Source organism: Sciurus vulgaris (assembly GCF_902686455.1).
Source record: "Sciurus vulgaris genome assembly, chromosome: 8".
NCBI lineage: Eukaryota > Metazoa > Chordata > Mammalia > Rodentia > Sciuridae > Sciurus > Sciurus vulgaris.
In genome coordinates this window covers 78,768,784-78,912,962 of record NC_136468.1, presented here as the reverse complement: position 1 = coordinate 78,912,962, position 144,179 = coordinate 78,768,784, and the positions used below count along the sequence as shown (strand labels likewise).

Sequence of the window (144,179 nt, the reverse complement as noted above, 5' to 3'; positions counted from 1 at the left end):
ACAAATTACTTGGCCACTATTTGGTAATGTGAATTAGCAAACAAATTGAAATCAACCATAGTATAATTTCAAGTTCTCAAACACTGACTTACTTTCCAAGTTCATTCATTTCTTAACAGATATGTTGAGTACCAGCCAAGTGTACATCATTATTTACCTGTTAACTAATTCAACTTAAGCTGAACCAGACAAACTATTTATCTAGAAAGGCAACACTTTTTTGTTAATATAGTAAAAAGGGAAATTATTTTCCTAAATATAATGTATTATATAGATCTCTATATACCTGATAAAATAAATGAGCTCAATAACCTTAAAATGCCAAAGACTAACGTAATCATTTTGCCTGTCAAGACCTCCTGTGAGAGTAAAGTAACATACTGTAACTATACCATCAGCATTCTGCATGCCCATTTTTAAATATTATTTTAAATGATTGGTGAAGTTTATGAAAATTTTATTTGAGTATGTATGACATATCTTAAATGACTTCATTGTTCTGCTATTTTAATTTTTAAACTACTTTAACAGGGAAGACAACTGATATTAGTTGAGAACCCCATCATTAAGAATCGGTATAACCAGGTGTGGTGGGCCAGCGCTGGTTATCCCAGTGAATTGGGAGGCTCAGGCAGAAAAATCATGAGTTCAAAGCCAGTCTCAGCAATGGCAAGGCACTAAGAAACTCAGTAAGACTCTGTCTCTCTGAATAAAATACAGAATAGGTTTGGGGTAGCTCAGTGGTTGAGCGCCCCTGAGTTCAATCCCTGGTACCCACTCCCCCCCCACATACATACAAAAAAAAAAAAAAATAGGTATATTTGGGCTGGGCATGATGGCACATGCCTTTAATCCCAGTGACATGGGAGGGTGAGACAGGAAGATCCCAAGCCAGCCTCAGCAACTTAGTGAGACCCTGTCTCAAAATAAAAACAAAAAGGCTGAGGATGTGGTTCAGAGGTTAAGCACCCCTGGATTCAATCCCCAGTACAAAAAAAAAAAAAAAAGAATTGAACTATTTGGGTAAGCCTTTTACTATCTATTGCTATGTAGGAAATAAGTGAGAGAGTGAGGCTGAGAATTAATAAGGATTGAATGCAGGGTAAGAGGAAGGAGTGTGGGTCAGGAAATAACATATAGAGCCCCTTGGAACAGAGAGTGGCACCAGTTAGGTAGACAGTGATAAGGAGAGAAAGGAAGATTGATAGGGAAAAGGTGTGTGCTGGTTGAAGACAGACAGTCACACACACACACACACACACACACACACACACACACACACACACATTTAGTGACCAGGAAAATTTCTAACCTCCTTTGAATCAAAAGAACTGCCCAGGACCCAGTCCAGTACCTGACACCTAGTAGATAGTCAATAAATGAATGAATAAAATCGTAGAAGACAAGAAAACAAAGTCAAAGCTAGAGACGAAATTATAGTAATGAATGTATACCCTGATGACAATTTTAAACTTTCTCCCATCTTGGGCTTATTGGGATTATTACAAATTATAAAAAATAATTATAATATGCGTTCCCTGCAGAGCTATGAATGACTTTTTAAGAGTAGGGGTAAGGTTATTTTGCCTTTGTATTCCCAATGCTTAGTGGAATAAGGGATATAGAAGATGAGTATTTTATATTTGGAACTAAGTTGAACAGAGTAGGGATTTTCCCATTGTGAAAGTTCCAGCATTGAATGATATTTGCAACAGAAGAGGGAAAATTAAGTAGGTGTCTAGTTTCTCTTACTGTTTTTAAAATAACTTTTATTTAATGCAAAATGTGGTATAAAAATATCACATGTACTCAAGTTGGAAAGATAATTTTTCAGGATTATTACAGGGAGGAAGAGTTCCACTAAGGCAGGATGTTCACAGAAGGTGTCTTCCAAATGTTAAGATTTTAAATCAAGAAAAACAAATCAATAACATTGCTAGTGAGAATAAAAAATGGTACAACTACTTTGGAAAACATTCAGGGAATCCTTAAAAAAAAAAAAATTAGAGTTACCATTTTAACTCCAAAATTCCACTCCAAGGTTTATTCCAAAAGAAATGAAAGTGAATACTCATTAAAAAATTTGTACACGTGTTCAGGACAGCATTATTTGCAAAGGCCAAGAAGTGCAAATGGCTTAAATGTTCACGATATAATGGATGCATAAATAAAATGTGGCATATCCATATAATGCAAAGATATTCAACCATAACAAAGGAATTAAGTACTAATATAGGATACTACATGTGCTAAGTGAAAGAATTTATTCACAATACGTGACACACAGGGTGAACCCACTTATGTGAGAAGCCCAGATAAAGCAAACTATAGAGGCACAAAATAGATCTAGGGGTTTCTTAGGGCTGAGGAAGATGGAAAGATTGCTAAGGAGGGAGGGTGATAGCTAACAAACACAAGTTTTCTTTCTGAGGTGATAAAAATGTCCTAAAATTGATCATGGTGATGGCTGCATAATTCCGGGACTCTACTGAAAAAAAGGTGTATTTTCAATAGGCAATTTGTGTACATACATGGATTATATTTCAATAGTTATTACCAAAGGACAAACAAAGAGCAAAAAACATGAAATCATATTTATCTTGCTTCATAATTCTTGGCTATTATTTATCCATAATATCAAAACCAGAAACTGCAATCTGCACATTTGAAACACAAAAGAGGACCTAGGTTCAAAGTAGCACCCTAATATTTCTAATTTTCACATGAATTCAATCTGCCTCATTATCCAAAGCAATTTCTGAAAATACACTGCAATGTTCCTAGATGTTTCATGCACATTTCTTGATGGTCTTACTCTTTAATCTTTAACATATATTCCCAACTACTTGGGTTCCCTCTCTACTCGTCACTTTCTATTACTCTTCTCCATTCTTTAAGGTGTTTCTAAAACACATGTATTTTATTGTGTTTTTAATCATGAAATTTCACAACAGAATTTTTTTCAAGCCAGAACACAAAGCAAAGTTTGGAATTCCATTTTCCTACAAGCTATACTCTCTTGAAGGGTCAACATCTCTTGGTACCCAATATACAAAGATACTCTGGAGTCCATTCCAAAAGGTCCCTGACAGTTTTATAAAGTATGACAAGATTACTGTTATTTCCTGCCATTTTGAAAACCAGAGCCTTTGCATGATTCCAAGATGCCCTTTTAGCCATCACTAACCGTAACAGCCTTTATTACATATTTACCAGGTTCAAAGCCATGGGCCTATTTGAATCACAGTCCTAAATCCTCCATACTATAATCTAAAAGGACAGCACTCTTTGTAAGCCAGTTAGAATTGTGTATCCTCAACACCGCATGCTAGACAACTGCTTAGTAACTGAGTTAAATGTCTATAGTTAGATACCTGCTTATCAAAACCCCACTTTAGAATTCCTCTGTAGCTTAATTAATTAATTTCTCCTTTCTACTTCAGGATGGGGCGATGACATCACTTGGGTACAAACTTATGAAGAAGGTCTCTTCCATGCTCAGAAAAGGTAAAATACCTCTCAGTTAATTTCCATAGATCATACAGATGCCTCATAGAAGTTCCCAAAACATGCATGTCAGCTTTTGAAGGGTTGCTTCAAGTATTTGTTCTATTCTTGTATTGGTTTGGAAAAATAGTTTCTGTTAGAATAAATTTTTTATGTTTAAAAAAAGCTATAAATACCAGTGTATTAAATTCTTCATTACCTAAGTAGGCTTTTGGAGATAAGTTATATAAACTAAACAGTATCAATAATTAGCATTAAGCATTATAAAAGCTTAAATAGGAAATTGCTTTAAGGCAACACTTCTTCAGCTTGTCTGATCATCAAAACAATCTGGGGAGTTTTTTCAAATGTATATTCATAGTTAATCAATCAAGTACACAATGGTCAAACTTTTTTATCCTTTGAGAAACCTCCTATTTTTTAAAATTTCCCCCCAAATTTATGAAATATCTAAAGAGCATCCAATTCTAATATTCTTTAAAGAAGAAATATACCATATTGAATGAGAATTGGTTAAGCACTTTCAAAACTGGTCAAATATTACAATAAAAGAAGTCCACAGAATATAGTTCCAAATATTATTGTAACAAACAATACATCAGTAAAGTCCAGCCCTCATAAAATGAGGTTTAGTCTGGAAATTCCAGGACGATTAAAGATTATGGAAACTATTAAGTAAAATCACTTACTATCTATAAAGAGGAAAATCATACCTGTATCTTAAATCTCCACAAATGCTGGAAAAATGTTTAATAGAATACAATATCTTTGTCTAAATTTTTAAGCTGATATTTAAAAATATTAATTGATTTAAATTGAACTTAACAAAATACGTGTTCAGGGTAGGGGGTGTCAACATCATACTGGGAAAACAAAGAGAAGTGCCCCGTTAATGACTAAAAAAGATAACTACTAACATTGTTCTGGAGTAGACAGTGAGACTAAACAATGGTGAATGAAAGCATAAAATTTGGAAATGAGAGGATACAAGTATTTGTACATGATGACTGCATACATGAAAAACTAAAGGGAACAACAAAAACTATACGGAATAATGAAAACTCAAATTACATGAGAATAAATTGACCTCTAAAAATCAATAGCACTTAAATATATAAAAATCACATTCAAATAAATTTATAAACTATCAAATTTTTAATGGCAACCAAAAAGTTTAAATATCCCAGAACAAACTTGGCAGAAAACATACAAAAACTCTGTGAACCAAAATTGACTACCTTTAAGAGATTTAAAATATTACAATCCAATGGAAAAATGTATTGTATTCTTGGACAGAAAGACTGATCATCATAAAATGATAGTTCCCCCTATACTTAAAACATTTTAAGACAGCGGGGATTGTAGCTCACTAGTAGAATGCCTTCTATCATATATAAGGCCCTGGATTCAATCCAAAAAATATTTTTTAAGGCAATCATGATACATTGTCTCAAGAATTTTTTAAAAGAATTCTAAAATTAAAATAAAAAATATGTTTTTGCATAGTTTGTGCTGAAAATACATCAGAGGAAATTAGACCTTAAATGTTTTATAAACATGTTGTAAAACTAATAAAATAGTATATTACTGAAACAAGAATAGAATACAATGGAAAGTATAGGATTAAAATGATTGAATATAAGTGTATTAAAAATCTGCAATCAAAAGACATAGATGGAAAGGATGAAATGATGTAAAAGGATAGAAAAAAATATTGTATGCACATATAAACCAAGAGAACAGGGGCAGCTATACTTCTATCAGATAAAAAGGAATGTGAGTTTAAAAAAAAAAAAAAAGCTATAAAAGGAAATAGTATATGATGACAATGTGATCAATTCATCAAGGAAATATGACAATTATAAACCAGTATGATGGTATGCACTATAATCCCAGCTACTCAGGAGCGTGAGGCTGCAGGATCACAGGTTCAAAGACAGCCTTGGCAACTTAGTGAGGCCCTGTCTCAAAATACAAAATGAAATGGGCTGGGATGTAGCTCAGTGTTAGTGTTTGCCCAGCATGCATGAGGCCCTGGTTTTAGTCGAAAGAAAGAATAAACAAACAAAAAAGAAAGGAAAGATGACAATTATAAATATCTATTTCCAACACGGGAACACCTAAAGACATAAAGCAAGTGCAAGTATTACTAGATCTAAAGGGAGAGATAGACTATAACACAATAGTAGTTGGAAACTTTAATACCTCACTTTCAGCAATAGACAAATCATTAAGTCAGAAAATGAATAGGAAAACACTCAGATCAAATATACCCAACAAACTTTTCCTCCAACAATAGCAGAAGATACATTTTTCTCAACTGCATATGGGACATTCTCCAGATAGATCATGTTAGAGCACTAAAAAGGCCTTAACAGATTTAATAAAGTTATATCAAGTACCTTTTCTGATCACAGTAGTATAAAATTAGAAATTGACAGAAATTTTAGAAAATTCCCAAATACACAGAAAGTAAATAACATGTTCCTAAATAACCAATGAGTCAAAGAAGAAATTAAAAGGGAAAATTAAAAATATCTTGAGACAAATGAAAATGGAAATACAATATGTAAAACTTATGTAATGCAGCAAAAGCAGTTCCAAGAGGGAAATTTATGACACCAAAATAATCTAACAGCATGCTTCAAGGAAATAGAAAAATAAGAATAAACTAAGATCAAAGTTAGTAAGCTAGTGGTAGCAAGGAAGTAAGAAATGTCAAAATAGACATAATGAAATAAGAACCTAGAAAAACAATAGAAAACACCAATGAAAATGAGATTTTTTTTTGATAAGCAAAATTAACAAAGTATTAGGTGGACTACTAAGAAAAAAAAGACAATAATAGAAATGAAAGGGATATATTAAAACTGACATCACCTAAGTACAAAGAATCATAAAATACTATGATGAGCAATTATGTCTAGCAAATTTGATTAACCTAAAAAAAATAACTTCTATACACAAAAAATACCAAGATTGAATCATAAAGAAATGTAGAATTTGAACAGACCAATAATTTTTATTCATAATATAAATCTTCCATCAGAAAAAAGTTTAAAATTTGATAGCTTCACTGCTGAATTCTGCTAAGCTTTTAAAGAATACTAATCCTTCTCAAACTCTTCCAAAAAATTCAGGAGGAAAAAATATTGCAAAACTCATTTAATAAGGCTAGAATTTGAACAGACCAATAATTTTTATTCATAATATAAATCTTCCATCAGAAAAAAGTTTAAAATTTGATAGCTTCACTGCTGAATTCTGCTAAGCTTTTAAAGAATATTAATCCTTCTCAAACTCTTCCAAAAAATTCAGGAGGAAAAAATATTGCAAAACTTATTTAATAAGGCTAGCATCACCCTGACACAGTCAGACAAGGATACTACAAGAAAAGAAAATTAGAATTGGGGATGTACCTCAGTGGTTAAGCACCCTGTGTTTGATTCCCACTATTAAAACAAAACAAAAGAATGATTTTCCATGATTGAGTAGGCTTTATCCCTGGGATGCAAGCATCATTTAACATATGCAAATCAGTAAATGTGATACACCACTTTAGCACAATGAAAGAAAGAAACCAGATGATCATCTCCGTAGATGAAGAAAAACATTTGACAAAATTCAACATCTATTTATAACAAAAACTCTCAACAAATTAAATACAGAAGGAACATGCCTCAACACAGTAAAGCCCTGTTTTGAGCCCTCAGCTACCATGCTTAATGGTGAAAAGTGGCAAGATTTTTCTCTAAGATCAGGAACAAAACAAGGATGTCCACTCTTACCACTTCTATTCCACATAGTACTATTGAAAGTCCTAGTCAGTGTAATTAAGCAAGAGAAAACAGTTTTTAAAAGTATCTGAATAAGAAAGGAAGGAGTTAAATCTTCTGTATTTGCATCTGACACTATTTTATATAGAATAAACCAAAAAGATTCCACCAAAAGCTATGAGAACTTAAAATTAAATTCCATAAAGTTACAAGGAATAAAATCAACATACAAAATTCAATAGTGTTTCTATAAACTAAAATGAACTATCCAAAAAAAGAATTTAAAAAAATCTCATTTACAATAGCTACCAGTGTATGTATGTATACACATACACATACACATACAAATATATACACACACAAGAATAAATTTAACCAAGGTGGCAGGACATATATGCACTGAACACCATAAAACATAGATGGAAGAAATTGAAGAAAACAAGAAGAAATGGAAATAAGTTCCATATGCATGGACTAGAAAAATTTATATTGGTAAAATATCCACAGTACTCAAAGCAATTTACAGATTCAAGATAATCCTTATCAAAATTTCCATGATATTTTCCACAGAAATAGGAAAAAAATAATCCTTAAGGCAAACAAAAATCCCATAGTCAAAGCAATCTTGAGCAGAAAGAACAAAGCTGGAGACCTTATAATTTCCGGTTTAAAAATCAACTACAAAGATATAGAAATCAAAATAGCATGGTACTAGTACAGAAACAAACCCATAGGCCCATGAAACACAAAGGAAAACCTAGATATAAACACACACATTTATAGTCGTTTTTTGTTTGTTTGTTTGTTCGTTTTGTTTTTGGTGTCAGGGATTAAGCCCAGGGTCATCCTCATTTTAAGCATATGCTTTGCCACTGAGCAACACCCACAACCTGTAGTCAATTGATTTTTGATAAAGATTCTATGAACACACAATGGAATAAAGCAACCTTTTCAAAAATAGTACTTGAAAAACTGAATATCTACTAGCAAAATAAATTAGACCCTCGTCTCACACCATCTACAAAAAACATGCAAAAATGGATTAAAGATTTACATGTTAAGACCTTCAACTGTAAAACTACTAGAAGAAAACAGGAAGCAAGCTCCATGATATTGGCCTGAGCAATGATTATTTGAATAATACCCCAAAAGCACTGCCAACAAAAGCAAAAATAGACAAATGGGATTACATCAAGTTTCTGCAGTTAAGGAACCAATCAGCAAAGTAAAGAAAGAACCTGTAGAATGGGAGAACATATTTGTAAACCTTGATCTGAAAAGGGGTTAATATTAAAATATATAAGGAATTCAAACTACTCTGTAACATAAAACAGGTAACTATTTAAAAATGGACAAAGTAGACATAAAACACTCTTCATCAGAGTAATACAAATTAAAACCACAGGTGATATCACCTCATCTGTTAGACTGGCTATTACAAAGAAAATGAAAGATAGCAAGTGTTGGCGAGGATGTGGAGGAAAGGGAATCCTTGTACAGTGTTATAATTGAGTTGATGGACAGGCTAAAAAGCAGCAGCCAACAAATTAATGAAAAAATGCTCACAAGAAAATTAAAACCACAATGAGTATCACCTCTCACCTTTAGAATGAGTATTATCAAAAAGATAAAAACTAACATGTCCTGGCTAGAACATAGAGAAAAAGGAACGCTTGCTCATAGTTGATGGGAACATAATGCAGTACAGCCATTATGAAAAACAGCATTGAGTTTCCTCAAAAAAATTAAAAGTAAATGCAAAATTGATGGACACATATAAGTATATAGCTAAAGGATACAAAATCAGTATGTCTGTGAGATATCCACATTTTCATGTTTATTGCAGCAGTATTCACAATAGCCAAAATAAGGAATCAACCTAATTGTCCATAAGTAAATGAATACAGAAAATGTGGTACAAACACACTATGGAATATAATTTAGTCTTTAAAAGAATGAAATTAGGTTATTTGCAAGAACATGGATGAATCTGGAGGATATTGTGTTATTTGAAATAATCCAGGCACAAAGAGAAAAATACTGCATGATTTAACGTATCTGGAATTTTAAAACTTCAAACTCAGAAAAAGAAAGTAAAATTGCGGTTACCAGAGTATATCAGTGGGGTTGGAGGGTGGAATGGGGGGGGCAAGGAGATATTGGGGAGATGTTGGTCATAGAACACACATTTCAGTTAGATAGGAAGTATATATTCAAGAGAAAGATTATGCACCATGATGGCAATAGTTATATCATATACTTGAAAATTGTCAAGAGAGTAAATTTTACTTGTTCTTACCATAAAAAGTGTGTGAAGAAATGCTTATGTTTAAAACCTCGATTAGCCCCTTCGCAATGTATAGATGTATCAAAACATGTTATACACCATAAATAGAAAACCTAATATAAACATAAATATATACAATTCTCCCTGTCAATTAAATTAATCATCTGATATTAGAGGAATTTTTTACATGATGAGTGGTATTTTAAATCAGGGATAAGAGACATAGATTATGAAATAATTAGTATTAAAGAGAATTTGGTAGTCATCTGGAAAAAAATTTAAAAATTTGGATCCTTACCTCACACATTTATACCAGAACAGATTAAAAAGATGTAATTTTACAAAAAAAGAAATTGTTAAGGTACTAGAAAATACTATTGCAAAGATTTATTTAAGTACTTATAATAAGGGAAGTCTGAGATCAGGCAAGATGGAAAAAAAAAGAAATTCAATTCTCATCCTACATCCTCCCGTTGCCTTACCAGATTCCTGCCCTTTAGGTTTAAGTATGGCCCAATTAAAGAAAAGGAGAAAATAAAAAGAAGCTACTAAAGTATGCAATATATCGAATACATGAATTTTCTGCATAACAAAGTAAGCAAAGGAAAAAGAGAGAGAGAGAGAGAAACTGTTGTATATATTTCTCTAGTATACAAAGCATTCCTAAAAATTGATGGGAGAATATTCAAATCAATAGAAAAAAAAAATAACAAAGGATGTGGTTGTTCGCTGAACAGAAAAATAAGTAACTCAAACATAAGATTGGCTTAGCTGTTTTATAAGAAAATAAAACCACCTTAATTTCTCTCTTTGACTACTGGATAAAAGAAAAGCTTAAAACTTGATAACTAGTTTTAGTGAAAGTAGAGGTAGTTACCACTCACATTACCAGAGTGAATATGAATTGGTATAGCTTCTATGCAGTGTATTCCAAAATTATAAGCACACACACTCTTTGATCTAGAAATTGTTTCTGAAATTTATTCACAGAAATACCTACCCATACACAAAATCTTATGTAACTACATGTTCACCAAATAAATGTTCATACATCTAAACATTTAGAAACAATCTAAAATGGGAGATTGAAAAAAATTTAAATACCCTTCTTCAAGAGGTGTGACTTAAATTAAAATATATCTATTTAGTGGAACAGTACAAAAGAGTAGTGGAATTGTATCTATGATACATGTTATGTTAAAGCTCAATGCAAATACATGTATGCTAGTATTTGTTTTTATTTTATTGTATTTTCGAGATAGTGTCTTGCTAAGTTACCCAGGCTGGCCTGCAAACTGCTGCCTTAGTCTGAGTAGTTGGTATTATAGGCATGTGTCACTGAACCCAGTCTGTGCTTCTTCTTCTTTTTTTTTTTTTTCTTGCAATACTGGGGACCGAACCCAGGACCTTGTGCATGCTAGCCAAGAGCTCTACCACTGAGCTACACACCCAGGCCCCTGCATTTTTTTGTTTATTTGTGTCTTTTGGGGAATTTAAATGAATATGTACATACACATACATGCATGAATATAGATTTATATAATACATATACATACTCAAGAAACCTCCCTGAGAAATAATACTGCTTACATATGGAAGACAGTAGTGGGAGAAAGAATTTTTACCATTTTAACTTTTGAATTTTAAAGCAGCTGAAATTGGCATCTATTTTAAAAAGTACAGAAATTATGAAGATTATTCACCAAATGATGCTAAGCATTGAGGTTTTTGTAGGCTCTAATTCTAGGTAGTCTCAAAAATACAGCTACTAAATGCTATCTTTCTTTCAACTTATGTTTCTTACAATCTGAAGTGCTAGTACATGAGGTTTGAACTAAGAAGCCACCCATTTTTATACAGCGTGAAAGCTAAAAAATGATGACTAATTTTAAAACGTTTAATAAAAAATCAAAAGGATGATATTTTGTGACATGTGAAAATTATGTAAAATTCAAATTTTAGTGTCTATAAATAAGGTTCTACTGCAACAGCCACATTCATTTTTTTAAACTCATTCTTTATGGCTGTTTCTATGTGATAATGGCAGAGTTGAGTACTTGCAAATGAAACCGCATGGCCTACAAACTCTCAAATATTTACTTTCTGCTCCTACTGAAAAAAATCTGGAGTCTCATTTTAGACTGTTGCTACTTCGACTTCTGCCAAAAATATTCCTATGCTTTTTTTGAAATGGAAGAGTGTCTCAGTTTGAATGTGTGAACAGCTCATTCATAACTGAACCATTAAGAGTGAGTCTTCTATGCTCCTGATAAATTTTTCCTTGGATTCTAATTGCCCAAAAATCTGAAAGTGAAGTTAGTTTTCCAAGTGTTTCTTCAATCCCTCTTCCTAAACACTGCTGTGCTTGTTTCCAGTAGTTATGTAGTTGCTGGGAAGAAACAGCAGCACTTCAGGAAAACAGAAGGACTCAACACTAAACTGTTGGTCTGTCTCAGGACACCTACATCCCCTAGGCTCAACCAGTTGTCTGGTAGCAAAATGCTTGTAACATCTGAGTTCTAAAGTTGAGAGAATGGATTTTAAATGTTATCACTATAAAAAAAATCAAATATTCTTACATTTAGTTTTCTATTAACAAAAAGTGGGGGTATTTTTAGTCTCTAGTCTTTTTCACCAACAAGTTTGAAGTTGTTGGCAAATGCCAGATTTCTTACTTTATATAAATCTTCAAAGGTAAGTTGTAGTATTTATTCTTACCTAAAATTTACTTAAATTCCAGGTTTGAAGATTCAAGAAAATTATTAGCAGTTCAAAGTTTATGTTTAACACTTTTTGAGACTGAAATATTAAAAAGTAAAGCATAGATTTGTGTGATAGCAGCATTTTATGTGATTATATCTGTTCATTGTATTTTTTAAAGATTTGTGCTGAATAAAATATATACCAGAATCTATCTCCCTTTTTTTTTTTTTTTTTCCAGTTACACTTGTTTTTTTTACTAACTCTTTTCTGTCACCGGGCAGCGGGCAGCCCTGGTGACACCAGGAAGAAGGGGGAGACACTACGGAGGAAAGAACAGAAGCAGAGGGTGGCACAGGAAAGGATAAAGGGGACCCCTGGGGGACTGAGATGAGTACAGGGGGAGGCTATGGGTCCTTGAGGCTGGTGATTGGACTCTGATGTGGGGATGGTGGTGAAAGGAAGGGGCAACTCTGAACAGGAAGGACAAAGGAACCTCAGAAGTCCCGTCAGATTAACTACCGAAATGTCCATCTGAATCTCAGTCCGGCCATTGGCTGAGTCACAGTATTTCAACTTCTGAGCCTGTGGCTCCTCATCAGTGACAGACAGGAAGCCCTGATTTAGTGTCAGAAGACTTTGCTGGGCACTATATAGAAATGCACAGAGACCAAGATCAAGCTCCAAATCAACGTCCTAAAAGATCCAATTCTCCCATTCGTCTCAAATTTCTAGAGCAGTTTTTAAAAGGCAAAAGATTTTCATCTTTCATCGCCTCTTCAGACAGTAAGTACTTAATACATAGTTATAGAATAAGCTTCAATATCAATTGAAGGGAACATCTGTCTACAACTAAGAGACAGGAACTATAGACCCCCAAATATTCATAATATTCTCAGGATTAAAGCCACATTTTAAAATTCAACCTATATACCTTATTCTGCTTTGTATTGCTATAACAAAATACCTAAAGCTAGGTAACTTATAAAAATTGGTTTGTTTAGTTCACAGTTCTAGAGGTTCAAAAGCCTGGCACCAGCATCTGCTTGAATCTGGTAAGGGACTCTTGGCAGATGGCATCACACAGCATGAGTGCATGTAGAAAAGAGAGACACTGGAGGTTCCAGGCTCACTGATAACAATGTGTTCTTTTGGGAACTAATCCAATCCTAGGGGACCAGAGCCACTCCAATGAGACAGCACTAATACATTCATGAGTGTGGAGCCCCCATGACCTCATTACCTTATAACCAGGCCCCACGCTTACCATCAGCACACTGGGCACCAATCTTCTAGTACAAAACCTTTGGAGGAACAAACCACAAGCAAATCATAATTCTGTTGTCCCTTACTATAGTTAATATTCTCATTATTCTCTTAACGTAAAGAGCAAGGAAGTAAATTAGCTACCATTAAAACCTTTGTTTGCAGATTGTAAATTGGTATAAGAATGAAAAGATGTGTAAATAACTGTCAAATATTACTAGCCTTTCTGTAAAAATAAATATTTGACTCTCCTGAAATCATATACCAAGTAGTCTGTGGAAATGAATATTTTGTTCATAATATTTCTTCATCTTTGAAGATAGAATTGATTTTTATTTATCTAACTGCACTATCATGTACATAAGGCTCAACCACTACGCTTGTTACACTGCAGATTCCTGGACTCCATAGCTAGCAATTTTGATTGAGCAGGTCTAGGATGGAAACTATGAATTTACATTTCTAACAAGCTAGTTGATGACCTTCATGCTATTAGTTATGGGGCTAAATTGCTATAGACTATATTGCTATGATATGTAAATCTGAGATTATAAATCTTATCAAAGGTAACAAAATTTTGTCTGATTCCACTGTATGTTTTGACTCAATTTGACCTCCTAACATTCCATACTTTTTTTTTTTTTTTTTTTTTTAGTAACAAGCCATTGATGGTTATTCATCACTTGGAAGACTGTCAATACTGCCAAGGTAATTTTATTTCTGAGATCTTGTTATATATTCAATATGATGTAGAAAGAAAATGTGACCTCATAAGAACAGTTGTGAAGACACTATGCAGACACCATTTTTTAAAAGATAGAGTACCACCATTTTACCAAGATGCCTAAAGACTACAATGACTGCTAGTGATCTACTGAATGTATTTCTATTATATGCCCTTTGGAATTTAATATCCCTCTTCTTCCCATAAAAAAGGGAGAGCAAATGGGAAAATGTGCTAAAAGAACTTGTTTTAACCAATAAGTCAATGAGTCATAAGGGGTTAAAACTAGTGTCCCTGTCAATTTGATTATTCCTTAGACAGACGGTCACTCATTGCTTCCCAATGAGGGACTAAGGGGCAAAAGGTCAACAAACCATTTACACCCAAGTTGTTACTGCAAACAAATGCAAAACATAAGCTTTATTTTGTAATGTTATATTGAAGATGTTTTGATCCTTAAAATTAAAATTTTCTTTTCCCTCACAGCACTAAAAAAAGTATTTGCCCAAAATGAAGAAATACAAGAAATGGCTCAGAATAATTTCATCATGTTGAATCTCATGGTACATGAACTCGACAATATTATACTTTGAATACTTTTTTTTTCTATTTTCAAAACATACAGTTAAGTATTGGTTGGTATAGAATATTATATAGAATTGTAAAAGACCAAAATTTACAATCTACTAAATTTAGTTCACATAAAATATTTGCATGTTAACTGTCAAAAATCATCTAATCCAATAACAATCATTTCTTTCTTCTTCTGCTAGCATGAGACCACTGACAAGAATTTATCACCTGATGGGCAGTATGTGCCTAGAATCATGTTTGTTGGTATGTGTATAATCTCATTGTGTCAGACTTACAAACTTGATATGAATCTCAACATTCTTGCTTGTTTGTTTTTAAATGCTAACTCAAGTTCTATTATTATTAAAAGAAAGTCATTTCTAACAATCATATTATGCTGTTAGTTCTATAATAAAACTTCACTATTTTATTTGTAAAGTTTATTTTTAAAAACTGACTTATGCTATTAAATCAATATCCCAATGTATTTTCAGTATAGTGCCCCAGACTAGCGAGAATTAAACAGAGTTATAACACACTAAAAGGAAAATTTAGGTTAATTCTTCATAAGCTCACATGTATAGAAACTAATTTTGCTTGTAAATTTGCTTGACATTTGTTTTAGAGTAGGAGAGGAAAAAACAATTTTTAAAACATGTTGATAGTATTTCAGTTGTTTTTTCATATTGTTTTGTTTTTTCTTGACAGACCCTTCCCTAACAGTCAGAGCTGATATAACTGGAAGATACTCCAACAGATTGTATACATATGAACCTCAGGATTTACCATTATGTAAGTATTCAAGAAGTGCCTTGGACAGTGGTAATAGCTGACCTGTGACCTTAAAAGGGCAAATCAAGACCTATCTTGGTGCTGTCTTCAAACCACAATCACAGCGTGGTGGTGGTAAAATGCAAACTCCTACCACCCACCAAAATCTGAATTTCTGGGACACCTCAGAATCTTTACTTTAAAAGGGATGCTGAAGAGTTCTTATGATAACTAAATTCTGAGACAACTGAAAAGAACTTGGTATGCATTACAATGATACAACCTCAAGGAAGTACATTCCTTTGATTTCCTCAAATGGTAGCGGTTAAATGTTTTTGTCTTCCTTTAAGGACTATGAGCAAGAAGGTAGAGACTTTGATCCATTTTTTTTTTTTTTTTTTTTTTTTAATTTTTATTTTTTTATTTTATTTTTTTTTTTTTTTTTTTTTTTTTTTTTTTTTTTAAACAAATGGGATACATGTTGTTTCTCTGTACATGGCGTAAAGGCATACCATTTGTGTAATCATAAATTTACATAGAGCAATGTTGTTTGATTCATTCTGTTATTTTTTTCCCTTCCCCCCACCCCTCCCACCCCTCTTTACCCTCTATACAGTAGTTCCTTCCTCCATACTTCCCCCCTCCCTAACCCTAACTCTAACCCTTCCCTCCCCCCCATTATGTGTCATCCTCCACTTATTAGCGATATCATTCGTCCTTTGGCTTTTTGAGATTGGCTTATCTCACTTAGCATGATATTCTCCAATTTCATCCATTTGCCTGCAAATGTCATAATTTTATCATTCTTTATGGCTGAGTAATATTCCATAGTATATATATACCACAGTTTCTTATCCACTCATCAATTGAAGGGCATCTAGGTTGGTTCCACAGTCTGGCTATTGTGAATTGAGCAGCTATGAACATTGATGTGGCTGTATTTCTGTAGTATGCAGATTTTAAGTCCTTTGGGTATAGGCCAAGGAGTGGGATAGCTGGGTCAAATGGTGGTTCCATTCCAAGTTTTCTAAGGAATCTCCACACTGCTTTCCATAGCGGCTGCACTAATTTGCAGCCCCACCAGCAGTGTATGAGTGTACCTTTCTCCCCACATCCTCGCCAACACCTGTTGTTGCTCGTATTCTTGATAATCGCCATTCTAATTGGGGTGAGATGGAACCTTAGGGTGGTTTTGATTTGCATTTCTCTTATTACTAGAGATGTTGAACATTTTTCCATATGTTTGTTGATTGCTTGTAGATCTTCTTCTGTGAAGTGTCTATTCATTTCCTTAGCCCATTTGTTGACTGGACTGTTTGAATTCTTGGAGTAGAGTTTTTTGAGTTCTTTATAGATTCTGGAGATTAGTGCTCTATCTGAAGTATGATTGGCAAAGATATTCTCCCACTCTGTAGGCTCTTTCTTCGCATTGCTGATAGTTTCCTTTGCTGAGAGAAAGCTTTTTAGTTTGAATCTATCCCAGTGGTTGATTCTAGCTTTTATTTCTTGTGCTATGGGAGTCCTGTTAAGGAAGTCTGGTCCTAGACCAACAAGATGAAGATTTGGACCTACTTTTTCTTCTATAATCTGCAGGGTCTCTGGTCTGATTCCGAGGTCCTTAATCCATTTTGAGTTTAGTTTCGTGCATGGTGAGAGATATGAGTTTAGTTTCATTCTGTTGCATATGGATTTCCAATTCTCCCAGCACCATTTGTTGAAGAGGCTATCTTTTCTCCATTGCATATTTTTGGCCCCTTTGTCTAGTATGAGAAAATTGTATTTATTTGGGTTTGTGTCCGTGTCCTCTATTCTGTACCATTGATCTACCTTTCTATTTTGGTACCAATACCATGCCGTTTTTGTTACTATTGCTTTGTAGTAGAGTTGAAGATCTGGTATTGCAATACCCCCTGTTTCACTCTTCCTGCTAAGGATTGCTTTAGCTATTCTGGGTTTCTTATTCTTCCAGATGAATTTCATAATTGCCTGCTCTATTTCTGTAAGGTACGTCATTGGGATTTTAATTGGAATTGCATTGAATTTGTATAGCACTTTAGGTAGTATGGCCATTTTGACAATATTAATTCTTCCTATCCAAGAACATGGAAGATCTTTCCATCTTCTAAGGTGTTCTTTAATTTCTTTCTTTAGTGTTGTATAGTTCTCATTGTAGAGGTCTTTCACCTCTTTTGTGAGATTGATTCCCAAGTATTTTATTTTTTTCGAGGCTATTGTGAATGGGGTAGTTTTCCTAATTTCTCCTTCTGAAGATTCATCACTTATGTATAAAAATGCGTTGGATTTATGGGCATTGATCTTGTAACCTGCTACTTTACTGAAATCACTTATGAGTTCTAAGAGTTTTCTGGTGGAATTTCCAGGTTCCTCTAAATATATAATCATGTCATCAGCGAACAGGGATAGTTTGAGTTCTTCTTTTCCAATTCGTATCCCTTTAATTTCTTTGGTTTGTCTAATTGCTCTGGCCAGAGTCTCAAGAACGATGTTGAATAGAAGTGGTGAAAGAGGGCATCCCTGCCTTGTTCCAGTTTTTAGGGGGAATGCTTTCAGTTTTTCACCATTTAGAATGATATTAGCCATGGGCTTAGCATAAATGGCCTTTACAATATTAAGGAATGTTCCCACTATCCCTATTTTTTCTAGTGTTTTGAGCATGAAGGGGTGCTGTATTTTATCAAATGCTTTTTCTGCATCTATTGAAATAATCATGTGATTCTTGACTTTAAGTCTATTAATATGGTGAATTACGTTTATTGATTTCCTGATGTTGAACCAACCTTGCATCCCTGGGATGAAACCCACTTGATCATGGTGCACTATCTTTTTAATATGTTTTTGTATGCGATTTGCTAAAATTTTGTTGAGAATTTTTGCGTCGATGTTCATTAAGGATATTGGTCTGAAATTTTCTTTCCTTGATGAGTCTCTGTCTGGTTTAGGTATCAGTGTGATATTGGCTTCATAGAATGAGTTTGGGAGGGTTCCCTCCTCTTCTATTTTATGGAATACTTTGAGAAGTATTGGAATGAGCTCTTCCTTAAAGGTTTTGTAGAACTCGGCTGAGAACCCATCTGGTCCCGGACTTTTCTTTGTTGGTAGGCTTTTGATGACTTCTTCTATTTCAGTACTTGAAATTGGTCTATTTAAATTGTTTATGTCCTCCTCATTCAGTTTAGGCATTTCATATGTCTCTAGAAACCTGTTGATGTCTTCGAAATTTTCTATTTTATTGGAGTATAGATTTTCAAAATAGCTTCTAATTATGTTTTGTATTTCCATCCTGTCTGTAGTGATATTTCCTTGTTCACTCCGAATTTTAGTGATTTGGGTTTTCTCTCGTCTTCTCTTTGTTAGTGTGGCTAAAGGTTTATCAATTTTGTTTATTTTTTCGAAGAACCAACTATTTATTTTGTCAATTTTTTGTATTGTTTCTTTTGTTTCAATTTCATTGATTTCAGCTCTGAGTTTAACTATTTCCTGTCTTCTACTACTTTTGGTGCTGTTCTGTTCTTCTTTTTCTAAGGCTTTGAGCTGTAGTGTTAGGTTGTTTATTTGTTGAGTTTTACTTCTTTTATTAAATGCGCTCCATGAAATAAATTTCCCTCTAAGTACTGCTTTCATAGTGTCCCAGAGGTTTTGATATGATGTTTCTTTGTTCTCATTTACCTCTAAGAATTTTTTAATTTCCTTCCTAATATCTTCTGTTATCCATTCGTCATATAATAGCATATTGTTTAATCTCCAGATGTTGGAATAGTTTCTGTGTTTTACTCTTTCATTTATTTCTAACTTCAATCCATTATGATCTGATAGAATACATGCTAGTGTCTCTATCTTCTTGTATTTGCTAACATTAGCTTTGTGGCATAATATATGGTCTATTTTAGAGAAGGATCCATGTGCTGCTGAGAAGAAAGTGTATTCACTCTTGGTTGGATGGAATATTCTATAAATGTCCGTTAAGTCTAAATTATTGATTGTGTTGTTGAGATCTATGGTTTCTTTGCTCAATTTTTGTCTGGAAGATCTGTCCAGTGGTGAGAGCGGCGTGTTAAAATCACCTAGTATTATTGTGTTGTGGTCTATTTGGTTTCTGAAATTGAGAAGGATTTGTTTGACATACATAGATGAGCCACTGTTTGGGGCATAGATGTTTATGATTGTTATATCTTGCTGATTTATGCTTCCCTTAAGCAGTATGAAATGACCTTCTTTATCCCTTCTGACTAACTTTGGCTTGAAGTCCACATTATCGGACATGAGGATGGATACTCCAGCTTTTTTGCTGAGTCCATGTGCATGGTATGTTTTTCCCCATCCTTTCACCTTTAATCTATGGGTATCTTTTTCTATGAGGTGAGTCTCTTGCAGGCAACATATTGTTGGATCTTTCTTTTTAATCCAGTCTGCCAGTCTATGTCTTTTGATTGATGAATTCAGGCCATTAACGTTCAGGGTTATTATAGAGAAATGATTTGGTTTCCCGGTCATTTGGTTCATTTTTAAAATTTTGTTTATTTATTTGTTTGACACAACTTGTTTCCTCCTTTATTTGACAATTCCTTTAACATAATTCCTCCCTTTGCTGATTTGCTTCTTTGTTTTTCATCTCTTCCTCATGGAATATTTTGTTGAGAATGTTCTGTAATGCTGGCTTTCTTTTTGTAAATTCTTTTAGCTTTTGTTTATCATGGAAGGATTTTATTTCATCGTCAAATTTGAAGGTAAGTTTTGCTGGGTATAGGATTCTTGGTTGGCATCCATTTTCTTTCAGGGCTTGAAAAATGTTGTTCCAGGACCTTCTAGCTTTTAGGGTCTGGATTGAAAAATCTGCTGATATGCGTATTGGTTTCCCCCTGAATGTAATTTGGTTCTTTTCTCTCACAGCCTTTAAAATTCTGTCTTTATTTTGTATGTTAGGTATTTTCATTATAATGTGCCTTGGTGTGGGTCTGTTGTAATTTTGTGTATTTGGAGTCCTGTAAGCCTCTTGAACTTGATTTTCCATTTCATTCTTCAGATTTGGGAAATTTTCTGATATTATTTCATTGAATAGGTTGTTCATTCCTTTGGCTTGTTTCTCTAGGCCTTCCTCAATCCCAATAATTCTTAAATTTGGCCTTTTCATGATATCCCATAGTTCTTGTAGATTCTGTTCATGATTTCTTACCATCTTCTCTGTTTGTTCAGCTTTGTTTTCAAGGTTAAATATTTTGTCTTCAATGTCTGAGGTTCTGTCTTCCAGGTGTTCTATCCTATTGGATATGCTTTCTATGGAGTTCTTAATTTGGTTTATTGTTTCCTTCATGTCAAGGATTTCTGTTTGGTTTTTTTTCAATATCTCTAACTCTTTATTGAAATGATCTTTTGCTTCCTGTATTTGCTCTTTTAACTGTCGATTGGTGCGATCAATCAATGCTTGCATTTGCTCTTTCATCTCATCATTCAATGCTTGCATTTGCTCTTTCATCTCCTCGTTTGCTTCTCTGATCATTTTAATTATGTACATTCTGAACTCCTTTTCTGTCATTTCTTCTGCCATGCTGTCATTGGGTTTTATTGATGTAACATCTAGATTTGTTTGCAGCATTTTCTTTCCTTGTTTTCTCATGTTGTTCAGATATCAGTGGACCGCTGAGATATTGCAGATTTCCTCTGTTGATTTACAATGACCCTGAAGATTTCTATATATATCCCCTCTTAGCCTTCAGTAGGCTGAAGTCTTGGAGGAGGTTGATAATGCGGTGCTCCACAAGGAAGCTGCCTCTCTAGGAGTGGTGGCCTTCAGGTGGGGTATATTCCCTGCTAGTGGGCAGAGGTGCCTCCACTTGTTGACCAATGGTCATCCAAAGGGGACCTAGGCTGTGGGCTGAGGCAAGGCCTGTTTGGGCCTGAGCCTCTGGTTTTACCGTCCTTGTGGGAAACCTCACCCAGCAGGGAAGACTCACCCGGTGGGGAGGTCTCGCTGGTCAGTTTCCCTCCTAGAGGTTCCCCTCAATTTACAGCTACTGCCTGGGCTGGGCTGCCTTCCTCTGCAAAGTTTCCAGGGGCCCGGCCCTACCTCCTGGGCCTGGGAGCCTCACCCTTCACAGATGAATCTCCTTAGGCTGCCCCTCCTCAGAGAATTTGCCCATAGGCCTGGAACCTTCGCTCCGCCCTAAGCCTGTCTCTGTGCGGCTCTTCCACCCAGAAGCCTCCTAGATTCTGGGACTGTGTTCTGCACCTAATTGCCTGGCTGCGTGGCCCCTCCTCTGAGCAGCCACCTGTGGCCCCGAACAATCGCTCTGAGTCCCAGAGACCCGCCACAGGCCTCTTCTTCCAGACAGCCGCCCAGTATGCCGGTGCGGTCACTAGGAGTCCAAGAAACTCACTTCGTGCCTCCTCCTCCCACCAACCACCCGTAGCCCGGGGCAGTCAATCACTCCGAGTCGAAGTGACCCTGCCCGTTCCTCCTCCTTCTCCAGATAACCCCCCGGGTGTTCAGGAGCAGTCCCTCTGAGTGGCTCTGAATCCACGTGACCCGCTGCACGGGTCCTCTGGGCAACCGCCCGGAGCTCTGGTGTGGTCCCTCAAGACCAAGCGTCCCACCACGCTTCTCCTCCAGGCAGCCCCCCTGTGTTCAGGAGCTGTCACTTTAAGACCAAACAACTCACCACTCGCCTTCTCCTCTGAGCAGCCGCCTGGAGCGCTAATGCAGTCACTGCGAGTCCAAAGGACCCGCCGCGCTCCTTCTCCTCCTTCTCCTACTCCTCCGGGCAGGTCCCGGGGTTCAGAAGTGGTCAGGGTCCAAACAGCTCGCCACGCAGCCCCTTCTCTGGCAACCGCCTGTAGTTCCCGTATAGTCACCCGAATCCAAGCGGCTGCTCCTCTTCCTCCTCGTCCTCAGGGCAGGCCCCGGGGTTCAGAAGCGTCGTTCTGATTCCAAACAGCTCGCCGCGCGGCTTCTCCTCTGGCAACCGCCTGCAGCTCTGTCGCAGTCTCTCCGAATCCAAGTGGCCACGCTCCTCTCCTCCTCCTCAGGGCAGGCCCCGGTGTCCTGAGTCCACACAGTTCTCCCCGCCACTCCTCCCCCGGGCAGCCGTCGGAGCCCCAGTGGCTGCTCCGAGTCCCAGCGCTGTGCCAAGCGGCCTCCTCTATGGCGCTCCAGCGGGGGGAGGGGCGTCTCGCCGGCAGTTCTACTTCACAAAGTTTCCTGCGTTCCGGGACCCCCGTCCCATCCGGGATGCCCCCCCAGGGGGTGAGAGTCACCCGGCTACTTTGAGTTGGTCCCAAGCGTCTCAATATCTCCTCTCTTGAATCCTGAGTTCTGGAGCAACACGTAATGCAGCCACCCTCTAGGCCGCCATCTTGAAAACCCCCCTTGATCCATTTTTAACAACATTTACTATTAACTATATTTAATAAGACAATTATGCTTCTTGGATCCAGCAATACTAGGTTAGTTAATAACTGATTAAAGAGAAAATACCTACTCCCTCTGATAAATTGTTTATCATAAATAAATTGGATCTGATCTAATCTGTAAATTTACATGTACATCTTTAGCATAAAATTCTTCAATGTCACTTGATGAATTCTCATGTTTTCAGAGCTATTAATTTAAATGGACTGATTTCAGATTCTACAAAAAATTACTTCATTTGATTATTTTCATTTACTAATATTTCAATGTCTTTACCTTTATTTCAGTGATAGAAAACATGAAAAGAGCATTAAGACTTATTCAATCAGAGTTATGAGAAATGATGGAACAATGTCTTCAATTCTGAAGTCAAATATCATGAAGAAAATCTCTGACTCACTGACAAATACTAAGTGTGCAAGTATATGGATTTTATATACTATTTAGATTTTTTTAATGTGTTTTAAATATTCTTATGATAAAATGATATTTCAATAAATGTTGAGTCATGAAAATGACAGTGTAGTAGTTTGAGATTTATCTGCATCAACAGCAAGAAAGCTTGTGTACACCAAGAATCATGATAGAGGCAGAAGGACATAAATAAGAGGCATCTATTCTGGTTGCTTCTATTTCCACACCTCTCATTCTAGTCTCTCCACTGTATCTATCATACTAGTGTACATCATAAATGATCTTCATAGTACCAAAACAAATGCATGCATTCTGATAACTTCTTATTTGAATAGCTTAATGCAGGGAAAACAACTTACTTCTTTTCTTCCTTTAGATCTAGATATACATTTAAAACCCAATTACAATAAATTTACAATATAATTTAAGAATCCACCACGTTTTCCATAATTATTGAGTAGATACTTTAAAAGTTTTAATATTTTAAGAAAAGTTTAATTTATCCAGGAAGATTAAAAAATTTCTCCAGTTAACTAGCAGATCATTCTGAAATAATCAGATATCCAACTACCAACTCAGTTCTTCACAGGAAGTTTCCAGAGGATCAATCATGTCTTCTACTCTTTTAAATAACAACGACAAAGTTCCTGCTAATGGAAACGCCATAGTCAGCAGGGTTAATGACCAGAAGACAGAAAATGTTTTAGGTGGGCAAAACTTTTCCCAGCAAAATTCCGATTTTGCATTTGACAAAATCTGAATTGTTTTGAAATATAAGACTATACTTTTTGGTTGTGGGGAGAGGGATAGCTGGTATTGAACTCAGGAGCACTCAACCACTGAGCCACATCCCCAGCCCTATTTTGTATTTTATTTAGAGACAGGGTCTCACTGAACTGCTTAGCGCCTAGCCTGTGCTGAGACTGGTTTTGAACTGGCGATCTTCCTGTCTCAGCCACTGGGATTACAGGAGTACACCACCACATCCGGCCAAGAGTGTACTTTTATATGAAATAGATATACAATGTCTATAATCTAGACATTTGAATAATTCCAATGTTTGATGAGTCAGAGAAAGAAACATTTTCTCTAGTGGTAGCACCATTCTGCTACTTTTAAATACACCTTGACTAAACTAATCTATTTAAATATAATGGGTTACATATCCATCAGTATTAAATATCTAGTTATCCTATTTGGCAAACAAATATTAAATATTCTATTTTAATTTTTATATTATATCTTATTTTTATTTTTTATATCAAAGTTAATTTTTTAAATGAATACTTGATTTCCAATGGACTGGCATTCTCTGATTTAACTTAAATTTAAAGACTAAATAAAACTAAAATTAAATACTAAATTTAAAGACTAAAGTAATAAAGTTGATTTCATTTTTGCATAAATTGCAGAGGTAGAAAATGTGACAGTAATTTATTGTGAACTATGGAAGAAATCAGTTCATAACTTAGTTGATAAGAATAAATAACACTGAATATTCACTTATTTTTCCTTAAAGATGTTATTAAATGATAAATTGCTCTTGATAATAAAAACAGACATACCTTTATATTTTAACATACATTTAATTTTATTATGCATGATTATATAAACTAATACTATACACATAATTATTTCATATAAATTATATCAGAAAGGGTAGCCCTGTAACCAATTTTTTCTTTCTCTATCCTACTTTACCAACTAAACTCTATGTCCTAGTTGATCTTTCTAAGTATCTTCACTATACAAAATTGCATGTTTTGATTCCATCACCTCTAACTTTGCCCCTGCCTTTGAAATGTAGGACTACACACAGAGACTGTGTTGGGAAGGGTGCATGTAATATGTACTTCCATCTCTGCTCATAAACTCCAAACAATTATTTTTTCCTTAACATCCAAGGAAAAAATCACTAATATCAACTATCTGAAATAGTACACACAGTTCTGTGTGCCTAGGCATTTGTATAAAGGAGCTTTCAGAGACTTAATTTGCATTTCAAAGAGAGATAATAGTCAAAAAGTTATGTATTAAATATTATCTAGAATAGGATTGTCAGATGAGTACAGGGCATTCAGTTAAATTTAAATCAGAGATAGACAACTTTTTCAATATAAGTATGTCTTGTGCAATATTTGGAACATACTTATACTAAAATCTGTTTATCTGAAACTTCAGATTTAACTGGATGATATTTCTATTTTAGGTGCTAATTCTAGCAACCCTGCTCATATTTATTGTACTAGAGCTTCCTTCTCCAATTTTTTTTTGCCTCAAATAACATTTATATTTCAAGTCAATATTTCAATTTCTGAAATCAGAACATTCTGAATTAATAATTATATAGCTTTTAATCCTTCCCAATTATCCAACATCTAATTTCTACTCTGTGCCAGATACTACTTTTAGTATTGTGGATCTAAAGATGGAATGGAGAAAAATATGACAATCTTGCTCCCTCTGAAGAATTCAGTCTAGTGGTAAGATGCACATATCATCAACAGGAACCAAATCCTTATTAAACAATGTTAAAGGACGATGTGGATCAACACTGACAAGGTCCAACTGTCTAATAGGGCTGTCAGGTTTCACACAAGGTGCCTCACTCAGGAGTCTGGAATAGTATGAAGTTTTCCATCATTGCAGAAACCAAAATGATAAAGTAGAAAATTAAAAGTATACTGTAGGGGCTAAGAAAATTCATGTTCATTGGTTTAACCGTAAAATATAAAAATATACAAAGTTTCCTTGTTGGGTCTTTCAAAATTTTAGAGTTAAAAAGAGTGTGCTAAGCTTCAGGCCAATTTACCTTTTTTAACACATTGATTTACATACACACAAAGATTTCTAAAAATGTGCTTAAGATTTACAATGATGCTTCCTGAAACAAAATTATATGCAATCTGTGTATTCATGAACATCCTTACTTAATGAAGAATTCTTCAATAAGGATTCTTCTACATCTAAAATGTGTTTCTTATGCAATATCTACCTTTTTCACTGAGCAGTTTTCTAAGAGCTAGAAAACTCTTAGAAGAAGTAAGACAGTCTCTTTTCCCACTCCCCCACTCATACATACACGCACACTCATTTTTTTTCCCTCACAAAATAAATTCTGTTGAGTGTTGGAAGTGGGCAGGGTTGTGGACAGCAACCACAACAGGATTTTTTTAAACACTTGACTGACTGGTGTTTACAGTGATTCCATTTACGTACATCAGTCTACAAACATTTCCACTAAAATGCAATTGGATATATTCTGTGTAGTTATAGCCACAATTTCTAGAAATACATTTATTTTCCAAAGGAGGTTTAACTGTGCCCCTCAAAAAAATTCGTAGGTTGAAATCCTAATCCCTACTACTTCAAATACAACCTTATTTAGAAATAAGGTCACTGATGATTAGTTAAGATGAGATCATATTGAAATAGGGTGGGTCCAATATGACTGATGTCCACATAAAAGGAGAAATTTGGACACAGAGACATGCATTCAGAAAGAACACATATAAACATGAAAGCAGTGATTGAGGTCATGCAGCAACAGCAAGGATTATCATCAGGCCTACTGGATGAGAAGCATAGAAGAGATTCTCATTCACAGACCTCAGAAGGAAGCAGCCCTGCTAACATCTTGCTCTCAGTCCTCTCACCTGCAAAATTGTGAGAAAATAAATCTACTTTTCTGAGTGCATCTGAGCAGTACAGATTTTCCCTCCCATGCCCAACTTGCAGGAATCCACAATGGGTAGGGAAACACCAAAACTTTCCAACACATTTCAGAAGAAGCCCTACTAAAATGGAAGAATCATTTCTCACAATAAGTTTGTCAGGTTCTATCTTCCAAATAAATGTTAAAAGTTATATCAGTACGCAAAAGACGTTTCTATCGTTGGTTAAGTTAATCAAGTTTACAAAATACCTAAAACCAATGCTGTTTGTGTGTGTGTATGTGTGTGTGTGTGTGATAAAATTGTGATACATGCTACAACATTGATGAACCTTAAGAACATTATGTGAATTGAGATAAGCCAGATAAATGGTGAATTATTCCAATTATTAACATACCTAAAATAGGCAATTCATAAAGACAGAAATTAGAGCATAGGTTATGATAGGAGAAGGGAAAATGTGGAGTTATTTAAAGGGTACAGTTTCTGTTTGGGATGATGAAAAGGTCTGGAAATGGATACTGGTGAGTGTTTTGTAAATTGCTGTCACTGAATAGTCCACTTAACAATGGTTGAAATGGCACATTTCATGCTACATATAATTTGCCACTTTTTTTACAAAAAGAGACTTTGTCACACATTGGAGAGTTGTGATTATTAGTTATTTCTTTTGTCAAGAAATATATAATGAGAAAGACTTTCAAAATTTACAGACTTTTTGTTTCATCAAGAATAACAGAGGCAGAAGGAGTTGTACCTCTTAAGTGTTTAAAGGAAAGATTAATGAATTCAGAATTCTATAAAAATAAGTCATAAGTCAAAATATTCTGAAATGACAGGTTTATCAGGACATTCTCAGAAGAATGAAAATTAGGAGAATCATCAACTGTATCTTTTTTTTTTTTTTTTGCAGTGCTGGAGATTGAATGCAGGGCCTTGTGCTTGACAGGCAAGCATTCTATGAACTGAACTATATCCCCAGTCCTGTAGATGTATTTTAAAGAAAGTCTTCTAAACAGAAAGAAAATGATAAAAAAACAAATAACATGAAACAAGAAGAAAGAAGAGTGGAAAAACTAAAAATTATGGATCCATTTTACCTTTGCTCTTCAACTTCCCAAATTATGGTTGATGGTTGAAGCAATAATAATATTATCACCTGCTGTAGTTTTCAAAGTATGTAGATAAAATATTTAAAACAATTATGTAATAACTTTGGAAGGATTAAGGGACTTCAAGGAAGGAAAGTTTTCTATACTTCATTCAAGCAAGTAAAATGAGTACATGGTTAGAATGTGATAAGCTATATGTAAGTATACAAACTCAGAGCAACTGTAACCAAAACCATAGAAAGACAAAACTCAAAAACACTGCAGAAAAAAGGAAAACAAAAAGGTGCAAAAAAAAAAAAAGGAAAGCACAGAGAAGAAAAACAGAACAAACAGAAAACTAAATTCAAAGCGTGAGCCTAATATATCAATTACACTAAGTAGAAATGGTTTAGACACCAATAAAAAGACAAATTGGCAGAATAATATGTTCCATCTGTCTATAAGAAATTGACTTCAAGTAAGATGGGATAGTCAAATTGAAAGTAAAATTGTACTGCTCTCAGGCGCAGCTGCCCCTGACATCACTGCCACCAATGCTGCTGCTGTCCCCAACAGGTCACTGGGAGGTCTTCTCTCTGGGTTCCCTGCTGCCACCACTGCCACTGTCCCCCCACCTGCTGCCAATGCCACTGGACACTGAAGCTGTCATTGATCCTCTACCTGTGACCACAGACCCTGACACTACCACTTCCACCACGGCCCAGAGGTCCACTCTGGGAGATTCCAGGTTTGGTTGCATGTGGCCGCATTCATCCTGAGATACTGGCTAGGTCCTGGAGGCTCAGTGTCAGGGTGCCTACAGGTTTGGCTGTGCCTGGGGTCTTGCTCCTGGGAGTGCTGGTTGACACCATCTAGTTGCTGTTTCTTAGGATTGCTCATCCCTGGTGGTCTCTCTCCAAATTCCAGTGGCATTGAGATCTTGGGACTGCAACATCCAGAACTGGGTCTGCCAGGGCCAGGCTGGGTCAGGTAATCCCACAAGAATTCAGAGACAATGCTGAGAAATTTCTAAACACCAACAGAGACATTTGTTTAATTTTCCATTGAGATTTATTTTTATATTTTTCTTCTCTAACATCTCTCTCCACCATATTTGGATCAAGCTATTTTTCATGCAAGAGTTTGTTGAGGATGGCAATATATGCATGGTATTTTGTAGTTCTGTTGTATATTCTTATATATTCTTTTCTCTTTATATGTATTTTTCCTCTCACTTGTCTGTTTTCCTGGATTCCCTTTCTACCTTTTCTCCACCTAAGAGCCAATCTCTGTTGGTTCCTCTTTCATTCTTCCTGTGGATTTTTTTTTTTTACATAAAAATCAATTTTTTATGGAAAGAAACATCATAAACAAACTTTTTTTAAAAAGACAACTAAGGGAGATACTTACAGCTCATATTACAAAGAGTTATCCTTCCCAACATGTAAATTGACAAAATCATAAACCTTTCGAAACATAGAAAAAGGAAATAAAATTTGCTATTAATAAACAACAAGATAGTTAACTTCACTCATTAAAAAAGAGAAATGTAAATCAAAACTGTGGATGAAAGACCATTTTCCCTCTCTCCATTGGCAAAAATCCAAAGTTAACTAACATACTATATTGATAGAACTCTGGAGAGGCAAGCATTTTCTCATGCATTCTGATAGCAGTGTGTTAAAGTCACCCTGAATTATTATGTTGTGATCTATTTGATTCTTGGAATTGAGAAGATTTGTTTGATGTATATGGATGGGCCATTGTTTGGGGCATAAATATTTACAATCGTTATGTCTTCCTGATTTATGGTTCCCTCAAGCAGTATCCCTTCTGACTAACTTTGGTTTGAAGTCCACTTTATCTGATATAGGAATGGAAACCCCTGCTTTTTTACTGAGTTCATGTTGTGGTAGGTTTTTTCCCATCCTTTCACCTTTAGTCTGTGGATGTCTTTTTCTATGAGATGAGTCTCTTGAAGGAAGCATATTTTTGGGTCTTTTTTTAATCCAATCTGCCAGCCTGTGTCTTTTGATTGATGAATTTAGGCCCCATTAACATTCAGGATTATTATTGAGATATGATTTGTATTCCTAGTCATTTTGGCTTACTTTTGGTTTTTAACTTGACTTGGTTTCTACTTTAACTCTTCCTTTAGGGTAGTTCCTCCCTTTGCTGACATACATTGTTGTTTTTCATTTCCTTCTCCTGGAATATTTTGCTGAGAATGTTCTGTAGTGCAGGCTTTCTATTTGTAAATTCTTTTAACTTTTGTTTATCTTGGAAGGATTTTGTCTTCAAACCTGAAGATTAGTTTTGCTGGGTATAAGATTCTTGGTTGGCAACCATGTTCTTTCAGAGCTTGAAATATGTTTGTTTCAGGCCCTTCTAGCTTTTAGGGTCTGGTCTGATAAATCTGCTGATATCCATATTGGTTTCCCCCTATATGTAATCTGATGCTTTTCTCTCACAGCCTTTAAAATCCTATCTTTATTTTGGATGCTAGATATTTTCATTATAATATATATGCCTTGGAGTGGATCTGTTGTAATTTTGTGCATTTGGTGTTCTGTAAGCCTCCTATAGCTGATTTTCCATTTCATTCTTCAGCTTTGGGAAATTTTCTAATATTATTTCATTGAATAGGTTGTTCATTCCTTTGGTTTGTATCTCTGTGCCTTCCTCAATCCCCATAATTCTTAAATTTGGTCTTTTCACAATGTCCCATAGTTCTTGGAGATTCTTTTCATGATTTCTTACCATCTTCTCTGTTTAGTCAACTTTATTTTCAAGATTAAATATTTTGTCTTCATTGTCTGAGGTTCTGTCTTCCATGTAATATAATCTGTTAGTGATGTTTTCCATTGAGCTTTTTATTTGTTTTATTGTTTCTTTCATTTCAAGGATTTCTATTTATTTTTTCAGAATCTCTCTTTGTTGAAATGATCTTTTGCTTCCTACAGTTGCTCTTTTAACTGTTTATTGGAGTGATCATTCATTGCCTGTATTTGCTCTCTTATCTTATCCTTTACTTTATGAATCATTTCAATTAAATATGTTCTGAAGTCCTTTTCTGACATTTCTTCTACCATGCTGTCATTTGATTCTATTAATATAGAATCTTGGTTTGTTTTGAACACTTTCTTCCCTTGTTTTTCATGTTGTTTACATGCAGTTGTTCTCCTCTAGCAGTGCTTATCTGGGGTATTACAGTTTCCCACCTATAGACTTATAGCAACCCTTCAGGTTTCCAAAACCTCTTCTTTAAAGGGGAGATCAGTATTAGCAACATCCAGTATAGACAATGTGCAGCCCTAAACCAAATAGCCCCTATGAAGATGTTAACAATATTGTCATAATAAACAGAGAGGATTATTATCCACAGGATTATTATCCAGAGGATTATTATCAATTATTATCCACAGTATAGCAAATAGATTTGCAATGAGGTCTACAGTTTCTAATGGTGGACAAAGAGGATGGCGAGAGGTGTGGGATGTAACTGTTAGTGGAATAAGAAAACAGTATATAGAAGTACTAGATTGTAGGAAGAGTGAAAGTGGAATCAAAAGAAGTTGGTTGTTAGCATAAGAAAATGGAGAAAGAGATTCTGAGGTAACAGGTAAACAAAAGGAAAATAGAGTGAGAAAAATAAAGAAATAAAAACTAAAAACTTTTCAAAAAGGAGAAAAATAATCTACACTATAACTGTCATATACTATTAAAACCACCCAGTCTTCAGTAGCCAGATGCATGAAAGGTACCTGACAATGAGCTTCCAGTCTCCAGCAGGTGTCCCAGGATGGGATTGACCCCACCTAAAGATGGCAGCTTCAAGGATAATCCAAGATGGCTGCACTAGCTTCCAAACATGTTAGCAAATGGGGAGCTGCAACACAGAGAGTTGGCGCGGAGTCCATGTGGGGTATGGTAGGTCGGGCCAGGATCCTGAAGGCAAGACTTGGTCAGTCAGATCTGGGGTCCTGCAGGTCCTGGCTGGTGTCTGTAATGGCAGTAGCCACATGTAACCAAACCTGAGGGTACTGTGACAGTGGACTTCCAGACAGCAGCAGGCAGCTGGTGACTGCTGGCAGTCCGTGGGTGATCTGCAGGCTACCAGAGGACAATCCGCAGGTGGATCTCAGGCAGTGGGTGGTGGGTAGATGAAAGGCAGGTGATGGGTAGGCAAGAGGCAGGCAAACGAGCTAATGGTGGATGATAGATGGGAGTCAGTGAAAAATCTGCACTCAAAAAGTAGTTGATATGCTGGCAGACTGCAGGTGATCAAGGTGGACAAATAGGGTAAACAGCAGGGGATCAATAGGCAGCAAAGACTGCCTCACAGAGAAACGAATTTTCCTCTGCTTGAACGCAGCCTCCTTCTAGTCCACCATCTTGGATCTCAATGCTGTGGTTTTAATTCAAAAGCAAAAGTCATTCCCAAGGAAAGAATAATTGTAGTTGGTGTTTTTAGTTGTAACTCAAACAAATGTAGGTTGAACCCTCTCTGTGTTCCAGGAACAACCCTAAGGTCTTTGCATGGGTTAGAGAAGTAATAGCTCCCGTCAATTAGAACTAGCACTATCTTCATTTTACTTAGGAGTTAAGTGGGGACTGAAGATGTTCAAAAACTTAGAAAGCCAGTCACACTGCCAATTAGCAGAGTCAGTACTTAAACTCAACCAATTTGGATCCTGTGTCCACAAATTCCACTGTTATACTGTTCTGGTTTTGAATAACATGTTATTAAAAAAATAAAATTAAGTCAAACTCACGTAAGATGTGAGTTTGACTTAAACTATTTAGACTATGTCCTTTATTTTAAAAAGTTAATTAAAATGGATTTTATTTATGCTTTATGGAAAATCATAGACAATACTTTCATGCTCAGCCTTAAGCTCCCCCCCATCTCCAGCAAATCAAAGGAAAAAGTTTAGCCTCTGTGACTTAAGGTAACTGTGATGCTCACCATGGGAATCTTGGAGTGACAGAGGGAGAGGAGAACATTATTTCAATGTCGCACAGATACACATTGCCATTAAGAAATCACTGTTACCCATGTGGAAATATTAAAGAGGAGAGTTAAGGTTTTCATGTTTAACATAGCTCAACAGATGAATCGTTTGCAAGATATTTGTGACTAATGGCATTTCCACTTTAACAGTGAGAAGCTGGGGAATAACTTCAAAGATTTAGGGGTTCTAGGTACCAATAGTAAGTGATGAAATAGAATAAGTGGACCTTTCAACTATCTATTACAACCACCTAGTCTATCTACCTAAAACTTGGATCTGGTACCATATTGAAATCATATTGTTCTGATCTTATTAATCCTATGGAACTCTTAAAATAACTACTTGATCAAACAACTACTTATCAAATAACTATTTGATATCCTAAGAAAATTTGTAATTTGCCCCAAAAGAGTGAGTTTAGCTTGCTTTGCTTTTACACCTAGACTACAAAACTACATAAACTGTCCCAGGAATCTTTAAGCATTTTGCTTCTTACCTCAGGCACATTGAGATTAGTTTGAAACCTTGGAAATTTTTCCTTGGTAATTTGTTTCAAAACTTTCTATTTCTAAAGTACAACAACCAATTTTTTGTCTTCATTGTGTACAGAGTTTTCCCAAAGAAGGATCTCAGAGGCAAGTCTTTCAGGGGAGAACTTTATGTGAAGTGACTGACCTGAAATTTCATCTTCTGAAGGATTCCTTTTAAAGGCAAAAATAGTTACCTCAAGGAATAACTCTCCACTAGGAATTCATTTTCTGGATTCTATAAGTTTATTGTTAAGTGGCAAGAGCAAACACTTCAGGGAGAACTCTATTGTGAAGTATCAACCAAAGGCCTTTGTCAGTTTAATATGGGGACTGATGGTCATTTTTAAAAAGATGAATCAATGTGGCTAACATGTTCTATTTTGTTATTATCCTCTCTGCACCTACTAGGACCAGAGAAGTGAAGATCTCCTTCATAGTAAGCTAATGTCCATGTACCTACTTACCTAAAGCCGATGGTACTGTCTCCTCTATCTGACCCCATAACTGTAAAAAGATTTTTCTAATAGAACTTGAAAGTAATCTTTATGAGTTGCAACAAATATACACACCCTTTTGGAGTTTTATCAGGCAATCTTAGCATGGGGCAGCTCAAACAAACCAGGGCCCATAGCGTCAATTGCTTTCACTTAAGAGCCAGAGAAACAGGATATCAGCCTATATCCGTCTCCTTACAGGTGGGTGTTGGCTCATTTTAAGCAGATGGTGGGTTTATGATTCTAATGTGCTATGCATTTCTCAGTTGACAAATATTTGAACTGGACCAGAATAAATATGAAAAAAAAATCCTTAACTTAGCTTTCAAAGAATGTCTAAAGTTTTAGGACACCTCAGCATTCAAACATTGAAGGAAGTGAGTGAATGAGCCACAAACCCTACCTTTTCTTTTTCTTATGCTTAAAACCTGCCCCAACCAATAAAAGAAAACATTTGGGAGACACAAGCAAGATATTTGAAAATCACTATGTCACACCAAGTCAAAGAATTCTTTCATGTGTGCAGTGTAATTTTACCTCTAATAAAAGAAGAATTTAAAACTGAGAAAATATAAAAAAGGATTTAAGTTATATTCTCAACTTGAGTCAGCAAATGTGGCCTACTTACTTTTCCTTCTCCAGTGATTTTTGTATTTTCTTTTCATAGTAGGACAGTAGTTCTGTTTTCCCTAGATGAGGGAATGTTCAATAGGTTTCAGGGACTATCAGTTTCACATTATACCTTAGAGCAGGGGTCTGCTTGCCTGTCTTTTCTGAATGGCTCATTTTTCTTGTTCTTGGTTTTCATGTACTTTTTAAAGAGGTGGGTATTAGTATTTGATCTGGCTTCCCTGCTGAACTTCAAGAGCTGCCCCTCTGCAGGACTATGAGACAGATGGATTTCAGTGGGGATGGTGACATCATGGAAAACACAAAACCTTTAAAGTGGCAACAAGAGAAAAACAAGATTCAGCTTTTGGAATGAAAATCTGTTTCACAAATTGGGTAAATGTTTTAAGTCCTTTGAAATTTGACACTTTGACTTTTGGAATTCATGAGTAGTGCATTTTATTTAAAGTGACTATCCCCCTCCCCACAAGAAGAAATAGTTTGAACCAAAATTCTCTGGTCTAACTTAACTAGAAAATTAGATTTAAGAAGGAAGATAATTTGATTCATCTGAGATGCTCTATAAGGAAAAAGCAATCAAAATGAAAGGAATATATACTTTATAAGGGATTTCTTGCATTTCTCTCCAGAGAAATGTAGTGATTGTGCTTTCCAATCCTCCAACAATGGCCTCAGATGGCTGGTACTAGGACAGAAATCTCAGTAACCACTGAGAAAAGGCAGCATGAAAAACAAGCGAAACTACAGAATATAGTCGGGGGAAATACAGGGATGAACAGACACAGAGGCATGCATTCTTTCTCAGTCTCACTCTCTTTCCCCAAGTTTGAACAAATTAGCAAAGAAAAGGGATTTTAAGTGAAACTATGGATTATGACATGGATTTCCATTAATGTTCTTTGAGAAGTTCAAATAAACATGAGAAATTTAAAAATTCTTTTTGTTGAATAGAGCCATACAGTTCTTGAGAATTGAGTTCAAATCCTTACTTTTGTCAAATATTCTCATTAGTTATGATCTAATATTTATGAAGTTTTATCTTCAAAGTATAGATATTAGAATATATCTTCCTTAATATAAAACATAATTTTTCTTTGATTACTTGAGAGCCTTCTAATACATCAGATTTACATCATGCCCAAATAAATGGACTGCTATCTCTTTCCCTACCTTAATCAAACTCTCAGCAGAATTTTAGAGTCAATGTCTCTTTTGAAATATTTTCTCTTTTTATTACTATCACTCCCCATACTCTAGATTCTGTATGTGCCTTTCTGCTCCATTTTCCCTAAAATCCTCCTAAAATGTTGATCAGCAGGTACTATGTAATAGTTGGATAAAAGCAAGATGCTATGTTGTTCTATGGTACAGTAGGACAACTATAGATAGCAATTACCTACTATGTATTTTAAAAAGCTAGAGGAAAGGATTTTGAATTTTTTCATCATAAAAAAATGATAAATGTTTAAGGAGATAAATACATTTAATCTAATTTTAACAAGTTCCATTTTCTTCTGCTATCTATCCACAGTGTTGAATAATAACTCATAGAATGTAAGACATTAGCAAGTTAACAGACATTATTGAGATAACACGTTTTCTTGTTCTTATCTAAATAAAGGGAGCGAAGGTCCTGTGGTTTTTTCGCCCTAATTAACTCTCTTAGTGAGCAGCCTCACTCCAGAAACAATGACTTGACCACAGGATTAAAATATGCTGATTGGCTTAAATCAACCACAAGACATTCATGGAGCAGGAGATGGCATGAGCTTCCCATGAAGATTGCGGTCAAGGCATGAAGGAGGCTAAGACTCAAAAACTCAGGAAAATGGCTGGGTATGGTGACACATTCTTATAATCCCAGCTACCTGGGAGGCTGAGGCAGGAGGATTGCAAGTTTGAGACTGGACTCTGTATTTTAGTGAGATCCTGTCTCAAGCTTAAAAAAAAAAAAAAGGCCAGTGATATCACTCAGTAGTAGACCCCAAGTACCAGTAGGTGGGTAGGGGAGAACCTCAGGAAGATAGAAAAGGAGAAAATGGAATTAGAGAGGCAGGGGACAGTATCAGTGATTGAGTCCCTGTAAGGTGCTAATGATCTGCTTCTCTTCCCCAGGTCTGCTCTCCAACAGTCTTGTATGGTACTCCCTTGTTGGCTCTGTCCAGGTACACTGGCTGCTGCTGCTATTGTTTTATGAGGCCAAGAAGCCCTTTTCGGCTCAGATTATTTGCACTTGCTGCATCTGTGTGAAGTACTTTTCCTGCAGCTCTTCAAACGGCTGAATCTTTCTTCCTTCTGATCTTACCTGAATACTGCTGCTTCTGCTGTGCCCTGCTTAATATATTGTGATGCCAGCCACCTAACCATGTGGCCTTAGAAATCACTGCATCTCTATGGGATCTTACCACCTACCATATGATGACTTAAAAGTTCATTCTTTACTAACTACAATTTATATATTAAGAACTAAATTAGTTCTTTATGTTCTTACTTACATAAAAATAGGTAGCTACTGCTTTTCTCTTTGAAACAAAAAGAAAACTCTCCAAGCATCATAAAAAGAATCAATCTCTTTAAACCATGTTTCCCTCAGTCAGACAAGAAATTCTGTCATGAGGGCAATAGTCACGTAGAAAGAATAAATATAAACCTCCAAGTCGAAGCTTTTGAGTCAGAGATCATATTTACAACCGTCAGAGTAGATATGACAGCCCTGAGGATAGATGGCTGTCTACCACCTGATCAATTCATTGTCTCCCTTTCAGAAGCACTCTCTAAAATAACCTTATTCTAATGGGATCATTCTTTTCATAAGCATCAGAAACTTAGAATTGTCTGCTGTGATATACAAATTCACCAAGTTAGGCTTTTAGGAACATGACTAAACTTTGAAAATTGAATACTGTGGGTGAAAACAAGAATCAGCAATGTTTTGCACATTCATCACTACAAATGATTTTTTTAAACATACATTTTATAAGAAAAATGTCAGAAAGAAATGAGGTACTGGAAATTCTTAATTCGGAGATGCCTTCATGTATAGAAAAGTGAACTGATTGGCAGCACCAGCAGGCACACTGGTAAATTTCAATGGACTTTGGCTGTGTTTCTAAGAAACCTCTTTTCAGCACAGACGTAGTTAAATTTTCTTTGCAGGTGATAACAGTTACCTGGGTGACCTACATGTATACAAGGCAGTAATGGTTGCTAATGTCCACCTCACTTTACAGCCTGCTAAGACTTTGACATCCTGACTATTCAGTTTAACTTTGTATTATCCATTTAGATGAATTCTTGAGGTACTTGACATTTCCTTGTAAGTCGTATGCCCTTGTACATATGTGTGTTAGATTCCAGCATCTGATAGGTTAAAAATGTAAAGTATGTGCATTTTATCAAAATAAGACACAAGGTATTGGTATTGTAAGAAAGGTCATTATTTTACATACAACATTAAAACTAAATTAAAGCTAGGTGTGGTGGCACACACCTGTAATTCCAGCAACTCTGGTGCCTGAGACAGTAGAATAGAAAGTTCAAGACCAGCCTCATCAATTTAGTAAGGCCCTAAGCAACTCACTGAGACCCTGTTTCAAAATAAAAAATAAAAAAGAGCTAGGGATGTTGCTCAGTGGTTAAGCGCCCCTGGGTTTAATCCCTCATACAAAAAAAAAACAAACAAACAAAAAAAAAACTAAATTAAAATGTCACCAATTCAATTATGACATTATCAATTATAGAAAACTTTCTCGTTTCAGAGCTGGTAAAATGTTGAAAAGTTTGCATCTTAGAAGAAATAAGGTTGTAAAAGACAGAATGTTAATGCCAATCTTGATTTATTAACCTAGATTTCCATGTGTCAATGGGAATAATAATTTTAGTGATTCTCTTTTATTGTAGGATGCGTAGAATGATTCTCTTTTATCGTACCATGCTTAGAATTAATGGCGCCTAGCACATATTGAGTACTGAGGGCATGTGAGCCATTACTACCACTGCACATCCAAAAGAAATACACATATCAGTAATACAGAATCAAGTTCTATCTGCATGTTCATGGGAGAGGAGAAAAGAGAAAGGGGAAGGAGAGGGTTATAGATGATATAGCTAAGTAATAAGCCATCTCAGAGGGTTCATTTTTATCATGTTCACCAAGTCTGTGGATCAGGAGTTCATAAGAGCACTGTCTCATGAAGATAAGGAACTCAGCTTGGAAGACTTGGAGGTTTGGCAGTCAGTAGGGTCAATCAACAGCCGAGGGTTAGAATCACTTAAGAAATCTTCTTGGCAGTTGATGTATGGCGTCAACTGGGACCTGTTGTTTTGTTGAGCAAAAAATGTACATGTGTGTTCTCCATGTGATCTCTCAATGTGGACTAATTTTGGCGTTCCACAGCTTGATAGCTAGGGTCCAAAAGCAAACATCTCAAGAGAATTAAACAGAAATTTTTTGCTTTATGATCTAGACCTTTGGGTTTACAAGGAAGAAACAGAACCTGTGTTTCAACGGGAAGAGCATCAAGATCATGTTGAAAAAAGAGCAGATGGAAAGAGGAGATTGCCGCAAACTATTTGGAAAGTACAATTTGCCATGGAGAGTAAGTGAGAAAAAGAGAAACAAAGATACAACCCTTTAGGAAAACCTGAAAGATAACTACCTCTTATGGTATAGTCGTATAGCAGAAAAATTGAGAGATGCACTTAGTTTTGAAGTGTCAACTAATCCTAATCAAATTCAGAACTCATTCAGAACTATCAAAAGACTTGTACACTTGAAAAGTTAAACTATAACAATTTTTAAGATGTTTCTCAACTTGAGCTGAGCAATGGTAACAAACAAAATCAAGTTTTTGTTAGATACATAGATATTCAGGATCAATCATAGACTAGGTAAGCAGAGAAATTCAGTAGGATTAGCATGTTCCTAAAAGAGAAGGTGAACAAACATAACTATTTGTAAGGGTTCTGTGTCATTTAAAAATTAAAATGTAGAATTTTTATTAATTAAAAATAATAACCCATTATTGTGCAGGTATGTGCAAAGTACTTCATGGAATATTTACTTTTTAATATTTGATCTTTGCAACATTATGAGATTAGTATATTTGCTCCATTTTATAGGTAAGAAAACTAAAACTCAGGGAGTCTACCTGTATGGCAAATTCATGCACTTTCTATAACTAAAGAATGTTTGTTTATAAAATTATCTTCTAGAGGACATTTAAATTAAAAATGACAACAGACACTTCTAGCTAGAGCTGGGAAAAAATTAAAATAACATGAATTGAGTGGCTATAAACATTGACGTGGCTGCATCACTATAGTATGCTGATTTTAAGTCCTTTGGGTATAAACCGAGGAATGAGATAACAGGGTCAAAAGGTGGTTCCATTCCAAGTTTTCTGAGGAATCTCCATACTGCTTTCCATAATGGTCACACCAATTTGCAGTCCCACCAGCAATGTGAAGTCACACATGTTTCTAGACTCAAGTGATATCATGTTATCCTTACTGAAGAGCACAAAGAATTTGGTATATTAATGTTAATATAAATCTTCCAGTTAAAATAGCCTCCAAAAAGATATGCCATACCAAAGGCCAAATGTTTTCTCTGATATGTGGATGCTACTTCACAATGGGGCAGGGGGTAGGGAAGAATAGAGATTTAGATTAGGTAGAGGAGAGTGAAGGGAGGGGAAGGGGTACTGGGGTAGGAAGGATAGTAGAGTGAAACAGACATCATTATCTCATGTACATATATGACTGCATGACCAATGTGATCCAACAATATGGACAATCAGAAAAATGAGAGATTACACTCCATTTATGTATGATCTATCAAAATGTATGAGTGCATCTACTGTTATATATACAACTAATTAGAACAAATAGATTAAAAAATACGTGGAACTTCAAATTTAAAAAAAAACATGACTTTAAATGTTTTTGTGCAAATAATGAAGAGCAAAAAATAAATTAACTTGAAATGGTGGAAAACAGAACTCTCCAAGGAGATATCTTCATGCAATAAGACACAAATTTTGAACCAATAAAAAGAGTGTACATATGGAGAGGTAGTTCCATAAATCAATAGGGACAAAGGAGTAATAGATAAACAAATCTGAAGTTGTCTGTATTAATTAGCTAGAAGTAAAAGTACAGATGTTAAATCAATGTTCTGGAGGTCAATATTGCCCTTAAAAAAATAAACACCAGCTGGGAATGTTGGTGCATGTCTGTAATCCCAGCAACTCAGGAGGATGAGACAGGAGCGTTGCAAGTTCGAGGCCAACCTCAGCAACTGAGTGAGGCCCCATTTCAAAATAAAAATTAAAAATGGCTGGGGTTGTAGTTCAGTGGTAATGTGCCTCTGGGTTAAATCCCCAGTACCAAAAATAAATAAACAAACACGACAGGAAAACATTTCAAAACTTTCATCATGGCAAACTTTTTCATAGACCCACATTTTTCTTCATTTTTCTTTAATTTCTGAGGCTATAACCTGAACTCCCCTCAGAGACATTTTTTAGACTCGCATTTTTCCTACTGTCTAGATTAGCATGTCCTTCCTAGTTTCTCTTAGATAATAAAATATTTTATTGAGCTGGTAAAACTTATTTAGAATGATTTCTTTCAAGATAGTGCAATAAAAGGATTTTATTATAAACAGTTGATACTTAAGCCAAAAGGAATGCTGGATATTTTTAAAATTTGTGTCATAGTTCAAAACAATAATAGGACTTTATAAAAGATAATCTAGAACTGATACTTTCATCTAAATAGTATGCACAAAATTCTCTGATAAAGTTGACTAACTTCTTTTTTATTATAATTATTTTTTATTTTTACAGGCTGCATTTTGATTCATCATGCACAAATGGAGTACATCTTTTCACTTCTATGGTTGTACATGATGTAGATTCATACCATTCATGTAATCATACATGTACATAAGGTAATGATGTCTGTCTCATTCCACCATTTTTTTATACCCCCACCTCCCTCTCATTTCCCTCTAAGTGATCTAAAGTTCCTCCATTCTTCTCTCACCCCCACCCCCCCACTCTCATTACAGGCAATTAATAAATATATGAAAAAGTGTTCAACATCTCTAGTAACTAGAGAAATGCAGATTAAAACAACTCTAAGATTTCATCTTACTCCAATTAGAATGGCTATTACCAAGAACACAAGCAATAATAAGTGTGGGCGTGGATGTGGGGGAAAAGGCACACTATTACATTGCTGGTGGAGTTGCAAATTGGTGCAGCTACTCTGGAAAGCACTGTGGAGATTCCTCAGAAAACTTGGAATGGACCCACCTTTTGACCCAGCTATCCCACTCCTCAGTTTATACCCAAAGGACTTTAGATCATCATACTACAGTAACGCAGCCACATCAATGTTTATAGCAGCTCAATTCACAATAGCTAGGTTGTGGAACCAATCTAGATGCCCTTCAACAGAAGAATGGATAAAGAAACTCTGGTATATATACACAATGGAATATTATTCAGTTGTAAAGAAGAACAATATTATGGCATTTACAGATAAATGGATGGAATTGGAGAATATCATGCTAAGTGAAAATAAGCCAATCCCAAAAAACCAAAGGCTAAATGTTTATCTAACTTCTTACTAAAAAAGTTAGGAAAAATTTTCCTTCTTAAATTAACAAGCATAACTAACTCTCAACGTGCAGGTCCTAACAAAATACAAAGCAAATTAAAATGATTTCCACAAGTAAGCTAATTCTGATTATTGAAAAGGGGATGGGGGCAGGTCTTGAAGGCTCTCCCAGGAAGAGTTTACAAAACACTGTAACAAAAAGCCAAATTCCCCCTGACTGGTTTTAGAAACCAACTTATTAATTGAATAAGTTTGAGCCAAAAAGAAAAGGATTCAGGGGGTGTCATTCTTGTTTGTTTAAAGTATCTTTATTACCTGAAGCTAGTTATCTGTGGTTTAAAATACTTTCCTATTCAAAAAGCTTCTACATCTGAGAAAGTGAATTTTCAAGCTTTAGGTTTGAAGTTTAGAATAAGCAATTGAGTGTTTTCTTTATCATTTTACCATGGAATGAGAATTAACAGTTGAGAAACACAGAAGTTAAAATGTTTCTGCAGCTAGCAAAAGACTTCCAGATCTGCTTGGGCAATTACCTTTTACTGGTCTCACTCAGGAAGAACGGACCTCAGCTAAACCACCTGAGGTCAGTGAGTGCTACCTTGTTCATGTAAATGTGCTGACTGCTTCAGCCTCATTCCTGAAAAGGGAAATCATAATTTCAGATTCTGACTTAAACATTCACGATGATGACTACTCAAAGGGTCACCCTTTACCATCTTCAACTTATCTTCAAAAACAGGTACCTGTTTGGAAAGAAGCATTATTCATTTGCACCTAAGGATCTAAATACAAACCCATTGTTACATGGGAGGTCATTTGTGTTGTGGGAATCACACAAGAAGCCACAAACTTTATTTTACGCCGGCGGGCCCAGAGCAGATTAGCACTCCAAAATTCTGAGCATCCCTTACCAGTTTTTCACAACGCTTATAGGCTATCTATTATCATAAATTTTCTAGTCTAAAATGATACATAATTGGGTACAAGTCCTCAAAAGACAATATATGGTTGTGTGTAAGGGTTTTCCAGTGGGAAGTGTGTTTACAAAAGCAGACGGGTGGTAAGGGAGACCGGCTTCTCTTACAAGGCCTTGGTAAGTCTCTAGCCTTGGGCCTGGAGCCTTCACAGTCTTTTATAATCCAAAAGGAAGGAGTGAATGGCGCTAATTAGGTTCCCTGAAAACCAGCTGACTGGAACAGGGAGGGGAACTCTCTCTTTCCTGGGCGCTAATTCTTACAGACAGTGTCCTTAGTTTACTTTATAGCCAGGTCTGGGTCAGTTACCCACTACATTTGAGGCAGTGTTTCAAGCTCTGATTTGAAACTGCAAGTGGGACCTGAGGGGAAGGTAACTTGAATTAGCCAGCTTTTCCTCACTGTGACCAAAATACCTGACATGAATAACTTAGGAGAAAAGATGTACTTTAGCTCTGAGGTTTCAGTCTGTGGTCAGATGGCACCATTGCTTTGGTCCTGAAGCAAGGCAGAACATCATGGTAGAAGGGTGTAGTGAAAGAAAGCTGCTCAGTTCGTGCATTCAGGAAGCAGAGAGGAAGAGACAGAGAGGACGGGGCTAGCAACAAGAAATACCCTTCCAGAGCATCCCCCAGGAACCTACTTCTATGTCCCACTGCCTACAGGTTCTACCACCTTCCAGGAGTCGAGTCAGCTATCAACGGTAATCTATTGATAAGGTCACAGCTTTCATGACCCAATCACGTCCCAAAAACTCCATCTCTGAACATTGCTGCATTGAAGACCAAGCCTTAAACACATGAGACTTTGGGGGACATTTCGGGTTCCAAACTATGACATTCTGTCCCTAAACCCCAAAGACTTATATCCTTGTCACAGTGCAAAATGCATTAAGCCCCCAAAGATCCAACTGTTCCAGCATTGCTCAAAAGTCCAAGTCCAAAGTCTCCTTTGAGACTTGGCAACTCTTAGCTGTGAGTTCTATTAAATCAAAAGCAAGGTATGTACTTCCAACACACAATGGCACAGAGTAAAGATTCCATTCCAAAAGGGAGGAACAGGAACATGGAAAGTAGGGATGGACCAAAACAAGATGGAAACCCAGTGGGGCCTGTAGTTCTATGTCCAGCATCCAGGAACATGGTGGCAAAACATGGGCCTCAAAAGGCTCGGGCAGCCCCATCTCTATGGCCTTGCCAGTGGTAACCCACGTGGCCTCTGTCTAGGCCTGATTGTGCTCACTGTCTGCATCCTTTCTCACCAGATGGTCCACATTTCAGGCATCTCTAACTTTCTAGGATCTCCACTGCTACTTGGCCTCCCTCTCACAGCTTCCCAAATCGCCCTTTCAGGGGCTGCCTACAGGGGTTCTGACCCTGATGCATATTTCCTGGCCTTTTAGGCCTTCCTTAGAAATCTTGGTGGAAGTCTCCACATCTCTACAACTCTTGCATTCTTCATGCCTGCAAAACCAGAACTTGGTGGATGATGCCATGGTCTGCTACCAGCAGGAGCTGTAACTGGGCCCCTCGGACCCTGGCTGCAATGGCCTCTGAGTGCCTGGAGAGCTAAGCACAGTGAAATGAATCCTGGAGGAACAATTTACTAGGTGGCCCTGTAGAAGCAGGATGGCCCAGAGCTCTCTTTTCAAAGTAAATCCTTTCAAAGGCGATTTCATTTTAACACCCTTGATCCTGTGGTGGGTGGGGTCTTGCTGATTCCTGAGATGCCCTCAAAGCATCTTTCCTATTGCCTGGTTGCAAAGTACTTTTTTTCAGTGGTGCTAATCTTTTCAGCAACCATACCCTCCTTAGCCCCAACTTTACAGGCATTTCTTCTCTGGCCAACCTGCAGGTTTTTCGTGTCTTTCCACTCTGCTCTTTGCTTCTGATTCTCAATGTAAATTTGTCTAAAACAACCAGCATGCCACTGCCTGAATGCTATGTTAGCCTGAAATTTTCTCTGCTACATTAATAGGTCCATCACCTTCACATTCTAGGGCTTCTCTAGTCATAATCTCTCAATTTTCCCAAATTTCTCCTGTAAACCAGATCCAAACATATATAGTCAGTTACAGTAACAGCAAGGACCCATTACCAGTACCAATATTTGTGTTAGTCAACTTTTCATTGCTATGACCAAAATACCTGACGTAAATAACTTAGAGGAAAAAAGATGTATTTTGGCTCACAGTTTCAGAGGTTTCAATCCATGGTCAGCTGGCTCTATAGCTTTGGGCTTGAAGCAAGGCAGACATCTCAGTAGAAGGAAGCTGCTGGGTTCATGGAATTCATGAACAGAAAGAGAGGAAGGGGCTATGACAAGAAATACCCCTCCAGAGTATCTTCCAGGTGACCTACTTCCTCCAACCATGCCCCACTGCCCAGTTTCCACCATGAACAAGTAGTCCATTTAGCTATCAATGGTAATTCACTGATAAGAACAGTCCTCATGATCTAATCACTTCCCCATATCCCCACCCCCTCTGAACCGTGCTATATTGGGATACAGGCATTAAACACATGAGACTTTGGGGGACATTCCAAATCCAAACCAAAGAATAATTTGTGAGTTAGCAGAGGCCTACCATCATCTGCCAGGAACAGTTTCAGAGAAGGCTAGGCATTTTTCAGACACTAAAAGGATATACAAAGTACCTTGGGTTAAAAACAGTCCCAATCAGAATAGTAATTTTCAAGAAGATAAACAACAATAAATGTAGCTGAGGATGTGGGGAAAAGGTACACTCATATATTGCTGGTTGGAATGCAAATTGGTGCAACCATTATGGAAAGCAGTATGAACATTCCTCAGAAAACATGAAATGGAACCACCATCTGACCCAGTTATCCCACTCCTCAGTTTATACCCAAAGGACTTAAAATCAGCATACTACAGGGATGCAGCCACATCAATGTTTACAGCAGCTCAATTCACAATAGCTAAACTATGGAACCAACCTAGACACCCTTCAACAGATGAATGGATTAAAAAAAAAAATGTGATATGTATATACGATGGAATATTCCTCCGCCTTAAATAACAATAAAATGATGACATTTGCCAGTAAGTGGATGGAGTTGGAGAATATCATGCTAAGCAAAATAAGCCAATCCCAAAAAAACAAAAGTTGAATGTTTTCTCTGATATGCGGATGCTAATTCACAATGAGGTGGGCAGCTAGGGAAGAAAAGAATTACTTTAGATTAGGTAGAGGTAAGTGAAGGGACGGGAGGGGGTACAGGGGTAGGAAGGATAGTAGAATGAATCACACATTCTTACCCTATGTACATATGTAACTATATGACGGGTGAGATTCTATATCACGTATAGCCAGATATATCAAAGTGCATACTACTGTCATGTATAATTAATTTTAAAAAATTTAAAAATTTTTTAAAAACACTCTCAGGCCTTTAAATCTGATAAACAAGTAGTTTTCTGTGTTTTGTTTCCTTCAGAGTTTTCAGTTTCATAGACACCCATCAACACCATCAGTCAATAACCATGTAAACTGTTAAAGTGGTTAACAGATCTGGAAGTCCCCCAAATCCCCAAACAATGCCTCATTCATACCATAGAAAACAATATAGACTACTTAAAAAGAAATATAGTCTATCTTCAAATTGAGACAGTAACTAGATCTAATTTGTCCAACGGCTATTAAAAGGTTTTGCTTCAATGAATGGACATTTATCTCAATCTGGTATTTTTTGTATTAAATTACTCAAGTTTTTAATTAGTTTGTTGTCATATATAAGTAAATGTTCCCACTTGAAATCTTATTTACACCATTTTTTGGCACAGACTCACTTTTCCAAAGGCATATCAAAGCTTAGCGTCAGTTAGCCGGATATATATTATCGTAAAGTCCAAACTGATGATAATTGACAATATGACTTCATAGTGCTATATTAGGCACTGTTCCAAAGCAATACTTAAGGGTTTTTTTGTTTTTTGTTTTTTTTTTTTTTTTTGCTAGACAAAAACTTTTATTTCCAGGAATTGTGTATAAGCAAAAGTCAAGTTTAATTACTCTATTTCAAAGAGGAAAAAAAGAAACATACCAGTGTCACTGAAGTAGAAATTTCTAGAATGAACAATGGTTGCACAGTAGCCGCTATGATCTTTAACACTTTGTTACCTTGAAAGATATATCCTGCTGTACATCTTGGTGGGAATTGGTGGGAAAAGCATGACCTAGTACTGGGTCACACAAGTTAGGCAGTGTCACTTATGACATTTTTGTTAATACCTAACATTTAAATGGTTGCATTATTAAAAGCATTCAACCCAAAGTTAATTTTCTTTTCCCCCTTTGGTACCTAGATATTCAAACTCATCAATTACAAAGACTTAGATTGAAAGAACAAAAAAGAAATAAGAAAAAAAAAATAGAATAGTATATATACAACATATTTAATACTATATATTGTGTAAATATATAGTACATATAATGTACATAATATATAATATGCCCTCTCCTTCACAGGCAGTTTCTACAGAGCTTTTTAGACAGAACTAAACAACCAGGATACATATGAAGTAAATGTGATTAAATCTTAGCATCAGAACAAACCACCACCCTCTAAAAAGGGCAAATATGAAGTGTCTTCCTGGGGCCTTCAACTGATAATTGTTAATTAACAACATAATCTGATTGTGGCTTGAATAAAGGATCATTCACATGAATACCTTTCACTGGCTTGTCACACCTGTCTTTCAGGTATCTTTCAGCATTCCTTAGCAGTGTGTACCAAGAACCCAGGTTTTAAAACAGTGCTGGATTCAAACTACTTCAGTGATTTTTTTTTAAAAAAACATGTTTATATAATATCTACTTATTCATTACAGTTTTTCACATAAAGAAGTGAGCCTCCACTCAGGAGGCTGAGGCAGGAGGAATGCTCAAGCCCAGGAGACTAAGGCAGCAAGGGTAACATAGTAAGGCCCTATCTCAATAAATTAATTAATAATAATAACAACATCTACTTGGCAGAATGCTTCAAGGAAGAGGGATAATATAGCAAAGAACCTAGCTCAGGGTCTAACAAATGTTTTATAAATGGTAATAAATATTCATTCAATAAGTATTTGTCCAATATCACTATCACAAGCTACCAAAATCACAAGCTGAAAAATGGAATTGAATCCCATCCAAATTGTTGAGTTTGAATTCTTGACCAAAACAATTCAAATGTGAAAAAGAATGAGTTTCCCACTAGCAGGAATTCCTTCTTCCAGCTTGTACATCTCTGGTACATACTAACTCCTGGAAGGGCATCTTATTTCTATTAGTATGTGTATATCCTCATGCAAAGCTGGGCACAGAGGCACATCCCTGTAATCCCAGTGATTTGGGAGGCTGAGGCAGGAGGATAACAAATTTGAGGTCGGTCTCAGCAACTTACCAAGATCCTGTCTCACAATAAAAAATTAGGGCTGGGGGTGTAGGTCAGTGGAATAGTGCCCCTGGGTTCAGTCCCTAATATTGCAAGAAAAAAAATTTTATCTTCCCGCAAATACCTTGAAATTTGGGAACATGCACTCTTCTTTTTCTCACAGATCTGATCTCCATGATTCTGTCATTTCTTAAATAGTTTATATAGGAATAAAAACTCAGTCAGGGGTTTGATTCTGACATTTAGCAATTGTGAAATCTTGGGACTATTTCTAACCTCTATATTTATCTCATCCACAAAACTAAATTATTAATAATTGCCTTATAAGGGTATTATAAAGGATTAGAAGTAAAGGGTTTTATATTCTTGGTACATAGTTGCCTTTCAGTCGATGGGAGCAATGTCACTGAAGTTCTTTCAATAAGACATCTCCACCACCTGGGGATGACATGCCATCCCTCCCAGATATGATGGTGTCAGGGAGACCAACTGGGAAGCAGTTAACAAGGTCATCTTACCCCCGTGGTGTCAGCAAAGCCCATCCGAGGGAGGAGCTGAAGGCACCTCTTGCTGTCCCACGTGGGACAGTGTCAGTGCAGTCCCAGTGGAGAGGCATAGCCCCTACACCCACCTAAGAGTAATGCATTCAGCCCCACCCACATGTCCAAGGAGGCTGAGTGAGGAACTTGGATTTGTATCACCATAGGGTAGCAATGAGATGGTTCCACCCTTCCTTCACCTGAATGGGGTCAGAGGTGTCACTGTCAAAACAGAAGATTTAAATAAATCCAAAGTCTCATAACAATACCAAAAGTGTCAAGGATACATTCAGAAACAAAAACCCTCTCCATATCATGGACCAAGAAAAATCTCAACCTGAAAAAGAAAAGATAATCAACAGATGTGAACAATGAGATGACACAAAGGTTGAGGCTATCTCACAAGGAATTTAAATCAGCTATCACAGAGATGCTTTAATGAGCAATTACAAACATGCCTGAAGCAAATGAATTAGAAAGTCTCAGCAAAGCAACAAAAGATCTAAAGAATCAAATAGAAATTTTCAAAAGCAAAACTACACTAAAATTTATTTTAAAAGAAAGAAAGAAAGAAAGAAAGAAAGAAAGAAAGAAAGAAAGAAAGAAAGAAAGAAAGAAAGAAAGAAAGAAAGAAAGAAAGAAAGAAAGAAATTAAAAAGAAAACAAACCCTGGATGGATGAGCTCAGGAGTAGAATGGAGAGCACATAGGGCAGAATCAGTAAACTTGAAAGTAGAAGGGAGAAAATATATTGCTCCTGTGATTGGTATGTTGGAAGAAAAGGGGAAACATGGTACTGAAAAGTTTTTGAAAAAATAGTGAAATCCCTAGGTGTGCAACAGACATTAACCTAGAGAATTCAAATATGAAAATCTACAGAAATTCATGTGACACACTAATAAAATTTCTGAAAACTTAAGGACAAAAGAAAAGTCTTTAAAGGAGGGAGAGAAACAGTCCATGACATAGAAAGGAAAAACAACTGAAATGATAGCATTTTTGTCAGAAATCCTGAAAGCTAGAGAAGTAGACATTTCTAAAATATTGACAGAATAAACTGTGAACCGGAGATCCTACACCTGGAGAAACAGTTATAGAGAATTAAAAAGAAATGAAGATATTTTTCAGTGAAGGAAACCAGAGAATTTGTTGCCCACACCAACCTTAAAAGAATGACAAATGAACAAACAACAACAACAACAAAAAAAAACAAACCCACAACAGAAACAGAAAACAAATGATAAAAGAAGGAATCTTAGAACTTCAAAAAGGAAGAAATAATAGCAGAAAGAGAAAATCTGGAGAAATACAATATATTTGCCTTCTCCATTTGAATTTTCCAAATTTTGTTTGATGACTGAAGCAGAGATTATAGTATCGTATTATGTAGTGCTCAAGATATGTGGAGAAAATATTTAAGACATCTTTATTATAAAAGGGAAAGGGAAAGGGAAAAGAACTTAAAGGGAAATGAAGTTGCTGTCCTTCTTTCAAACTGGCAAAATGTCAATGCCAGTAAACTGTGTTAAGATATAATACACAATGTAATATCTAACACAACTACTAGAAAATCTATAGAAAGAGATACACTCAGAAATACTGTAGATAAATCACAATGGAACTCTAAAAGTCATTCAACTAACCTACAGGAAGACAGATAAAAGAGCGCATTCTATTTAAGTTTGGGTAGAAATTGCTGATGGCTTAGCCATGCTTTTCACAATATAAGTCGTAGCCCAGCTTCATACTCACTCTACTCTGCATATTGGTAACACAGGAGTCTATACTCAATGGACCCCATCAATAGCCATTCTGGTCTCAGACTCAATGTTAATCCAAAGGTGCATTGAGAAAAATCATACTTAGGGCTGATGTTTGAATGAGAGACTCATTTTCCCAGAGAGTCAACATAACTCTGATTCAAACAAGATCACAAAAGATAAGGTATTTGGACTGCCCTCACCTACTCTCCTAGACATATACAGAACACCTTTCATTACATTGCACTTTGGTATAAAGATACAACTACATTAATGTGAAGGTTTTCCAAAGAGATCATCAATTTCTAATATTAACAATAATAATGCTGATATCATCCATTTATTGGGCACCTGCTACATACTAGACATTTTGTAACAAATTATTAATACAAGCTCTGTAAGGCAGATATTATCTCATTTATGAGGTATGCCAGAAGGTACATTTACAACTGTCTGGCTCCACCTGTTTAGACTGTGACCGTATAGAGAATATTATTGCAAAATATTTTTTTGGTTAGTATTTCAGTGGGGTTATTTTTTAGTGTTATGGTTACACATAGTAGTTGGGTTCATTTTGACAAAATCTTTCATGCATGGAATTTTATTTCAATTTCCCCTAACTTTCCCTCCCCTATTCTCCTTCCTCTAGTCTACTGATCTTCCTTTCACGTATTTATGCTATTTATTTTATTTTACTTATTTATTTTAAGTTTTTAAATTTTTTTTTCATACATGTATATAGGGTAATAATGTCTGTCTCAATCTACTCTCCTTCCTATACCCATGAGCCCTACCCCTCTGTACAATCCAAAGTTCCTTCATTACAATCCAAAGTTCCTTCATTCTACATTATTTATTTTTGATTAGTACTTTCTACATACAGGTGAAATTCCCTGTGGTATATTATATATACAGATACCATAATTTTGTTAAGTTCATTCCATATTTTCTCCCATTTCCTATCCATTCTCTCTTCCTCTTGATCTCCTTCTACTCCACTGATCTTCCCTATATCTTTATGATATCTGATCACTGTTTCCTCAATCTTTCCTTTATTTTCCTCTGTCTTTCCTGTTCATCCCTTTATTTTCTGAGTCTGGCTTATTTCACTTAGCATGATGTTCTCCATTTTCATCCAATTACTGGCAAATGCCATAATTTCATTCTTCTTTATGGCTAAATAAAAATCCACTGTGTATATATACCACATTTTCTTATTCCATTCATCTATTGATGGGCGTCTAGGCTGGTTCCATAACTTGGTTATTTTGAATTGTATTGCTATAAACACTGAAGTGGGCTGTATCAAGATAGTATACTGATTTTAGTTCTTTTGGATAAATACTAAGCAGTGGGATAGCTGGGTCATATGGTGGTTCCATTTCTAGTTTTTTGGAGGAATCTCCATAGTGTTGTACTGTTGGGGTCTTAAGCCCCCTTGCTCTTCTCGACCAGCGGCAAGGGAAGGGGACACTCCCCAACAAGGTCAGACCGGGATAGGTAAGGCCTACTGACCGCCCGCTCCCAGCCCTCCATGCGGAGGACAATCAGATGCGTCAGGGAGACCGGTCACAGCAGGAACTCGTTTATTGAGGAAATCACACAGCCTTTATGTAGGGTGGGGGCTAGGCGGGAACCAATCAGTTTAAAGGTCAGCAAGGCATGGGGTGTTCACGCAGGCAAAAGTCCCATAAGACTATATGGCAAGCACGAGCTGATCACGTTCATGGAACTATTGTTAACCAATCCCTGACGGTGGTCCAATTAATTGTCATTAACTATTGAAACTGCCTTTGAGGCCTTGATCTTGCTCACTCGCCAGGGAGTAAGGAGTCAGCCTGAGTTAGTTAATGTGTCATTAGTCCCAACATTGTACTAACTGGCAGTCCTACCAACAATATAGGAGTGTAACCTTCCCCCCACAACACATCCTTGCCAGTATTTATTATTCTTTGTATTCTTAGTCATTGCTATTCTGGTTGAAATGAGATGAAATCTTAGTGAAGTTTTGATTTGCATTTCCCTGAATGCTAGAGATGTTGAACTTTTTTTCATATATTTGTTGATCATTTGTGTTTCTTAGTTTGAGAAATGTCTGCTTAGTTATTTTGCCTGTTTATTGATTGGGTTATTTGTTTTTCTGGCGTTTAGAATTGAGCTCTTGGGCTGGGGATATGGCTCGGTTGGTGGAGTACTTGCCTCAAAAGCACAAGGCCCTGGATTCAATCCCCAGCACTGCAAAAAAAGAAAAAAAAAAAAAAAAAAGATTGAGTTCTTTATCTATTCTGAATATTAATTCTGAATATTAATCCCCTGTCAGAGGAATAGCTGGCAAAGTATTTTTTTTCCCATCCTATAGTCTCTCTCTTCATGCTTTTGTTTCCTTTGCTGTGCAGAAACTTTTTAATTTGATTTCCCCCTTATTCTTAGTTTTATTTCTTGAGCTTTAGGGGTCTTGATGAGGATATATTAGTGCCTGCACTTATACGATGGACTGCTAACCCTATGTTTTCTTCTAGCAGTTGCAAGGTTTGTTGTCTAATTCTGAAGTCTTTGATTCATTTCTATTTGACTTTTGTGCAGGGTCAGGGATCTAGTTTCTTTCTTCCACATGTGATTATCCAGTTTTCCCAGCACCATTTGTTAAAAAGGTTATCTTTTCTCCATTATGTATTTTTGACATCTTTGTCAAGTATCAGATGGCTGTAAGAATGTGGGTTTGTCTCTGTGTCTTATATTCTATTCCCTGGTCTTCATGTCTATTTTGATGTCAATACCATGTTGTTTTTTGTTGCTTTAGCTCTGAAGTATAATTTGAAATCAGGTATTGTGATGCCTCCTACATCACTCTGCTTGTACAGGATTGTTTTGGTTATTCTGAGGCTCTTATCCAAATGAATTTAAAGATCTTTTTTCTGGTTTTACAAGCATTCTTATTAAGATCAACACAAATCCCCCTAATGCAAAATATAACCCCAAGACCAAGTATCCCCAACCAAGCAAAATCCCAAAGGAAAGAGATTTGACACATGTGTGAAGCATAGTAATTCATCTGCCAGCTCAGCTCTGGATGTCTAAGGAGCTGGGGTGACACTATGCTTTTAAGCCACATTTTTCTTTATGTTAAGTAGAATAATGATATTGGCCTACTTTTTAAAGCAGTGGCTTTAAGTACCAAATGATATAATGTACATAAAAGAAGTGTGTACATGCAGAAGCCTATTGATGTTGAAGTATATAAGCAGCTCTTCTATGAATCAGTTGCACATTATTGTATAAACAAAACAGTGATCTTAATATACAAAATACCTATTTTGTTGAGACTTTTTTTTAACCCTAATTCAATATTTCCTTAAGTTTGTTCCATGGGATGTTAATAGGCATCTTACAAATAACAATGAAATGAAACCCTTTCCAAAAACGTTTTAATCAATCTAAAAGAATGCTTAGTTAAGCAAAGCTAAACAGACTTTTTTCCTGAAGAATTTCATAAAACTTTTAGTATGCTAATGTGCAATCCTCCAAGTACACTCCATTATATAGTGATTTCCAAGCTTATTTGGTCATAGGACTATTTTCTTAGGAAACATCTCTTGGCAATCGTGCCTAGAAGTTTCACTTAGAAAACAGAATACTAATAAACTGTTTCTTGTGTATAAATTGCTGAATGAAGCAGAACTTACTCTGTACCCCAGAGCTGGCATTTCAGACCACATAGAAGGCAAAGTAGCAGATTCTGACTCCAACTGAGTTACTTTTCTAATAGCATTCAAACAAATAAGGCGTCTACATAGCAAATGTTTTACAGATAAAACATCTTTGGGTTCTTGGTTTCATGGTTTTGATATGAGGTGTCTCCCAAAGCTTCCTTAATAATGCTAGGAGGTGAAGTGATGAATTGAGAGAGATATAATCTAACCAGTCCATCCTACTTTAAATGGACTGACTGGGTGGTAACTGTAGGTAGGTGGGGTGTAGAAGAGCCCATCTTCCCTGTGGTCCCTGCCACCCCTCCCCCCTCTCTCTGCTTCCTAACCCCACCATGAGCTGAGCAACTTCCCTCCACTTGGCCCTTCTGCCATGATGTTCTGCCTCACCTTGGGCCCAGACCAATGGAGGTGGCCTTCTATGGACTAAACCTCTGAAACCATGAGCTCCAAATAAAAGTTTTCTTCCTCTAAGTTGTTCTTGTTGGGTATTTTGGTCACAGTGAAGAAAAGGTCAGCTTTTCAAGTAAAATCATAGGTAAACAGATACCATAAATTCACTTACCACCATATCACCAGAGCTGTCTGCTTTTCTCACCCCCACCCATTTTCTAGTAGCCCTTATTTTGCATCTATTTCAAAATATAATACCCTAACCTTTCCTATGCATAACTAGGGGTCCAAGTGAAAGACAAGATAACAGAGTAAATAAGAACTTACCCACAAGCAGACTGCCTGGATTGGAGCCCTATGTCCATCATTCATAATATATGAGTTGTGTAGTCCCACAAGGAAGTAAGGAAATAAGTTATTTTCCTTCCCTGGCCTCAGTTTCCTCTAATATGAAGTAAATGTAATAATACAGGTATCCTCACCATCTAAACTTAGGAGCTGATGGATTTGAAAATTTAAAAAAATTCCTTACTCTCTAACCCCTACTTTCTGTCTAAAAACTAAGAACAAAATTGATTTGGATGGTATATTACTTTGTTGGGTTTTTTTTTCCATTTTTTTACCCAAATTCAGTAACTAAATAGATTTGATAGTGAGGAAGATGTATGGTACCTACATCAGAGAATTGTTACAGGATTAAATTAGTTAAGTACATATGAGAGTATCTGGCACACAGTGAATATTTACTATTCCTATCATTCCAGCTAGTACGCTATAATATTCCTTAAGGATTATTAATGATAGACCTCTTCTAGGCAAGAGCACGTGCTCTTGGTACTTTAATCCAAAGTTTTACTAAAGGACTGATCCTCATAGTTTACTTATGTATTCATTTGTTTGTTTTTTTCCTAGGGATCTCTTTTTTTTTTTTTTTTAGGAAAAACAGAACATGAAGCTGTGAAGCAACTTTCTAGCCCTGCCTTTGTAAAGTACTAATTATAACATATTAGGCAGGGGGATAATCTGTTGGAATTTCAGTTCACTCTTCATAGAAGTGGAACAAAATCCTATCTTTCCTACCTCATGGGATCAGCAGAGAAAATAAATATATGAACATGCTCTACAAATGGTAATGTTTCCTTTGCTGAGAAGTTTTTTAGTTTGAATCCATCCCATTTATTGATTCTTGATTTTACTTCTTATGCTTTAGGAGTCTTGTTAAGGAAGTCAGATCCTAAGCTGACATGGTGAAGTAAAAATAATAATACAGGCCTACTTTTTCTTCTATTAGGTACAGGATCTCTGTTCTAATGCTTAAGTCTTTGAATTGAGTTTTGTGCATGGTGAGAGATAGGAGTTTAATTTCATTTTGTTGCATATGGATTTCCAACTTTTCCAGCACCATTTGTTGAAGAAGCTATCTTTTCTCCTATTTATGTCTATAGCATCCTTGTCTAGTATGAAATAACTGTATTTATGTGGGTATGTCTCTGTGTCTTCTATTCTGTACCACTGGTCTACATGTCTGTTTTGGTGCCAATCCCATGCCATTTTTGTTACTATGACTCTGCAATATAGTTTAAGTTCTGGTATTGTGATGCTTCCTGCTTCACTCTTTTTGCTAAGGATTGCTTTGGCTATTCTGGGTTTTTTGTTTCTCCAAATGAATTTCATGATTGCTTTTTCTAGTTCTATGAAGAATATTGTAGATATTTGAATAGAAATTGCATTAAATCTGTTTAACACTTTTGGTAGTAAGGCCATTTTGACAATATTAATTCTGCCTATCCAGGAGCATGGGAGGTCTTTCCATCTTCTAAGGTCTTCAGCAAGTTCTTTCTTTAGTGTTCTGTAGTTTTCATTGTAGAGGTCTTTTGCCTCTTTTGTTAGATTGATGCCCAAGTACTTTCTTTTTTTGAGGCTATTGTGAATGGGGTAGTTTTCCTAATTTCTCTTCCAGTGGATTCATCTCTGATGTATAGGAATGTGTTTGAATTATGGGTATTGATTTTATATCCTGCTACTTTGCTGAATTCATTTATTAGTTCTAGAAGTTTTCAGGTGAAGAGAGAACCTACAGAATGGGACAAAATCTTTATAACATGCACATCAGACAGAATGTTAATCTCCAGGATATATAAAGAACTCCAAAAATTTAACACCAAAAAACCAAATAACCCAGTTAATAAATGGACTAAGGAATTGAACAGATACTTCACAGAGGAAGAAATAAAATCAATCTACAAATATATGAAAAAATGTTCAACATCTCTAGCAATTAGAGAAATGCAAATCAAAACTAAGATTTCATCTCACTACAGTCAGAATTGCAATTATGAAGAAATAAGCAACATTAAATGTTGGTGAGGATGTGAAGAAAAGGGTACACTCATATATTGCTTGTGTGAATGCAAATTGGTGCAACCATTATGGAAGGTTGTATGGAGGTTCCTCAGAAAACTTGAATTGAAACCGCCATTTGACCCAGCTATCCCACTCCTCAGTTTATACCCAAAGGACTTAAAATCAGCATACTACAGCTATGTCAGTGTTTAGGGCTGCTCAACTCACAACAGCTGAACTATGGAAACAACCTAGGTATCCTTCAACAGATGAATGGTTAAAGAAAATGTGGTTTATATACACAATGGAATATTCCTCAGCCTTAAAGAATGAAATGATGGCATTTGCTAGTAAATGGATGGAGCTGGAGAATATCATGCTAAGCAAAATAAGCCAATCCCAAAAAACCCAAAACTGGATGATTTCTCTGATATGCAGATGCTAATTCATAATTAGTGGGGGCTGGCAAGGGAAGAATAGAGTTCTTTGGATTAGACAGAGGTGAGTGAAGGGAGGGGAGTGTTATAGGAATAGGAAGATAGTAGAATGAATCGGACCTTATGACCCTATGTGCATATAAGACTACATGACTGGTGTGATTCCACATCATGTACAACCAGAAAAATGAGAAGGTATACTCCACTTATGTATGATGTATCACAGTGAATTCTACTGTCATGTATAACTAATTAGAACAAATTTAAAATACAAAAAAAAAGAATGCTAACCTCTAACACTTAGGAAAGAAGCTATCTCTCCACTTAGGCCACTTCTTACTCTATTTGTGGGATATAATCTCTAAATTACAGACCTAATCCGAAAATTCATGTGAGACTCAGTCATAGCATATCTTATTTTTTTTACGATTATAAATATATCCTTATTTTATTTTATTTTTGCAATGATATTTTTCCCCTTTCTAGTTTTTTTATAAACTTGCAAAAATAATACGTGGGATTCTTGTATACTTGTCAATCAGCTTTCCCCAACATTGACAATTTACATAGTCATAGTGCACTCATCTAAACCAAGAAATGAACATTGACACAATACTACTAATTAATGTACAGAATGCTATGGTTTGGATATGGTTTGAGCATGCCCTCCCCAAGATGCATGCTCCCCATTGTAGTAGTGTTAAGAGATGGTTACAGCAATTCATTATTTGAAAAACTAAGCTACTCTGAGAAACCAACATTAGTTCCTTCCGAAGGCATATCTGATTTTTGCAGAGGAAACCAGAGCATATTTCACAGTGATCTGTGGACCCATGGTGCTATAATACAACATATCAGAAACAATATTCATTGAAGCAAGTTACATTTAATAAGAGCCTACCAAGCACCAGGGTCAGTTTTTGTGCAGCCTGGCTGAATCACAGAGCAAGTGACTCATTCCCTACATAATTAGAGATTAAAGTAACCGTGCCCTTTTACCTGCCATGTTGCTGATCCTTACTGAGTCACTTAGAATTTTTGCTCACTTCTTTTTTTTTTTTTTTTTTTTTGGAGAAATAGTCCTCTGCTTCAAGAAACTAGCATGACTGTAAGATCCTGTTACTAGAGTTTAACTTGAAAACCGGGCTACTTATCAGCAATGTATCAGAGGACTGATTTCCAATGGCAATGCCTGCTTTGTTGTTCATTCATTTTCTTCCCTCGGAAATTTAATAAATGTTATCTAAAGGGTCACTAGTCCTTCCTGTATAGCACACCAAAAGTATTTGTAGAACTTTTAATATTTAGCCAACCCTTTACAATGTCTCTGTTTATTTTCTGCTCAACAAACCAAATAGTTCATTACCATCATACTCTTTTTTAGAAATGGAGAAGCTGAGGCCTCAAAATATACACAATTTATCAAGTAACAAACCAATGTTATCCTCAATTTTTAGTCAAGTGAGAAGTAAATCATTATGTTGAACAAAATTTTAAGCTTTTTAAAAAAAATGTTATCTCCTATGTATGATTAACCATACAAAGATTTAATCCCGAAAGGAATGAAATAATTTTACAAAGGCTTAGAACATGCACCCAGTACCGTTAAAAAAGAATTACTGTTATTTAATACGAACGAAATTCTCCTTCCTTCCCTTCAATATCCTTCCCCTCATCTCAGTTATCTGCTCAGTTATGCATATAACATGCTGTTAGCTTATCTCATACTAACATGAAACTGCAAAATAAATAGATAACTTGGGTAACTAAAACTTCAGATTGAACACAATGGAAAAAGTCACAAGTGAACTGCAACTCCATTGTGGCTACTGTAGGACTTCTCTAATTCAAAAGCAATTTGGTTTTCTGAAGAAAGATCACAGCCCTAGCTGTTTTGAGGACAATCTGAAGTCATGCTGTCTAACCTCAGCAAGGGCCTTATCGACAGTTATTTTATACCTTCATTGAGTCCATTCCAATCACAACTGCTGTTTTGAATCCTTTCTTTCTCCAGTACCAGATTTTACTTAAGTGGACAAAATCGTCTCAGATTTGCAAAGGAGATTAAAGTCAACCACAATAAACTCCATCAGTTTCCCTCCTCTCCTCCCAATTTCTCCCTGATCTTGAAAAAGAGCCAAACCACCTTCTTGTTGAAGAAAACACTTCAATGGAAATGCCTCCACTACTTCACTATGGCTCTTTGTCCCTCCTTAACACCTGCAGGCCTTTGGGACCCCTTTCTGTTCATTCTAGCAAGGTCAAATGGCCTCCACCCTAAACTTTGATCTGCTCTGCTACTTCTTCAATATATCATCCCTTTTCTTGTCAACAGCATTTTAAGTTATCAGTATTTAGTTTCCCACAAATTATTCTTCATCCAATCACATCATGAAGCCCTATAAACTAGCTTTTGCTCTCAATTATCTATTTTCATAATATGTCAGGACACATTCATTCCACAAATACTTTTTGGAACACATTCCACACTTACTGCTGGGAATAGAGTTAATTTGGAGCTTACAATCTAGTGAGGGTGACAACTGAGACAGATAAAAAGTTTAAAAATGCTCACAGATATCAAGGTTTGCTATAAAGGAAATAAAAAGATAAAATGATAGATGACAACCAGGGAAATCCATCCACTTGGGTAGGTTTTTCAGAAATGGTGGCCAAAAAAACAACCAATTGTTATAAGAATAATGTAGAGTGGCCCTTCAGAACAGAGGAATCAGATCTAAAAAGACGTGAGTTGGAAAAGTGTTTGGTGCATTTGAGGAATGAGCCTGTTCAATTCACCAGGCAGGGCATTAAGGAAAAAGGACCCTGGAAAGAGACCTACTGGAGTCAGCCAATAAATACTCAGAGTCTGATGCCATCATTAGCAGAAAATTCAGTAAGGCAAGCTGAAAACATAATCTAGAAGTGGCAGTTTAATTCAAACATTTCCAGGGGGGAGTTACAACAGGGATCCCTTACAAAGAAAACTGAGCATGGAAAAACCCACAGGTAAAACTGAGATTCCAACAGGCAAACACTGAGGAAGTCTATGAACAAATAACAGAGCATCAGGTACTGAGTGCCAATTTGTAATGAGATAAGGAAATAAGAGGACTTGCTACAGTTGTGTGTTATGTAGTAATAATAAGCTGTATTTGGTATTTGCCTGGACTTGTAAAACTAAAATCATAAAGGCGCCTGGTGACAAACTTGCTGTGTGGCAGGATGACCCTCCTGAACAATGCTGATATGATCCTTTATCTGTGATTTGAGTGGTGGCTCCTAGTATAGTCGTGTTCTGGTCTTTATCAATGAAGACCAGAGCATGACTGGGCTGAAAATCACTACTTAAACTCCTGGACTTTTGGAGCAAACTGTCAGCAGCACCGTGACCAGAGGACTCCACGTCACTCTGTCTCTTGACTGCCCCGGCAGCTGTCCACTCTATTGCTGATTGCTGATCAACCGTTGTCACTGAGTCCAGACGACGGACCACCTCTCCCACAGTGACGACTGCCACCCAATCTCCAGCTAATCGGACACCCAAGGACATCCAAAGACATCCGAGGAGCTGAGAGAGGCTACAGCTGAGAAGAATCCCCTCGGTCTTGCTGACTGACTTCTTGGCTAAGAGATGTTGCATTGAGTAAGTCCATAGGGATTGGACTTAGGTGAACAAGGAAGTGAATCTTCAACATATTTGTGACTTGCTATCATCAGGAATGTTAAGTTGAGTGTGCATTGCATGAATAAAATCCACTTGTTGGAACCAAACTTGACCCCTCTCTCACTCACTGCTTGCGACACAGTTCCAAGAAGTTTCTACAAAATTAAGGATAGGACACTATTTTAAAAGAACCAACTCAGTAGATGAACCTTAGGCACAGGGACCAATATACAGACTTAAACATAAGAATTAACTCAGAAATCCATTTACCAAAATTGATGTACCTTGTGGAACTTGAACTCCTGAGTCTGAGCTGTTGAGTTGCAGAGAGTAAATACTAGAAATGTTCAGGTTTTTAAAAATGATTTTTTCAAATATTAACTCAAAGATCCCCTTGTTATCATTTCTCATGATCTGTTTTCAAGCTGCATCATCCACTGCTCCTCAGATACAACATGTCCAACCTTATTTATTCTCTTTCACCCAGTCACTAGAAACCTTTTAGACTAAGATCTGGAAGTCAAATACATCTCCTGTATTTTTACATCCAGCTCGCTGCCAATTCAGTCTCTTATTCCTCCTCCTTTTTTCCCCCCCACTGGTACGGCCCAATTTAGTCCATCACTGAAGTTTAATCCGGAACTCTAAGACAGTCTTCTATATTACCTTTACTCCCTATTCAAAACAATACAACAGATTTTTTTCTTGTTAAGTTCAGCTCAAGTCATAAAATTCTCCTTTAAAAACATCAGGATACTAAAAGATACTAAAAGCTTAGACAAATTAAATTTGGAAAAATTAAGTTTATTTGAGCAAAGAACAACTAATTCATCAGGCAGCACTCAAAAGCAGAAGTCCAGAGACCTGAACGTTTTTGAAGACTAAACACCAGAGCAAAGTAGAGAAATCACATGATTGGTCACAGTCAAGTGTCTGCCTTATTTGGATGAGGCCTTTGCCTCACTTGGGTGTGGTGTGATGAGTTGTCTGCCTTGGATTGCCTGAAGCTTTGCTGTTTGTGATTGGCTGAAATTTGGCTGTTACAAAAAATACATATATATTCCTGCATTAGGTTGCACTTTAAGTTCTAAGTTGGGTTGCAGTTTGTTATATAGGAACTCAAAATACAGAGACAGCCTGAGGTTAATGCCCTCCTGCTTACTGACTTTGATAAGTAGTTCCTTCTGCTGACTAAAACATGCAAAACACTTGCTGAGGCGATTGGGTCTCCCTATGTTTCAGCCACAGTGGCCCCATGTAGTTTCAGCTCCTAACTTCTCCTTCATGTTCAAACAAATAAAGTGCATTATTCCGTCTCCTTTCACTTAACATATTCTTATTGAATTCCTCCTGGATGCCAGAAACCATGCTAGGTATTAGTTATTCAGTGATGGACAAAATAGAGTAGCAATGAGAGGCTTGGTATAATCAATAACTTTCAAGTACTTTGTATGGAAAATAATTTGTTCAGAAAAATTCTTTCCTGAGAAGTACACTGTGTAAGCCAGGCATAGTGGTACATACCTGTAATTCCAGCAACTCAGGAAGCTGACACATGAGAATTTCAAGTTTGAGATCAGCCTCAGCAACCTAGTGACGCCCTAAGCAACTTAGCAAGACTCCGTCTCAAAATAAAAAATAAAAAGTAAAAAGGGTTGGGGATGTGGCTCAGGGGTAAAGCACCTCTGGGTTCAATCCCCAGTGCCAAAAAAAAAAAAAAAAAAAATGTACACTGTGTAAAGCACATAAAAATCAAGAGTTGTTCTGAATGAGATATGGGACTATCTACTTTTCCTCTCCCCCAAGAATTTTTCAGGGTTTCTGCAAAATACCTTAGGCACCCTTGATTTTCATATACAGTTGTCCCTTCGTATCCAGGGGGATTTGTTCTAGGAACCCACCCCGACTCCGTAATCAAAATCTAGAGGTGCTTATAAAAAAGGGTACACATTTGCATATAACTTATGTGCATCCTCCCTATATCTTAAATCCCCTCTAAGTACTTAATGTAAATGCTATGTAAATAGTTGTTAAAGTGTGTGTGTGTGTGTGTGTGTGTGTGTGTGTGTAAGGGAATAATGACAAGGAAAAACTTCTGTGCATGTTTAGTACAGACAATTTTATTTTCAAGTATCTTTTATTTGTGGCTGATTAAACTGGGAATTTGAACCCAGTGGATACAGAAGATCCACTGTACTGTACTTTGAAATACATCACTTCTCACAGTAGATCACGTCCTTAATTTTTGCCAATATTTTGTGCTTCATCCTTCCTCAATAATATGCTCCTTTATGCAAACTTTGCAAATTTTATAGCAGTGGAACCACTGCAGTACTTTTTTCTTTTTAACAAACTCGAGCATGAATTGGGTGAGTTGTGAGTCAGTTTATTCATAGGCGTGCAAAGAATCAGATTAAGCTATCTTCCAAGCTTAAAGGAAGTTTATCTTTAGGCATTCGCAAGACACCAAGTGAGTAACTTTTATAAATGAGTATCAACCAGACCCTGGACCAGGACAAGTTTATCAACGATTTTAGAACATCACAGCTGAGCACAGGATGCTAAGGGAATGCAGGATGGGAAGAGTCTGCTGAAGCTGGAGACAATGGTGGGCTCCAGAGAGAAACTTTGAAGGCTCTGCCACTCCCAGAGCTGACAATGGGAACAAAATATGTTCCCTCCAATACCCAGTCCTATTCTTTAATCCACAGTAACAGTGCATCCAGATATTACAGAACTTTTGCCCAGGAGTCTGTCCCATGGAGACTGCATGACATGTCTTCTGCTAAACTATGAAGTTTGTAAGCCCCCTAATATCTCTCTGGCTGCATCTCCTACTCTTCTGGTGACGTCAGCCCAATTGACTCCCCACCCCATGCATTCTCCCTCAGTGGTTTTGCCCATGCTCTGCCTGCCTGGCTCTCTCCTCTCCCCATGAAGCCTTTTCTGAGCAGTTGGTTTAAAATTACACATGCCCACCACCAATGCTCCATGTCCCCCTTACTCACTCTATTCTCCTCCATCCTGCTTACCTCTCTCTAATGCTACACTTGTTTTTCACTAACTTAGTTCATTGTCTACTTCTCTGCACCAGGATGTAAATATCACAAGATCAGGAGTTTTGCTTTGTTTTATTCACTAGTGAATCTTCTGTGCCTATAAAAATGCCTGGAAATGGCAGGAATGTCCCAGTTTTTCTTTGATGGAATGAAATTTCCTTCACCTTTGCTAATAATTTATACCAAAGATACTTGAACATCACACACACACAAGCATGCACATACTAGATGATACATATAGTATATTCAAAACATTAAGTATTAAATTCTAAGTTTTCTTGGAATAAAGATGACATATTCCCAAGAAACCTCCTAATTTACCCTTTATCTCATCAGCCTACTTTCTTAAATGTTTACCCTTGGGCACGCATATCCTGAGTGTTATCATTGCTTATTCCAAGAATAAATATATAAAAGCAGGAAATAGAGGTCTCTACTTGTACAGAAAGAATCAGGTGCTATTGCCTTCCCACCCACCAGGCACCAGGCACCAGGCCTCTACCTGGGAACCCATCTGCTGTTCAGCACCTTTGCAATCACCACCGGATTTGGCCCAGACTCACCGCCTGCTCCCAACTTCCCCTGAACCCTACTGTAGTATCCCTCTCCCCAGTCAATATGAGTAAAGCCCAGGCAGGGCTGGCTCCACCAAGACTTTAAATAAAGCCACTCCCATGTTACCATGACAATAATCACTACCCAGACAACACTCTTAATACCATCCCTCTGGATCCTCTTTTCCAGGGAATAAGTACTTGCTGAAATTAATCACCAGAGCTTGTATTAACACAAATCAATTCAAACCTAGATATTTCAGGAGACTCTTTTGCTTTTATTCCCTATTGCACTGTTTCTGCCAAAAACGATCCAGAAATGTCAAGAAGAGGGCAAGGGAGGGGCTGTAGCTCTGTGGTAGAGAGCTTGCCTGGCATGAGTGAGGCCTTGGATTTGATCCCCAACACCAAAAAGAGAAAAAATGTCACGTGGGTTCAGGAAAAGTGGCTTTGGTGCAAGGAAAGAGCTAAAATTGAGAGCTCTGCTGAAACTGTGTCTTTTGGGAAAGGGGGCTGGAAAATATCATGTGGTAAACAAGAAATCAGGGAAGAAACTTGCCTTTGCAGAAACTTAGTCAAGAAAATCAAAATAAAATAAGACATACTCCAGGGAAAGAAAATTTTAAGTCTGTTCTAGGTGTGAGCATGGAAATGTTCTTTGTACAAGAACCTTTTAAAGGACCGCAGTTAACATAAAAATGTCCATACGCCTGGGCAGGGTAGCAAAGGCCTATAATCCCAGCTACTCAGAAGGCCAGTATCTAACAACTTAGTGAGACCCTGTCTCAAAATAAAAAGGGCTGGGATGTAGGTCAGTGATAAAGTACCCCTGTGTTCAACCTCTAGTACAAAATTTTAAAAAATAATTAAAATAAAAATTAAAAAAACTTTAAAAAGCCATGGGCTAGATTTAGGTACCCAACAGAAACCAACTCAGAAAGGCTTTATGGTACTTGTCCACAAACCAACATGCTGGACTCCAGCAGGGAAATGATACCCATGGAGGATAAGTTCACAGATACAAAGCACAGACCATTGCAAAAAAATTAAAATAAAAAAAGATCCCCCCAAGGGAAAGTCAACAAGAAAAAAAAGTAGGTTTGTGTAACACTTCTAATCCAAATCTGTTTAAACTAATTAAAGAAATGTTTTAGAGGAAAGAAGCAATAAAGGTAGAATGCTATAAAAATAAACAGATGGACTGAGAAAGAACCCAATGTAACTTCTAGAAATGAAAAATAAAACCATGAGAACGTGCTGAGAGTAAACCAGATCCAGGCACCAGGTGGTGAGCGTGGAGAACAGAGAACGGTCTCCCTACTCTGTGAAGCGACTCCCTTTGCATCCTCTAAAAGGGAAACCTGGGATGTCAAAAGGACAACATTGGGCCCTAATTCAAGAAACAGAAAAGCAAAATTATTCTTTCCAGGGCTCCAGTGGCATTACGCTAACAGATGACCAGCAGAGGAGGATCCTGATTCAATTTTTTTTTCCCCCCGGTGCTGGGGATTGAACCTAGGAACCCAGGGCTTTATGCATGGGAGGGAAGCACTCTACCAACTGAGCTAAATCCCCAGCCTCTGATTCAATTTTGATTTACACAATTTCCCATGTAACACAGCACTCTGCCTAGTGAGCATACAGGCACCTTGGAAGATAAGAGTTGACACAAAGTCTAGCTGCTAGGACAGACATTGACAGTTCAAAGAAGGCCAAAGAAGGGGTCTTTCAGGTCATGCTGTGAAGTGGAAGAAGCACTATTTTATTTCTTCTTCTGTCACATTAAACACTGAATTCAGGCATAGTCCTAGAACTATTTCTTTCTTGGACTTTGGGTAACAAGACTCACTAATGATGCATTTCTGCAGCTATATCTTTGACACTGACCTGTGGTTGGAAATAAAATATAAAGCTCTTTATATTTATCCTGCACCTCAGAACTTGGGCAATTAGCTAGCATAAACTGGCCCCCTGGGCACCACTTTTGCATTGGTAACTTCCTTCTTCTGAGCTTAATAAATCTTTGCAGAGCTATTGCCTAACCTGAAATGTTCTTGCAAAAGGGAAAATGTCCACAAAATCAGAACCTCAGAAGTTCACGCAAAGCTCCTTCTTAAAAGCTGTCATTTTCTAAAATTGTGTTCTTGTCTTGATCTCCAGTTCCACCAAAACCCATGATGTTTCCAAGTGATGAGATGTCACAGGATGCACTATTGTTTCTGGTACAATATGCTTTGAGGATTTGTTTAAGTTTAATCTTTCTTGGATCACAAATGCCAAAATAAATAGTATATTCATACATGGTCGCTGGTTTACTCTAGCTGAGAACATGTAGTGAATCAACAAAGGGCAGCAGTTTTGGCAAAATTCAGTAGCATGTCCTGTTCAGAATGGTTACAGAATTTATACCAATAGCCCATAAAAATATACATTTCATTTTACTTCTAATAGCAATTTTATGGAAAAAGTTCTCCCTAAAAATTCAGACTTTAGTAATCTCAAAGCAATCATTTTTGATCCTTTCATAGTCCAGTAGTAGGAACCTAAGTGATCCTACCAAGCAAATTTATGCAGGAAAAGCTTATATTAAAAGCTGACAAAAAATGGACTGGGGATTTAGCTCAGTTGGTAGAGTGCACAAGGCCCTGGGTTCAATCCCCAGCACTTGCAAAAAAAAAAAAAAAGCTGACAAATAGTGCTGAAAGGAAAGATACCTTGGCAACCATTCACTACGTGGAAGAAAGAGAATACAGAATATGATTGCCAAGTATATTTTTAGGATATTATGCCTAATATATGAGCACCACATAAAACCTCAGAAATCATAAGTATAGATTTTCATAACAATTTAAGACATAAACTAATATGTGCTTTCAGAATTTCTGGACAAATTTAAGTTTGTCTGATTTCTTTCTTTTTCCCCTCTTCAGAAAGTCACTAATCCCAGTTTTCTAAAGTAATCTGAGCTGCAAATGATATACATTGAGGACACATCACATAAAAGTCTGAGGAAATATTTTCATTTCAGAGTAATATGAGAAACGGAGCTGAACCAATGAAATGATTCAGATGAAACTTTAAGTCATAACTATAATGCTGATATATTCATTTGAAATATTTGTAAATGTTTTTTCCTACCCACAGTTTGTGCTTAAAAAAACAGAAATCATCTTAGTGCTCATTCTAGTAAATGAAATCACCTTAGTGTTTCCACATGTAAATCTGTAGAATATGTTTATTTCATGCCCTGAATGCAATCAGATATCCCTCAACTGCACTGGCAGTCTTAGGAAGTTCACCGAATGGTTTAGCATTTATAGTAATCAGATGGTAGAATTACTTGTACTAGGAGAGCCTTTTATCTGGCAACCCAACCTAAAATGGGAATAATAAAAAACTGGTTTAACTGTAATGAAGATACACTTCTAAAATTACATCCTAAATATTCACTGAATTGAAACCAATTTTCCCCCATCATGCAGAGTCTAAAAGCCTATAAATAATAAACAAATGTAATCCTTCCTGTAAGCATAGATTAGAAAAAATGCTATGCAGTGAACATTTCAAGTTTAGTCTTGAAATGATGACGAGGTCTTAAAGAAATCAGGAAGAAAGTCAATGTGGCAAGTTTCTCCTATGTTTGCTTTCTGGGCTGACCTGTTGCTGAAAACCAGAAGAATAAAGTCATTACAGCATGAGTCATATGGGAAACACAGGCAAACAGAAGAGTACTGAGAACATAGTACGTGTTATTCTTCAGTTGGTATTCAACTTCAAGGCTAAAACATTAAAAAAGGACAGTGAAAAGTGTTCCCAAAAGTTCAAGGATAAGTGACCATTCTTATATTTTAAGTGATATACAAAACATTAAAATTATACATATTAACGGGGTATCACATGTTTCAATACTTGCATGCATTGTGTAACCAGCTTACACATATCTCCTCAAACATTTATCACCTCTTTAAGGTGCAACCATTCAAAATCCTTTCTTCTAGCTTTTGACATATGCAGTCCACATTGCTGTCTATATCCACCCCACTGTGACACATCAGAATTTCTTACTCCTATCTATTGTAACTTCATTAATCATCAATCAACTTTATATTACTTTAAGAATCATAGTAGTTTTTTAAAAGACTGATCTTTTTAAAAATAAAATAAAGGTATAAAAAATGTTCTATTTATTTATTTTTATGTGGTGCTGAGGATCAAACTCAGTGCCTCACACGTGCCAGGCAAGCACTTTATCACTGAGCCACAACCTCAGCCCCTGATTTTTTTTTTAAACCAATTTTTCCTCCAATGCTGGGATTGAATTTAGCCTCATAAATGCTAAGTGTGTACCTGACCACTGAGTCACATCACCGATCACCAAAATCAATTCTTTCATTTGAACAATCAATATAACAATCAATTGGCATAAAAGATAACACACAAGCACACATACTGAAGGCAAATTTGGAATTATATATATTGCAGAAATATTAGTATGATCTTCCAAGAAATATATTTAATTACATGCACAAAAAACTTGAGATCTTGGAAAATTACTTATTAGGATTTGACAGATAAGCAAAGTAGAAGCATAATAGTACTATAATTTTGAGCTTATTTATTTAATAGTAAAGTCTGTTTTCTGCCATGGATTCAAAATATTAAAATTAATAGTTTGGGCTTGTTAAGAAAACATTGCTGGATGCATTTGTATGTGCCTATAATATCAGAATCTTGGGAGACTAAGATAAAAGGATTGCCAGTTCAAGGCCAGCCTCAGCGATTAGTGAGACCCTATCCCAAAATAACAAACAAAGAGCTAGGGATGAAGTTCAGTGGTAAAGTGCCTCTGGGTTAAATCCCCAGTACCAAAAAAAAGAAAATTTTATAAGTTTTGAAGTATTATATTGCATGATATATTATATCATGTATTATGTTTACCAAGATAGTGTTGATATATAAAGTACTTATTTCCAAATTATGTGGGCATTTACCACTGTCTTTTAAAACACCTGCTTTTTCAGCATACAAAGCCTAGATAATAAAATAGTAATCTCTAGTCACGACCAGAAGACAACAGTTCATATTGGATAGGAACATTATAATATAATAGCTTTTAAAGGAGCAAGGTGAAAAAAATATCAGAAGAAAGTTTATAGCACTGAAGTCAAAATAAAACTGTCTTACAAGGTAGAATCAGGCTTTTCATTAAGTTACTTCCAGGATTAGGGAGAGATGATAGCTTCTAACAACCTCGGCTTACTTAGTGCTCCGCCCTAAGGAGTGTATTTGTCATCTAACAATATTGACTCCAAGATCTGACTCCAACTGCTAAGGACACGTTAGCTTAATGTGTGTGAAATCTCTCCCTTTCGTATATGGCTAAAGTCATTACTAGACTCAGGTTGAAACAACAAAAGACGTCTTTTTCCAGTCCGTTTGACCTCATTAGTAACATTTCACTTTGATGGGAAGTTCTATTTACAGAAATTATTTCATATTCAAAAAAAAAATGTATTTCCTTCATAAGTGTACATCTTCAAAAAGATTAGAGTTCATAGGAAAAATCACAGCTTCTTTGAACAGTCACACATTTTAAGTTACTTCTTATTCCTCATTTCTCAAAAAGTGAACCTCCACTAGGATAGAAAGAATTTCAGGCATAGGCCTTTATTCAGGGAAAACAAGAGACCTGAATAATTATGAGACTAGGTTTCTTCCAGTTCAGTATATAGTATAAAATTTCTGATAGCCAGGAAGAAATAGGTTATGCAATAAAACAAGTATGGAGAGATAAATGCCAAATTTGGAGGTGGTAGGCTCCTTGAAAATGGTTGAGCATAGAAGCGTGAACACTTCTATGTTCAAAAGAGCAAAAGTTTTTAACCTGTGATCAGTGGAGCCCACAAAGAGATCCTTGGGTTGGGGTTAGTATTTAAGTAAACACTCTGAAATAATTTAATTGCACATGCACCTATAATTGTGCATTTTCCTGAAAGTTAATAGATTTCACTGAAACTATATGGTTTAAATCATGAAACTTTGGGGAAGGAAAGGCAAGCTTCTCAATTATTATGCTCAGCAACAGGCTTAAACTGAGGCTGTTCTGGGCAAACTGGGAAATGAAGTCACCTTATACAAGCCCCCAAAGGTAATCTACTACTGCACCAGAGGAAGTGGTTTTCATTATTTCAGCCCAAGCACTAATCATGAATTTGGATTTAAGGCAACTAGTTTTTATATAGTCAGGTGTATCCTCCAAGTATCTGGTTACAAGTCTCACCTTCACTTGACACTGATTGTCACTTTGTGATTCACAGGTTCTAAACTTGGACTAAGGGCCATGGAACACTCTGGACGTCCTCATGCTTTCTCCCTACTTTTGGTGCTTTGCACGTACCTTTTTTTTCTCACCCTTCTAAATGGATGATTTTTATCCAAGTTTAATGCTGAGCTTTCTACTCCACCTTTCCCACAAGAAACACATCTAGCTGCATGACATTAATACAACATATCAATGACTAGTGCTCAGCTGTTGACCCATATCATGGTCTCAAACTGTAGACAGAGGAATCTTGGTTCACCTGAGGAGTAAATATGCTCCTCTTTTGCTTGCTACTGGAAAGAATAGAAATAAGTAAAGAACTGGGCTGTGGTGTAGTTCAGTGGTAGACTGCCTACCATTCACAAGGCACTGGATTCCAACCCCAGCAATAATAAACAAACACACACACACACACACACACACACACACCACACACAAAAAATGTTTTAAATTTAAAAATTAAAAAAAAGTTAATCAATTACTTAAATTCATAGTATGAAGACATTTAAATTTAATTTTGAAAATACTAGATGTGTAATCTTGTGCTTATCATTTACGTATTTGTAAAATATAAGAGGGTTATATTTCAGACAATTTGAAATTAGTCTTGTGATTTTAAAGATGTACCTTAAACTAGAATTTTATTTTGGAAAGTATAAAATAATTGTTTCTGAAGTAATATTAAAAATATTAATAGAACTTGATTTACTATAAAGCAGTCTCTATGATATTTAGAAGAGTTGCTAAAATGTTTTGAAAAGTTTTGGTAATTATGTTTGCAAAACTGCTCTGTTGTACATTCAGAAGGTTCAGTAGAATTAGATATGCTAGCATTAAAATCATAAATAGTGTTTGAAATATTTAAAGAAATTTCATTGTTTATAAAACTGAAAGTAGTTTTTAAATTATTTATTATCTTGAATTTAGACCACTAAAATGTAAACTAGTGAATTTAATCTAGAAATCAAGCTGATCTCTAAGAAACAAAGGTAACGTTAAATTTTTTACCAATTTACTTTTTTAATAAATAAAATATATTTTGTAGATTTTAAACTTGCAGATTTAGAAAGAAACAAATTCTGGGGGTTTTGTTTGTTTTGTTTTGTTTTGTACTGGAGATTTAACCCAGAGGCACTTAACCACTGAGCATATCCTCAGTTCTTTTGTTTTTTGAGGTAGGGTCTCACTAAGTTCCTTAGGGCCTCACTAAGTTGCTGAGACTGGCCTTGAACTTGCAATCCTCCTTATCAGCCTCCCAAGCCAGGCTAGAAAGAATACATTTTAAAGTTTCATCTTCAATACAGTAAGTACCAGCTAAAACCTAGGAAGCTGAAAATATTTGTTTTATGTACACAGAAACCCTCCCAGACAGACATTAAGAAAAACTCCAGTAACAAACAATTCTTCCTTATGTCAAAACACAAATTTTTATCAGTCTAATTTCCCCTAAACTACAATGTGGGGAGAGCTCATTTATTCAGTCATTTGGTCTTCAATTAGATACGTTTTTGTCAAGTCTCCCTTGAGGCACACCCCTTGAATATAAGAACTCATTTGCTCTCCCCTCTGCATAAAACTCATAGGTTTTATGGGGTTAGCATGCATTTACAGGTTTCTTTCATTAATTCCTGAGGTCAGAAGGTAGCTTGATGAGCTGGGCACAGTGGTGCACACCTGTAATCTCAGGGACTTGGGAGGCTAAAGTAGGAGGATTCCAAGTTCTATGTCGGCCCCAACAAATTAGCAAGACCCAATTCGTATCCCTTTAATTTCTTTGGTTTGTCTAATTGCTCTGGCCAGAGTCTCAAGAACGATGTTGAATAGAAGTGGTGAAAGAGGGCATCCCTGCCTTGTTCCAGTTTTTAGGGGGAATGCTTTCAGTTTTTCACCATTTAGAATGATATTAGCCATGGGCTTAGCATAAATGGCCTTTACAATGTTAAGGAATGTTCCCACTATCCCTATTTTTTCTAGTGTTTTGAGCATGAAGGGGTGCTGTATTTTATCAAATGCTTTTTCTGCATCTATTGAAATAATCATGTGATTCTTGACTTTAAGTCTATTAATATGGTGAATTACGTTTATTGATTTCCTGATGTTGAACCAACCTTGCATACCTGGGATGAAACCAACTTGATCATGGTGCACTATCTTTTTAATATGTTTTTGTATGCGATTTGCTAAAATTTTGTTGAGAATTTTTGCGTCGATGTTCATTAAGGATATTGGTCTGAAATTTTCTTTCCTTGATGAGTCTCTGTCTGGTTTAGGTATCAGTGTGATATTGGGACACTTCACAGAAGAAGATCTACAAGCAATCAACAAACATATGGAAAAATGTTCAACATCTCTAGTAATAAGAGAAATGCAAATCAAAACCACCCTAAGATTCCATCTCACCCCAATTAGAATGGCGATTATCAAGAATACAAGCAACCACAGGTGTTGGCGAGGATGTGGGGAGAAAGGTACACTCATACATTGCTGGTGGGACTGCAAATTAGTGCAGCCACTCTGGAAAGCAGTGTGGCGATTCCTTAGAAAACTTGGAATGGACCCTCCATTTGACCCAGCTATCCCACTCCTTGGCCTATACCCAAAGGACTTAAAATCAGCATACTACAGAGATACAGCCACATCAATGTTCATAGCTGCTCAATTCACAATAGCCAGACTGTGGAACCAACCTAGATGCCCTTCAATTGATGAGTGGCTAAAGAAACTGTGGTATATATATACAATGGAATATTACTCAGCCATAAAGAATGATAAAATTATGGCATTTGCAGGCAAATGGATGAAATTGGAGACCATCATGCTAAGTGAGATAAGCCAATCTCAAAAAGCCAAAGGACGAATGATATCGCTAATAAGTGGAGGATGACACATAATGGGGGGGAGGGAAGGGTTAGTGTTAGGGTTAGAGTTAGGGTTAGGGAGGGGGACAAGTATGGAGGAAGGAAGGACTGTATAGAGGGTAAAGAGGGGTGGGAGGGGTCGGGGGAAGGGAAAAAATAACAGAATGAATCAAACAACATTACCCTATGTAAATTTATGATTACACAAATGGTATGTCTTTACGCCATGTACAAACAGAGAAACAACATGTATCCCATTTGTTTACAATAAAAAAAAAAATTAGCAAGACCCTGCCTCAAGATAAAAAATTAAAAAGGGCTGAGTAGCTCAGTGGGAAAGGGCCCTGGGTTCAATCCCGAACACCAATAAATAAATAAGTAAACTAACTCAGAAGGTATCTTGATGGATGGAAAGGAACGTTGGATTGATTATCAGCAATTATAGGAAAGTTTAGGTCCTTTGCTGCCCAGTTTTGTGGCTTTGAGCTTCTTATTTTTGCTCATCTGAGTTATTTAATTTTTTTTAAAGGAAACATTGAAGTCTGGTGAGGTTATTATGACAACTTAATTTTTCCAAAATGATGTGTTGAAAGCTTAAGCCTTGTTAAAATCTATTATCAAAGAGTAATCAAAGACTGTTATTATGGAGTTAATAGTTTGAGACCTCAATGATCATAATGCAAAGAAACAAGTGATACATTCTGTTCTAATAACTACTATTTTTGAGAACTTTCTATGTTCTAAGCACTTTATTATATCAACTTCAACAGACCCTATAAAAGGTAGACCTTACTATCCTCACCTGACAAGCTGGATGACCAAAGTACAGAGATTAAGTAATTTTCCTGGGTTAATAAAGCCTGTAATAGTTATAAAACTAGATTTGAACTCAAAACAATCTAACTCTACAGCTTGCCCTCTTCCCTACTGCATTCTTCCTCTGAAGGATAAAGTGTAAACTCAGAACCCATCAAATGCCCCAGGAAGAGAGTCCCAAACACCTTTGAAATCCCATTGTCTACCAGTTATGCAGACAGATCTCATTCTAGTTAGGCTGTTCCTGGAAATATCCCACGAAGGGATTTCACAAATTCTGTTTCACTGTCTCCACCCGGTAATCTTGCTTTCTACCACAATTTGAGTATTCTAGTGGATAGCAATATCTACATCCTCTGAAAATAAGTAACCCCTGATGTCTTTATCTCTTGTTTGTCCCTTAATGCATACTATTCTGCAAATAATTTTTAGTGCTGTTCTGTCTGAATTCCTCAGTTATATTCTAAGTAACCCTGAGGCAGGAGCAATATAAAACTTCTTCCTATATGCTTGCTTTCCCTTTTGCATGCCTAAAAATCCTCAACTATAATGATCTATATAAGCATCTAGCTACCTTAATAACTGACCATATCTTCTTCTTGTGAGCAGTGGGTGTTTACCATGGATTGAACCCAAGGGCTTTAACCACTGAGCCACATCCCCAGCCCTTTTTATATTTTGAGACAGGGTCTCCCTAAGTTAGCTAGGGCCTCACCAAGTTGCTGAGTTTGGCTTTGAACTTGCCATCCTCCTGCCTCAGCCTCCCAAGCCGCTGGTATTACGGGCATGCTCACCACACCCAGCCAACTGATCATATCTTATTAATCTTTGTATTTTTAATGCCTGTCATGGTATTTGCTACATAGAATTGTTGAGTATGGTGAAAAAATAAATGAATTAGAAAATAAGTGAAATAATATAGTCAAATGTCCATTGCATAGTGGATACGCTATTTCTGCTAGTTATTATTAGTGTCCAGAATTCAAAAAGCAAATCGCCTTTAAAATGTTCTTAAATAACACCCTTTAAAAATATAATGACATCTTCTTAATTATGGCCATTGTGTGGATCACTGGTGCCAAACTTAGTTTCACTTATCAAACATTATATTATCAAATTCTGCACAGGAAATCCTAATCAGATAGTATAAAAAACCATGTACCCAGTGATAGCAGTTTTACAATATCAGGCAAATACCAAGGACTAGTTACATGAGATTACCATTAAAAATGACATTTAACAGCATACCAAAGAAATACTTTGTCTACCTACCTAAAAGCCACTATGTAGTTAACATGCACCATGGACAAAAACCTAGTGGCTAAAAACAAAGACACGCCAAAGGTGCCACAGCCACCATAGCGTGTGTAGGATATATTCTTCCTCCTTGCTGTCCCTGAGTCATTATGACACATATTGGCTTTTCACTAATGAGATCAGGCACATAGATCAATAGGATAATTATATCATTATAATTAGTTATAAAAAGTCAGAAATGTTTTTAATTATCCAGTTTTATGGCTGAATTGTGTCTTCCAAAAATTTATACATTGAAATTCTAATCCCCAGTACCTCAGAATGTGACTGTATACAGAGAGAGGGCTTTAAAAGAACTAATAGTTCAGTAGGCTGGGCCCTAATCCAACATGACTAGTGTTCTCATAAGAAAAGGAAATAAGACAGAGACAGGTACAGAGAGAAGATCAGGTGAAGACTGGGAGATGTCCATCCACAAGCTTAAGGAGAGAGGCCTCAGAAGAAACTAACCCTGCAGACGCATTCACCTTAAACTTCTGACTTCTAGAATTGTGGCAAAATAAAGTTCTGTTGTTTAAGCTTTCTGGGCTGTGATATTTGGTTAGGGCAGTCCAAACAGGTCAAGTATTTTCTCTTAACTCATTTGATGTTCAAAACAGTTGTGAATATTATCTCTGTGTTATAGAGAGGGAGAGTAAATTTTCAGGGACGTTAAATGACACTGATGTCGTGCAGTGAACAAGCAGCAGGATGCTCACTGGAATCTGCAGACTCTAAATGCCATCCACTTCCTGCATATGACAGACTAGAAGACCCAACTCTGCCCTAAACTAGGTGTGGGATCTTTGGAAAATTCTCAACTTTTTGATATTTTTCATCTTTTTCCACCACCTACAAAATGAGAGAGTTGATTAAATATTATAAAGACTAAAAACACTAAGGGTCTATATAAGAGCCATTCTAGTTTTAAGAGTTTAGTTCATATTATTGCTTTCAGTCAAAATTCTAATGAAATTATCTCTGTACACTTGTTTAGAATGGAAAGAAACTTCATTTTGGGAATCACCATTTAGCCCATAGAATTCAGAAATTGAGAAAAAAAAATATGTGCTTGAAAATGTTTTGAAATGTAATGATCCTAACTCATTGAAAAAGTTACTTTATAGGATTTGCATCCCATTAGTTAATTTTCTTTTAAATATTTCTCCATTCTGAGCTTTTAGGGATTGCATATCGATTAATGAAGAAAACACAGAAAAGATTAAAACTTTCTAACAGAAAATTTGAGTTCCAGTCTTAAAATCCTCAGTAAGTAATCAAATACTCTTAAGTAAAAAATAAATAAAGTCACAGGCATAATTTCTAGGTCTTAAAAATAAAGTAAATGATTTCCTATGTGCCTAGAAGGAAAGTTTGTCATAAATAGAAAAATATCTGAAATATATTTGAACCCACTCTTCATAGTGAAGTTGCCAGACACGCTCATCAGTAAGGTAATTACTACAAGTACATAGTTTTAGACCTCTTTTTTCAGTACCTTCCTAAGTTTTGAAATATTCAGATGGTACTTAATTTGTATTTTTTATGCCTGTAGTTAATGTGCTTCACCCACCACCACCGCAAGAGGAAAAAACTTTATTGTGAAAATAATTTGTATGGTAATGGAGTATGGCAGGTTATGTGACTGCAAGAGTTAGAACTGTGAATCATCTCTCTTGTGTTTTTAGCTAAGTAAAGGCAATCTGCCTAAGGTGGAGGAGAAAAAAAAGAATCTATAAACCACAAACCATCCAATCATACAAAGACAAATCAGCCTTCAGGCAAATCAAATGTCTTCATTTAAAGCTTACCTGGATTTGGCACTCTGCCCGTCTTTTCCAATCCTCCTAACAACGTATTTTCACAAATAGCTAAAAACATGCATATTGAAAGGCATACCTTTTGCAATGTTGTTGTCAAAAACAAGAAACTCTTTAACCCAAGGAAGACAATTGCTTGGGGAAAGGAGAATTTGCTTCGGAGTTAGCAGCATGTAAATGCAGGATTAGTGGGTGGGATTGAGGTGTGCTCTGGTGCATAAATAGAGGCTCTGAACTGTGCTGGCACACTCAGAAGCTTGGACGCATCCCAGCCGGTTCACAAGGCAAGTGGGTGGGGAAAGCCAGGTAAGGCTCTTGTCAATAGCTTTGGAATGGCTCTTGCTAGAATGAGCTTTGGCCTCTGATTGCTGTGTAAAGTTGCAGGCAATTAACTGACAGAGAACTGCAAGTTTCCCAGGGAAATGAAGTGGGGTGGGAGAGGGAAAAATGGAATTTCCACCAGGTTTACTGGCTCTTTGACTGGAGCTGCAGTGTTACATTCCTGAGCAGGTGCTTTCTCCATTAAGAAACAAGAGGTTTAAGAGCAGGTGAACTCTTGGGAGTTTTGAAGCTTGAGACAGGACCCATGGATGTCTATCTCAGTCACCATCCAATGCTCTGCTTCTCTCCCACTGGCTAAGCAAAGACCCACAAATTCCTCCACCATGAAAATTGAGCTCAAAATTTAGCCCCCATAGAATATATTATTACAAATTAGAAAGAGTTTCTTTTTTTTTCGTCTGGTATAAAGATATGCTTACTGGTTTGTTTGTTTTCAATCTTCAAATGCATGGGCTAGGAGGTTAAAAGAAAGTTACTTTGCAGAATATTAATATATAATAACAGAGACTCCGAAACCTCCTGCAACTTTGTTTTTTGCTAAAGATAAGACTGGGACAGAGCAACCAGTAAAAAGTGGTGTCACAGAGTGTCAGTGTGTGTCTGTGTTTCTGTGTATGTGTGTTTCCAAAATATCAAAACCTTCCAAAGTTAGCACTGTGCTTTGAGGAGCTTATGCAGAAGGTTTGCAGAGTAGAGGCTCTTCATGTTATGAAAACTCAGTAGAGTGAATCTGAGAGCAGGATGTTTGTACAGCAGGAGTTATATTAGTATTCCTCAATCGTTGTGACATAAAACACAGGTAATCTATCAATAGTTCCAACCCGTAATCTGTGGAATTGCAAGGGCTCCTGTGAACCATATATACAACAAGAATTGTCAATAGATTAAAGTGCTTTGCCCTCAATATACTACCATTCTTTCAAATAGACATAGATGCTATTATAAAATTCAAAATCAAGGGTTTGTTGATAAATTCAAAAATATTTCTGAACCAGAATTTCAAAAGTATAGTGATTTTCACATGAAAGTGCTTTTTTTAATTTTAAAAAGTAGTTTTGAAACTAAGAGGGCTGGGTATTTTTGACTTACAATACATTTGAGTTGTTTTTGTAGACCTTTAAAAGATAAAAGTTGTTATTGGCATGTCTACATCTTTAAGAATATAGAAATTAAGAAATTAAGTTGGGCATGGTGGTACATACCAATAATCCCAGCTACTCAGGAGCTGAGGCTAGAGAATCACAAGACAAGTCTGGACAACTTAGCAAAACCCTGTCTCAAAGTGAAAAGGACTGGGAATATAGCTAAGTGATAGAGCTCTTGCCTAACATGCACAAGGCTCTGGGGTTGATCCCCAGCACTGCAAAAATAATGAAAGAAAAAAAATCATATCCCTGTATTTTGTTTACATCTTTTCTAAGATGTCATGTGGCTATCTACCAACACTTGTTCAGTTTAACAGAAAACATCACTTGGACTTGGTAACAGCAACATTCTTTCTTATCATCTAATGCTTAGTGAAACATTGTCACTTGTGCTATCAGATCCTTAGAAACTCCCCACTTACAAACACTAAGCAACACTGATCCATTCTGCTTCCTTTGCAGATTCTGGCTTAATTCAAAACCTGCCCCAGTAATAGGTGCTACGGTTCCCCATTTCTTTTTAAGAAATATTACTGTTTGGTGTTACCAGAATCCTGTCTCCAACTTTCTATGCTCTGGCCCCAAGATAAACTTAGTGACTTGTGCTACCACTGTGCCTGCTAGCTCAGCCTTTCTCTTGGCCCTCATGGAACTTTTCTTGCCATTCATGTTCCTGTTCCTAGGTATCCAAGTCAGCAGAAAGGACAAAGGAACTTCACAGACAACCCTGGAGTTTATTTCTTCGTGTTATGAATCTCATAGAATATTTTTGTGCTCTAAAATATATGCCTACAACCACCCACCTCTAAAAACCCACACAAAGAATGTTTTACTGGAAGGAACTTGACTTTGATGGGTCTCAGTCAATTCAAAGCTAATACAGAGTTTGAATAAACCTTACTCCAGGGAGAGACTTGTGTGGGTGCAAGTCTTCAGCTAAGTGACAAAGCTCGCAGGTTCTAAATGAAATCAGGAATTGACCATTTTATTTACAGCTCATTCTTCAGTGACAATGTACCCATTTTACCTTAAGGTTAAAGAAACCAGTATATTTAGGGTAATTGTTTCAGGGAGGAAAGACGAAGCCAGCCCTGTAAAATGACAAGGTCCAGAAGTCTTTGTGCTAGAACCACCTCACAAATGTTTTCATCTCTGAACTTTGCTTTCTTCACCTACATAATGAAGCATTGGGGAAGTGGAAAAGAAGAAGTAATGCTTAAAATAACTTCCAGTACTATACCTCTTTTTTCTCCTCTTAGTCCCAGGGATTGAACCTAAGGGTGCTTTACCACTGAGCTATATTCCCAGACCTTAGGGTCTCCCTAATTTGCTGAGGTTGGCCTAGAACTTGATATCCTCCTGTCTCAGTCTCCTGAGTTGCTAGGATTAGAGGTATGTGCCACTGTACCTGACCAGTACTTTACTGTTTAAATATAAATTTTAAATATAAATTTCCATATCTTTATGAGTATATCCAGGGGCAGGGGTTGTAGCTCAGGGGTAGAGCACTTGCCTTGCACGAGTAAGGCACTGGGTTTGATCCTCACTCAGCACCACATAAAAAAAAATAAAGATATTGTGTCCATCTACAACTAAAAAATTTTTTTAATTTTTTTTTTTTTTTTATAGTATATACAGACAGGACTGCGATGTAGCTTAATGGTAGAGCACATGCCTAGCATGCTTGAAGCCCTGGGCTTAATCGCCAGCATTGTTGGGGGAAATAGTTTATATATCTAACTAGTTATCTCTTTCCTTAAGTTATATCTGTTTCTCTTATGGATCTGGATCTATTGATAGGTAGGGGAAAGACAAAGACAGATATACTACGTATTATGTTTTGTTTTGTTTATCAAGGATTGAACCCAAGGGCACTCAACCATTAAGCCACATCCCCAACCCTTTTTTTTTTTTTTTTTTTGTATTTTATTTAGAGACAGGGTCTTGTTGAGTTGCTTAGGTCCTTGCTAAGTTGCTGAGGCTGACTTTGAACTCAAGATCTCTCTGCCTCAGCCTCCCGAGCCACTGAGATTACAGCTGTGCTCCATAGTGCCCAGCACATGCTATATATTCTCACATGTCCAGTCTCAGCAGAGCCCATTTCTGTTGTATTCTACAACACACAGATTCTGTGACACAATCTATAGATCTTGAAGAATACTAATTCCTTCTTGTTTGTTTTCCACATAGGTTTGCCATGGAGAAAATTTCGATGTCAGTATTCTTGCTCCTTGTAGCCCTCTCCTATAGTCTGGCCAAAGACACCACAGTCAAACCTGGAGCGAAAAAGGACACAAAGGACTCTCGACCAAAACTGCCACAGACCCTCTCCAGAGGTGATAGTCAACTTCTGGTTGGCTTTCAGCTCCTACTTCATTGGGAAGGATTTCCTAACTCTGGGTGCTAAAGTGCATGCACTGAACATATTTTACTATGTTTCTTCCAGATTTATCCTAGTTTATAATTACTTCTACTTTATCTAGTTTTTTTTTCTTTTTTAGTATATATATATATATATATATATATATATATATATATATATATTCCAGACTTCACTATTGCCTTTCAGTAGGGTTGGGCCCAAAATTTAGTTTTAAATATACTGGCTTATTTTGTTCTAGGTTGGGGTGATCAACTCATCTGGACTCAGACATATGAAGAAGCTCTATACAAATCCAAAACAAGGTGAGGACGATGGTCACACAGAGCCCTTGATAGGCTCTCAAGAGCACCATCTAGTGACCTTAGCTCTACATGAAATCCTACCCACCAAAAATCACCCTTTCTCTTACAGTAACAAGCCCTTGATGATTATTCATCACCTGGATGAATGCCCACACAGTCAAGGTATTTATTCTTCTAAATATGATTTTCTTTGTGAGCCTTAAGATAGGACCAGGGTTCAGATCATTCATCTGTATACCCTTAGAAATAAGAAAAGAGAGGACTGGGAATATAGCTCAATGTTAGAAGACTTGCCTAGCACAAGAGTGAGTCCCTGGGTTCAATCCCCAGGACTGCAAAGAAAATTTTATATTTCATGTCGTAAAAAAATCTTTTAAGGTAACTTTAAATATTTATACATTTTGTGTTCGTCATTGACGTATACTTTAAACGCTAAGCTCTAAGATTCATTTCAACTTCATGATTTCTCTTACGTACCACGTTTAAGACATCAGCAGATACTGTTGACTTTACCTTCAAGATAGATCCTTCCTCCAGCACCAGCTTCACAGACATGCAACCTGTGCCACTTCACAGGACCAGAGCTGAGGAGGCTCCCATGCTTGATTTAATTATTTGCTGCTAATGTCTTAAACTTATCAATAATTCTTAAACAAAGGGCTTTGCATTTTCATTTTGGCCCTGGGGATATATTAGGTAGCTGGTCCTGACCAAATTCATTCATTTCTTATTGCTTCAAGGCTACTGCCCTAGCCCAAGCCAAGATCATACCTGCTCTAGAATGCTGTAACAGCCACTAACTCATCACTTTACAGCTACCTCTTCATCCAGAAACCAGAGTGAAGCTGATGAACACAAACCAAATCCAGTCACTGTTGCGCTCAAATGGCTTCTCATACAGAATTGAATCCCCACTGCTGATCGCAGCCTACAAGGCACAGTCTGGCCAAAGCTACCTACCTTTCCTTTTCTACCACTCTCCCTTGTTCTCTCCTCTATCTCGCCTGGCCTTTATGCAGTTTCTTGAGCCTCTGAGCTCACTCCCACCTCAAGGCTACTGCTCTTGCAGCTTCCTTTGCCAAGAGTGACCTGTCCCCCAAATCTTAGCTCACTGCCCCCATAATGGACCACCCAATCTTCAATGTCACCTCCTCAGAGAGATCTGCCCTATCAAACTCCTTTGCTTCAAAGTACACATCTTCACCTGAAATTACTAAATATTTGTACTTGTTTTTGGTCTGCCTCCCACACAAGTATCTCTCTGCAGAAAAAACATGCTTTTCTCTTTATTGCATCTTCCCCAAAGCCTAAAACTTTGCCTGCCACATAGTAGGCAGTCAGTAAATTCATGTTGATATAAGGTAAACTGCCTGGCATGTGAGGCTCTGGATCCATCATCAGCACTCCCCCAAAAGAAAACATAACTGATTTAAAATACAACAGTAAACAAGAGTTTTAACCATGCCGAGGTGGCTGTTTAATGATTTTTCTTTACGTCATAGCTTTAAAGAAAGTGTTTGCTGAAAATAAAGAAATTCAGAAACTGGCAGAGCAGTTTGTCCTCCTCAATCTAGTGGTAAGTTTGCTTTTCATCATTAACATTCCCCCCAAAGTTCATTATGTGAAAAGGGTGATTCGCTTTTCCCATGCATTTCACTCACATGGCATTAACTGGGATCTCTTCCAAATAGCCCATCTCATAGATTGGAAAGAAGAAAAGATACTTTATCTTATTAAGACTCTGACATGTCTGTGTTTTTATTTAGTAATCATTAACGTTAGCTTGTCAAAAAACAACAACAACAAAACCCTCTCATGTGGTGAGAATATTCTCTATTCTGTGATAATGGAAAGTTATTTATATTTTGCAAATTACTTCCTGTGTCCACCCCTCAACAGTCCTAGATTCTCAATCCTTGTCCCTTCTCCATCTGAAAAAGTCAGCTCCCAGGCTAAGTCTAATCCTGCCTCTTTGTCCTGTAGCTTCATGCATTCCCACTTGACTTCACCGTCACCACCTCTCCTGATGATCAAGATTCCTGCCTTTTCAAGTTCTTTCTACTTGGGAGACCAGTAGTGTCAATTTTTCTTTTCTTTTCTGTTTTTTAGGGGTGGTATCAGGGATTGAACCCTAGGGTGTTTAAACACCGAGCTACAACCCCAGCCCTTTTATATTTTGAGACAAGGTCTAAGTTGCTTGGGGCCTTGCTAAATTGCTGAGGCTGGCTTTGAATTTACCATCCTCCTACCTCAGCCTCCAAAGTTGCTGAAATTACAGGCATTGCCACCAATGCCCAGCTCCATTTTCCTTCTAAAAGTGAACAAACAAAAGCAATTCTACAAATCATATATCCCCCTCATCACCATTTGACTTCTTCAAAGAACAATCCATATCAATAATTCTTTCTCACCTCCCTTCCATAGGTTCCTCTTCCTCTTTCTACCCCTCATGTCAATGCATCTCTACTGATAATCCCTTTTTTTTTCATATCTTGTATTCTCTATGGACATCATCAACAATAGTTGGGTTAAATTGATTCCTGTACATTAATTTCCTACATCTTACCTAAACATGCAACAAATTCCAACTTGCCTATCCAACAATGTTTCAGATAGCTCATAATTAAACTCAATATGTTCCACATTGAATTAATCACCTTGGTTCAGATTTCTCAAATAGTTCATCTGTCTTTATTCCCTATTTCATTGAATGTAGTGCTCTTCTGGATTACACTCTCCTAACCTGTGGCAGTCAAGAAACTCCCTACTCCTACAGTCTAAATATTCCTGCTAATAGTACTTCTTTCCACCTCAGATCCAGGATTGTAGTGTTTGATTTTTTCACTTAACTAGCTTACTGTAGTGTTAAGCATCTACCTGCCTACAAGATAAACCCACCTGACCCCACGGGGCTATCAGGGTAATCTCTCTAAAGACCAAACAGGTCCTGGTACCTCTCCAAGCATCCCTTCAGGAGCTCTTAAGTATTTCTGAACAAATGAAAAGTCTGTGGCAAGGTGAGCAGGTCCAGTCAGGAGATGCTCCTGGAAGCAGCTTAACAGCATCTCTCACCACTGCCCTTGTGTCCATAATGCTTCACTCCTTCCCAAGGGCTGGCCATACAAGGAAGTACAATGTTTTCCTTTCATACCTTTGCACTTGTCCAACCCCCCTCATGGGGTGGTCTTTTATTCCCACAAAAGTGATCCCTGTTTGCCTTTTAATATTCCTCCTTACCCACTTCGGAAAGTCCCAGGGAACTTTTGTGCTAGGCTCAATGTCCTGCTCTGTTCATCCAAAAGCCTGCATATCCCCCATCATAATATAACATAACATCATAACATTTCACCCACTGGATCCTCAGCATGCATTTCCCTACCGGGATCTCTCAATAGACTATACATTCACTAAAGAAAAGTGCTGTGTCTTGCTAAATCAGTAACATTCTAAACAAAAACTGACAGATGAATGCTCAAGAAAATTCATTTGGTTTTCATAATTTCTCCAAAAATATCTTCAGCTTTTTTTCCTTATTCCATCTCCTCCTACCTCATCCAAGCCTTCTCCCCAACAACATCACAACTCCTTCCAGACACTCCTTGAACTTCTTTGACCTTTCTGTATCACATCCATCAGCTCTTTACTGTATGGTCTGCATCACATTCTGTTGTTACTATTTCACGCACTAAACTTATCACCCCACCTATATTATAAACTCTTGGGAGATGATCCCTTGGAAATCTTCTGTCCCTAACCCAGTAACAAATGCAATCCTGAGTTAGAAAATTTGAAAATAACCAAAGAGTATGCAAACTAAAAGCTGTTTCTTTTTTAAATCTTAGTACGAAACAACTGACAAACACCTTTCTCCTGATGGCCAGTATGTCCCTAGGATTATGTTTGTGGGTAAGTGACAGCGACAAGATAAAACACATACTCTAGGTACTGTGCAAATGCTGCCACATTCTTCCTCTCTTCCCCACGCTAGTCTGTCACTTGTACACAGTCAAGGTCACTGCTAAACTCTAGCAAGTCAGCCCATGGATGTGGCAGTCCTTTAAGTTTCTCAGCATATTTTCTTTAAGTGTGAGCTTCTATCTATTTACACAGATGACTTTTCTCTTCAGCTAATTTTAACTTTTCATTTTCTGCAATAAATTCATCTGAGAAGGAAGCACCGTGTTTCTGTCATTGGTAGTGCATTCCTCAGCTATAATTCTGCCTTTATTGGGGGATGATTTAATAAATAAGGTAGAGGCTATTTCTGCTCCCACCATGACCCTGGGGCAGATTCCCAGTGTTTCTTGAATGACTGGATAAATGTATTTTGAGTTCCACTTTGACCCAAATCATATTAAGGAAAATCTACAATGAAATCTGTCACCTAGCAGAGTTCCCACTAATCAAGGGGTTCACCTAGGTAATTTATCAAAGTTTGCATTAAATGTAAGAAGCAGAGAAAAGTGATGAGGGGCAAAGGAGGAAGGGTGGACTAGAGCCCTGATTTTATAGATTGGTTTTGTTGGAATTAGGAGCATCTGGAATGCTAATATTGGAATTAGTAGGTCAGCTGGTCATACCTTGTGTAGGACTTATTTTTACAGCCTACCTAAGAGCATCTTCTTCCAGTTCGTTCCTTTAGTCCAGGCACCAACTTTAGGGCAGCTGGCTCCTGCAGTTTGATGCATATCTGTACTGCCTGCAAGCTACAACCACCTGGAGGATTTTAAAGACTGAGCTGCCCAGGACACACTGCAAACAAATCAGAATCTCTGGGTATGGGATGCAGGTGCCCACAGTTTAAAAATCTCTCCAGGTGATTCCAAGTAGCCAGGGTGGTGAACAGGTAATTAAGAGCCCTTCTATGATAATTTCAAAGATTAGATTACCTTGATGTCCCACACCAAGGAGTATAGTCCTTAAGTCTTTGTTAAAAATACAAATGTCTGCTTCTGGTAATTTGTGTCTACTAATCCTAGCCCAATATTCTGGAATGACAGAGATGGTCCACTCTAGTACCAGTGGCACTTTGTAAACATGGTTCTCACGAGTCTGCCTCATTCTCAGGACATGTGTCTCAGGCTACTTAAGTCCTGTCAAGGCAAGGTTTCTAGACTTCTCTGTATCCTCCTACTTTGCTTTTGAGTGCATCTTATTTTTTAAGATATCTTTCCTCATTAATCATTTAACTTCAAGCAACATTTTAAAAAGCATGACAAAAATGGATTTAAATCTAAGAAAAATAGACAAAAAGACTCAAATCTCTATCTTTAAAATGCAGCTAATTAGCAACAAAGGAAAAATAATGAGGCACAATTAGTGCTTATTTGACCTTGCTGTTCTTAAGGGCCTGCATTCTTTGATTTGTTAAAAGAAAATGAAAGCAAACATTAGATGTGAGCTTCTAATTATCCAGGTTGCTCTTGGTAAAACATGCCAGCTACAATATAATCATTCCAAAAGTTTACAATAATTCTGTCGGAATGGATGCTAATGTTCTCATGAAAAACAAACAAACAACAACAAAAAAAACATCATCCCCAAAATATATAGAATCCTGTTTTTACGTCACTTAAGATAGAACAACAGGTTTCATAACCTTTTCCAAAAATCACACAGCACAGCTATCAAGTGCTCCCTGCCCTGCATTGGCTGCTACCTGCCAGAGGCTGGGCAGCAAAGCGGATGGGATAGAGCATGATCCAGTACAACAAATGATGTTACACAGGACACGGGTACCTAGGCTTCATTAGGTAAGAGAAGCTACTTAGAAAAAAACAAAACCATCCCATTGCCTTTTATCTCTGCAGACCCATCCCTGACAGTGAGAGCTGACATCACCGGAAGATATTCAAATCGTCTCTATGCTTATGAACCTTCAGACACAGCTCTCTGTAAGTGGTACTTCTAACTTGAATGTCATCCAGGGGTGGCACATCTGTTGCTGTAGTGATGGGCTGAGGCTCAGGTAAGGTAAGAGAGAGCTCTAAGTACAACAGAGAATCAGTTTGACTCTAATGAGGTAAATCACTCTCCTTCCAATTCAATTTATTGTATTTTTATCTCAATTGAGGAACCCTTTAGATTAGGTATCTTTTTCTCTAGGAAAATTCCATGACATTACCTAACCTTTGGGTTTTTCTCAGGCACACTAACACATAACCCCTTCCATGACAGAATTGATCCAAGAGGTGTGATATTTTTCCCCCAAATAACAAAGTGAAATAATGTAGTCCAGCTTGTTGAAGTTGAAGTCAGGTTCAATTTAAAGATCAATAGGCAAGAAGATCCAAAGAGTTGCTAAGGTACTCACTTTTTTAGCAGTTACCATAAACGAAAGAGAGGGAGAGAGACAAAGAGAGAGAGACCCTTGAGGCAGATGAGGTAACTGAATGGGAGGATATACCTGAATGAGACATCCACTTACTCCTACTGGGAAGAAAACTGGGTTTTCTCCTGTCAACCAGTTCTGACCAATTATAGTAGCTGCCCAGAACCTCACTGTCCATGTGAGCCATTAGCCACTTGTTGCTATGTAAAAATTTTTTTCTTTTTGCGATTAACTTAATTACAATTAAAAACTTAGTTTTTCAGTCACACCAGCTACATTCCAAGTACTCAGTTCACAGCAAGTGATTTTCTACTTTCTCTGGCTTAGAATATTGTGCTGCAAAGGAGAGGCTGTGCCTAGTCTGTAGAAAAGCTCCTCATGGTCCATCAATGTCTCCAGTGAGAGCTGTGCAGACAAGGGGAAGCACATTCCAAGTTCTGGCCATTCTTGAGATAACAGCATATATCCTACACACTAGCAGCATAGTGCCCCGTAGAACAGGCACATAATAAATATTTGTGGAAGGCATGAATAAGCAGCTGCTTGGTGCCAGTCTCTCATGTAGAAATCCTATGTCACCAGATTGCAAATCTCATGTTCACAAGTTGCTGCTAAAGGAATACAAATTAGAAACTTGGGCTCAGGTGCATAGCTCCAGCACTTGATATAGCTGTGTAACCTTGAACAAACTTACTTACCCCTCTAAGCCTGTTTCATCATCTATATATGAAGTGCTAATAAGGTTTTTTGGTACTGGGGATTGAACCCAGGGTCGCTTAGCCACTGAGTCACATCCCAGGACCTTTTTTGTATTTTATTTAGAAACAGGGTGTCACTGAGTTGCTTAGGGACTCACTAAATTGCTGAGGCTGGCTTTGAACTCCTGATCCTCCTGCCTTAGGCTTCCAAGTCAGTGGGATTACAGGCATGAGCCACCACACCTGGCACTAATAGGGTTTTCTTTTTTCTTTCTTTTTTTTTTTTCCGGTACTGGGGATTGAACCCAGGGCCTTGTGCTTGTAAAACAAGTACTCTACCAACTGAGCTATCTCCACAGCCCCACTAGTAGGGTTTTCATTTGGATTAGTTTATCTATGTTAGGCACTTGGCTTACTATGATTTGTAATTTATATTCCACCCACTTCTAAAATAATTTGCAGTAGCTTCACACACTAACAGGTGTTTCCTATGAATATGGTTTAAAATGTACTTCTAAATTAGTCAAAATTGTTTGCTTCCGATAGAGCTTTTGAAGAGATTCTTTTGTGAGAGGAGTTGGAGAAGTAAGATCCCAGAAGGAATGAGCACACTAGAAAACTGGGTGGTCACAAAAGCCATTGTGCATAATTAAAAAAAAAAAAAAATACAACGAATTACCAACAATTCAGCCCATGATTTAAAAGCACCCTGTTAAGCAATGAATACAGTACTGCATTGGGGGATTTATTATACCTACTGATATAATTTCTGATGACACTTGATTAACCTGACCTAACTTTTTCTCCCATTAGTGCTTGACAACATGAAGAAAGCTCTCAGGTTGCTGAAGACTGAATTGTAGAGGAAAAAAAAAAAAAAAAAAACAAATGAAGTCTTCAAGTTCCTTGCTTTGTGTTAAGCCTTGAGACTTGCAATCAGAGACTTCAGAAGACCAGAGAATGCAGAAGTCTTGATGGACATGCAGATTAGATTATAGTTTAATGTTACAGCCTCAATTTTTTTTAATGGTTTCAAGTATACATGTATGAAAACAATATCGTTATCTACCATAATAAGCCATGATTTTCTTAAAAAAATAAATCCTTATAGGGGTACCCAAAATGAATTTCTTTTTTTTCCAACTTGGTCTTTCACAGAAAGACCAGGAACGTGGACACACAAACAAAATAAGACAAAACTAGTTCAAACAATGAAAACCAAAGACAAAGTTGTCATCCTGCCACACTCCAGGTTCTCACTGACTAAAAGTAAGCATGAGCATAATCAACAGAAACATCAAACGGCACACATTTCACTGTGAAAAGTCATATAGAGCACCCCAAGAAAGACAGGTTCCTGCTTAGAGACAACCCTCCCCACCCTCAAACTTCTAGGGACACATTACTTTCATGGTTTCAGGAAGTCTCTGGCTGGTAGTTCAAGTCATCCAAAGAACATCTGCATCCCTAAGCACATCCTAAAGGAATCCTGGTAATGGACCTTGCTCTCTCAAGGTCTAGAACATTGGCCTAGAATAAATTCAGTCTAAATCTTCTTCACCAAACATGTGATGGTCTGTGAGACTGGGCAAAGGGCAGTGACAGTGTGTTGATGAGGCAGAGATCAGAGGTCAGTAATGTTTGAAAAAGGGGTGAGAGGGTGAGACAGGAAGTGGGGAAGCAGCTTTACCTGCTTTTAACCCTGTATTATTCTGCTTTTTAAAAAATCAGAATTGAGTTGTGTATAGTGGTGCACACCTGTAATCCCAGTGACTCAGGAGGCAGGAGGATCACAGGTTTGAAGCAAGCCTGAGCAATTCAGCAAGACCCTGTCTGAAAATATTAAATAAATAAAAAGGGCTGGTGATGTAGCTCAGTGATAGAACATCCCTGGGCTCAACCCCAGTACCCAGCCCCAACAAAAAAAAAAAAAAAAAAAATTCTGTGGTACATTTGCAACCAACCACAGGAAACGTGTACATACAAGATTAAAGAGTTGAAGATTCAAACATGAAAATGGTTTTCATAAGCTCATGAAAATAGCCGCAATGCCTGTTCTTTCTCCCAAATTCATCCACTGCCATTTCACCATCTTTCATTTGTGCTTAAATAAATTTCAAGTGAAAGGGTATCAATGATTTCTGACTACTAATGTGACTACTTAGATATAATATTAGGAAACTATTATGTCCAGCAGCTGCATAAAAATGTTAACACAGTGTGAAATATAAAATAATGCAGCCATTCTGGAAAACAAATATAGTGGTTCCTCAAGGTAGCAAACACAGAATTACCATACAACCCAGGATTCCACTTTGGGGTAGATACTCCAAAGAACTGAAACCGGGGTACAGCTGTTTATACACCCATGCCCATAGCAGCATTATTCATAATAGCTAAAACGATGGAAGCAACCCAAGTGTCCATCAATGAATGAATGGATCAATAAAATGTAGCATACACAGAGAATATTATTCAATCTTAAAAAAGGAAACCCTTGAATATGTTACAAGATGGATGAACCTTGAGGACATTATTTATGTTAAGTGAAATAAGTCACAAAAGGACAAATACTGTAAAATTACATGACTACTTAGAATGGTCTTCAGAGACAGACTGGAAAGGTGGTTGTCAGGGTTGGAGGAAAGGAGGAGTCAGGAGCTATTGTTTAATGGTTGTGGAGTTTTGATTTGGGAAAATTAAATGTTTGTGAAATGGATGATGATGATAGTTGTATATCAATATAAAGTATTGGATGCCACTGAACTGTACACTTATAGTTAAAATGAAAAATTTATACTATATGTGTTTTGCCACATTAAAGACATTTTTCTCAGTTTCATCTTAAGTCCCACAGTTTAGGAGGAAAACAAGAGGAATTAACTTTATAAAAACTGTTGGTACCATAAATCATCTATAAAATCATTAACACATGCTCAACAGCCTTAAAACCTATTTCAGAACTACAGTATTCTTCAGATGGTCACCTGTGACTGTCTGTCTGTTTTGTTTTGCTATTCCGTTGTATTTAGAGATCCTGTGTCACCAAGATCTTCCTATTTAGTGATCACTGATGAAATGGAAGCCGGGGGAACAGAAAAAGTTCTAAGGCAGGAATAAAAATTTGAGGACTCAAAGTTCAAATCAAGTCAGTTAAACTTATTAAAAGTCCCTTGTCAAGTTGTGACCTCACCTATTTGTAAAAAGCGAGATACTGAAAGTAAGCAAAAGCAGTTTCACCCTTCTAGAGATATCGAAGTCCATTCTTGGACATATATTTTAATTTACAAGTAACTCCTGAAAACCCTTACTTGGAAATGAATCCAAAAGCTAGTTTTCCCAAGGAGAATGAGAAGAAATGGGTCTGGCATTTGGTAGGGTAGTATGACTTTCCTTTTTCCTATGTCTCAAAAAATATTTCAATGGCAATTGCCCAGTTGTGAAAACTACCACCAGGACAAACCCTGTCCTACCCCTTCCCTGACTCTGAGACGTGGGGTGAAAGGCTGCTTGCTCCCTTAAACTTTTTAGAACACATTCACCAACACATATCTTAATACTTAGTATGGAGAGCCCCCATATAAAAACCATCACTAGTCTCAAACATACAGCTTCACACAAATCCCCTATCCCGAAACCTAGAAAAGTTGTCTTTAACTTTCCTCTCACCTCTAAAAACAGTTCACATGCAAGTGATCATGTCTGTATAATCACAATGCATACTCTTCTCCTAATACTAAATGTGATTATTTTTCAGTTAAAAAGTCATAGGTTTGGTGTATTCAGTACATTTTCAAAAGAAGGTGCAAACTCAAACAGAGTTAAACTAATATTTAGAAGAATTCTAGAAGGAGGTTTTGGCTCACCGAAACAAAGAACTAAATGCCACACTCCTGGTTTCTTTCTCAATTTGAAAGGTTCCATTCAACAGCATATTATTAAGGTTGGACATGCGGAACCGGTTCTCATACCAAACACAATGTTGCTCAGATAACACAGTATCCGAGACAAATTTTAGCCACAATGAGCTCAAACTTTAGAAATTATAGCCAAACCTTTCTTTCTTTGTATTAGCATTATTTTCTCTAGCTAAAATTTCACCTTTAACATCAAGGCTGACCGGGGTGAATGTTCTAGGGAACATTCCTGTAAATGGAAAATATAAATAGGGAATCAGAGAAATTTTTTTTAGTAGTTAGTTCCTTTTTAAAGAAATATGTTTGGAAGAAAGATGTAAGGTCTTGGATCTGCCTTACAGCTGTTTGTTTCAAGAACAGACACTGTCTGAAACAATCCCTCCTCTGACATCCTGTTTGAGGCTGCATTTTTGTACACACAGCAGTGGCCCTTCTGTAATCCTGGGATCAGCCTGCCCTGCTCTGGTTCACGGCAGGGCTGAGGGGCCATGCAGGGCCACGTGGGACTTGAGATGGACGTGATGGATGTGTTTAGAGGTCTTTCCAGTGGGTGCCATGAGACACTGCAGAACAAGAGCAGCATCATTACACCAGACACAAACAGGTCACAAGAGACATGAATGAACGAGTTGGTAATCCACCACCTTTAGATCTGCCTGAAAGAAGAGAAAGCCAGATTCATTTAACAGGCTGCCCTAGCACTTGAAAATGAATACTTCTTGAGTGACCAGTCATCAGTTATTTATTACCCACTCTCATAATCCTATAGTTTAGCAGTTCCAAAGAGTCATTCTAGCAGGACAAAGAGGCTCACACCTGTAATCCCAGCAACTCGGGATGCAAAGGATCACAAATTCAAGGCTAGCCTCAGTTACTTAGTGAGACTGTCTCAAATTTAAAAATAAAAAGGGCTGGGGATGTAGCTCAGTGGTAAAGAGTCCCTAGGTTCAATCCCCAGGGGGTGGAAAATTATCTTGTCCAGACCCTTATTTTTAAGTGTGTTGACCCAAATAAAGCCCTTGCAATCATGCACAAACCAAGGTCTGGGCTGGTTCTTTCTTCAACAACCTTTTCCACATATAATTACTGGTACCAAGAGAAGTATATTACTAGGAGATTCCAGAACTTTATGGGATTTTGAAAGAAACAAAACAAATAGGAAAAAGACAGAATGCCTTAAAGGAAGACAGAACTCTAAAAACCTCCCATCGTGTGTCACTTAGGATATCATCCTACAGTATATGTGGACACATAGGAGGGGTGCCCACAGCTCACAATGACATTATAGAAATAGCATAGTTCTGTTTTCTTGGAAGATTAGCTATGGTTGCAGTCATGGGAATGACATATCTATAAAATGCCCTAAAATGCTACAGATCAACCATTTACCATCTTTCATGGTCTAAAACCTATCAATTACTAATAAAGTATCACATGATGTCCAGAATGCAACACAAGAAAGTAGTAATGTTAAGGGAAAACTTATGTATTTTTCCCAAATAAATAAAAATGACCTCTCTTTAAAAGAAGAAAAAAACAAAAAACAAAAAAAAAACACAACTTTCTCACCATGCAGAAAACCTTAACCATTGAGATATTTTGTGAAAGGATTTGGGGATGACTACCAACTGACACTAGTGCTGAAAGTTCATTCCAAGGCTTGACTGTGCACTAAAACAGCAATATCCAGCTCTAAGTTTGCCAAGGAGAACCTAAAACAAAGAATTCTAGCAAAACTTAATTCATTTGTCACTTTTTCCATTACCTTCTTTTAATTTAAACATGCATACACAAAGAAAGGTTTCCATCTTTTAATTTTTAACATAATATACAGGACTACAATACCATAAGTTCAAATTATGGGAAATATCACACTCAAATATGCTTTGATTTGACAAGTTGCTGTTACAATACTGAGAAATTTCATGAAAAAGTTATTTAACAATTTTTAAGATAATCAAATATCTTTTTGCTACATGGGCCAATGCATCAATAGTAACTTGTTTAAAAATGCAGTCTTTTGGACTTCAAATTATTAAAAAAGAATATCAAGATCATACAGATATATGTTCTGAATTATTCAAACTCATTCCATTTTCGAAAGCTGAAGGTAAACATTCTACATTAAACATTTCATGAGACCACTTCTCCTTTGCACTTACATGTAAAAGTCAAAACTAAAGCACAATTCCCTAAAGACATAGCTATTTCTAGAATACAATTGGTGTCATCATAAAAGACTACTAGAACTAAATTATCACTTTTATATTAACACTTTTCACCACAACACGTCTTTCCTAAAAAGACAAAAAAAATCTCTTACTTTCTGCTTCCAGTAGGAACTATCTACACAGCACAGTGCTACATACAATTTTTCCAGTGAGATGTGTATTTAGTTTCACAATATGATCAACACAGTAGTGTCATACAAAGTTTTCTGCAGGTAAAAATGCTAGGAAAGGCCACGGTGGACAGTGCCAGACACTGAGTACAGTAGATTACAGGTACCACTGAGGGCCAGGAGACCACAGATTTCAGTCTTTGTTCAGCAATGGAAAAAGAGAAACATCTACAGAAACATAAGAATAAAAATATATAATTCCACTGGTGATTATGTAATTTTCCAGATACTGTTTCTTTTGTTAAATGGACGAACTAGCTTAACTTAAATTTAGAGAAAGTGAATACAATCAGAACATGAAAGATTTTCCTCATCAAAGGAATGCACTAGGGTTAGCTCGAGGATCTTTCTGGTTCCTGTATCTGTAGGTCAGCCAAACCCCCAAGATCTGCAATAAAAAAAGAAAGAGAAAAATGAAAGTAATGTTTGCATATATTTGTTCAATATGTCATAAAATAACTCTGAAACCTGAATCACTTTGCTTTTTTGTTTGTTCAAAAGAAATTTCTATTTCTTTTTTTCAAATGACGTAAGTAAACCAAATGAGAACCTAGAACAAATTAAAATATGAACATTGGAGTAGGCCGCATGATGGTTGCCCAAAGACATGCACATCAGGAGCCCCAGGACCTGGGATTATGTTCCTTTACAGGGTCACAGGGACTTCATAGATGTGACTGAGTTAGAATAATTTAGTGAGTTCTATGATGCAATTGCAAGGGTTCTCATAAGAGGGAGGCGGGAAGGACAAAGTCAGAAATACAGAGAGAAGGTAGCATGAGAACAAAGCAAGGAAGTGAAAAGATGCTACAGTTCTGGCTTTAAGGATGGAATATTAAGTTTTATCTTTTCTTTTTTATCCACTTTCTTAATAATAGCAAAACGTGGGGCTGGAGTTGTAGCTCAGTGGTAGAGCACTTGCCTGGCATGTGTGAGGCCCTGAGTTCAATTTTCAGCACCACATATAAATAAAATAAAAGAGCCACTGACAATTAAACATTTTAAAAATAATAAAATAGCAAAATGTGAATTTTTCACTCTTAGGAGTAGACTAAATTAAAATAGAATTTATAAAACATGGGGGCTGGGATATACAGTTCATAGAGTGCTTGCCTGTCAAGACCCTGGGTTCAATCCCCAGCACCTCAAAAAAAAAAAAATTTTATAAAACACACATATAATGTATATACACTAACCGTATATGTGTGTGTGTGTTATATATACACCACGTATACACAAATGGAATTTATACATTATTTGTCCATTTTCCAAATACACAAAAAATATCAAAACAAGAAAACCCTTTCTAAGAATAAAAATCAAAGGTCTAAACCATACAGGTAAAGGCAACAGATTTGACTACAATGAAAGTAAAATCCTCTCTGAGCTGAAAAAGAAACACCACCAAAAAAAAAAAAAAAAAAAAAAATTAGGTAAATGCCAAAGGAACTGAAAGCAGAACAAAGCAAAGCAATGCAAGAAAAAAAGTAGAGGTAGGAGAGGAATTAGTGGAAGGCAAAGAGGAAGAGAGGGAGGTAGCAGGGGTACAGTGTGGGGAGCAGTTGAGCAGGAGCCGAGGTTCTCATAGCCTGGGCTACTCTTCCCACACAGATTTCACCTTAAGTTCCCCTCTGGGATTCTGAGGAAAAAAAATCCCCCGTTTTGCATAAGCTATTTTGAGTTTGTTACATGTAATTCAAAGAGCCTCCAGTAAGACAAAAGTAAATAAATAAGTCAAAAAGTAAATGTAGTCAAAAAATATATGGTCAAATTCAGTAGCTGCTTTGTCAAAAGAATAAATGGAATTGTGAAGGATGTAAAAAAATTTTATAATAAAAATATCCAGTTAGTGCTCAACCCAAAAGTTGATACTCTTCCCAGAAGACAATTAAAATATGTTTTTAATCATTAAAAAACTTTTAAAACATCTCGATCTTGGATCATATTTGATGTCTCTTTAAAAATGTAATCTCCGGGCAAAAGATAGGATACAGAAAAACATTCTGTACAAGATGACTGTGGCATTATTTATTATAGTGACATATTAAAGGAAAAATTAAGCTAACTCATTAAATTCCACTCATACAAAAGACTCAGAATTTTTCTAATTTTCTTTAAAGATAAATTCTCACTCTTACAGCCTACCATATTTCTATAGCTACATATCCAACCTTAATTAAAAAAAGGACTGTGTACATGTTATTCTGTTATCTGCATAAAACAGGAGTATCACATGCTCATCCCACAATGCCAATAAGAGTCTCATTCTGTTTTTTTTTTTTAATGGGCCATTTTATGTATACACACATATCCCCATTTTTAAAAGTGAGGGGACAAAAGCCCAAAATGCTTAAGTAACTTACCCAAGGCCACACCACTAATAAGCAGCTGCACTAAGTTTCCAACCCAAATAGTGCAGCTACTTGTTCAATCCTTAACCATTGCTCTTGGGTGATACACCTTCATGTAACCAGCCCACTGCTGAGAATCAAAGCTAACCCAAAGGTTTGCTGCTACAAATAAATATCCTATGTATTTATTTCATATAATTATCTCCATAAAATACTAGAAGTGAAATTTATGAGTTAAAAAAAAAAAAAACAATCTTCATGTCAATTCAGAAGCATCAAAAACTGCACAAGGTTAGGGAGATAATTCAGTGGGTAGAGCACTTGCCTGGCATGCACAATCCCCAGTACCACCAAAAGAAACAAAGAAAAAACTGCCCACAGATATTGAGAGTTAAAAAAAAAAAAAAAGACATTGAGCACACACCTATAGTCCCAATCACTTGGAGGGCTAAGCCACGAGGACTGCTTGAGCCTAGGAGTCAAGACTAGGGTGGGCAACATAATGAGTCCCTATCTCAAAAAAATTAATCAATTAAATTAAATCAAAAAATAAAAAAGGAGGCTGGTGATGTGGCTCAGTACTCAGTTACATGAGTAATGTGTGAAACTTCACTCCGGCAACATGAAAAAAAAAAAATTACGAAAGAAGACAATGAGGAAACAAATAACATTATTTAAAAGAATGAATTATTATCAAAAAATATTCATGTGTCTTTTCTTACAGACACTTACACTATATAAAAATTTATAATTATGAACATATTGATGTAGTACAAACATATATACATGAGGAATTAATAAGAGAGGTCAACTATAGATTTTGGGAAGCCAGGAAGAGGGGAACAGAGGGTGAAGAGGAGGGACAATTTTTCAAAGCATACTTTCATATCTATATTTATACACACACAATAAATATTACATAATATAAATGTTCAACCTATTCCAAAATTAAATTTAAAATTTATCATTACAAATCTAAAAGATGATACCCTAGAGATAATTTAGTCTATTCAGACACTTTTTATTGTTGTTGTTGTTCATTAAATTTTACATAATAGAAAACAGATAAGAAATTTTACACTGTCAAAAAGTTAAGGCTAGATCTATGGGATTTCTGATTTCAAGCCAGGGGTCCTTGATTACATTGCAAAAGTCAGTTGACTAATCCTAAGGTGCAATACTATACTCTTACCATACAAAACAGGATTCCCTATGACAAAAGGGGAAAAATACTGAAGTTTTTTGCACATACCTCTGTAAAACTGAAAAAGAGGCCAATGCCACCCACAAATCTCAAAACTTCTCCAGCATATTCTCCTATTATTGGAGCACACAGCGAGCACTGATGGCCGCTCTGAACACAGCTCTGCATTAATTAAAGAAGACATGTTATTTCAAAGCACATTTATAAAGAGCATATAAAAACTGCATATACACACTAAATTAGGGTCTGGGCATATTACATCCAATCCCAGGCACTGTTGTTTTAGTGGTATGCAAATTTCTAAAATAGCCTCCTTATGTACAAGTCCTGTATTTGCTTCCCCCTGTGACTAGAACTTGAGAACAGGATGGGGGAGACACTCCCACATTTAGGTTGCATTCTAAAATACTTCAACCTTAACAGAAGAGAAAGAGAGAAGGGTAGTTCTGTTTGTCCTCACTTGGAAGTGTTTAGCTGGCTAAGAACCCCAATTTAGTATAGATTATTGTTCTTCTCCTGTCCTGATATGCTTCAAAAACCAAATTATTTATATATCTCCTCTAAATGTCTTAGAATGACCATGCAATGCTCTTTAACGCCATGTCAAATGAGAAAGAATTAGGAGCAATAAACCAAAGCCTGGATATCTGACTGGGCCCTGGAATATTCAGTGCTCTTAGGATATTTGAGAAATAAGCAAATGCTACAAAATGTATATGAAAATATGATAGTTATATGTAACACAATTTTGAAATGCAATTCAGCATCGGAGTTGTGGGGGGTGCTCAGACCCAGGAAGTAAGGTTTGGGGCTCAGCAAATGGAAGAAGAAATAAATTCAGTTAGGACAGTAGACATGCTTTATTCAGAGGTGGCAACAGCCTTTAGCCTACAGACAGTTCCATTTCTCCCCAGTCAATTCCATTTAGCCCCCGAGTTTTTTCATAGACCCTTTTTATATGCAGGCCAAACAAAGAAGGCACACTGCCAACAGATTACATAAGTGGGTGTATGCTCAAAAGCAAAATATCTATGACCTTGAGTATATACGCTGATTCAGAATGCTTCTGGCCTTGACTAGACAAGCTCTATCACTTATGATTAAAAGTCATTGCCAGTTTCATCCCATATTGAGGTAGCAATAAAAATCTTTCCCAGCCACGTCCAATTGTCCAGGGACATAGACTGGATTCACAGGGTAGTCTGGTAGCAGAACTGACAGGCACCTCAGTGACCATAACATAGCTGGTTCCCAGCCCTGGCTACACGCTAAAAACAATATAACCTGCCAGAAACTAGAGTGAGGAAGCTTAACTACAGTCATTTGGGGGTTGCCCCAACAATCAGAAAGTCTACTTCTTTTATGATAATCATTATGCATTTGTACATAATGAATTTATATACACTTTATATATGTTTTAAACTTTGGACTTACAGCCAGACAGGTGTCATTTGGGTTAAAACTTCGGAACCCACAGCAGTTTAAATTTCTCTGTAGGTCATTTCGAGCACTTGCTGTATTGTTCCAACCAACCTCCAGAAGTTGACTCTAGGAAATGCATTTCATATATACATTAAAATGTGTCATCCCTACATCAATGTGTAAATCTCGAGCCCACAGCTTTTAATACTGAATGTACATAAAATATCCTATAAGACCATTAAAACTTTTCAAAGGCTTATCCCTGAATCTACAACAAAAACTAAAGCACTACTTCTATGAATGAAGAAGTTTTAATTTTCACAGGCAAATTAAAAGAAGCACTTGCTGGAAAGGCATAATTCTGAGTATAATGAGACAAAGTTTCTGTTGTCCCAAGACAGAAACCCATATAATCTCTACAAATTTGAGCTTGAAAAGAGTAGTTGCTAGAAATAAACCACAAATATTTTGGAGTAAATGTTTCACTGCAAAGTGGTAGGTAAAGGCTAGATAAACACGTTTAGCAGTGCCAAATTTTACCCAGTGAGATCTAAGGACACAAAATGCAGCAACACCTCCTGGTATCTTCAACTCTAATCAGTCCCACTCAGGCAATCAGGAACAGAAGAGCATAGCTCTCCAGAGGGAAAGAGCATTCTGGGCAAGAGGAAATGGTTTACACTACAACTATTTCTCCCCGTTTTCATACCCAGACTACATGGTATAATAAAGTAGCAGGAAAAAGTCTTTGCTTACCTGTTGCTCCTGATTCAGGGCTAAACAAGCACAAGAGACAGAAAACTGAACAATAAATACAAGGAGGAGAATAATCATGTACTGAAAGTTAAATGTTAAGGATGTTTCTAAGCACTCTTAAAATAGCATTAAGCAGGAGTACTGACACACTTTAAAATGCAATGGAAGCAATCCACCCAGAAAATAGAACAAATGGCACTTCGAGAAAGTTCAAAAAGGATATGTATATAGAAAAATAAAACTGATAATTATATAAATAAATAAATAAATATAAATAAATATATAAATAAATAATTAGAATTTTATTCAAATTAAACAAAAATTCTTACATATATTAAACAGGAAATAAGTATAAACATACATAAGCTTTCTTATGTCTAAAACATACTGTTAAATTCTAAACAAAACATTGTCATGTTGGAAAAAACCTAGGTCACTGAATCAGTTCAATTTAACTAAATTAGCAATATATAAGTAGGACTATAATGAACTTGCAGAATACTGTGTAAGGTGGCAAGGACTGAGTGGGGATAAACATACAATACGTTTATCCTCAGAAATATTCCTAATATTGGTATAACAAATGTGCATCAAGCTTCCTGGGAGTTGCTTTCTGGCGATTAATCTCCTAATAATAATATTAAATTAGCTACAGTCATCAAAATAGTATTCAAAGAATGCAACCCAACTGGTGTAAAAAAATCCCAATTTTAAAAAAGGATACAAAAAATAGCAACACCTGATGGTGTTTCACAGCTCCGATCAGTCCCACTAATGCAATCAGAAACAAGAAGATGCCCACTGCAATGACCACACCAACCACTCGGAGACTGGAAATCAGCCCAAAGCCAATGCCCCAAGCCGCAATTCCAATTAGCAACAGACTAACCAACTGCAAAAAGGGAGGGTGGGGTGCACAGGGAGGAGAGAAAAGGGGAAAATGTCAATTTCCATAATATCAACATTTTTAGGTAAATTAGATCTTATTATCTTTCAAATACTTGCTAATATTCAATACAATTGTCCCTCAATATACACAGGAGATTGGTTCCAGGAAGCCACCAGCCCCCTCAGATAACAAAACCTAAGGAATGTCAAGTTTCATACACAATGGTGTGGTAATTTTATATAACCTCTGTACAAACCCTGATATACTTTCAATCATCTCTAAGTTTCTCAATACAAAAAAAAATGCTACACAAATAATTGTTTTAGTGTATTGTTAAAGAAATGACAGGAAAAATATTCCTCCAAGATGCAATTTGTTTTCTGAATATTTCTGATCCACAGTTGGTTGAATATGGAGGGCTGATTGTCTTAGAAGACACAAAAGATCTCAGTGGCTAGTATTGTTTTAAACTATATTATATATTATATATTATATATATTATATATAATATAGTTTAAATATTTAAACTATATATAATATAGTTTATATATTTAAACTATATTGTTTAAACTATATTAATCCTTAGTTAAGCTTTAGACTAACAATAATCTATAATATTAACAAGGCAACTCCGAGGTCACCTGTTTTACTAAGTCTAAACACCTGCTACTTAAGTTTGTGAAGTAACAGCATACGTGATACTTGTAGACATCAATATACCTCAGTCCAATGTAATCATTTCTTCACAGGGAATCTGCTCATCTTCTTCAAATTCCACCTGGACTATAGCTTTCTTTGTCTTCCCAGCCCCAAAAGACTGACTGAATCCCTCTCTCTGGCAATCTATGTTCCTTGAGTTTGGTTAGACTATTCCTATCATTGCGCACACCATGCCTTTCTCCAGAAGACTGAGAGACACTTCAGAGTAAGGGCCCATGTTTACCTCCATGTATCCCCAGAACCCAGCAAAGGCCCTGGTCCCTGGGGAACCTCAAAAGTCGCTCTGAGAACTGTCACTGAAATGGACTGCTTTAGATGTCATTATCTAGCACATAAGTATTCAGAGAAGTAGAGACTGTTTAAACCTTCAACAGGATGAAAAGCATACGAGACTTCAGCTACTTAGAATGAAATGGCATTCTGAACAAGAAGAAATTATTTTATACTTGAAGGATGATATTTATACTTTTTATCAAACATCTCTGGGTGAAGGGGTAGAACACATGTCTAATGACTGGAACCTGTAAAACTCCAAGTTACTGTTATTTTTTTAAAATAAAGACTAAACCTGTAGAAGATGTAACTTAAGCAGGTATCAGGGAGGAGATGGAGAGAAGAACAAGAAGAAGCAAGCATCTTCCATGCCCTTGTGGTCAACCATGTCCTAGAGCAATGGTGATGATGTAATAATAAGTTGGGAGGAATCACAATATTAAAAAATATATTTTCTAGCACGACATAAAGGCCCAATCTGTTTAGAAATATAAAAATTACCACTTAGTCAAATGGATCTTTTTCTGCTCAAATATAGACGTTTTCTATGTAAAATAGTTTATTAGACAAATTATACTTTTACTGGAATATTTAGCAAAACTGCTAAATACTGTTCATTCATTTGTATTTTTACCCAAAATATGTTTGTAGTTTTGCCAAACAGGAACAACTTGAAAACAAAAGAAACCATCTGTAATGTCATAAAACCAAGCTACGGAGCTACAAGAGTCAGTGGTTTCCACTGCAGCTGGCACACACAGAAAGCTTTCGTTTTTAGAGGGGCAGGGGAGGCAAAAAGCTCTCACACACTTTGCCACCCAGAAATTTGTCTAGTGCCTTTCCTTATCGGCAGGCCCATTTGCTTCTGTTTCATTTTTATCGTCCTCACTCAGTCTTCTCACAACTTTAAACAATTTTAGATGGAGAAAAAGTCCTCTGCCTCTTCACAAGTGAGTTTATTTCTGACTCTGTGATTTCCAAATATATCCTATTTCCTTTCTCGAGGTGTAAAAGGCAGAAGCCTTAAGGAGGTGTGAAGGAAGAAGGCTGGAGGATGCTGGGATGGGCCTCGCCTTCAGGAGGCAACGGGACTATGCTGCATTGTGGTACCAAACACGGAAGATGGTCTACACTTATACACATTAGAGCAGCTTATCAGTTATGGATCTCCAGAAAAGTAGAACCAAACAGAGATATCACTGTTTATCTCTAATTGTCTATCAAGAGAAAATGAGAAAGGGAGAGACAGATGGAGAAATTCTAAAGAACCGGCTTATACGACTGTCAGGATTGGCAAGTCAGGAATGTGTGGGGCAGGCCAGCAGGCTGGAAACTCAGAATTTCTTCTTCCTCAGGAAACCTCAGTGGTTGCTTTTAAGGTTTTTACCAACTGGATGAGGCCTACAACATGGCAGGGAGTAATCTGCTTTACTTAAGGAACAGTGATTGCAATGTCAGTCGTACCTACAAAGCTCCTTCAGAGCAAGCTCCAGAATAGTATTTGACCAAACAAGTGGGCACCACAGCCTACCTACAAGTTGACACGTAAAATTAACCATCCCTCTTGACAATAGAGTCCTGGATATGAGGCATATTTACTAATTCTACTAAATTCACGGGATATCAATTTTATATTTCATAGACCACCACTTTATATTTCATCTTAGTCTTACAGACATCATCTCAGTCTCAGAGACAAAAAGATCAGAAACATGAATAATATATCAAAAAAATGTTCTAATCCCATAGTTTTAAAGAATCCTTGGGGGAAGCATACAAAACCCCCAACTATATTAGTGAAATGCTTAAACATTAAAAATATAAAACGTTAAACATTCTTAAATACTGATTAAAAGTCAATTATTCATCAACAAATGGTTAATGCCAATTACGTGCTAAACTCCAGAGACCAGACATCCCAACTAGATCAAGGGTCAGCAAAGTTTCTCTTTAAATGGCCCAATATTTACTATTTGGCTTTGCAGATCATATGGTCCCTGCCATAACTATTCAATTGTGCTACTATATGCAAAAGCTGAAATGGGTAATACATAAGTGAATAAAAAGGGCTATGTTTAAATAACATCATATCTTTAAACACTGAAATTTAAATGCACATAATTTTCAAGTATCACAACATACTATTCTTGGAGGTTTTTTTTTTGATCTTTTTAAAAATGTAAAACTGTTCTTCGCTAATATGCTATAAAGCAAGCAAGCAAGCAGTGAATAGATTTGGCCCAAAGGTTTGCTCTAGGTCGTAGAAGAAAAAGTGAAAAATTACAATAGGACCAATTAATTGTTAAATCAGAGATTTTTTAAAATGGGTAAGAATATAAGATACTAATCCCCTCCCCACCGGGGGGAAAAAAAATCCAGATAAACAGGTGAAAGACTGTAAGGAAAGAGTGAAGAAGCAGATAGTAAACTTGGAAAAAAAAAAAAAACTGTGAATATTATCTTATGTAGCAAAAGAATGAATACTATTTGCATGGCAAAAGATGTGATTAAGGATCTTAGTTAAGGATCTTCAAAGGAGGAGCTTTTCCTGTATTATCAGGTAGGGCCTCAGTGTCATCAAAAGTATCCTTATGAGAGAAGGGCAGAGGGAAATTCTGAGTCACATTCACACAAAGGAGGTGATGTAAACAAAGGAACAAAAGGCAGAAATTGATGCAGGTGCAAGACAAAAAATGCCTGTAGCCACCAAAACACAAGATGCAAGGAACAGATTCTCCCCCAGGGCCTCCAGAGGCAGCTTCACCCTGCTGGTACCTTGATGTCATACTTCTGGTTTCCAGAACTATGAGAAAATACGTTTCTGGTGTTTTAAGTCATCCAGGTTTGTGGTAATTTGTCATAGCAGCTCTAGGAAAGAAATAGAGGACAATTTGCACACTTGGAGTTGGACTAGTCAGGAACCTCTGTGATAGAAAGTGCCTGATATTTTACTATCAATGTGATCCCAAGTATACAGCCATTTTGAAATACTCAGATCTGTCAGCATCCTCCCCATAAACCAAACCTTTGAAACCAACAGCAGCATTTCAGCAATGAGAAACCTGGTCAATTCTCACTTAATTGCCAAATAATAGGCTCATTAATGAGAATCTACTCTCCTTGCCATTTTTTTTTTTTTTTAAGAGTCAGGATCTTGAATATTGTCAGGCTAGCCCCAACCTCCTATACTCAGCCTCCCCAAGACCTAGGACTACAGGCAGGCCCTACAGCATCTTGCTCCATAGAATTTTTACAACCAAAGGGTGGAGGGCACTGGTCCAGTTCTCTGATTAGGCATTATACTATTATTGAAAATGTTATCTAGAACATTCACAAGGATCTCTGCTCTGAATCCCTCCCCTTACCCTCCCTCCCCCACACCATAGGGAAAAGAAGTTGCTCCCTTCTTTAACTGTGTAGGAAATTCCTTACCAAGGTGATTCTGCTATGTCTTCAACAGGTTTTAGTATATCCCTATTACTCCAACCAGGAAATCTTTCAGAACCACTGAAGATTTCCAATTGTTGCTTGAAAAAATTACCCAAGTATAGTGACATAAAACAACACCAATTTATTCTCTATAAATCCAGAGGCCAAAAGACCAACCTGGATAGGTTGACATTGCTGGATCAATCAGATTGCATTTCTTCTGGAAGTTCCAGGGGAGAATCTGTTTTCCACCCTTTCTAGCTTCGAGAGGGTTCCAAGTTCTGGCATTCCTTGGTATACAGTCCCTCCTTCCCCTTCAAAGTCAGGAGTATACCATCTTCAAATCTCAGAATACAACCCACTTCTCTCAGCATTATCTCCTTTTCCCTGACCATTCTGCCTACCACTTATAAGAACCTTTGTGATTTTATAAGGAATAACCTCCCCATCTCCAGGGTCTCACAATTCAATCACATCTTCAAAGTCCCTTTTGCTTTGCGAGGTAACATACTGGCAGATTCCAAGGATTAGGATGTGAACTCCCCTGGGGTCAGTCAGCACTCAGTCTACCACAGGGGGTGAGAAATGGGCAGCTGAGTTACCCCAAGAATCTTTCCCGCTAAAATATTTCAAAACATTGCAAAATATTTTAACATTTTATTTAAATATATATGTGAGCATGAAGAAACCCTGGGAAGTCCCCAGAGACCAGAAATGAAAGGAGAACGGAAAGCTCAAACCATAAGCAGGCAATTGGTTGGGTGGGCCCAGGACGCCTGGGGAAGGAGCTCCTGGATCAGAACAGTCCCTGAAGGAGAAGGACTTTGGTTTCAAGCCAAGCAGAACTGGGAAGTGAAACTGAGACCACAGAGCTAGTAACTCCAAGAAACTATTTTCTCAGTGTAAGTAAGACGTTATAGAAAAACAACAACTAAACATCCAGGAAGACAGCGAAGATTTTTGAAACTCTTCACAGAATCTACAAGAAAGAGAAACACCACACCCAGCTCTATATTTGGAGTTTAAATGTAAACTACCCCATACGTCCAGGAATCTTCATGCCAAGTATTTCAGATAAAAGCTGATCAGATTGTGATGGCATTTGTGAAAGAAAAACTCATAGAAGCAACTCCAAAATGACTCAGGAAGGGCATTTTCAAATGCCAACTTCAATACCATTCCCAAAAACTGTTAAAAAAAAAAAATTATATACACGCATGTGTGACCATTGTTAAACTTAGCAAACACTACAAAACACATGAGAAACAAATACTATGAGAGATGTAACACACACAAAACAAGTAGTTTCCAAGAACTTGAGGTTAAAAAATTAATGAGACTAAAATTAATACATTTAAGCTAACTAAATAGATTAAAACACACACACAATTTGGCTGGGGGGGGGGGGAAATATATATTTTTAAAATGACTCGAAAAAGAGCCAAAACTAAGCATGCAGAGAAACCTGGTAAAAAAGATAAAACATAATTTAAAAAGAAAAAAATAATAATGGCCCTTAGGCAAAATTATTTTTTAAGAAAAAGAATAAGATTAAATACCTTAAAATTTCCCTAAGAAATAGCTACCAAAAATTCAAAGCAAAAAATCACACTCAGTGACAAAACATAAGAAATATTTCCTTCAAAACTCAAGAATAAATTCACCTCTTCTACACAGCACTGTAGAAGGTCTCAGGTCACTAAGCAAGAGTGAAGGGGGGGATGGGTGGAGCAGGAAGAGCACCCCTGGCATTATTCACAAATTAGTACAAGTATGTACAAAGGAAATCCTAAACATTTGCCAATTACTAAAATTGATAAGAACCAGCAAAGTTACTAGAAACAGGATCAATATACAAAAATCAACAGCATGCTGATTCAACCAAAACAGTTTTTATATATTTTCTTAGGATTCAACTTGTAATAGGCCCCCAGAATACAAAGTGCAGATGAATAAATCTAACAAAAGCAGCCAGCATAAGAGCTTCTGGAGAAAATGGTAAAATGAATTGAAGAACATGATAAAGATCTAAATTAAGAGCTATATGATGTTCATACAGGAAGAGACACTCACAATAGAACACTAACTCATCCCCAACTAACCCACAAATTCAATGTAATTCTAGTCAAAATAGGAGAGTTTTAATTCACATGGAAGGAAGAATGACACAGATGAGCTGGAAACACTCCAGAACATTAAGGACAAACACCTCTATCTGCTATACTTTTTCAACCCTGTACTGTCACCAGCTCCAGGCAGAAAAAAATGTTGCTGGGGGCAAATCACACCTTGCTAGTAGTCAAATCCAACTGTCCTGAACTCTGCCTTTGACTTTTCATCCTATTTTGGAAATCTTAAGTTTGATTCTACATCTTTTGGGAGTGTTTCATTATTTAAACATTAGTAAAAATAAGTAAATAATAAAATTAAAACAACCAAAGAAATGCTGGGCATGGTAGCACATGCCTATAATCCCAGGGACTCCAGAGGCTGAGGCAGGAGGCTCACAAGTTCAAGGCCAGCCTCAGCAATTTAGTAAGGCCCTAAGTAACTTAGTGAGACACTGTCTCAAAATAAAAGTAAAAAGGGTTGGGGATGTGCCTCACTGGTTAAGAAGCTCTGGGTTCAATCCCTGGTACCAAAAAAAAAAAAAAAAAAAATCAAAACTGAAGAAGTTAAAAACCATCCTAACAAAAGTCAGAACTTACTTTAATTTAAACCAAGCAATTTAAACCAAGTCACAGATCAACATAAGCCAACAGCATGGTGTTTGAGAGAGCTGGAATTCTAAATCAGTAGGGAAAGTGGAGGCTTTAATGAGCAGCTCTATGACAATTACTTTCTATTGTGAAGGAGGATAGTATTAGTCCCTACCTTACCCGATCAATTTAACCCTACCTATAAAAAGCACACTTTGAAAGTTAAAAAACAAAAGTACAGAAATATATTGCAATAATTTTGTGGTTAAAGAAATATTTTTTAACCAAGATTCAAAAAGCACACACTACTATGACATTTGATGTATGAAAAAAATATTCTAAGTGTTTTACATTTATTAACCAATTAACCTTTACAACAACCCAAGAAGATAAGTTGTACTACAGCTTTCATTTCCCAGATGGAAAAAAATTGTTCACAGAGATGTTAAGTAATTTGCCCAAGGTTACACAGCAAGTAAGGGGCAGTAGAAGTGGAATATGAATTAGGGCTTTCTGGCAGCAGATTCTGATACATATTCCTATTTTACAATTTTATATAATGAAAGATATAAGACAAAAAAAGGATAAGCTTAGGGGCCAGAGTTGTGGCTCAATGGCGGAGCACTTGCCTAGCATGTTTGAGGCACTGGGTTGGATTCTCAGCACCACATATAAATAAATGAATAAAACAAAGGTCTACCAACATCTACAAAATATTTTTTTAAAAAAGGATAAGCCTAGGACTAAATATCTCCAACCCTTACAAATCAATTTAAAAAGGCAAAAAGCACCCTGAAGAGACATCAAAGGTAATGAGGTCATCACTGAAGAATCCAAAAAGCCACTCAATAAAAATCAAAATATCAAATATTAACATCCACATATATGAACTCACAAGCACTGGATTGTCAAAAATTAGGCTCAAAGACCCCAAGGGCGCAGGGATCCAGCAACTGTTGTTGCTACCTTATAGAAAAATTTGGCAAGAAAGCAAAAGATGTGTATCCCTTATTAATGCTGCAATTCTGTTTCTAGGTTAATCCCCAAGAGAACATGCATTTCACCAACTAGAAATACACCAGGATTCTGCCACAGCCTTGTTTGCAACCGTAAAAAGCTGAAAACGACCTCAAACTCGAAATGGAGATTCCTAAACTTTGGTGTCATCACACAACAGAACCCAAATGATTTTTTAATCTATTTCTATGAAATAATAAACTTCAAAACTATAAATCCGATAAGTTGTACAAACACACATGAAACATACCATTTGTATATGTTTTCAAACATAAAAAACATTTAATATTCCCTGTGGAAATCAGTGTGTGAAGTTGTCTGGGATGCCATACATACAGATGCTGACTTCAGGACAGTGAGTTCTGAAGAGGGGAAACAAGCAGGCTGGAGAGGGAACCTGAAGCCCCACAGACTGGTCCATTTTTTCCTCAACCAGCCTTAGTTCCTCCCATTTCCCAAACCCAGTAATTTGAATGAAGATAGTCTTGTTTTTCTTTCAAAACTTTTGTGTTTAATAAAAAAAAAAAAAAAAAAAAAAAACAATTTTGTGTTAATTACAATTGAATCATCAAGTATGGCCCACATTCCCTCCTCTAATTTGCTACCACTTAGAAAAAAAGGAAAGCTTTAAAATGACGGTGATACATACCTGAAGGCAGCAGGTAATAATTTATGGAGTCTCCACACCTGTGTAACAAAATGTCCATCACACTTGGTCTCAAGTATGAACCAAGACATCACCCTTCTCCACACAGAAGTCATTTACAAGGGCTATGAAAGGTAGAAGAGAACTGATTCAACTAATCCAAAACAAATTGTGCATCTATTACTACAATAGTGAAATTGCATTAATATGAACTTATTTGAGATAATCAATTTTCTCATTAAACTCCCTGAATATTTTTTCATTAAAAAATTGAAAACAATGTATGTAAGAGTGATATTTGTAAGATACAACGAAAATCTCCCAAATGTTCATAATTAACTTTTTAAAGTTAAAAATAGCACCTAAAGTGCCTCTAAGATTTGATTACTAGTATTTTGTTAACTTTTACTAAAGGAGATTCTTTTAAAGATAATAATGAAACAATTTATTGCTTAGTGATAATTACATGTTACCGTTGGTCTGCAATTTTAAAGAGATTATAAGTCTTACAAACTAGTGATCTAAAAATTATTGATTCCAATAAAATTAATTCTAACTGCATAATTAAAAAGTCTAAGCTTGTCACTATAACTTGGTAGACAAAGGAACTGCAAAGAATCCTTTGTTCAATTATAATAACAGCTTCCTTATGAAACCAATTATAATAGAAAGTAAATTTAGACCCATGACAAATAGTTTCCTTCCTTTGGGAGACAGAATGCTGATAAAAACAGATTATGGATCTGTTAACTCCTTGATAGCGATGTTTTTATGAGCAGGAAGCACCGACCTTTCCTGTTTTCTCTTTAGAACAAAGAAAAGTTAGCCATATAAAAAGAGCTTTAAGAGAGAGTTAAAAGACCTGTAATGGAAAAGGCACACCACAGCAAGATTATAAAAATATGTCAAATTGTTATGGCTTCACCAAGCAAATCCCAAAGAGGTAGCAGCAGCAAGACTACCAGCTCACGCATGAGTAGATTCTGAAGGTGAATAAATAGGAGGGTCTCATGCAAGGGATATAGAGATCCTCAGCCAGGCTTAAAAGACAGCACAAAACCACAGAACCCCAGGGCACAAAGGTACCTGGTCAGTCATCTTAATGTAGCCCCTTCATTTTGGAGGTGAGGACATCGCAGTAGCAAGGTGGCATCCAAATGATGTAGTGGTAGAGTTGTAGCAAACTTCCTGTTTGGTGCATTTTCCCCTCCACCTAGGACTATATCATAGTGCCCAGTAATGTACTTAAGGAATATTTAACACCTTAATATCAGTTACCATTACATTGTATAAGAATTTGGGTTCTTGTTTTGCCATTTGAATAGATCTTCTTAATTTACTTCCTATGAGATTTGACTACATAGTAATGTGTAAAAGAACAACAAATCCCTCTTCTCATATGACCTTTCCATTAGTTAGCTACCAAATGCTAACTTACCCTTGTTGTGCTTTTTATTTTTCTTTTATCTGAATGAAAAATTCTGCCATATACACTTAAATTCACAGACAAGCACAAGAGCACACACTGGGCTACCTAGAGTGGGGGAAGAAGAAATTCTCCTTAGGATGAAGAGACCTTATCTCTGAGGTCACTCCAGTAAACAGAAATGCTTAAAACTAATCAACATGTGTTTATACCCCTTTTGGATTGATACATGCAATGCTACTAAAAATATATTTATATATGTGTATATATGTGTATGTGTGTGTATGCATGATGTTCTTTATAATCTAGCATTAAGTAATGAAATGTTAAACTATGACACTTTCAAATAAAGAAGAAGAAATTGCTAGAATATTCTAGAATTAAGAACCAAACAACTGCTGCCCCAAAGATCAATCTTTGTGGTGGACATGTGTCTTCTGCTGCCTAACACATATCTTTCTTATCCTCGTGCTTTGCTTTTTTGCTGAGGTAGAAAAGAGAGATTACCACAGCCTGGGAAGAGGGTGGAATGGGGGAAGGGAGAGGACTATAGAGACAATTAATGGGCCAGGAGTACAGGTGGGTAGGGCGAATAATGTTTAATGCTTCACAGCACAGTAGGGTAGCTATGGTTGACAACGATTAAATGAAAATTCCACCATAGCTAGTTGAGGATTCTGAATTTTCCCACCCCAAATGAAATAATGTATGTCTGGGGTGATGATGTCAATTTCTCTGAACATCACACATTGTATATAGATGAACTGAAATGCCACATTGTAGCACATTAAATATGTACAATTGCTGTGTGTCAATTTAAAAAAAAAACTTTTTAAAAATGTTTATAGAAGACCTCTCTAAAATTTTTTAATCCAAAGTCAAAAAAGGTGTTAAAGAGCCACAGTAACATCCTAGGCCATATTTTTTTCTCCAAACACCCTCCCTAGGCTTACTAAATTTAGCTCCATCTTAATTTTACTTCTGAGTAGGTCAGTTCCAAATCTATAGATATGGTGAGAAAACAGACAAATTACAAAAAAGGATGAGGAGACTTCTGTGGACGATGGATATGTTCGGGTCTTGAACGTAGTGATGGAGTCACAGATGTACACAAATACCAAAACTTTTCAAATGCTACACTGTAAAAAGGCATGGTCACTAATACCTCAATAAATCTGCCACCCCGCACCCCAAACCAGCAAAAGAAAAAAACCTCAGAAGGAAAAGCATTTCAGAGCATCATCTTTCTTCTGGCATGAACAAATTCTGGTGCCTAGAAGAAAGTCACATAACAGGAATACAAATGGAGAATGGGTGCATGACAACATGCTTGGATTGTGTACCTTGTCTGGGATTGCTTACTTTCTCACCTCTTTCTCAATGGAAATGATACACTTGACCATTTTAAGCAGTGGTATAGCTGGGCACCTATTTCCTGCAACTGAAATCTTCCTATTGCTGTCTTGAACGTGTCCTCCCAAAGCTTGAATGTTAGAAACTTAATTTTCAAATCCATATGCTGGTGATATTTGTAAGTGGAAATTTGGGGAGGTAATTAGGATTAGATGAATTCTTCAGGTGTGGGGATTAGAAACTTTATATGAAGAGCCAGGTATCATGGTTTGGGAGGCTGAAGGAGGAAGATCTCAAGGTAAACCTCATCAAATTACTAAAACTCTGTCTTAAGTTTAAAAAAAAAGAAAAAGAAAAAGAAAAAGAAAAAGAAAAAAGACTGGGGATATAGCTCAGAGGTAGAGCACCCCTGGGTTCAATCCCCAGTTCTTCAAAAAAAGAAAAAAAAAAGTTTAAGAGGAGGAAGGGACCAATACACCCCCTCTCTCGTCATGTGATGACTTCCTCCATATTACAATGCCGCAAGAAGACCCTCACCAGATGCTGCCCCCAAGCCTGAACCTTCCAACCTCCAGAATTGTGAGAAATAAATTTCTTTTCTTTATAAAGTACCCAGTCCGTGATGTTCTGTTCTGGCAGCAGAAAACAAACTTAGACACTAACATGGTGGTCTTTGTTTAAAGTTGATCCAATTAGGTCATTCTCCAGCTGGCTATCCTTTGTTTCTTGTTTTAGGATAAAGTCTACATGGGGCTCTTAAATTTCAGGATGTGAAAGGCCTGGATTACCCCTGGAGGCAATTTGTTAGCCACTAATCCCCACCCCTGTACTTTGAATTCTTTTAAGGGGCCCTCTACATAGAGTGCCATTCAATCAAGGCACACGTTGATCTTATATTCCTAGCACCTGGCTAAGTGCCTACTACTGAAGAGGTGCTCAAAACATATTGAATGAAAGGGCTCTTGATATTGCTCATTACACGTTAAGGACGGGCAAATGCTTATTCACCAACCTATACAATATCTGGGGGGAAGAAATTCAGTCTAATGATGTTCCAGGTTATACTTAGTCTATATAACCTATAAAAGTGATTTTCATTCTTTCATCAAATATCCACATTTCAAGAATAAGATGAAAAAACAGATTTGAATGTTAGCACAAAAATTCTACTAGAGTAAGTAACTTGCTCTGAGGCTAAAAGAACTTAAAACATTTGATAACACTGGATCAGATGTTGTAATTATTCAAAAATGTTAGCAATAAAGCAAGAGAAAAGTTATGTTGGTAGTAAAAGGCAAGAAAAATCATATCATTATTAAAGAAGAACTGTACCACCAAAATGTAATGCAGCATGCACTGACATAGGAAGAAAAGTCTCAGACCACCTTCCTCCATGTTTCACCTTTATAAGGAAATATGCTTGAAAACTGAACTGTTTCCTGAACTTTGAAATGTTTTAAACTAATAAGCAATTCAGAGATGTTTCTATGATTCCAAACATCTGGAGGGAAATGTGAAAACTCTATTAATAATCCAGATATTGCTAAATAGACAATGTTATTTAGATATTGCTAAATAGACAATGTTAAAGACAAAACCTCAGTTCTTCCATTGTTTTTAATTCTTCAAATCATACAAAAAACAAATTTTTTTAAAAATGTCTTTAAAAAAAATCATACAAAAGGCCCAAAGTGCTCTTGGACATATTTTTTTCCTTATGGTTCTCCACAGTACCATTGATTTTATTCTTACTAGACAGAAAATATGAAGCATATAATAACTCTTGAAAAGAAATTACATAAAGGGAACTGAAAGTGAGAAACCCTAACTTGTCATTCTCCAGGGATAACTAGTTCGCAATGGCACCCACAGCTGGCAAGCAAGTTCCAATCCTATCCTACCCTTCCTTCTCTGGAGCAGTTCTAAATGACAAGAAGTGAAGTTATGGGCAGAACAACCCTGCACTGATTCCTGCATTCAATTAACTAAATGCCAACCATATGCCACGACTGTGTAGTGCACAAAGGAAAGCGAGAAAGATTGAGACACAGGTCCTTACTGTAGACAGGCTTATCGTTATCTCAAGAAAAATAAAACCGGTACCTGCTCTTTCCAATGACTTTATTGCTAAATTCAAGAATTAAGTCTCAGTAGCAGCACTTGACACACGTTCAACCCCATCTTCTTAACTCAGTTTGTACTTGGTGTCCAGGACACCAAACCCTGCCAGGTTTTCCTCTCACATGACCAGCTATTCCTTCCCCCACTCCTTCACAGAACCTGCTTTGTCTCCTAGACTTCTTAGTGGACGAACTTCACTGCTTCAATCCATGTCTGCCCTTTTCTATCTAACCTCACTAACTTGTTGATGTCATCCACTCTCAGCTCTGTAAATAGCATTCTCTATGCTAACAACTCTCTGAACTTAAATCTCCTGACGCCCTCTCCCCTGAATACCAATGTTGTTAGTCTGTGCATCTGACATCTCCACCTGGGTGCCTAATGGCAAAAAAGGCTAATACTGAACCCCTGATTTTCATCCCAAATCTTGCTTCACCCATAGCTTTCCCTGTCCCAGTTTATGGTATATCCATCCTACCAGCCGCTTGGGTCATAATCTCATGTAATCTGCAACTCATCCCTTTCTCTCCCACCCCATTTCCTATCCATCAGGAAATCTTGTTGGCTTAACCATAAAAAGAGCCCCAGAATCTATTTCTTTTATTTTCATTGTTGACATACTGGTCCAACTCTCTATCATCCCAGGCCTAAATTACATCGATATCCTTCTAATTAGTTGTACTGCTTCAGCCTGGACCCTCTAATACAATTCTCAATAGAAGGGCAGACAATCTTTTACATAAAAATCATAGCCAGGCATGCCTATAGTTCTATTGACTCAGGAGGCTGAGGCAGGAGGATCTCAAGTTCAAAGCCAGCCTGGGCTATTTAGTGAGAGCCTATCTCAAAATAAAAATTTAAAAGGACTAAGGATGTAGCCCAGTGATAAAGAACCCCTGAGTTGAATCCCTAGTAAAATATATATATGCCATCAACCCTCAGGCCAAATCCACCAATGGCTCCCCATTTTATTTGGTATAAAAGCTCAAGTCCTTATACTACCCTTCAGACCATTTATAATCTAGGTCCCTTAACGTCTCTGACCTCAGTTCTACCACTGCACTGTTTGTTGGTGTCCTAGACACACCCGACTCTTCTGTCCCTTACATAAACCAGGAATACTCCTCCATCAGGGTTTTTTCAAAAGCTGGTCCCTCTACCTGAAAAACACTTTTCCAAGATATTTATCCTTCATCTCTTTCAAGCCTTTCTTCCAAGGTGGTCTTCCCAAGCAAGCCAGTTGTAACCATCATAGATAAAACTCTGTACCCCTTCTTATTCAACAACCCCCACTCTCCCACCATATTCATTCCCTACATTCTGCTTCATTTTTCTCCAGGGCACTTTTTCATGTTCTAATATGATATGTAATTTACTTATTTATTTGCTTATAATCTGTCTGCCTCTATAATTAAGCTCCATGAAGAAGAATCTTGGTTTGTTTTAGGCTATTGTTGTTCAATTAATATTTATGTTTGGAATGAATAAAAGAAAGAAAATGACTTGGGTTCATCTTATAATACATTTATATTAGACTCACAATATAAAGAACCCCAGCAAAATAGTTATAGTATAATTTACAACTATACCAGATGTAGACTTGTTCATGTGAAAGGTCACAGAAAATCCCCAGAGGTGTTTAAAAGGTTGTCCAACAATGGAACAAAAAAGTACTTCATGAAAAATTACATTCTACAGTGGATAGAAAAAAAGAATATTAAATTTTAATTAAAGTTTAATCTGCAGCTAACTTTTATACTTTAAAATATCAGGCCATGGGTTAGGGATGTAGCTCAGCACAGAGTACCTGCCCAGTATGTAGAAGATGCTGGGTTTAATACCCAGCACCACAAAAAATAAAAGTAAATTGGCTATGCTTCTGGATTTAACTCCCTCTCCATCCCCCACCCAAGTGCTAGGGATGAACCTCAAAGTCCGGCACATGATAGGCAAGAACTCTACTATGGAGCTACATTCCCAGTGATCAGTGTGAACAAGGTACAGTTTTCCAGATGTGAGTTTTTTCCCGTAAACAATAGCTGGAAAAGGAGCAGCCAATTCTGTAAATTCAACTAAGTATTTAGAAAACATAACCTCTATGTTACTCAAAATAAAAATAACTACAAGCTTAACAATGCAAACAAGGGGGTAAATAGATCACAGAGAAAGTTATGCTTTATGTCAACCAGAAGCTAAGGGTCTCACTGAGAAGACAGGAATACATCTATAAGATCCCGCAACGGTAAGTCAACAGCAACAACAGAGTAAAACAAAATCTGACAATATCAGTTCTCAGCTCTTACTGTAATCCTCAAATAGATAAGAAACATAAAAGAAAAATCACATGCCCTGTATCCACAAATTACTCTGGACAGCACTCAAGATTGTAGAGAGAAAATTTTAAAATAAATGGAGTGGTGTTGCATGCCTATAATCCCAGCAATTCTGGAGGCTGAGGCAGGAAGATCACATGTTCAAAGCCAGACTCAGCAATTTAGCAAGGCCATAAGCAATTTAGTGAGAATGGCTTAAAAGTAAAAAATAGAAAGGGTTGGGGATGTGGCTCAGTGGTAAAACACCCTTGGGTTAATTCCCTGATACCAAAAAAATAAAGACTTCTTCCTGACAGAAGAGTCTAGGATTAGCGGCTAAGACATCAAGGCGGAAAAAGGGCATAATTTTGTGGGCAATCCAAGCATAAAGCAATGTAAATAGGAGGTCAGAGGGTGGTGAAAAATCTCGAATGGCATGCTAAAGAATTCGTTCTCCTAGGGTTTTCATGCTTCTTTGGAGGCAGGGGGATACTGGGGATTGAACTCAGGAATGCTTAACCACTGAACTACATCACCAGCTCTTTTTTAAAATAGTTTATTACAGACAGGGTCTGACTAAGTTGCTAAGTGCCTCACTAGGTTGCCAAGACTGTCTTTGAGGCAATCCTCCTGCCTCAGCCTCCCCACCTGCTGGGATTACAGGCATGTGCCATGGTACCTGGCTGGGTTTTCATACATTTTTTAAAGTGGATTTGGATTCTTTTACATTGTGGTAAAATTATGTAAATTCAGCTGAATATAAGAAGGAAGATGGAACAGACCCAGCCTGCCCTCACCAAAAACTCAAATGTGTTTGAAATGATGACACCTGCTTCAGGTCACAGTGACTTCCATATAAATTAGGACAGTAAGATGTTCAAATCTCACTTTTAAACTATAGGCTGAATTTTCCCCAAAGTTAATTGTTTCTTTCTTTGGAAATGTCTTTAATAATTTTGTAGTTAAAATTTGTGCATGTCAGTAATCCCATTTCAAATGAAAAATGGCACGAATAGGACATTTTTGTTACTGTATTTTTAAATCAAAAGGTGGGAAATTTTAGGAAAACATTTGGCACAAAATCAGATTATAAATATCAACATATCTTCTGAAAATTCCATATTCTGTAAATAGTGAATAATTTTTACTTAAAATGCAAATAAATATTCAGAACCAAATAAATTTATTTTATTTATTTATTCAGGAGTTTGAATGACAGATAATGCTATAAATCTAATCACATTAAAAATATTAAACTAGAATTTAGAAAATGATCAGAATTTTGAAAAATGTCAAATGCAGTAATGTGAAAACAACTGCAATAAGTACATTTTTTTTTTTCCTTTGGCTGAAGTACTGGTATTTTTTCATTTGAGTTAAGATGGAACAAAAATTACAAAATTTCCAGCATTCTAGTGTCCAGATTGGGACTCAGGGGGAAAAAAATGCACAAAATTAAATCAAAAATGTAAACCTTGTACTTCCAAATTTATACTTACTACACCTCAATCAATTTTTTCTCAGAACTGAAAGATTTATTTTATTTTGAGGATATGAACTCTTCCCTTCCTGGAGTCTGTTGACTTATCAGCAAGTTGTACATGTTAAAAAAATCCCAAGAGTTTGAAATTCTTTTTATTGTAGCATGCTGGTTTGTAATTCAGAAATTTAAAATTAATCTAAAATTAAAAACCTTTTCCACCAGAACCTGTAATGACTCATTTTACTTCTGTAATATATCCAAAGCATTTATACACATCTTACTTTGAGTACAACTGCAAGAGGGGAGAATGGAAAATATTACCAATTTATATATGAAGAAACTGAAGATGAAATAAAATTGTCTAGGGGTGGAGTTAGAAAAGTTGAGTTTTATTCATAAATCTGGTGATTTTCCCTCCATAAATTAGTCTTTTTTAATCTGAAAAACATAGCACATTTTATTATAAAATGTATCCCAATTTCAGTAATGTTAAAGTGCAAACCAATATCTTAGAATTGATATAATTTTGTATAATTTTTGATGTTACCTGAGGATTTTTCTCAAAACAACCAAAGATTTAGGGGGAGAAAGAGACAAACTTGGAGTTAGTCTAGAAGAATGAACACACAAAAAATAAACTTCTGAAATTTCCTTTGTGAAAGCAAATCCTACGTTATTTTTTGTTTTTCACATTCTTCTTCTTCTTGTTCTGGCAAAACTGGGGATTGAACCAGTAGGCACTTTATACTCAACTACATCCTCAGTATTTTTAGTTGTTTTTATTTTGAGACAAGGTCTTGCTAAGCTGCCCAGGCTGGTCTCGAATTTGCCATCTTCCCGACTCAACTTCCCTGAGCCACTGGGATTGCAGATGTGTGTCCCTGCCACTGGATTATTCCTTACATCTTAATTAAAACCCACATATTAAACCATTAGTCTTTATATTTTTTTCCACATACATTTTACATATATTTTTACACACACACACACACGAACTGTCAGTTCAACTCTTAAAGATCCCAACACAGTAAACACATTTTTGGTCATATTTTTCAATTTGGTTCTATTTAACAAAGTCAGTTATCCAACTACTTTTCTTTCTTTCTTTCTTTCTTTCTTTTTTTTTTTAAATAGATTTTTCTTCTCCGGTTAAGAAGTACAAGGAATATTCCTTAAAAATATAGAGCTGGGGATGTACTTCAGGGGTTCAGGGGTGAAGTACTTGCCTAGCATGTGCAAGGCCCTGGGTTTGATCTCTAGCACGGGGAAAAAAACAACCAACAAAAAAAAAAAGAAAAACCACTAAATTTTTAAAAGTTCTTTTCCAAATATTTGTCAAAATATTTTCAATCTAAAATATTCATATAAAAACATACTATTAAAATAATCCCAAACAAGTTTTATTTATATCCTAAATAATCTCAGATCTGTATACTAATTCTACATTTGTCCAATTAAATCACACCTTTATTCCTATCCCGCAAAGATGTTCCCCATTCCTTAATTTTATGGCACCTAAACTAGCCTTATATACAATTTCCGAAACTAGACCCTGTCTTTGCAAGACAAGCATTCATATCTGTATTTATTTCCCACTGTTTTTAGTAGAGAACATACAGTGGACAAATGTTCATGGACTGAATACAGTTCTCAACCTTACATACACAAAAGAGATTTGGCCTGGGGCAGTGGCACCTGCCTGTAAACTAGTGGCTCAGGAGACTGAGACAGGAGAATCTTAAATTCAAGGCCAGCTTCAGCAACTGAGTGAGAAAATCTCATAATAAAAAATTAAAAAGGAGGGCTGGGGTTGTGACTCAGTGGTACAGTGGTTGCCTGGCATAGGTGATGCCCTGGGTTCAATCCTCAGCACCACATATAAATAAATGAATTAAATACAGGTCCATCAACAACTAAAAAAATATATAAAAATAAATAAAATTAAATTAAAAAGGGTTGGGGATGTAGCTCCATGATAAAGCATCCCTAAGTTAGATCCCCAGTACCCCCCCCCAAAAAAAAGTTGATTTTAAAGTCATGTTTGATTTGCTGCTATATTTCCAGTCAGAGAATAAAGCCTGGCATACAGTAGGCACTCAAATTATATTTGTTGAATGAAGAAACTTTAATTATCTTTAAATGTTGGAAGTTTTGGAGCAAGTCACTTTTCCTTACAACACCATAAAGATGGATTAAGAGACTGTAGCTTTCGCTGTGTATTTTATACTTACAAATCATTTACATATACCACACTAACTTATGGTTGTTCAGTGCTAGGGATCTCCTTTAATTATAATAACCAAGACAAAAAAAAATTGAAAACATCAACCATTAGCCTTTTTCATCGTCATCAAGTGTTCACGACAAGTTTGGGGATGTTTATTCCACCTTGTTCTTGCAACCTGTTTCTGGGCTGATAATGAATCTAGCACTAATCTCAGCCTCATCAGAAGCCTACCTGGGGATATAGAGTTCAGCTGGAGAGTCTTCAGTTCCTCAGAACAGCGCCTTCCACACAAGAGATAACGCCTCAGCCCCCGGCCTTTACACCTTCCACGTCCATAAGCAATCCTGGTTTTATTAATACTTTCAGAAATTACCTCAAACCTAATCCTGCAGCTTTGAACATATTTTAGAGGCAGTTACCAAGGCAGGATTAGAACCTACAAAGGATCCTTTTATTTGTGTTTTATAAAGAAATGTCTCCTAAATCCCCAAGTTCAACCCTATACCCAATCACCTCACATTTTTTTCATGTTTAAATGTTGAGGGAGAGACCAGGCACAGAGAATCTAAATAATAGCCATGGAACATTTCTCACATCTATTTAAGACCTAGTTTAACTTCGCCTGTCATTCACCTCCAATTTAAACTGCCAAAGTTATTTTAGCCTATTTCCAAAAGTATAAGAAGTGGCCGCTAATTCATTTTAAAAAATGTCCCTTTGTCTCCCTAAAAAGTCTAAGGTTGAAAAGAACTAGCCATTTTTATATTCCCATGAATTTCCAATTCATTTTTTTGGTACCAGGGTTCAATTAAGTTTTACTGCATACCTACTAAAATAGAATATACTTTGAAGGTAAATAATTTGGAATAGATCCCTTTTTAAATCTTTCTATCTCCCCACTGTCCTGATGTGCTATATATGAAAATAACTTGCATATATGTGTGTGTACACATATATATTAATCTATATAAACTCCTCAGTCAAATAAGTATGTGCTGTAGACATTCTGTGTGTAAGCAGATGCTGTAAGATTTAAATGTCTGGTGAGCAGGCGGAAACATCAACAGGGAAAGAAAACGAGAGAGCACAAAACATAATTTGAAGTTTGAAGTAGACCATTCATGCTAATAAAAGAAAATAAATACCTTTAGAGTTGATCAGCATTTGTTTAATAAATGATAGGCATGTCTCAGGTGAAACAGGTTTATTTTGATAAAAAAATTTGACATGAATCCACAATTACAAGCAGATGCATCATCAGATGTTCTAGTTTTTTTCCTCAAGTCAACCAATTAGTACCATGTTGAGGAGATTCCTACTAACTAGCTGGAAAAGCATACTGTATGCCTGTTTTTGCCCAAGCTTTGCCCTCATATTCACAGGGAAAACAAACAAAAAAACAAAACAGTAATGGTAAAATGACCCCAGCCTCTGTATTGGTGACCACAAGGCAGCCTCTATTCCAAGGATGTAACCTAAGCTTGCACAGATGCCTAGCTCTCTGCTAATGCAAGGGAGCTGGGTTTGTTTTCAGGGTGGGTGTTGCAAAGCACCAGGTGTATTTATAGAAGGGAGCAAGACTATGATGGAAGGATGATGACAGAAGAGGAAGTTTCACCCAGTAGAGTCAGCCTGTAGAAAGATCTGGATTCCACAGCAGGTCCCTTTCCTGATTCACTACCTACCAGCTATAAAAACTTATTAAAATCCTTTTTGGTCTGTTACCTTGTGTATAAAAATTAGACAACTCCCCTTACTTCGGATGGTTGTCAGAGAGTCGAATAAATATCATGTGCGAAACCTGGGATATGGTAGGCATGCAATAAACGTCAACTTGTCCTCCTCTAGTTCATCCAGAATTGCTCCTCAAAAATCACAAAATAGCCTGCAGCGTTAAAACTAAGAGGCCTAAGCTGGTTGGCAGGGAAGAAACCACTTGGGTGGAGGCTTGCTTATTTACTGGAGGACTTCGCTTAAAATGGAGTTAGGATATTGATAAGCGGGGGAGGGGTGGGGACCACATGGAAAAACCATCAAGTATGAGCAAAACTGGCAATAACATCAACAAAAAGACAACCCTTTATGTAAGCACCAAACTTCGGAAGCTGCGCATATCCTCATAACCTAATCGATGGCTTCAATTCAAATTACAGGAGCACGCAGAACTGAACTAGAGGCACACCATCCATATGCCCCCAGTTTCAGACCACGCTATTCTGCAAAACTATCCTCAAACCCCGGGTGCTATCCCACCTCCAATCCCCTTCCATATGGGTTCGGAAGCCAGGAGCTAGCCGCCAAGGGATCCGGATGAGAAAGTGGGGAGGTCCAGTTAAATGTATGAAAAACAAGGAGGTGGGTGAGGGGGCGGGGTGGAGCAATGTGGCAGAGACACGGCCAGTTAGCCTGATAGACCTCGTCTTCACAATAGGCTGAAGGAAGAGACTGCGACAAGGGCCGGCTCCCGGTCCCGACTAGGGACTGATGGCTAGGCCGGGGGCGCGCAGAGCGTGGGAAGACGGGAAGTGGGGGGTGGCTGGGATGAAGCGAACGAGTCTATGGCCAGGCAGGGAAGACCAGGGGCGCCCAAGCAGGTGCAAAGCACCCAGGCTGGCTCGGGCTACTCACCGTGTAGAGCAGGTTGAGGGCGCACAGGCAGTTCTTGGAACACGCGAAGCCCCCGCAAACCATCTTTGGAGCCTGTGTTTGCCCACAGCTTCAGGTAAATTCCACTCTGTCGGGGCCTTCCGGGCAGCCGCTTTGTCCTTGCCTTTGGGGCCTGGCCGAGGCGAGCAGCAGCGCCAACCGCGGGTTGGGGGCCAGGGACTGGGGCTGCAGTGCCCGGCACGCCCGCGGCTGCACAGACCAGCTCTGGAACCTGCGGCCGCCGCAGCTCCAGCGGGAGCCCGAGCCCCGCCCAGCACCCCCGCCTCGCCCCGCGTGCTGATTGGCTGCCGACCGGGAACAAAGGTAGAAATATGCAAATAAATGCGCTGGGCCAGCCGGGATCCGGGAGGGGAGGGGAGGGGAGGGGAGGGGAGGGGAGGGGAGGGGAGGGGAGGGGCGGTCCCGGGCTAGGAAGAGAGGGGCGGGGGCCACTGGGGAGAGAGTCCGAGGCCCCAGCTCGTGGCCTCCAGGTCTTTTCCCTTGGAGCAGGTGAGGAGCAGAGGGTGGGGCTCGAAGAGATCCACGCTGGCAGGGAGGAATATGACAGCGCCTTTTGATTCTTGGACCCGGCGGTGACGTGGCACCATTTTGAATGAGATTTTAAAATTAAACACCTGACCTTGTTTGAATGAAAGAATGAACGCAAGAATGTGAAAGATTTAAAAGAAGGAATGAAGAGGGGACAGATGAGAGGGAAAAAAAGTGAAAGAATAAAAGGAAGAAGTAAAGTCTTTTTTTCTTTCAGAAAATAGGTGAGGAATGTGGCCTATAATTGTGACCAGTGTCAGGTCAGAAAGACATTCTTTAGGGATTTGCAAAATACTAATAAAGTCTGAGTACATGAATGCAAAAGAAAATCAAAAGCAGTTATTTTTATGGTCGTTTCCTGAATTTCAGTAAGCTTTTTTTCCCACAAATAGGAATTGTGAAACCCTTTAAATAAGTCTTCATCTCAGTTAATTATCACTTTATTACATGTCTACTTATAGAAATGCATCTTGAATTCTCAATTCCTCACCTGTAATTCAGGTATTAAAAGTGTGTCAAGCAGGGGCAGTTTGGGGGCGGGGGTTGTCTGTTTTGGTTTTGGTTTTTCTTTGGTTTTGTTTAAGATGGTCTTACTACATTGCCCAGGCTGGCCTTGAACTTAACTTTCCTCCTTCCTCAACCTCTAAGCCTCTCAGACCTGGGCCACCACAACCAGCTATGTCTAACAGTTTTAAACACCATGTTCCAGGAATTTAGCTAAAGCAATAAAAGTTCGGTTGTTTCATAGTACCTTTTGCCTAAAAGAGGTTTTATAAATAGATTTTTGAATTGATAATACTTACATAGAACCTAAAGTTTCATTTAGAGTAAGTTATATAAATGCAAATGCTACGTGTGTTACAATATTGATTTATGCCACGTAGGTGTGGTGAGGCATGTCTGTAATTCCAGCAACTCAGGGAGGGCTGAGGCAGAATGATGGAAAGTTGAAAGCCAGCCTCAGCAGTTTAGTGAGACAAAAAGGTGTGGGATATGGCTAGGTGATTAACCGTTCTATAGATGGTTCCAAAAACAAACAAAAAACACACTGAAAATAATTTGTTTCCTCTAGTCTCCTCTTACCACTCCCAACATCATCACACCAAGGTCTCATTGATTCTTTACCTTTTGTAATCTTTTATGCACACCCAGAAATATTCCCAAAATTAATCTGGAATATAATCCTCAACTCCAAACAGTACATTGACACTCAGCTTTCCTTTTTAAAAGCCAGAAGTTTACTAAAGAAGAAATGTTGGCAGGAAATCTATTCATCCTTTTCCTTTTCCTGCATGTCATGAACATTACTACCAATTTAAATTAGTATTCAACCAACTATGGCAACACTCTCTTTGCCTTCTTTGTAGTACTCTTCACTAGCTCCCTGGGGGTTGTATTCCTTTCTTTTTCTCAGAGAAGTACCACCTATCAGTCCAGAGCCCACCAGGAGGCAGATGGCACATTCAAATTATTGTTACAATTGTGGACAATGTTAAAGGGAGCCTACAAAGTATGATGAAGCAGCCGAGGACCAGTAAGAGCAGAAACTTATAATTACCCCTGAGACTGAGAGATAATTTAAGGAAACAGTTACAAAAACCAGACAAGCTTTGTAGAAAGCATCTGAAGGAACCTGTGGCCTTTGAGGAATACAAATAGCAAAATAAATAAATAAATAAAGCTATGATGGGATTTCTCTTTTCAATTTGGGCATTTTCAAAAGAACATTTACTCCCACTTTAATAAGAGCAAGTTAGATAAGCTACAAAAATCATAGTTACTAAAAAAACCTATCAAAGAACTGAGAAACTAAAGGAAATATAATCCAGGAAGTAATGAGCTATTTTTTTTTTGTATTTTTCTGCATTTTTCTTTTTTCTTTTTATTTTTACAGACTGCATTTTGATTCATTGTACACAAATGGGGTACATCTTTTCATTTCTATGGTTGTGCATGATGTAGTTAGGAAGAAAAAAAAAACCCACTTTTTCTTCCATCCCTTGCAGATTAACTAAGAAGGAAGACAATGCCATAGAGAAGGATCAGGAGAAACTAATGAAACATTTAACCACCTTTTAATGCTCAAATATGTAAACTCATGTATCAGATTATAATCCAAGGAGCCCTGGCCACAGAGTGAATCTGCGACTACTTGCTAACTGTTCCCCAAGAGCCTTCACCTAGAACAGGGGTTACAAGCCCTAAAGGCTGGGGTCAGGCTTGAGTACTGAGAGACATTCTCCCTCCCCTACTATCTTAAGATGCACGGCCTTCCCCAGTACAAAATGGTGGCTGAAATCTAGGGTCATGACAGGAAGAATGAAAAAAATCAACAAAGCAACCTGGATCTTTACCTAATCCAAGTAGCAGAAAACCTCTCTCTGCAAGAGTCCCCCAATAACTGGGACACAGAACAGGGTAAGGAGAGATTCCACAAGGTACTGAAGGCCAAGGACCTGACTGGAAAGCCAGGAGCCTCCAGCAAACAGGCAGCCAGTCACAAAGTGTAGAGAACTCCCAAGGCCAGAAATATAGCCTGGTAGCCAGGATACATAGCTCAAAGAGATTTGTGTACTGACCTCCTTCCTGTAGAAGTCCTGCTCATACCTTCAAAAACATTTGGTGCCCGTGATGGACTCAACCTACAAAACCCATAACAAATCCTGACCCAGCTCAACTTAAGTATATACCTACTGAAGTCCCCACACTAGCAGCCTAACAAAATAAGGGGTGTACCATTTTCTGGAGGTAAATATTGATTTCAGTCTTAATTTGTCTTTTATAGACACTCTCTGAGACACGATAGAAAATTCTGAAAGAATTGGATAAACAAGAAAATTTGACTCAGAACCAAAGGTAGAATTTTGAACAATTTAGGAGATTGCTGAACCCTCTCCTCCTCTCCCCACTACCCCTGCACTCCTCCCTCTCATTCTCATTCTTTTCCCCTGCACCCTCTTCTTCCCCCCTTATTTCCCTCCTCCTCCTTCTTCCCCTTTCAGTATGTTTCTGAGTCAGGATAAAGGGAAAATCCTTGTGCATGAGTCCAGATTTTCTGAGGGTCAAGATGCCAAGAACGGGTGAAATGTATAAGAGATTTATTTGGAGAAATACCTATGAGGAAACATAGGGAAAGCTACAGGAGACTGGGAGAGCTGAATGCCACAATGCAAGTCTGATCATTGTGAAGGAGCAAGGGAAGAAAGGAAGGGAAAGAAAGGGTTAAGAGAGGAAGGAGAAAAAAAAAAGAGGAAGAAGGAAGACTCTCAGCTGGCAATGCAGTTTTAAGATTTGTCTAAGGCTGCTATGGTTTGGATATGGTTAGTGTCACCCCAAGACCTCATGTGTTGAAATTTAATTTCAACTGTGAGGTATTAAGAAGATAGAAACGTAATCTAACTGTGGTATATGGTGCTGGGTCTTTGGAAAGTGATTAAGCTTAAACTCCCTGGGGTGGCACCTCCATGATTGAATCCTTGTGGCTTTATAAAAAGGGGAATAGACAGCCAACCCAGACATGGTGATGAATGCCTATAATCCCAGCAACTTGGGAGGCTGAGGCAGGAGGATGGTAAGTTTGAGGTAAGTGGGCAACTTAGTGAGACTACTTCAAGATAAGAGGCTGGGGTCAGGGCTCAGTGGTAAAGGGCTTCTGGGTTCAATCCCCAGTACCACAAAAAAAAAGGCGGGGTGGAGGGAGAAGTGGTGAAAAGAGACAGGTGCGCAAGTTCACGTTCAGTCTCTTGACATGTGATATGCTGTGCTTCCTTAGGACTCTGCCAACAAGATATCTGTGACCAGATACATTCCCTCCTCCTTGCACATCCAGAACCAGGAGCCAAAATAAACCTATTTTTGTTAAAATGTACTCAGTCTGTGTATTGTGCTGTTGATAACAGCAGACTTTTGCAAAAGCCAATGCAGAGTCTCTGAGCCAAAGTTGGATGTCACAAAAATCCTGCACACCTCCCTGAATTGACCCTGTCTGATCATGCAGCAATACTTCTTTACTGGCAGGAAACATCACTGCAAAATCTGTGATGGACTTCAGAGCATGACACTGGGGTCATCTTCAATTATGAAAAAATAATTTGAATTACATTTTTCCCATATGTCCTACAAACAATTTCTTTAGTCATATTTCAAACCATCTTTCAGTTTTGCAGTCTTCATCATTTTGTCTGGGAAGGAAATTCTTTAACTTTGGATAATCCATTTCAGGTTTGTATAATCCCTACTTATCTAGCATGCATAAGGCTCTGCATAAGATTCCCAGCACCACAAGTCAAACAAAACAAAACCCCAAAATGATCCTTACTTTAAAACTCTCTCTTCATGGTTTAGGTTGGGCTTGACATTTTCTCAAAAATTTTAAACTCTCATTATTGAAACTTAAGGTCAACATTTTTTAAAAATAATTCAAATTCCATATGTGATGTTGCTCCATAAATCCTTGGCAAAATAGTTACTCCTAAATACCTACAGCACTGTTAACTACTCTACCAAAACACTTTTCCAGACTTCCCAGAGATATGAACATGAAATTAGATAAATATAAAATTGTTCATACAAAATTTGTTGTCACATAAAACATCAACAATACAATAAATTTCAAATTGTTTTCCTCTAATATACCATGCTATAGTTAAGTCTCATTGCAATAGTTCCATAGCCAATAAAATATTATTACTAGATAAATTAAATACCAATTTTTTAAATGTCAGTGGTTCTAAGTGGAATGGAGATTCAATTATTTCTAATGACAAATAAAATTTTTATCACATTTTTTTCTCTCCATGATTCCTCTGTGTCCTAACCAAACAAAAGAGGGACCTGAGAAAAATTTCCTTTGTAATGATTTACAATCTTTAGAACTGAACGAAGCCTGGGCAGGGAGTTTCTCACCCAACAATAAGACAACAAGCAGATCAACAGTAGACTCTACCCTCCCATGTTGATCTCTTGCTCTATTTTCTGTGTGATCCTATTCTTTTCTGAGGTTTCACCAGACTTTGGCAATTAAATGCAACACATTTTTGGCCCCTACAATAATATTCGTCTCCCACTTGCCGTGCAGGGATATTTCATGACATATGCCAGAGAGCTTCAAATCATAACTCAATTTTAAAAATGTTTTTCTTCCAACCACAAGTTAAAGTAGAAGTTTTTTGTTGTTGTTATTGTTGTTGTTGTTGTTACCAGCCTGCTGTCATTTGCAAATGCTTTTCTGCCCCTCCGTATAATGCCAGTAGAACTAAATCATACACGTATGTGTAACAATACTGTTAAGTAATGTGGGCATCTCAATTCTGAATTTCCTAATGAATATTTTAGTGGCATATATAGCTATCACAGCTTACACAAAATTTCAGGGCCCAAAAGGTAAAATTAGTTTAATGAACTGACAATTCCAACCTGACCACTCCTCACCTGCCTTTCATGAGAGGAGAAAATCAGTTTTAATTACCTGTTAACACACTTTCTTTTTGCCTCTTTTTTCCTCCACATCCTCCCTTCCAACTCTTTATTCATACAAGTAATGCACCAATGCAATTACTTCTTAGAATGGAATGATGATATTTTTAATATTCTATCATGCCTAAGGACTTTTCTACAAATCCACCCTATTTGGACTATGAGGCCTGCATTGGTTTCCATTATGATTACTGCAGATCAATAGCTGTTGTATTTATTTCTCCAACCACAACTTCAAAAAATGTGTATGAATGTTATATCTGCAAGGTAATAACACTGCCTAACACACAGAGGAAGTGATAGGTAAGAATGACTAGAGAAGGTGCAATTAAGGTGGCCAGCTGCATTTACTTAAATATGCTGTCCTTATGTTTGAGGAAATGGAAGTAAACCTGGCATTTATAAGGGTGATTACGTGTTATTACATTTTATAAAAATGTATCTTTCTGTCTCCTTTGTATGAACAGTTTAGGAGTTGTAAAAATGAGATTGATACAGTGTGATTCAGCTCCTGGTATGTTGGTAATCCTCCAAGCTGGAAATGACTCAAATACCCATCAACAGTAGAAACAGATAACTAAATCATCATTTACATAATGAAAATCTCCTCAATAAAATATAGCTACTTCAACAATATGGCTGTGTCAGCCAGGCATGGTGGACCCACCTGTAATGCCAGCTACTCAAGAGACTAAGGCAGGAGGATCGCAAGTTTGAGGCCAGCCTGGGCAACCTAGCAAGACTCTCAGCAACATAATGAGACCCTGTCTCAAAATAAAATAAAATAAAATATTTGGGAATTAATACAACAAAAGAGGTGACAGACTTCTACCATAAAAACTACAGAACACTACAGAAAGAAATTAAAGAAAACCTTAGAAGATGGAAAGATCTCCCATGTTCTTGGATAGGCAGAATTAATATTGTCAAAATGGTCATACTTCCAAAGGTGCTATACAGATTTAATGCAATTCCAATTAAAATCCTAATGACACTCCTCATATAAATAGAGCAAGCAATCATGAAATTCATCTGGAAGAACAAAAGACCCAGAATAGCTAAAGCAATCCTGGGCAGGAAGAGTGATGCAGGAGGTATCACAATACCAGATCTTAAACCACACTACAGAGAATAGTAACAAAAATGGCATGGTATTGGCACCAAAATAGACAGGTAGACCAAGGGTACAGGATAGAAGACACAGAGGCATATCCACATAACTATAGTTATCTCATTCTAGACAAAGGTGCCAAAAACTTACAATGGAGAAAAGATAGCCTCCTCAACAAATGGTGCTGGCAAAAGGGGAAATCCATATGCAGTAAAGTGAAATTAAACCCCTATCTCTCACCCTGTACAAAACTCAACTCAAAATGGATCAAGGAACTAGGAATTAGACCTGAGACCCTTCACCAAATGGAAGAAAAAGTAGGCCTGAACCTCCATCACGTGGGCTTAGGACCAGACTTCCTTAACAAGACCGCCAGAGTGCAAGAAATAAAAGCAAGAATCAATAAATGGGATGGATTCAAACTAAAAAACTTTTTCTCAGCAAAGGATACAATCGATAATGTGAAAAGAGAGCCTACAGAGTGGGAGAAAATCTTTTCCACACACACTTCAGACAGAGTACTAATCTCCAAAGTTTATAAAGAACTTAAAAAACTTTACACCAAAAATACAAAGAACCCAATCAATAAATGGGCTAAGGAACTGGGCAGACACTTTACAGAAGAAGTTATACAGGTAATCAACAAATATATGAAATAGTGTTCAATATCTCTAGTAATAAGAGAAATGCAAATTAAAATCACCCTAAGATTTCATCTAACTCCAATTGGAATGGCTATTATCAAGAACACAAGCAATAATAAGTGTTGGCATGGATGTGGGGAAAAAGGTACACTCATACATTGCTGGTGGGGTTGCAAATTGGTGCAGCCACTCTGGAAAGCAGTATGGTGATTCCTTAGAAAGCTTGGAGTGGAACCACCATTTGACCCAGCTATCCCACTCCTTGACCTATACCCAAAGAACTTAAAATCAGCATACTACAGTGATACAACTACATCAATGTTTATAGCAGCTCAGTTCACAATAGCTAGGTTGTGGAACCAAACTTGATGCCTTTCAATAGATGAATGGATAAAGAAACTGTGGTATATATACACAATGGAATATTATTCAACCATAAAGAATAAAATTATGGCCTTTGCAGGTAAATGGATGGAATTGGAGAATATCATGCTAAGTGAAATACGCCAATCCCCTAAAACCAAAGACTGAATATTTTCTCCGATAAGTGGATGTTGAACATAATGGGGGTAGGTGGGGGTAAGAGAAAATGGAGAAACTTTGGATTACATAGAGGGAAATGAGGGGAGGAGCGGGTGGGGATATGAAAGATGGTGGAATGAAACAGACGTCATTACCCTATGGATATGTATGATTACGCGAATGGTGTGATTTACATTGTGTACGACCATAGAAATGAAAAGTTGTACCCAATTTGTGTGCAATGCATTAAAAATGCAGTCTGTAAAGATAAAAAAATAATTTAAAAATTAAAAAATTAATATTTAAAAGGCTGGTGTGTAACTCAGTGGTAGAGGGCTTCTGTGTTCAATCCTCACTACAGGGAGAAAATATCTTTATCTATAGTTATATTTATATTTATACCTGGCTGTGTTTTGCAGACAGGAACTTGAGTAAAAGAAACGTGAAATTCAAAAAAGTATATATGTTTCCATTTATATAAAGCTCAAAAACAAACTTTAATGACAGATGAATGTTAAAAAGTGGCATTATAAATAAAAGTGAGGGATTGATGATCGTTAAAGTTGAGAGAGTCACATGTTGGGGAAGGTAGTGTGAAGAGGTGATGGGGCAATGGATGAACAGATAAAGAAAATGCAGTATATATGCAACAAGGAATAATAGTACTCACCCACAGAAAAGAATGAAAACCTGTCAATTCAGCAGCACAGATAAAATGGAAGTCATTTTAAACTTTGAAATAAGCTAGATAGAGAAACACAAAAACTATATGTTTTTACTTATTTGGAGAAACCCCAAAACTGGATCTCTTAGAAGAACAGAATGAAACAGTGGTCACAAGACTGGGAAGGGTGGGAGGAGGGAGGACAGAAAGAAGTTTAAAAAGGAGCTCCAAAACACTGTTAAGAGGAGCATTTTTCTATAGTACTATTGATTAAAACTATGATTTATTTCAAAATTACTAGAAAAGTACAAAATTCCCAACACATTAAAAATTATTGTTTAAGGAGAAAAAAAAAAAAAAAGAGAGAGAAGATGGGGAAAGACCAGAGAGGATTCCCAGGGGTGACACTATTGTACCTTTGGTCACTCTGAGATTAAGCTGTAGAAGAGTAGAGAGGGGGAGGATAAGTACTTTCAGTTATTGCACCAGTAGATTATATAAATAATGCTATTATGAGAAAAAGTAGCAAATCCATCTTTGTGATTTTTTTCAATCTTAATTTCATATACAAGTTTTTATTTAGAACATTATTTATTAGGAAATGTAGTGATAAGGAGATCTCTGTTATTTCACTTCAGAGGGCTTTGTTGGCTGCTACTGCCAAAAGTACCAACTGTGTCTTCGTGTTATTTCTGGCAAAGTCTACCAGGTACGATCTAGGACAAAGAGTCATCGTTTTGGGAAATAAAAGTGTGTCACCATTAGGTTACATCCTGTTTATAGAACTTCAAATACATTGGAATACATTGTTTGATACTCTCCTAAAATAAAGTACATGTGAAAATTTTAAGACCTTTGCACCAGTCAAAAAATATTTTTATTCTCTTCTCTGATTTGGTTGAGAGTTTCGCAGTATATTGGATTCTAGGTTGGAAATTATTTCTGGTTAGGAGTTAAAAGACTTTTCTCTATTACATTTTAGCCTCCAATGCTACTGAAAAGTTCAGTCATTCTGATTCCTGATACTTTATATGTGACAATTTATACTTTGTATTTTTTTCCTTCTATTTGGAAGTTTATAGAATAGTTCTTTTTGAACTGTTCTAAAAATTTTTAGAAGCTCTTTAAGAAAAAAGAATATCGAAAAATAAAATCAGGTAAAAAAAGTAAATATTTTAAATGAAAAACATCAACAAATTAGAGATTTTTACAAACAAATGACCAATACTACAAATTTCCCTTGCAAAACCCTGAAGAATATAATTTTTTTATTAATTAACAGCCTTTACCTACTTTATCATAAGTAAATAACTCTATAATATATGTCTACTTCTTCGTTTACTCTTTAATATTTTCTTCATATGACAAAAGTTCTGCAGCATTTTCCACAGTAAGAATAAAAAGGCAATTCAGTCTTCATTCCACATAACTAATTAAAATTTATTTTGGAGGTTAGGAGTGTAGCTCAGTGGTACAGCACCTCCCTGTTATGTGTGAGGCCTTGATTTCAACCCCCAACCCACATAGAAAAAGATAGAAAGAAAGAAAGAAAGAAAGAAAGAAAGAAAGAAAGAAAGAAAGAAAGAAAGAAAGAAAGAAAGAGAAAAAAAGAAAGAAAGAAAGAAAGAGAAAATTCTTATCAAAATTTGGATTATCTTCTTTCTGCTTTACAATTTATAGTCACAATTGTTTATTGGTATTGCTGCATAAATTTGGGGAAATTTCCTGTATCTATTATCTATCTCTATAGATAACACCCTAAAATTTAGTAGCTTAAAACAACAACATTGTCATTATATTATACAATTTTGTAGGTCAAGGATTTGAGCAGGGCCAGGCGAGGTGGCACACACCTGTAATGCCAGTGGCTTGGGAGGTGAGGCAGGAGGATCACAAATTCAAAGCCAGCCCCAGCAACTTAACAAGGCCCTAAGCAACCTAGAGAGACCCTGTCTCAAAATAAAATACCAAAAAGGAACTGGGGATGTGACCAGCGGTTAAGTGTCCCTGGGTTCAATCCCTCGTACCAAAAAAAGAAAGAAAGAAAAGAAAAGAAAGAATTTGAGTAGGGCTTGGCTGACCAATTCTTCTGCTCCCCATAGTGTTGACTAGGTCTCTCAGAGGTATTCAGGTGACAGCTAGGCTGGGATATATTGGGGTTCATCTGGGATGTTCTCCCTTTCCATGTCATCTCAGGACCTCTCCATGTAGTTTCTGGAATTTTTACAAAGTGGCTAATTGTTCTAACAGACTGGAGCAATGGAAACATCTGGTATTCGTGAAGATGAGCCTCAGCACAGGCATTGTGTGGCCTCTGCTGCACTCTGTTAGGCAGAGCAGTCACTGACCAGCCCAGGTTCAAAGGGAGTTTGCTGGGAGTTGGGCAAAGATTTTGTGGCCTCAGGGATCCTATTCTAGTTCTGTATTGTTGCTTAATGAACCATCCCCCAAACAGACTTAAAACAACAACTTATCATCTCTTTAGGTTCTATGGATCGCCTAGACTCAGCTTTGCTTTTCTCACTTGAGTTTCCTTGTTCTGTTGCAGTCGGATGGAGCTGGGGTTTGAGTCATCTGAAGGCTCTTGTGGGCTGGATATGGAAAATGGCTTCCTCACCTGGGATGGCTAAAATAGCTGAGAGATGCTGTTCTTCGCCACAGGACTTACTTTCCTCCTGGAAGGGCAATCTCAGGATAACAGTACTTGGACAATGTCTTGTTTCCCCTAGAGTGCATGTCCAAGAAGCTCCAAGACTTCTTAGAACTTAGCTTCAGAGTTTACCCAATCACTTTTACCATATTTTTCCGATCAAAACCAAATAACACAGCCAGTGTAGGCATTGCAGTCAGCTATCTCTCTTCTGTGACTAAATGATCTGACCTGCGTAATTATAGAGGAGGAAAGGTTTATTTGAGGGCTCATGGTTTCAAGAGGTCTTAGTCTGTAGAAGGCCAGCTCCATTCCTCAGGGCTCAAGGTGATGTTGAACATCATGGTTGGAGAGGGTGGTGGAGGGAAGCAGCTTACATCACAGTGATCAGGAAGCAGAGAGAGACTCCACATGTCAGATACAAATGTATATATATCCCAAAGCCATGTCCCAATTCTCACCTCCTCCAGGCGCACCCTACCTGCCTCCAGTTACCACTCAGTTAATCCCATTGGGGATTAATGCACTGATTAGGTTAAGACTCTCAAAACCCAATCATTTCTCCTCTGAACCTTCTTACATTGTCTCACACGTGAGCTTTTGGGGGACACTTCACATCCAAATTATAACAGTAGAGTTAAAGGCAGGAGACTATACAAAGATATTAATACCAGAAGACATTGGGGGCCATCTTTGAGACTAGGCACCACACCCTAACAAATTTCTTTATGATCTCTGGCACTACACCTTCGTGTTTCACGGGATATGCTGACACAGTGGAAACACAAGTTCCCCTGGAAGCTCTTCATACACAAGACTAGCAATGACATAACTGATTAGTAAAGTGACTGCAAACTGCATTACTCTATCACACTTAATCCAAACTAACTCTATCCCCCAACTCAATTTACTCTGAACTAAATGCAACTGTGTTAATAACCTCTACAAAACCAGAGAGGTAGTATAAAGAGGGTCAGCAGACTTAACTGATTGGGATTAAAATATATTTTAAAATTCTACAAAAACATTGGACCATGTAAATCATTTCTAAAATCACTCTCCAGGCCTTGGAAGAAGCCTGTTTATGTTTTTCTACTCCATTTCTGCCCTGCACCTCCTGTCCCTGCCTCATTTCAGGGTAAACTTCTTTGGACTTAATACTACAGCCTCTGTAACTAGTCTCTTTAACTTGGGTTTTCGTTTCTCTGCCTTGCAACAAGAGTCATCATTCTAAAACATAAATTTGACCTGATTGCCATTCTAGCTCGAAGTCCTCAGTGGCTTTTTGCCATCTTTTAAATTCCTTAATATGATTTACAAGGCTTTTCAAAGCTTGTACTGTACATATCTTTCAAACTAATTTTTCTATTGACCTTCAAGCACTCTTTGATCCAATCATGCTGAGCTATTTTTAATTCCCTGACATTCTTTTCAGTCTGGGCCTTCCTTACTCCTAGGTCTGGGTGAGGCACTTTATTAATCATATATGGTGAACTAAATTTCTTTAATATAAAATTTGACCCTGAAGTTCCACGGTTATAATAGCACAAATGTTTATTCATGAATGTGCAAAATCAAGAGTCAGAACAGCTGTCCTCCATGTGCTGACCCAGCAACCCAGGCAGCTTCTAGCTTATCACACCAGGGATGAGAGGGTCTGAAGAATACACATATGCTACTGAAACCTCCACTCAAAAGGGACCTATGAGGAGCAGGAGGTGTAGCTCAGTGGTAGAGCTGCTTGCCTAGAGCTCAGGAGGCTCCAGGTTGGGTCCCCAGCAATGCACCAAAAAAAAAAAAAAAAAAAAAAATGCGCTGACTGTCCTTGGCCAGAATGAATCAAATGACTGGACTAATCAGTGATCACCACTAACCTGGTCCCATTATCCCATCTAAGCTACTCCATGGTGTGATAGAACCAACCTGCCATTATCCTATTTTTTAAATTAATTAATTATTTTGGTTACCAGGAATTGAATCCAGGAGTGCTTAATTCGAGCCACATCCCCAGCCCTTTTTATTTTTATTTTGAGACAGGGTCTCATTAAATGCTTAGGGGCTCATAAATTGATGAGACTGACTTTGAACTTGCAATCCTCCTGCCTCAGCCTCCATTACAGGTATGTGCCACCATGCCTGGCTCCCCGCCATCTTTATCACACCTATTGCCCAGGTCTTTTCACTATCTCTTTACCCTTTATTAACATACAGCAATTTCTTTGAAAGGGGGAAACATATATGGCTCAACATTTTGTTCTCTCCTAACACTTAGCAAATTACAGGCAGTTAATGAATGTTAACTGAATAAATGAATAAAATACATCAAATATAAATTTAATATATATAAAATTTATATATAATATATATTTATAAATTTATATATGTATAAATTTAATATATAATATATATAATTTAATATATATAAATATAAATATAAATAAAATATTTCAAACATTTGATAAACTATCAAATGTTTATTACAAGGCTCAACCACAACTTCCCATAGTCACTTGAAGAAATTATGAAACTTGCTGGTTGTGGTGCACATGCCTCTAATCCCAGGGACTCAGGAGGCAGGACAGGAGGATGGCAAATTCAAGACCAGGTTCAGCATCTTAGCAAGGCCCCAAGCAACTTAGTGAGACACTGTCTCAAATTAAAAAACGAAAAGGGCTGGGGAATGTAGCTCAGTGGTTAAGTGCCCCTGGGTTCAATCATTGCTACAAAAAAAAAAAAGAAAAGAAAAAAAGAAAGAAAGAAATCCACTTATGTACATTTCTTCACTTGTTTTTATTATAGTCCCGTGAAATTGTTATGATTTCTTATGTTATTAAATCCATTTTAAAGATCATGAAGTTGAAGTTTAGAAATTAAAGAGATTTTCTCACTGGTCAAATAGCAAAGTTGCTTTGTTCAAATTCCAGATTCCATTTGATATCTGGGCAGAAATGGGTTGATATAACAGGCCTGAGTTCCTTAAACCCTACACATAACTGAAGGAAGGATTATTTTTGGCCACTACCCAGATAATGACTCATGAGTCCTTGGAATATTCTTCCTAAATAAGTGTCAAGTGTTTTTGTGTACCTGAAGCCTTGGACCATGCTGTATTCAGGGTGAATGTCCGTTTGCTCTGATTGGGGCTGGGGAACAGGGGTTGGAGTCTGAGCAGCTGTGGTCAGTCACACTGGTACTGCCAGGAGACATGACTGACCTCCAACAGCATCCTCGATATCAAGGTTAGGGTGAACCTTTTTGGTTTAGAACATTTTGTATGAGTTGTCACGCACTATTGCTGGGAAAATTATGTTCATCCCATGGAATTCCACTAGGGGAAAAAGCCTAGAAACTTACAACTGGCTACCCCTGACCCTTTTCTATGTGCCTTCTCTTTTGCTGATTTTTATCTGTATCCTTTCACTGTATTAAATCAAAACTGAGCATGTGGCTGTGTTTCTGAGTCCTATGAACGCTTCCAGTGAATCAGCAAACCTGAAAGTGAACTTGTCCCCCCAGCACATTCTCTAATATGCCAAGCTATCTGTTTTGCCAAGTTCTAAAGTATATTCATTGTAAACTTGGAATTTTATTTGAAAAATAAAAGCTTTTCATAATTAACTTTTTTTTTTCTTTTTGTGGTACTGGGGATCAAACCCAGGACCTCACACATGCTAAACACGCTAAGCATGTATTCTAACACTGAGCTACGCCTCTAGTTCCTTAGTTGTCTTGTAATAAAACATTCCCATGCTATTTTACAGAGATACAAAGTGCTAGATTTGGAGTTTGTTAAAAGAACTAAGTTCCTCTCTTTGCTTTCTGATCACCACGCCAGCTGCTTCCCTCTGCCACACTCTCCGCCATGATGTCCTGCCTCACCTCGAGCTTTGAGGAACAGAGCCAGCCTTCTGTGGACTCAGACCTCTGAAACCGTGAGCCCTCGAATAATCCCCTCCTCCTCTACAGTTGTTCTGGTCAGATCTTTTAGTCACAAAAAGGCTGCCTGAAACAATGGGTCTTGAGGAAAAGCCTCAGGGTTGCAATGGCTGGGTTGTTTGAAAGTATTTCAGGACCTGCCTGGTTCCGCCCAGCCCCGGGGCCAGCTTGTGTTGTCTCAAGGCAGACACTTCAAGGATTCCCAGGACAGGAACTCCAGTTGGGACCAACCAGATATCAACTTGAAGAACTTGTGATCTTCAGTGAAAAGAAAGACTGGATTAGGACTGAGTCTTCCGAACTTTTCTGAATTTCTAAAATTTTCTACCGTGAACATGCAAAAAATAATAATAATATAAGATCTTCAAAACCAAATCTCAATGTTCCCCTCCAGCCTTGTGTTCAAGGTCTAGTAACAGAAATCATGCCCAGAAAACACCGCGATCAGTTCACCTCAAGAAGGGGGACATCCCAGCCTCCAGAGATTTTATTTAAAATACAGGGGGGAAAGCAGGGAATTGAGAGTCCAGGACGTCTGAGTTCTTGTTCTCCACGTAGAAGCGTAAAGCCCGTCACCGGCTGACGTGAAGTCTCAGTTCACAACCCTGAACGCAGCCTGAAGCTGGCCTCTCCCGCAGCAGGTGATGCCGGCTGCTTCCCATCGGTCACTCCACTTGCCCACCCTGCAATCTGCGAGGACACGGCCGCCTCTCCCAGGTCCAGGTGGCTCAAGCAGCTGGCAGAGCAGGGGCCTAGGCCGTGGTGGGGCCGGGGTAGGGAAGGCCTGCCAAGTGTCTCCTGAGCCAGATATCGGGAGAAAAAGAACCCCGCTCCTTTGGTGTGCTCGGGTGCTGAGGGTGATGGGTGCCCGCAGGGCGGCTGCTGTTGTCTGAGGATGAAGCCAGCGGAGTGAAACCAGAACGAAGAGAAGGAGAGACCCGGCCCTTGGGTGTCCCTTGAGCCTGTGCTCAGCAGGACTGAAGCTGCCCCAGCCCCTGCGCGACCCTTGCCTTCTGACCCAATTTCGCCTCTATGCCAGAGTGAGTTTGGGTGGGACTTCTATCCACTTGCCATGGAAACCTGACGGGGTGGCAGTACAGCCACACTGCTTGGAAACGCAGGAAGGACCGAGCAAGGCAGCAAACCGGTGACCCGCAAGCCACATGCCAGTCACAGATGGCTTTGTTCCCACATGGGATTCAAACTTGAGCCAACACTTTAAAAATCTGGATTTCATTTAAAACTCTACGTTTCCAGTTTTGCTGAAACAAGTTCAGAAGCCCTGGCAGCACTGGGCCCGTGTCCTGCGGGGCAGTGATGGGCAGGCGCTGTGGAGGGGCTGTGGCCCCCGGGGGTTCTGCCGACTCCCTCGCCCACCCGCCACTTCCCATTTTCTCATCCCGTGAGGCTGGTGCTGTTTGGCATTTGTAACTGCGCCTGCTGCAGTTTGTCTTCTTACGGAGGAAAACATTTCTCTGCCCGTGCCTCTGTCAACGGTGGTGTGGAGGACCCTGGGCAGGTGGCCTATGCAGCAGACCACTGGCTCCGGAGCCCTGCATGCCCCGAGTGTGACCGGCATTAGCCAGTGAGGCAGCGGCGCAGAACCGAAGTCCAGCTCCATAGGTGAAGGAGAGGAAAGAGGCCCTGCCCCCGCTGCCGGGCAGCGCAGTGGTAAGCCTTCCCTGCCTCTGCCGCCCAGTGAGTCGCCGAGAAAGGCCCTGCCCCCGCCATGCCTCTCCAGACCCTTGTCACAGTGGGTGGGTGACCATCGTCTCTACCTCTCTGCACAGCTCGGGAACAGAGACTGTGTTCCCCTTTTATCCCAGACCTAGCCGTCACCAGCTCATTATAAAGGCCTGGTCCACATGTGGTGAGTGTGACAGGGCTCGGGGCTCCCGAGTTCATTCACGCCGTGAGGTGCCCCAGCCTAACACCCAGAACGGGGGCCAGTTTGGGGTAGTGCAAAACCTGGAACCAGGGCCCAAACCCCTGGTTCTGCGCTCAGGGAAGCCGGAGGAGGCCATGGACCGAATGTGCCCCCATTCCTGTGTTGAAGTCCTGGCCCAGAGGGGGTGGTGTTAGGACGGGCCCGGGAGGGACAGGGCCACAGGGAGGAGCCCTCCTGACTGGGACTCCTGCCCCTATCAAAGGCTCCAGAGCACTGTCCAGCTCTGGCCACCATGTGGGGACACAGCCAGAAGCCTGCCACCTGCAAACCAGGAAGGAAGCCCTCACGGGCACCAGACCTGCTGGCAGCTGGAGGGTGGGTTTCCCAGCTTTCAGAGCTGTGAGGAACCAGGCCCGGCTGAGGCAGTTCTGCTGCAGCGATGTTCTAATCTGCACTTTTTGCTGCTGTGCCTAAAAGAATCCGACCAGAACAGTTTTAGAGGAGGCAAGGTTTATTTGAGGGTTCACGGTTTCAGAGGTCTCCGTCCACAGCAAGCTGCCTCCATTCCTGGAGGCTCGAGGTGAGGCTGAACATCATGGCGGAGAGAGTGGCAGAGGGAAGCAGCTCGCGTGGTGGTCAGGGAGCGGAGAGACTCCCCGCTCCAGATTCAAAATACACACCCCATAGCTGCACCCCCATGAACCACCTCCTCCAGCCACACCCCGCCTCCAGTTACTCGCATCAGGGGTTCATGCACTGATTAGGCTAAGGCGATGACCCAGTCCTTTGTCCTCCCAACCTTCCTTCACTGTCTCCCACGTGAGCCTTGGGAGATGCCTCACATCCAAACCCCAACAAGCACTCTGAGCTGACTAAGGCAGGGAGGCTATGCTCCTGATAGGACCACACTGTCCCCCCTTCTCTTCTCCAGGCTCCTGGGACAAAATTAAAGACCCCCTGCCATGGCACACCAGCATCCACCTCTCTTCCTTCTCATGTGACCTCCTTCTCATGGAAACTGCTGGTCTCTTTTCTATCTCAGGGCCTTTGCACTCCCCGCGGCTCAGGCCCCCCAGGCCCCTGTCTGACCACCCCTCGCACCATCATGTCACCCTCTTGCTCCTCCACAGCTGTCGTCGACAGGTGTTGTCTGCTCCTGTATTGGCTGCACCCCCTCAGACAGAATCAAATCTCCACCACAGGGACCCATTCTGTCCTGCAGAAGTTCAATAAATATTTGTCCAGTGCATGAAAGGAAAAAAAAAAAAAAAAAAAAGAACTAAGTTCCGCAAATAAGAACTTTTAATCATCTCAAGTTTCTTGGCAAGTACCAAGTAAGTATACATCTCCAAACAGGCATTTTAGCAAAATGAAGAAAATGAGTTTGCACTATTTTTTTTCTTTTTAAAAGAAAATCATAAGAAATGTGACTTAACTTTAGCAAGGAGATCTATTTTTTATTCAGAGAAGTAGTTTTGACTTGGAAATTGATAAAAAATTAATTTGAAAGTCAATAAATCTCTCCCTTAGCCAAAGGTCAGGCCTTTGGTAAATGTGACCCTCAGCTTTCTCATCTACAACCTGAAGGGTAATCTCCTAAATTCATTAAGTCAGAATTAGGAAGAAAAGTGATAAAACATCTGGAAAAACTGGAAGCATTAAAGTCATCTTTGAATTTAAAACATTATTATAAATTCTTACTTTAGATACAATAAAGCTTTATTTTCAATATAGCTTATTTGTGCTCCTAAGAAATTTCGCTCTTAAGTGGGCTTTTTTAAGAAAGATATTTTTATT

The 144,179-nt window shown here is 37.4% G+C and overlaps 3 protein-coding genes across 8 annotated transcripts in view; 2 read left to right on the top strand and 1 right to left on the bottom strand.

Annotated features, from left to right (window-relative positions):
• The window catches only part of AGR3 (anterior gradient 3, protein disulphide isomerase family member), a 35,101-nt gene extending 3,816 nt beyond the window's left edge, over positions 1–31,285 (top strand). For 4 of the 5 annotated variants that reach the window (XM_079151504.1, XM_079151502.1, XM_079151501.1 and 1 more), the window contains 6 exons: positions 3,444–3,507; positions 14,192–14,244; positions 14,747–14,823; positions 15,034–15,097; positions 15,542–15,625; positions 23,315–23,545. In XM_079151504.1, the coding sequence (XP_079007630.1) occupies positions 3,444–3,507; positions 14,192–14,244; positions 14,747–14,823; positions 15,034–15,097; positions 15,542–15,625; positions 23,315–23,364 (392 nt within the window). In that variant the 3' untranslated portion in view covers positions 23,365–23,545. Of the gene's footprint in view, positions 1–3,443; positions 3,508–14,191; positions 14,245–14,746; positions 14,824–15,033; positions 15,098–15,541; positions 15,626–23,314; positions 23,546–28,028 lie in introns of those variants that run through there. The other variant, XR_013765811.1, reaches the window with a different exon arrangement.
• A 47,270-nt stretch (positions 31,286–78,555) lies between these two features.
• AGR2 (anterior gradient 2, protein disulphide isomerase family member) lies at positions 78,556–90,540 on the top strand. Of its 2 annotated transcripts, XM_079151922.1 has the most exons (9): positions 78,556–78,756; positions 81,203–81,329; positions 82,128–82,273; positions 82,559–82,622; positions 82,732–82,784; positions 84,125–84,198; positions 86,465–86,528; positions 88,433–88,516; positions 90,465–90,540. In XM_079151922.1, exons 3-9 carry the CDS (start codon positions 82,135–82,137, stop codon positions 90,512–90,514), a joined length of 528 nt encoding a protein of 175 aa, XP_079008048.1. In that variant the 5' UTR covers positions 78,556–78,756; positions 81,203–81,329; positions 82,128–82,134; the 3' UTR covers positions 90,515–90,540. The 2 variants fall into 2 exon arrangements, with proteins under 2 accessions (XP_079008048.1, XP_079008047.1); XM_079151921.1 differs by lacking the exon at positions 81,203–81,329 and having other exon boundaries at positions 78,572–78,756.
• A 4,825-nt stretch (positions 90,541–95,365) lies between these two features.
• On the bottom strand, positions 95,366–125,209 carry TSPAN13 (tetraspanin 13). Its single transcript, XM_079151920.1, has 6 exons — positions 124,926–125,209; positions 102,427–102,594; positions 101,703–101,783; positions 100,959–101,072; positions 99,573–99,686; positions 95,366–96,357 (listed from the first exon to the last, which is right to left on the bottom strand). Exons 1-6 carry the CDS (start codon positions 124,986–124,988, stop codon positions 96,283–96,285), a joined length of 615 nt encoding a protein of 204 aa, XP_079008046.1. The 5' UTR covers positions 124,989–125,209; the 3' UTR covers positions 95,366–96,282.
• Positions 125,210–144,179: the final 18,970 nt, after the last annotated feature.

What these genes read in the sequence shown, in the direction of transcription:
- AGR2 (XM_079151922.1), top strand. Translation starts at nt 82,135, where the DNA reads ATGGAGAAAATTTCGATGTCAGTATTCTTGCTCCTTGTAGCCCTCTCC. An exon ending in CTATACAAATCCAAAACAAG is followed by an intron (nt 82,623 to 82,731) that starts GTGAGGACGATG and finishes TTTCTCTTACAG; the next exon opens with TAACAAGCCCTTGATGATTA. An exon ending in TGAATGCCCACACAGTCAAG is followed by an intron (nt 82,785 to 84,124) that starts GTATTTATTCTT and finishes TTTACGTCATAG; the next exon opens with CTTTAAAGAAAGTGTTTGCT.
- TSPAN13 (XM_079151920.1), bottom strand. Translation starts at nt 124,988, where the DNA reads ATGGTTTGCGGGGGCTTCGCGTGTTCCAAGAACTGCCTGTGCGCCCTC. An exon ending in CCCTGAATCAGGAGCAACAG is followed by an intron (nt 101,073 to 101,702) that starts GTAAGCAAAGAC and finishes TGCATTTCCTAG; the next exon opens with AGTCAACTTCTGGAGGTTGG. An exon ending in TCTTTTTCAGTTTTACAGAG is followed by an intron (nt 96,358 to 99,572) that starts GTATGTGCAAAA and finishes TTTTTATTGCAG; the next exon opens with ATCTTGGGGGTTTGGCTGAC.